Raw genomic sequence first — 143036 nt, forward strand, 5'->3', positions numbered from 1 at the left:
TTTGTTTTAGTCTGCATATCCATGCAAGGTTATATAACCTTGTAACTACCCTTACTAGCTATCTTATGGTGCCAATACATAACTTGATGTTGAATCTGACCACTGCTAGGTTATCTTGTTAGATAATGAGATATAGGACTATAATAATAGTTTACTTCTGATAAATTTACCAGTTACAGGATATTGCTGCATAGTACAGCAGAGTACACAAATGGAACAATTTGCAGTGAGAGGTCAAAGGGGGATACAACAACAATGGCATAGGAAAGTAGGGCCATCACAAATCATGCTAAATTCTTAACAAGATTCAGATAGCAAATGATAAATTGTAAACCTTTACACAAAAATAAAGTAGGATTGTGTGAAGCCAGGTAAATAGGAATATAGACTAGGCCTATTGATGTAGCAAAATGGCACCTGCCATTGGCACTTGTATGTGCCCCACACATAAAGAGGGTTGCATGTTGTGCCAACACATTTGTACCCTCGTTCAAACTCCATCATATCTATTAAGTTCACTGTACATATCTTTTATGTTAGTAAAGTAGCTATATTTTGAATTTCACCTTTATTTCATATCCAATGTAAGAAAGAAAATCTCCCAATTAAAGCCATAAAGCATGCTGGCAATTGGATTGATAGAACTGATCAAATTGTGGCCAGGTTTGATTCAGCAAATCAAAAACAACATGCCAGATTGTGACAGTACTTTTACTCATAACATGCATGGGTTTTCCACATGTAGAGCTATTGTAATTATGATATCAAAAAGACTGGGTCAAAACAACTGGTGATTAATTATTTGTGAATCCCAGACCTACACACCTAACTACCAATGACTCATTCACTGAGTGGGTGACCACATTGAGAAGGGCATGGAAAGTCAACTTGTTTGAGCACTCTGCCCTGTATTGGTTGTGGCTCCCTGCACTGCCTGCTCACAAACATTCAGCCATGGCCCTACAAAGTGTCTGTTTAGGTACAAAGAGACTCGAGTATGAAATGGTTTGTATACAAAACATTGACAATTCTATTATTACACAATCACAAAGAGGTTTCAATCTTATAATTGATATTTTTTCCAGAATGTGGGTACCTATCAACATTTCTTTGGAAGGGCTATCTCAAGAGTCATCTTAAATATCATGTAACAATCTGCACAGGAGAGAAGCCTTTCTAGTATGGTTTGTGTGATGCAGCTTTCTCAAGTAAGGGTGATCTTAAATGTCATGTGACAACCCACACATGAGAGAAGCCTTTCCAGTGTGTCCTGTGCAATTCTGCTTTCACACACAAAAAAAACAAGTACTCTCAAATATCACACGGTGATCCATACAGGAGAGAAACCACTCTAGTGCATGCAACTTTCTCACAAAAGTGTGGTCTCAAGTGTTGCATAATGACACACGCAGGAGAGAAGTCATTCCAGTGTGACCTGTGCAGTGGAACTTTCTCACAAAAGAGTTACTTCAAACGTCACATGATGATCCACACAGGTGAGAAGCCTTTCCAATGTGACCTGTGCAGTGCAGCTTTTTCACAAAAGACTCGCCTCAAATATCACATGATGACCCACACAGGAGAGAAGCCATTCCAGTGTGACCTGTGCAATGCAGCTTTCTCACATAAAAGTGGTCTCAAACATCATATGATGAAACATACAGGAGAGAAGCCTTTCCAATGTGACCTGTGCAGTGGAACTTTCTCACAAAAGAGTTATCTCAAATGTCACATGATGACCCACACAGGGGAGAAACCTTTCCAATGTGGCCTGTGCAATGCAGCTTTCTTACAAAAGAGCCACCTCAAATATCACATGATGACCCACACAGGAGAGAAGCCATTACAATGTGGCCTGTGTGATGCATCTTTCTCGCAACACCATGTTCTCAAACGTCATGTGATGACACACACAGGAGAGAAGCCTTTCCAGTGTGACCATTGTGGCTCTGCTTTTACAGTAAAAATGAATCTCAAACGTCACATGATGACTCACACAGGAGAGAAGCCATTTCAGTGTGACTTGTGTGATGCACCTTTTGCAAGCAAAAGGGATCTCAAACATCACATGATGACCCATACAGGAGAGAAGCCTTTCCAGTGTGACCTGTGCAGTTCTGCTTTCACAAGAAAAGGGAGTCTCAAAAATCACATGATAACCCACACAGGAGAGAAGCCATTCCACTGTGACCAGTGTAATGCAACTTACTCACGGAAGACTCACCTCAAACGTCACATGATGACCCACACAGAAGAGAAACCATTCCAATGTAACCTGTGTGATGCAGCTTTCTCAAGTAAGGGTGATCTTAAATGTCACATGATGAGCCACACAGGAGAGAAGACTTTCCAATGACTTGTGTAATGCAGCTTTCTCAGAAAAGAGTTGCCTCAAACATCACATGATGACTCACAGGAGAAAAGCCTTTCCAGTGTGACCTGCACTATGCAGCTTTCTCATGTTAGAATGACCTCGCATGGCTTATGATGACCCATGCTCAGGATATGTGTTTCCAGTGTAACCTGTATGATGCAGCTTACTCCCAAGAGTTGTCTCAAAGGTCACATGGTGACTCACACTAGATAGAGAATTCCTTTCAGTGTGATATGATGCAGCTTTCTCACAAGAGTTTCATCAAACTGCATATGATGACCCACACTGGAGAGAAGTCATTCCAATACAATCTGTGTGATGCAGGTTTCTCAAGAAAGAGTAGTCTCTAATGTCATTTGCTTACACTGAAGAGAAGCTTCATTTTAATTTCCATGTGCTTTATCCACTAGAGAGAAGCTTTTCCAGTGTGAGCTGTATGATGTAGCTTTCTCACACAAGGATGATCTCAAATATCATGATGAACCACACCAGTGAAGGTCTTTCTAGCAGTGTGAAACTATGTGGGAAGGTAGTTGTTAGATTCAAACTCAGAGGTAGATATACATTACAAAAGGCTTTTCTCCCTTACAAGGGAGGTAGCCAAAAAACAAAGGCATAAAATTCACTCCCACCCATTCCATACCCACATACTCCACTCCCATCCACCCCACTCCCTCTTGGCTCCTGGATGACTGGTCATCCCTGCATCTTAAAACAGTGTCACAAGACACAGCAAGGCCACTTCATTAAGTTGGTGACCCCCCCTCTTTGTCACCTCTTGCAGAAATGGAGAAGACAGGGAGAAATCCTTTCGGGCTGTGTCAATTTATTTTTCACATATACCCCCTCACCCCCATCCCCTACCTATTCCCTTTCATGAATCACAGCACAACCATTCTCCACCCCTATCTTCTGTCCTCTCCTGTCCTTCCTCAACAGATGTTTCCCTCTTTCCCATTGCCCCTTTTACCCCATCCATCCATTCTTTAACCCTATCCATCCTTGGTCGCCCTCTCATGTTCACTCCTACCTCTGCCTTCCACACCTCTTTTACTATTCTTTCTTCCCTTATTTTTCCCATGTGTCCAACCATCCCAATACTCTTTCATCAACCCTATCTCCCAACTCCCTTTCCACCCTGTTCTCCTCCTCACCTCATTTCTCACTCTATCCAGCCTTGTAACCCCTATCATACTTCTTAGGCACCTCATCTCAAACACATTCAAACTCCTCTCTTCCTCTCTTATGTTCCATGTTTCTGCCCCATACAGTGCTGTTAGCACAGTCACTCCTTCATACAATCTCCTCTTAACATCCATTCCCAAATGTCTTTTTCTCGTTACATTTTTTAATCCACCAAGGTATTTACTTGCTTCTCTCAATCTACATTCAACCTCCACCTCCACTTCTCCCTTTCCTGCCACATTTGCACTCAAGTATTTAAAACTATCCACTTCCTCCAGTCTCTCTCCATTAATACTCACTTCCATTCTGCTGCCATATTCTCCCCTTGTACATCTCATCACCTTACATTTACCCACATTTATCTTCAACTTCTTTTGCACACCTTCCCAAACTCTGCCACTAACTTCCTCAATCCCTTCTATGATCCTGCGACAAGCACAGTGTCGTCAGCAAACAACAACTGGCTTATCTCCCACTTTTCTCTATTTTCTTTAACCATCTCCAATCCCCGACCCACTACCCTTGCATTTACCTCTTGCACCACCCCATCCATGTATAAATTGAACAGCCAAGGTGACATAACACATCCTTGATGAAGTCCCACCTTTACCTCAAACCATTCACTCTCTCCATTTCTGATTCTAACATAAGCTGTACCACTCATGTAAAAACTCTTGACTGCTCTTAAAAGCTTTCCTCCTATCCCATATATCTGCAATACCTCCCATGGTGCCTTCCTGTCTACCTTGTCATAAGCCTTTTCTAAATCCATAAAGGCCCAAAAAACATCTTTACCTTTTCCTAAAGCTTTCTCACATATCTGCCTTACTACAAAAATCTGATCCACGCAACTCCTACCTGTCCTAAACCCACACTGTTCCTCACCAATTACTGCTTCATTCCTTTCCTAATCCTCTCAATCAAAACCCTCCCATAAGCTTTCCCAACTACACTTAACAAACTGATCCCTCTGAAACTACTACACTCACTTGTCCTCCTTTCCCTTGTAAAGTAGAACTATACAGGCACTCCTCCAGTCCTCCAGAACTCTATCCTCTCTTAAACAAACATTAAATAACCTCACTAGCCAGTCCACCATCACTGTACCTCCTTATTTTTTATAGATATTCTGCATGACACCCATCCAACCCAGGTGCCTTACCTGCTCTCATCATCTTAACAACTGTCTTCACCTCATCTTTCCTTATTTCTCCTCCATTTTTCTCAGTCATCATTGTCATTTTCTTGGAAGTTCCCACTACAATTACCTTTCCCTCCTTATCCTTCTTCACATTTAGTAACTCCCTAAAATACTCTGCCCATCTTCCTCTTACTGCCATCTCTTCCATTATCATCTCTCCATCTGCACCTTTTACCTTTTCTTCTCTACTTGATTTGCCTCCTCTTCCTCTCTTAATTTCTTTCCAAAACATCTTTTTATTACTTTCAAAATTTTCTGTTATACTCTTAACCCATTTCACATCTGCTTTCCACTTTGCCACCTTTATCTTACACTTTACTTCTCTTTTCTTTAGACCTCTCATATGAATCTCTCATCCTATTTTGTAACCAATCTGTGAATGCTTGCGTGTTCTCTTCTACAACCATCTTTACTTCCTCATCCCCACCACTCACTACCCTTCTATTTCCTCCCATCCTCCTTGTTCCACACACCATCTTTACACCTTGTGACTCTCCTCCTTGAACCATCCCCATTCCTCCTCCATTCCTAGTTCCACTCTATCTTTCACTCCCTCCCATGCCTCTTTCAGCTTCTTCTTGTGCTCCTCCATTTCTTTCTCATTTAAGCCATTCACTTTAAGCACCAAGTTCTTTTAACACGGGTGTTGTGTATGAACAAGTAATGTATGAAATTATTATTTATTTAACAATGCTGTGGTAAATTCATACAGCAGTGGAGTAGTTTTAGTGAGTGTTTTGTAAGACCAAAATTTCTAAAGTCAGCTCATGATCTCGATTTATATTTGTTGGAAATTGTCAAATTTAAGCTTGAATCTGATATTTTATAGAACCAGTGGAATGCCACCTGATCTGGACAACACAAGTAAATGAAATAAATAAAAAAAACAAGTAAACGAATGATTATAGCATTATTTATTAGTATTGTGAAACTTCACAATGCAGAAATCAAAATTAGAATACTAATTTGTTGCAATGGCCAAATGCATGCCTTAACCTCTTCAATATGAGTTAAATATTCGTGTGTGCATTATGTTACCTGATGTACAGTGATGCATCACAATACGTGCATTACAGAATATAAAGTTACTTCTGCTAAACTTGTTCTCTTTCACCCTTAATAAATATAATGTCACAGAAAATATGATTAAGCCTGCTCACAGAATACAGGGGTCACTCAGCTACAACAGTGAAATAAATATAATCAGAAGCCGGTGCCGCTATCCTCATATCCACTTGCAGCTCGTGACACACATAGGTGTCATCATATTCAAGAGGTTAAGCTGGTATTACATGGGCAAGTTTTGCCTGAGCACAGCACATCCTGTGATCTTGAATTTTTTTAGCTGCTCATACAGTTGATTATTGTGCATGGTTTGAACTATGCTGAGCCATTCCATCAGTTCCATGAGCATGTTTGTGTATTTTCACAGGGATCATATTGTTTTTGTGATCAGCTGGCTTGCACAAGAGGCTAGAGCTGTTCACAACATCTTCTGCACCTAGTTCAACATGAAAGAAAAATTGCTGGCCAGGATGTTATGGTCTTCAGACATTAGGGATATACTGTACAGAAGATTAAGGAATAAAGCTACACTCTTCTTTATTTTTAATCTTGACCTCCTTGTGCACCTTCACTAGAAAGGATATGCATTGCAAGTGATACATGTTGATATTATGTGTTTTTTTTTGCTAATGTTAAATAAGTATGTTGGTTTTCCTTTATGGTTTGTGTATTCGCTGTATTGTATTGAACAAAATGGTTATGCAACCTGTATTTGTCATTCCCTTAGTTATCTAGCCCGCCACAGGAAGAGTTTTGTGACCCCCGGACTATGTGTTAGAAGAATGAATGGGACTAAGGAAAGTCCGATATAAGATAGTCAATTTACATTTGTCCAACAAGAACCGAGGTCATTGTGTGGTGGGTCCTCAATGTCACGAGTGAAAAATTAGTCTTTTATCCCTATTTAAGAAATATTTGGGAAATAATTGAGACTAGTAAATGAACATTGGTAAAACTGCCAAAAATGAATGAGCTAAAAGGTGGAAGAAAGTATCAAGTAAATTAATATGAAGCACAGAGAAATCACATATTCCTCTGCATCCCTAATGTCATTGTAGCATCCTTTTGGAGACAATTTCATAGTTCACTCCCCACACCAGAGAGCCCTGCAGAGGGGCTGGTACATTGGGAACTCTAGCCAGAAGTCTTGGGTCTAAGGGAAAAAAAGTATAATTCCCATCTTGTCGTGTTTTACAACTGAAGTGGGAATATGCTGTGGCAGTATCCTATCTTCCCTACTACAGGTTTTGGGAAAAAGGAAATGAATATTCAGAGAAGTGGTATAGGACAGTATTAAGGGGTGGAGGGCAGCATAAGAGAGGGACAGTTGCAGCATAATAAAGTAACATAATTTCTCTATGAACACAGGTTTCCAAAATCAAAGACAAAATTATGTGTGGCTCTGGTACGTCGGGGCACCCCATATAGCCTCAGTACCTTTGGCTTATTCATTTTCTTCTCTGGAAAACTGTTCAGCCTGAGATTGCCATGCTTGTATGCATGCTTATGACTAGTCACAATCATTCTATGTCATAGAACCATTTTTCATTAGTAGCAAATTGTGACACTTTTTTCCCCGTGTGGCATGCAGTTATATTAAGAGGCAGTCAGGGTTGAAGGGTTGGGGAGACAACGTTGATGAGGGCACACTCACGATGATACATGACGTCGTACAACAGGTGAGACGTGATGATCTGGTGAGAGGACAGTGGAGTGCACCACAACAGAACATATGTGTAATATGGTATGATGCTAGCAGTATAGCAACTGGTGTAGTCCTGGAGATAGGAAGTGTGGTAGTCAAAGATGGGGTGTGGCAGCGCAAAAAGGATGACTACCATCACATCAGCGTGTCGGAGTTGGATGCAGTTGTAAAAGGAATCAATTTAGCACTGAAATGGGGGCTACGCGAGATCGAAATCAGGACAGACTTGGCCACAGTGGCAGGATGAGAAGAGAATACGCATGAAAAGGGCAGCAGAAGTCATTGTGAAACAGTGCCTTGGGATCCTTAGGGAGTTAATAGACGAGTTCAACGTGAAGGTGAATGTAATCTAAGTGCCGTCGGCAGTGAACAAAGCGGACGTGCTAACCAGAGTAATGAAAAGTTAGCTGAAAGTGTAGGGAGAACAGAAATAGGAGAAAGTTGAAGTGTGTGCCACAGGATCCCTATGCATGAATGAATTGCATGGGACACATCACCTAGGTGTTGATAGGTCATTGTTCTTAGCAAGGAAAGTTGACCCAAACATAATGAGGGAAGAAGTCCGGCTGTCTGTGAGAGCATGTGTCTGATGTCAATCAATAGATCCCGCCCCGAGACCTCACGCATCGGGGGAATTTAGCGTAGAAGAGAACTGGACGGGACTGGCAGTCGACGTAACCCACTATCGATGTGGAATATACTATCAATGGTTGACTGTGGCCCAGGACGATTCGTCGTTTGGCGGGAGCTGAAGACGGAGACGGGAGAGGAAATTGCAAGGGTGATGAATGAGGTATTTCTGGAACGGGGTCCAGTGGATGAAGTCCTGATGGAAAATAGCACTGCGTTTCGGTCGGGAGCACTGGAAGAAACGATGGACAAGTGGAGCACGACACGTTTCTTTAGGGCTGCTTACCGGCCGAGCGGAAATGGAATAGTAGAACAACACCATCACACAATTAAGTCCATCGAAAGGGCATTAATACCGCCCATGGAGGCAATCTTCTGTTATGATATGTCCCCTAGGTCAGGCCAAGATGAAGACTCGGTTCCACGGAGAGCATTATCTGAATATGATTGGCGACATCCGAGGGTAGCGCCGATGCTACCGGCCAATGCTGAAGAAGGCGTTGCCTCAATACAGGTAGGGGAGGAGGTATGGGTGAAGCCACAGTGGACGAGGGGTATCGTAACAGAGGTAAATTCGCGGAACAACATCTCTGTCGAGGGAGTGCCACGACATATGCCGGATCTTCGTCGTGTGGTGGATGGCGGAGAAAAAAAATGAAGAGAATTACAACACAGTGGAGAATGGGGGAGCAGCACCTCGACGACTGCAGTGCAATAGACATCCTCCGAGATGGCTGCAGGATTACGAAGTAGGAAGTGGAGGAGACGAAGATGAAGACTAGGTTGATCTCGAGATCAAGGGGGATGGGGTGGTATGAATGTGGTGCGGGTATGTTTGTACAGTTGGCACCCCGGCACGGAGTCAAAGGTCACCGTGTAGAAGGGGGGCGAACGGGTGTTGGCTGATGCGTATATGGAGTGTGTATGTGGAGCGAACGTGGAGAAGAGCGAGTGAGAAAAATGTATTGGAAAGAAAATATAGAGATTAATTAGCAAAGGTAGGATTGATAGGTGATATTAGTGAAAGAGAAACTAGCAACAAGAGGCGTAATTGGAGACGAAGAACCAGGAAATAGCGTGGATAAGGTAAGTGTTACTTCACCCCGCGACCACACCTCTTTTATATTTCGGGCCTTTTGCGTGATTTTCAGTGTCGCAATTCCTTGATTTTTTTTAACGAGACTAGATTCGCACAGACACTACAACGAGCACTTGCGGAATCACCATTCAAATGTTTTTTGTAACCAATCTGAGATTATCCAGCCACGATGAAGCGGTCGTCAATTTATAGAAATCCTTATAAACGGCGGATGACAGCAGAATTATTGACACACAAATTTCACGGCATGATACAACAACGACGAATTTATTGATAGCAATGTTTTATGTCGGATTTTGCCGAAGGACGTTCGGAAATCATCGGAGAAAAGGGCGGGATGATGCCTCAAACATTGTATCGAGATCAGTAGTCGTTGTGCGACCAGATTTTTAAATTCTATTTTAAATGTTAAGTGTAGTTGGGAAAGCTTATGGGAGGGCATTGATTGAAAGGATTAAGAGAGGAACAAAGGGAGTAATTGGTGAGGAACAGTGTAGGTTTAGGACAGGTAGGGATTGCGTGGACCAGATCTATGTGAGAAAGCTTTAAGGAAAAGTAAGGATATTTTTTGGGGGGGACTTTTATGGATTTGGAAAAGGCTTATGACAAGGTAGACAGGAAGGCACTGTAGGGATATTGCAGATATATGGGATAAGATAAAAACTTTTAAGGGCAGTCAAGAATTTTTACGAGAGTAGTAGAGCTTGTGTTAGAATCAGAAATGGAATGTTTTGAGGTAAAGGTGGGACTTCGTTAGGGATGTGTTGTGTCGTCTTGGCTGTTCAATTTATACATGGATGGAGTGGTGTGAGAGGTAAATGCAAGGGTAGTGGGTCGGGGATTGAAGATGGTTAACGGAGTGTCGCATCGCTTTATAGAATAGGTGAAATTAAACTGAAATGTGTGTTTAATGAATTTATAATTACCCCTTACATTAGTATGTAATTCCTCAGGGTATTGTTTTCTATGTATAAATGAGGCATAGTGAAGATATAGCGAAGCTCTAATTACGTAATGGGAAATCCTTCCACATCATTCAGCTTGGTATGAAATAAAAGCTTAGAGTCTGGGAAACAAAAATTATTGAATACATTCTATTAAACTAATAACTGATTTTTTATTTATTTGTTTCTCTGAATAATTAAAAAATGCTGCAAAATTCAGGTTTCACAAAAAAGAAATTCAATTTTCACTTATTTTACTGTAGAAAATAAAGAGCATTATGTTTTCTTTCAAATGGAACAAAAATTACAAAAAATCACAGAAGAATCGAAGATATTACAACAGAGATAACAAAAACTTTACAAGATGGGGGATTTAAATTTTAGCGACCATTTGTTTGAAGGTTGCGATGTATAGCAAATATCCAATTTCTTCTTTGCTTATGAGGTGAGTGGTGTGGCGTGGGTAGTAGATGCTTGCTGGGTGCAGCTGTGATGCTTTTCTCTTTTTTCCTTTTTGTTTCTATATCAGGCACGGGCCCTTTCTATATTCTACCGCTTCACTCTCTTGTTAATTTTACCATGATCACAGCAACAATACAGGGCAAGGAATCAAAATTGTGGCGTACGGTGAGAGCGCCAGGAGCGACCTTACCTTTGACCTTTTCAAGAGTACCAATGCCCTCTCTGTCTTTGTGGGTATGCTGGTTGAAGAAGTTGCCAAATATCTCCATAAACACAATTCTGTAGTAAAAAACGAAATAACAGAAATGTTGACGCTATTTCAATATACGGAATGTTTTTAATGCAATGAGGTTGCCAATGTTTTATTTTTTATGCTGTATAGAAATAGAAACGAAATACAGTTGTATAGCTTTGTATGATTGTTGCCACCATCATAGCGATTCTTTTTAAAGGTTTATCTAAAATTCGCTCATGTACCAGAATTTTTCGAGTGATCGCTGCCGACGCTCCCATAAAGGAAATGGAGAAAAGAGAGAGATAAGCCATTTGTTGTTTGCTGACAACACTGCGCTTGTGGCAGGATCAGAGGATGGATTGATGAAGTTAGGACAGAGTTTGGAAAGAAGGAAGTTGAAGATAAATGTAGGCAGCGGCGGCGCCAAAGGGGGGACTTGGAGGGGCTCTAGCCTCCCCCAAAAAGTTGTTAGCCCCCCCCCTACTGAAATGAGCAAATTGAAAATTTAAAACACTCATTAAAATAATTTTATTAAGTGGAATTTTTAATGGCCAGGTCTAAAAATTTTGTCAGCCATCAGCGCTAGCCCTACCATTAACCCCCTCCCCATCTGAAATGAGGACAATATATGTGTATTATTGCGGCCAGGGCCAGTGGAGCAAGGTCACTCACTGCCCTTCTGGGTCACCATTTTGTGATGAATCTGGTGTTGATGGAGAGTTTGCTGCATTTGACGAAAACCTTGTCAGATCAACTACAGTCCCCCGATCTCCAGCTTGCCTCAGCAGTTGATTTGGTTGAAGCAGTGATGTCTAGTCTCACAGAGATGAGAAACGAAGAGGGCTGGGAGCAACTATGAAATTATGCTGAAGAATTGTGCCACAATGTAGGGATTCGCAGACAACTTGCGTGTCAGAGGCAAAGGGCAGCCCCACGATACTTGGATGAGTTTGTCATAAAATCCGGCATAGGACAAGATGATGATTCGAATGACTCCGATATTACTAAGAGCCGGATTTACTACTCCGTGATAGACAAGTTTCCCAGTGAGTTGAGAAGAAGGTTTTCCGGCGATGCATGTCAGGTACTTATTGGAGTATCTGCCCTCAACCCCAATCATCCAACCTTTTTGAACAAGGAAAAGCTATCAGGAATGGCTGCAAATTACGGGGTGGAGGACAAAGATCTATCCGTAGAGCTGCACCAACTAAGAAGGTTGATTGCCAGAAAGCAGGAGCAGGGAATGTAAGTGGACACACCTATGCAACTTGCCATCATGCTCCAACCGTACAAAGATGCATTCATAGATTTGTATAAGCTAGTGCGTATTAGTGTTACTCTTCCAGTTAACTCAGCATCATGTGAAAGAAGCTTTTCGTGCCTAAAGCAACTGAAAACCTACTTGTGTAACATTAGCGGTGACAAACGTACCAGTAATCTTGGAGTATTAAACATCAATTCCCAAAGAGCAAAGATGTAGACAGGGATATGATTATCAATGCATTTGCTACCAGCCATAGGAATAGGCGTATCATTTTAAAGTAGGTGGAACGATGTATTTCCTGAGATATATCATCGTGATTTTTTCTTTTTTTAACTTTATCTGTTTATGGTTGAAATCCATGAAATGTCAAAACATCAATGATTTACTGGCTTTTTCATATGAAGGACACTGAATGAAGAAAACGTGTATTTGTATCTGTTTTTAAAACTATTCTTAAGGAACAACTTGCAATCAAGTTTAGCAAGAGGATTACATTTTTGTTATCGAAATATGCAAATAGTTTCTAGGGAAGTGCTTATGTTTCAAAAGTGTTTGTTCAGCTATATATGAATTTCATTTTCATTCATATAAATGTTTTACAAACCGTAAAACCTTTTTGTTTTTGTTTTTAATTCAATTTTTGTTTATTCGACAATTGAGGAAATATAGCCTACTTTAAGTAATGTTTCATGAAGCAATTTACACAGACGTATATGCTACATGGGTTAACCCCTTCCATACGGTGCCGCATACGTAGACGGAATGAGGAGCAAGTGGATACGCGAGGCTGCCATATCGGCGTCTTGATTATATTTATTGTAGTTGCCCCTGCGTAATGACATTCTCTCTAAACCAGTGGTTCCTTCACTTTTTTCTGTCATTTCCCCCTGCACCCAGGTCAACTATCCAGATTTCCCCCTTCATGTGTAGCAGGGAAAGAGTAGTTGAAATACACTGTGACTATTTACTAATTTATTTTTCAAATGTACAAATATACTGATAAACAGGCATTCTCTCTCAGACATGAGAAAATCCATCAGAGATTTTTTTTAGTAGGTAGTGTAATTATTTCCCCCTGGTAGCTTCAAATTTCCCCCCAGGGGGAAATTTCCCCCAGTTTGGGAACCACTGCTCTAAACTGTCTTCATCACATTTTCTATGGTTATCAATATTCACGGGTGAAAGAGAAAACGATCGATATAAGCGGTGACTATACTTTATGATGCGAGTATTATTACGACACTCTCTCCCTCTGGAGTAAGTTTGGGCCAAATCGGAGACATGACGGTTTTTGGCCAAATCCGTGGGTTAACCCCTTTGGTAATTTTGAGGGTCATTTTGGCCACTTGTCCCGATTGGGTCACCACCTCAGCTACAGGTCGAGGGCCACCAGGGCTCTTGCGGATCGCACTTATATACTGCTCATGCTAAAAGTACGGGCGCCAACAGGCGGAAATGAGAGGAGAAAATTACACAAACATAAACAAATTTGGCTGGTCGCCACACCGTCGCCTTTGGGTCCAGGTTCCCCATATCTATCTCGCTGTGCCCTGTGGACGACTCTCTCCCTCTGGAGTAAGTTTGGGTCAAATCGGAGACATGACGGTTTTTGTCCAAATCCGTGGGTAATTTTGAGCGTCATTTTGGCCACTTGTTCCGATTAGGTCACCACCTCAGCTACAGGTCGAGGGTCACCAGGGCTCTTGCGGATCGCACTTGGATACTGCTCAGGCTAAAGGTAGGAGCGCCAACAGGCGGAAATGAGAGGGGAAAATTACACAAACACAAACAAATTTGGCTGGTCGCCACAACCTCGCCCTTGGGTCCAGGTTCCCCACGTCTACCTCGCTGTGCCCTGTGGACGACTCTCTCCCTCTGGAGTAAGTTTGGGCCAAATCGGAGACATGACGGTTTTTGTCCAAATCCGTGGTAATTTTGAGGGTCATTTTGGCCACTTGTCCCGATTGGGTCACCACCTCAGCTACAGGTCGAGGGCCACCAGGGCTCCTGCGGATCGCACTTAGATACTGCTCAGGCTAAAAGTACGGGCGCCAACAGGCGGAAATGAGAGGGGAAAATTACACAAACACAAACAAATTTGGCTGGTTGCCACAACCTCGCCCTTGGGTCCAGGTTCCCCACGTCTACCTCGCTGTCCCCTGTGGACGACTCTCTCCCTCTGGAGTAAGTTTGGGCCAAATCGGAGACATGACGGTTTTTGGTTCCCCACGTCTACCTCGCAAGAACCCTGGTGGCCCTCGACCTGTAGCTGAGGTGGTGACCCAATCGGGACAAGTGGCCAAAATGACCCTCAAAATTACAAAATTACCGATTTGGCCCAAACTTACTCTAGAGGGAGAGAGTCGTCCACAGGGCATAGCGAGGTAGACGTGGGGAACTTGGACCCAAGGGCGAGGTTGTAGCGACCAGCCAAATTTGTTTGTGTTTGTGTAATTTTCCCCTCTCACTTCCGCCTGTTGGCGCCCGTATTCTTAGCCTGAGCAGTATCTAAGTGCGATCCGCAGGAGCCCTGGTGGGCCTCGACCTATAGCTGAGGTGGTGACCCAATCGGGACAAGTGGCCAAAATGACCCTCAAAATTACCAAAGGGGTTAACCAACGGAATTGGACAAAAACCGTCATGTCTCCGATTTGGCCCAAACTTACTCCAGAGGGAGAGAGTCGTCCACAGGGGACAGCGAGGTAGACGTGGGGAACCTGGACCCAAGGGCGAGGTTGTGGCGGCCAGCCAAATTTGTTTGTGTTTGTGTAATTTTCTCCTCTCATTTCCGCCTGTTGGCGCCCGTACTTTTAGCCTGAGCAGTATGGAAGTGCGATCTGCAAGAGCCCTGGTGGCCCTCGACCTGTAGCTGAGGTGGTGACCCAATCGGAACAAGTGGCCAAAATGACCCTCAAAATTACCAAAAACCGTCATGTCTCCGATTTGGCCCAAACTTACTCCAGAGGGAGAGAGTCGTCCACAGGGCACAGCGAGGTAGACGTGGGGAACCTGGACCCAAGGGCGAGGTTGTGGCGACCAGCCAAATTTGTTTGTGTGTAATTTTCCCCTCTCATTTCCGCCTGTTGGCGCCCGTACTTTTAGCCTGAGCAGTATCTAAGTGCGATCCGCAAGAGCCCTGGTGGGCCTCGACCTATAGCTGAGGTGGTGGCCCAATCGGGACAAGTGGCCAAAATGACCCACGGATTTGGACAAAAACCGTCATGTCTCCGATTTGGCTCAAACTTACTCCAGAGGGAGAGAGTCGTCCACAGGGCACAGCAAGGTAGACGTGGGTAACCTGGACCAAGGGGCGAGGTTGTGGCGACCAGCCAAATTTGTTTGTGTTTGTGTAATTTTCCCCTCTCATTTCCGCCTGTTGGCGCCCGTACTTTTAGCCTGAGCAGTATGTAAGTGCGATCCGCAAGAGCCCTGGTGGCCCTCGACCTGTAGCTGAGGTGGTTACCCCATCGGGACAAGTGGCCAAAATGACCCTCAAAATTACCCACGGATTTGGACAAAAACCGTCATGTCTCCGATTTGGCCCAAACTTACTCCAGAGGGAGAGAGTCGTCCACAGGACACAGCGAGGTAGACGTGGGGAACCTGGACCCAAGGGCGAGGTTGTGGCGGCCAGCCAAATTTGTTTGTGTTTGTGTAATTTTCCCCTCTCATTTCCGCCTGTTGGCGCCCGTACTTTTAGCCTGAGCAGTATGTAAGTGCGATCCGCAGGAGCCCTGGTGGCCCTCGACCTGTAGCTGAGGTGGTGACCCAATCGGGACAAGTGGCCAAAATGACCCTCAAAATTACCCACGGATTTGGACAAAAACCGTCATGTCTCCGATTTGGCCCAAACTTACTCCAGAGGGAGAGAGTCGTCCACAGGGCACAGCGAGGTAGACGTGGGGAACCTGGACCCAAGGGCGAGGTTGTGGCGTCGTGCCTTTTGTGCTTTTGTGTGTTTTTTGGTCCCCTCTCATTTCCGCCTGTTGGCGCCCGTACTTTTAGCCTGAGCATTATCTAAGTGCGATCCGCAAGAGCCCTGGTGGCCCACGATCTGTAGCTGAGGTGGTGACCCAATCGGGACAAGTGGCCAAAATGACCCTCATGTCTCCGATGTGGCCCAAACTTACTCCAGAGGGAGAGAGTCGTCCACAGGCCACAGCGAGGTAGACGTAGGGAACCTGGACCCAAGGGCGAGGTTGTGGCGACCAGCCAAATTTGTTTGTGTTGGTGTAATTTTCCCCTCTCATTTCCGCCTGTTGGCGCCCGTACTTTTAGCCTCAGCAGTATCCAAGTTCGATTTGCAAGAGCCCTGGTAGCCCTCGACCTGTAGCTGAGGTGGTGACCCAATCGGGACAAGTGGCCAAAATGACCCTCGGATATAGCCAAAAACCGTCATGTCTCCGATTTGGCCCAAACTTACTCCAGAGGGAGAGAGTCGTCCACAGGGCACAGCGAGGTAGACGTGGGGAACCTGGACCCAAGGGCGAGGTTGTGGCGACCAGCCAAATTTGTGTGTAATTTTCCCCTCTCATTTCCGCCTGTTGGCGCCCGTACTTTTAGCCTGAGCAGTATCTAAGTGCGATCCGCAAGAGCCCTGGTGGCCCTCGACCTGTAGCTGAGGTGGTGACCCAATCGGGACAAGTGGCCAAAATGTCTCCGATTTGGCCCAAACTTACTCCAGAGGGAGAGAGTGTCGTAATAATACTCGCATCATAAAGTATAGTCACCGCTTATAACGATCGTTCTCTCACCCGTGAATATTGATAACCATAGAAAATGTGATGAAGACAGTTTAAAGCAGTGGTTCCCAAACTGGGGGAAATTTCCCCCTGGGGGGAAATTTGAAGCTACCAGGGGGAAATAATTAAACTACCTACTAACTTAAAAAAATCTCTGATGGATTTTCTCATGTCTGAGAGAGAGAGAGAGAGAGAGAGAGAGAGAGAGAGAGAGAGAGAGAGAGAGAGAGAGAGAGAGAGAGAGAGAGAGAGAGAGAGAGAGAGAGAGAGAGAGAGAGAGAGAGAATGCCTGTTTATCAGTATATTTGTATATTTGAAAAATAAATTAGTAAATAGTCACAGTGTATTTCAACTACTCTTTCCCTGCTACACATGAAGGGGGAAATCTGGATAGTTGACCTGGGTGCAGGGGGAAATGACAGAAAAAAGTGAAGGAACCACTGGTTTAGAGAGAATGTCATTACGCAGGGGCAACTACAATAAATATAATCAAGACGCCGATATGGCAGCCTCGCGTATCCACTTGCTCCTCATGCCGTCTACGTATGCGGCACCGTATGGAAGGGGTTAAATGGGTGATTAGGTGCCAGGTCCCATAATGCTATATAAGAAGCTTTTGAATTTCCACATTGGCCCTGAATTTTCTATGGCATGTACTGGATGATGAATTGGTCACGGTAAAAATATACACTTGATTTCCTTCCTTACCTAATTACACAATTTGATGATTGGCAGACAATAATACCCCATTCATAGACATTTAATCCAGCTCAAGAAACCCTAGTCACAGCATGCAGAGCATGTAGAGGGCGTTTTGATTACAATCCTGCCCAAAGTACCGTGTAATTTTTTGCAACCTAAGTGGAATAGCAGCTCGGTGAAGTGATAATAATAGACCTCCAGCAGTGGTTTTGGAAACTCGATATACCTCACTCGAACAATAGATAAGTGAGGTTAGAAAATAAACTTTTTTACCGGGATCAAAACAGCATGGTATGCCTCCCATGCTCAGATGTTCATGAATGATCATCATCTGAGTTTATTTTCTGAGACCCCCATTCATCAACATGTCAAGTCCCTCCTCAGCCCCCAACAAAAAATCCTAGCAGAGCTCCCGTCAGGGCGGTGCCCCTGGACCCCAGCAAGGACCCTAGGCTGGCCCCTTTGACCCCATGCCGGACCTTGGACTACGCCTTTTGGATTGTCGCTAACGCGAGAAGCCATGATAAGAGGGAGGGATCGAAGGGGGTGAATGGGGGTGGAGATAGGGATGGAATGAGTGGGAGTGGTTTTTACGCTTTTGTTTTTTGGCTATCCCATTTGTATGGGAGAAAAAGCCTATGGTATGTATGTATGTATGTATGTATGTTTTTTAAATGTGATATTTTTCTTAGGATTTTTTTTTATTGCCGATTGAATCAACAACAAAAAACGCTTGAAATAATTTTATTTTTATAGTAAAACATAAAATTCATTACTTTTTGACATTTTTAAAGACTTTCAAGAACTCAGCACTGGATTTGAACAATACAACCTATGAGTGGTTGGTGCTCAAATCTTGGTCTCAATCCTACGTGTTACGAACATTTTAGTAGTATTAGCAAATCTATAATAATGTTTATGTGTAATATGTGTACTGATTTGTATTACTAATGACTGTTTCTAGTCCTCTTAGCCCTTATATATGTTGTCTGTGTAACTTAGTGTAGAGTAACAGTCAAATGAGGACCACAATGGAAATAAGCTTGTATACTTTTTTTGTGTTATCTTCGGCAATTGCAATCATAATTGTAATTTCGAACTATGTGTTTTTATCTGTGTTTCATGTATTTGATATATATTGCCAAATAAATATTATTATTATCAATTATTATTATTATGAATCCTGCAGGTGAATCAATCAGGTGAGACCGGCCTGAGACTCCTAGTATTCTGTTTGTTTACATATGACGTCAAGCCTTGTTGGGAACTGAAAGTATTTGAGATCGGGTAGTTTTCATGTCTGTATATTGTACAGGCAGGCCAAGTACGTGTGCCTCACACTTGAATTCGTGTCGTGAGTGCAATGAACTTGTACTAAGGCAGCTAATGTATGCGTAGTGTGTCTGCATTTGACGTTTTAGTGTTCGATTCGTAGCGTATATGACATTTGGCAGACTCGAATCTGCAATTCTTATCTATATCATCGGCTAGCTCTGTATCGCTAAGGAAGTGCACCCCTACACGATATATCAATACGAAATGAAAAAATCGGGTAAATTAACATAATATCTGTTTTTCTTGGCGGAAATTAAGAACAAAATCTTGCTAGATAAGGTACTTAACAACGGGACTGCGACACGAACTTCCCGACGCCATGTTTGTTCTGTCAAATCTCGTACAATCATCAATGTAACAATCAAAATTTCCTGCCAGCGACGACCCTGATGGCATCTTGGGATGCTAAATGCATACCCCATAGGAGGTTAGGTTAGGCTAGACAAGGCCATTTTACTAGAATTTTGTCAGTTCGTCTTTCACATCAACCAAAAACAAACATGGTGTTTCGCCGCTATCTGGTGTCCGCGTCAGCATTATTAGTAAACATATCTAAGGTTACTACATTCTTGGGCAACCGGGTTTTTGTATGTCATTGGTTGGAACACCCAAAATACAATGAAAACCATGTCTTATGAAAAAAATCATTGCCCCATTAAGTATTAGGAAATATTTTACATTATATAGGAATGCTCTTTATACATTGTCATTCAGCAATGCTTACCCAGTAATAATTAATGGGGAATGTGAAAGTACATTATTTTTCTTTCCCCACCTCCAAAAAGTGCAAGATCCTTGTACTCTATAATCTGACCTAAAATGGTCTTATGTTGTCATCCTGATTTATGAGTAAGATTGCAATGAGGCACATATTTGTTGCATAGATTTAATTGTAACTCATCTGAAGTGCTGATCATACTGGGTAACTGTAACTCAGTAAGCTGATCTTACTAGCTTGTTTTGATGGTGGATGATGGAGGGGTTGGGGTGTGGTGGGTGGGTAGGAGTGAGTGTCACTTAACCCAACCCCCACTAGGTATAGGTGGTGACAGGGTAGGTTAGGCTGGTAGGGTAATGAACTTTTCATTCAAGACAAGGGTGCCAGAAATCATAACTATAGTTCTATCGACAAGCTTTTGGTGCTATTTTTACCAAATGAACTTGTCAAAGTGCCTCATGGAGCGTCCCCTGAAAAATAGAAAATGAGTGAAGACTTGACCATGTTGTTGGGGCAGATAATTAAGAGTCACAAGTGGGAATAGGAGAGAAGTATGGAATCTGAACCCACAACTAGGTGAATGCGAGACCAGCGAAAGGGTGTGGGATAGGTGAAAGGTGTGTGTGTGTGCTTTGACTCAACCACTCTGCTTTTAGGAGGATAGGGCCTATTAGTATGTGCATATGTATGTACTCTTATTAATGGTATGTTCTTGTATAAAGTGTTTACAGTGGAACCCTGCCTATCTGTAACTCACCAGTTGTGACCACTGTACATATGGGAAGTGTCCATTTGAGAGGCAGTAATGTGGGAATTGCTCAAATGAGACCAGAGTTCACAGAACATTCAACTTTACATTGGTTAAGGTAGATATGCAGGAACACCATCTAAACTGAGATAATACTCTCTTCTCTATATACCAAGAGCTTTTCCCCCTTATAAGGGAGGTACCGTAGCCAAGTCAAAGATATTTTACTAAATGTGACATAAAAGAATATGGACAGTACCTCTACAATTTCTTAGATCAATTGGATTTAGGTAATGGATGATTTTCAGCACTTTTCTAATGAAAAAGTAAAATGTAATATATCATAGTGCCATATCCATAAAAGAGTGATGTAGTAGCATACAAATAAAATAATACTGTGATCCAGAATTGGAGAAAAATAAGAGAACTGTAGAGATGTCCATATATTTTGACCACTGTCTGGTCCTCTTCAGGAGATAGGTACAGGAAGTGGAGAACAAGAACATATACAAAGTGAGGAGATACATTAGAGGATCAAGGGAAGAGGGTTGTGTTACATGCCCTTGATGAGGTTGGTTGTACAATTGACAAGTGTTGAGTTCAGAACCAGTAGATTTGGAGATTAGTTTATTGATTGCCAATGAAGTAATGGAATCTGGTGACCAGTGACCTTTGGAAGTGTTTAATGACATAAGTAAAACTGCAATGGGATTTAAAAATAATGGCAACATTTTTCCTGTCAATTATGATCCAGCTTGCTGGAGTGAAAAAATATCTTCAGTCTTGTTTTTTACTTAAGCCCTCAGTAGAGCAAAAGCCAACTTTAAATGACTTCAAACCTCAATTCCAAGTTTAGTAAAAGTATAAAATTACCCATAAAAGTATAAAATTACCCTACACAAGTCCATCAATGCTGCTTCCAAGCTTCTACCAAACAATTGAGCAGTCAACTTTAATTACTCCCAACAGCATTTTACTTATTTACTTTTTTTGGAAAGGTAGCAAATGTTCATCAAAGAACCAAGGTGGATGATAGCCATGGGGTATATAAATTACTAGGCCAAGACTATGATAATGTGTACTGTGGCCAAGTGGGGCATGATCTACCTACAAAAATGCATATATATATATATATATATACCAATGGCAATTTCTCCCTTACAAGGGAGGTAGCCAAAGTCAAAGGCATAAATCCACTCCCACCCATTTCATCCCCACATACTTCACCCACATTCACCCCCCTCCCTCCCTCTTATCTTGGCTCCTCCTGGATGACAGGTCATCCCTGTATCTCACCCATTGCCCTGGGTTAGAAGCAGTACAGCAGACACAGCAAGGCTTCTTTATTTGATTGGTGACCCCCCCCCCTCTCTTCACCCTCATGCAAGAAAATTACTCTCTCTGTTCCTCTCCTGATCCTCCTCAGCCCTCCCATAAGCCTTTCCAGTTACACTCAAACTGATCCCTCTGAAACTACTACACTCACACTTGTCCCCTTTTCCCTTGTAAAGTGGATACAGGCAGTCCTCCAGCACTCTACCCTCTTTTAGACAAACATTAAACAACTTCATAAACCAGTCCATCATCACTATATCTTCCATTTTAGACACTTCACATGACACCCATCCAACCCAGGTGCTTTACCTGCTCTCATCATTTTAACAACTGCTTTCACCTCGTCTTTCCTTATTTCTCTGCCATTTTTCTCAATCATCACTGTAATTTTATTAGTGTTTCCCACTGCAACTACCTTTCCCTCCCTTTCCTCTTTCATATTTAGCAGTTACCTAAAATACTCTGCCCATCTTCCTCTTACCACCATCTCTTCCATTATCATCTTTCCATCTGCACCTTTTCTTCTCTACTTGATTTGCCTCTTCCTTTCTTAATTTACTTCCAAAACATCTTTTTATTACTTCAAAATTTTGTCATACTCTTACAAAAGTAAAAGAACATAAACTCCATCAGATATACTCAAGACAAATCGGCAGTGTTTCTTCACTCTAGCTAAGTGGACTAGAGAAGCACTGACTTTATTTAATCCCATCATAGATTTAGAAAAAAATATGAGGATGCTGGTGTCAGTGTCTTGATTATATTTATTTTGTAGTTGTAGCTGAGTGACCCCCGAATCCTGTGAACTGATTTGGTTATGTTTTTGTGTTTATTTTTGCTCAGAATGAAAGAGAATGATTAATACAGCAGTGACTTTATATTTTATAACGAAAGTAGTATAATACATTGTACATTTGAGGCCCTGCATGGAGAAGTGTCCATGCGACACAATGGCCAGTTTTGAGTTACGCACATATAACACTATTTTGTGCCGGCCGAGCAAGCGTGAGGTTTTACCACTTTGTTTTAGGAGAGTTTCGACCATATTGCAGGTCACGTTTTGTCCTTTCCGACATGCTCAGTTTGAAGTAGAAGGGCCAAAATAGTGTTATATGTGCGTAACTCAAAACCGGCCATTGTGACGCATGGGACACTTCTCCATGCGGGGCCTCATTTGGTCACCCAATTTCATTACATTGTGGGCAGTCAATTAATCAATGCCCAACCTTAACAAGGGCATGTGACATGAGTCTCTCTCCTTATTCCCCAAATATAACTCCATACTTTGTACACACTTTATTTTATATCTGTTAGTGTTTCCTCCTATTTTATGTTAGGTGGTGGCATGTGAGTCATGGTTGAATTTTTGTAAGCAGGCAATGTGAGGAGCCACAGCCAGTACAGGGCAGAGCACTCAGACAAGTTGACTTTCCCTGCTGTTCATATTGTGTAAAATAGATGTATGTGGTGTTTGCTTTACCTTTGCTTTATCGAGGTGGCTTTTATACATTCATGTTCCTTTGTTGATTGGTCTACACCAAGCAGGTCAATCCTGAGTTAATGTATATCAATTGAATATAAACACACACACAATATATATATATATATATATATATATATATATATATATATATATATATATATATATATATATATGTTTGTCATCCATGAAAATGATGCCTGACCAAATCCTGCACTCTGTCATTTCCTTGGCAACTGGTTTATTATGATAGAATACACCAAAGGAGACTCAAATGACCTATGGTTTCGAATTTTATTGTTAACTAGTGGTTTCATTAGACCTTGCTCAGTTCTTTCTGAGTCAGTTTTACACCTTTCATATAGGTAACGATAATGGTTGTAATACTGTTTCTATCAATCAGGTCATGCAGTTTTAGTTAATAGTGTACTCATACTTCATCCAATATACATTAGAGTTGACTGTAACTTCATCTTCACAATGTAACACATGTGATTTCCATACCTAATATATATATATATATGTAAGTACTAGGAACTCATGAACTTCCTCACAGAGTAGCAACCCTCATATATGCTGAAGTCCTCACATACTGTATTATATGTTGTTCATTATACTTTTACTCATAACATACATGGTTTTTCCCTATGTAGAGATATTGTAATTATTATATAAAAAAGACCGAGCCAAAACAGTTGGTGATGCATTATTTGTGAATCCCAGACCTACACACCTAACTACCAACAACTCGTTCACTGAGTGGGTGACCGTGTTGATAGGGGCATGGAAAGTCAACTTGTTTGAGCACTCTGCCCTTTATTGGTTGTGGCTCCCTGCACTGTCTGCTCACAAACATTCAGCCATGGCTCTACAAAGGGTCTGTTTAGATCCAAAGGGACTTGAGTATGAAGTGGTTTGTATACAAAACATTGACAATTCTATTATTACTCAATCACAAAGAGTTAGGTGTCAATCTTATAATTAAATCTTTTCCAGGAAGGGGGTACCTATCAAGATTTCTTTGGAAGGGCTATCTCAAGAGTCATCTTAAATATCATGTGAGAACCAGCACAGGAGAGAAGCCTTTCTAGTGTGGCTTGTGTGATGCAACTTCTTCAAGTAAGGATGATCTTGAACATCATGTGATGACCCACATGTGAGAGAAGTCTTTCCAGTGTGTCCTGTACAATTCTGCTTTCTGACACACACACAAAAAAAAAACTTTCATATGTCACATGGTGATCCATACAGGAGAGGAACCATTCCAGTGTGACCTGTGCCATGCAACTTTCTCACAAAAGTGTGGTCTCATAGGTTGCATGATGACACATAAAGTAGAGTCTTTTCAGTGTGACCAGTGCAGTAGAACTTTCTTACAAAAGAGTTACCTCAAACGTCATATGATGACCCACACAGGTGAGAAGCCTTTCCAATGTGACCAGTGTAGTTCAGCTTTTTCACAAAAGATTCGCCTCAAATATCACATGATGATCCACACAGGAGAGAAGCCATTCAAGTGTGATCTTTGTAAGTTGGCATTCTCACTAAAGAGTTATCTTAGACGTCACATGATGGTCCACACAGGGGAGAAGCCTTTCCAATGTGGCCTGTGCAATGCAGCTTTCTCACAAAAGGGTACCCTCAAATATCACATGATGACCCACACAGGAGAGAAGCCATTAAAGTGTGGCCTGTGTGATGCAGCTTTCTCACAACACAATGCTCTCAAACGTCATGTGATGACACACACTGGAGAGAAGCCTTTTCAGTGTGACCACTGCGGCTCTGCTTTCTCAGAAAAAAATAATCTCAAACATCACATGATGACTCACACAGGAGAGAAGCCATTTCAGTGTGACTTTTGTGATGCGTCTTTTGCACTCAAGTCGGATCTCACACATCACATAAGGACCCATACAGGAGAGAAGCCTTTCCAGTGTAACCTGTGCGATTCTGCTTTCTCAAGAAAAGGGAGTCTCAAATATCACCTGATTACCCACACAGGAGAGAAGCCATTCCAATGTGACCTGTGTAATACAACTTACTCACGAAAGAGTCGCCACAAATGTAACAAGAAGACCCGAACAGGAAAGAAGCCATTCCAGTGTGACCTGTGTGATGCAGCTTTCTCAAGTAAGGGTGATCTTAAATGTCACACGATGAGCCACACAGAGGAGGAGAAGACTTTACAATGACCTGTGTAATGCAGCTTTCTCAGAAAAAGAGACCTCAAAAGTCACATGATAACCCACATAGGAAAGAAGCCTTTCCAGTGTGTCCTGTGCAATACTGCATTACCACAAAAAAGTACTCTCAAATGTCACATGATGACCCACACAGGAGAGAATCCTTTCTAGTGTGATATGTGCAATTCTGATCTCTCAAAAGAGAATAGTCTTAGATGTCATGTGATGGTGCACACTGGAGAGAAGCATTTCCAATTTGACCTGTGCTGTGTAGCATTCTCATAAAAGAGTTGCCTCAAATGTCATGTAATGACCACTGGAGAGAATTTTTTTAATGTGACCTGTGCAGCAGCTTGCTCAAGAAAAAGGGTTCTCAAACATCCGTTGATGACCCACAGGAGAAAAGCCTTTCCGGTGTGACCTGTGCTATGCATCTTTCTCACATAAGGATGATCTCATGTGGCTTATGATGACCCATACTCAGGATACGTGTTTCCAGTGTGACCTGTATGATGCAGCTTGCTCCCAAGAATTGTCTCAGCTCATATTGTGACTCACACTAGAGAGAATTCCTTTTAGTGTGACCTACATGATGCAACTTTTTCACAAAAGAGTTTCATCGATTTGCATATGACCCACACTGGAGATTAGCCATTCCAGTGTGGTCTGTGTGATGCAGGTTTCTCACGAAAGAGTAGTCTCAAATGTCCTGTGCTTACACTGGAGAGAAGCTTCATTTTAGATGCCATGGGCTTATCCACTCTGGAGAGAAGCCTTTCCAGTGGGAGCTGTATGATGCAGCTTTCTCACAAGGATAATAAATATTGTGATGAACCACACTGGAAAAGGCCTCTACAGCAGCATGACCTGTGATGTATAGGTTTCTCACAAAAGGGTGTTCTGAAATGGCATGTGGTGTTCCATGTGGAGGGAAGCCTTTCTCTAGCGGCCTGTGCATTGAAGCATTCTTATGAAGTAATGTAAAATGGTACATAATGACCAACACAGGAAAGAAGTCTTGTACAGTGCTACTTTCTCGCAAGATGCTTTCAAATGTCATGAGATATCTTATGCAAGCGAGAAACTTCTCTAATGTGAAATTGTATTCTCACTAAAGACTGGAGTTGTGTGGGAAGATAGTTATTAGATTCAAAGTGAGAGGTAGAAATGAATGTAACATATTCCTCGGAAAATGTTTTTATACATGACACTTATTATGTTATCCACCTAATTCTTTGAACACAGGTGTTGTGTATGAACAAGTACTATATGAAATTATTATTTATTTAACTGCTGTTGTAAACTCTTACAGCAGTGGAGTAGTTTTAGTGCCTGTTTTGAAGGACCAGAAGCTCTAAAGCCAGTTCATGATCTTGATTTATTTGTTGGAAATTGTCTAATTTAAGCTTCAATCTGGTATTTTATAGAACCAGTGGAATGCCACCTGATCTGGACAGCACAAATAAATGAAATAGATAAACAGGCAAACAAATAATTTAGTGTCATTAGTATTGTGAAACTTTACAATGCATAAAACAAAATTAGAATACTAATTTGTTACAATGCCTTAACCTCTTCAATATGAATCAAATATTCACATGCACTTCAGGTTGTCTGATATATGATGATGCATCACAATATGTGCATTACAGAAAATAAAGTTACTTCTGCTAAACTTGTTCTCTTTCACCCTGAATGAATATAACGTCACAGAAAACGTGATTAAGCCTATTCATAGAATACAGGGGTCACTCAGCTACGACAACAAAATAATCAGGAAGCCGACACCGCTATCCTTGTGTCCACTCTCAGCTCATGGCGCATAAATAGACATCATCGTATTCAAGAGGTTAAGCTGGTATTACATGAGCAAATTTTGCCTGAGCACAGCACATTCTGTGATCTTGAATTTCTCGAGTTGTTAATACAATTCATTGTTTACATGGTTCGAAATATGCTGACCCATTCCATCAGCAAGTTTGTGCATCTTCACTGGGGTCCTATTTTTTTTGTGATCAGCTGGCCTGCACAAGAGGCTAGAGCTATTCACAACATCATCTGCACCTACTTTAACCATGAAGGTAAAATTGCTGGCTAGGATTTTATGGTTTTCAGACAGGCATATGCTGTACAGAAGGTTAAGGAATAGAGCTAGGTAAAATAAACTTAAGTCACACATTTCTTTATTTTTAATCTTAACCTCCTTGTGTATCTTCCCAAGAAAGGCTATAAGATGCATTGCAATTTCTACATATTTTTATTTATTGTTTGGGTAATAGTAAATAAGTATGTTGGGTTGCCTTTATATTTTGTGTATTCACTGTACAGTATTGTATTGAACAAAATGATTATGCAACCCGAGGTTGTCATTGCCTCAGTTATCTAGCCTGCCACTGTGAAAAAACTTTTGTGACCTCAGGACTACATATTAGAAGGATTAATAGGGCTAAGGAAAGTCCGATATAAAATAGTCAATTATACATTTGTCCAACAAAAACTGACGTCATGATATGGTTAGTGCCTCAATGCCACAAATGAAAAATATGGGTGAAAAATTAGTCTTTTATCCCATTTTTAGGAAATATTAGGGAAACAATGAGACTAGCAAACCAATATTAGCAAAATTGTGAACCCACACTTGGTGGAATTCTCACCTTTCTAGATCAGAGTTCTTTATGTACAGATGAAAACTGCCATTCAGTCAAGTGAAGAAGTCTGACAATAACCAACGAGCAGAGGCCTCCACGGACCCGCATGTAGGCTACGTGAATGAGTGGGTGTCATTATATTATGTGTCAACACACAACTCGATGGTACAGTGGTACTATTCACAACTGCTAATCCAGCAGTCTGAGTTCAATTCCCATCCAGGGCTGAAATGATATAAGCATCACTGCACTGTGAGCTGGCATTCCAATTATTGTAGGCAAGGAGTTTTGTATGTGTGTGTGCAAGGTCACAGTATTACCCATAGATCAAGCATATATCGCTTGTTTGCGGAAACGTCGTCATAACTCAAAAAACTGAATTTTTGAGTTATCTATACAGACATATTCATCTTCAAACACGGATTTGTTTGGTAACAGTGTCATATCTGTAGCTCAAAAATTGACCGCTAGGGAGTGCTAAATGTCCCAACGACATAACTTTACATGTTCCAACTTGTTCCAACAAATATTTTAGACTTAGTAAAGATTATGATTGTTTCAACTTCTATAAACTTTAGAGGCGTATGTGATGCTCCAAAAAATGTTCCACCTATGGTGTTTGAGGGCTTTTTATAATATTGAGAGCGTTCTGAAACTTTAAAATGCCTCTCCTGAAAAATTTGATATTTTGAGTTATGACGACGTTTTCGCAAACAAGCGATATGATCCTTGAGCTCATCCAGGAAGATAATAGCAGTCAATCATGAGTCCAACAACTGATCCAAGACCATGATGAATCACACACATGCACACACAACTTGATGGCACATTCGTACCATTCGCAACCACTAATGCAGAGGTACTAGTTTGATTCACATCCAGTGCTGAAATAACTTCAGCATTGCTGCACTGTGAGCCAGCACTTCAACTCTTGTAGGCAGGGAGTTATGTGTGTCTAAAGTGCATTACCACTAGATCGGGCATATATGGGCTCTTAGCTCTCATCCAAGAATGTAATAGCTGTCAATAATGAGACCAATAGATGATCTGAGACCATGGTGAATCACACACACACACACACAGTCAGATTGACGGCAAAGATTGGAACCCCAGAAAAATGCAATTTTCATGGATTTCAGCGATGAGGGAGTTCTTGTATTAGTAAGGAAGGGGAAAGCTCGTGGTGTAGTGAGCAGATGAAGAAAAAGGAGAAGGGGAGGCATTATTGAGGAAAATGGAAGAAAATGTAGAAGAGGAGGAATGGGCCTTGGACAGCAGAAGGGGTGTAAACAAAAGAGGTGCAGATGACACAGATGAGGTCGAACAGGTGAGCAGAGGTATTAAAAGTAGGAATATAGGTAATAGCAGATAAATGGAAAGAGGAGATAATTACTTCTATGAGTTTAATGAGGGAGGAGATGACAACCTCCCCCGACTAGTAAGTCTAGAGGAGAAATTACCAAAAATGAACAAAGCATGGGAGGTTAGGTTTAGCCAACTAGCACTAGTTACTCATAGTTGATAAACTGGAAGAACTAAAAGAGAATCAAAACCTAATTAAAGAAATAGAATTAAAAAGACAGTTAAGAGAAGTAAATGATGAGAATGAAGAATTAAAGAGGAATAATAAAAAGAGTCCATAGCAAAAGAGGTTGGAGAAAAGTCCAAGAGAATAACAAAATTAAATTTAGATATAACAAAACAACATGAAAGAACAAATTAAGGACACAGTTATTAAAGTGATGAGACAGAAGGAGAATATAGTAAGAGACTTAGCAGATAGAAATGTATAATTATATTAGGAATGGAGGAGAAGCATAATCCAAATAGGACTACAAGAGTAAAGAAGAAGTTAAAGTAAACAAGGTATTAAAAATAGTTCAAGAAGATGAACAAGAAATTGAAGAAATATATAGATTTGGGAAATACAATATAGACAAGACCAGACCATTCAAGTTTAAATTAAGGTCACAAATGACAGCAGAGAATATTGTATCAAAAACAGGGAAACTAGCAAAAAGTGATCTGTATAAACAGGTATAGATAAAAAGATGAATAAAGAGGAAAGGGAGGAAGAGAAAAAGAATAGAATAGAGTCAAAGAGGAATTATATTGGATAGTGGATATGAAAGTGAGGAAATGGTTCATAGAGAGAAAAGGAAGGGAAACAGAAAACAGGATTGAGGTAACAGAAAATTAAAAGTGTCTTTCACAAATATAGATGGCTTAATAACAGGAAAAAGAACTGGACATAATGGGAATTGCAGAGACAAAATTAAAAGGTCCATTACCACCCAACAGTGTAGGACATGGCGTATATAATTATTGGATTAGAAACAGAGAAGTTAGGTTCCTGACTAAGAAGGATATAAATGTGAGGAATGTTACATATGGAAAGAATAGAGATGATTATGATGGAAATAGAGGACAGGGACAAGAAGAGCAGGAAGTTTGTGGTAAATTATGTGCCTCCTAAAACAGCTTCGTGGGAAGAGAAAACATAAAAATATGTTAGAACAAGGACAACAATAAAATAATGGAAGATGGAGTAAGAATAGTTTTAATGAGTGACTTTAATTGTAAAGAAATCTGCTGGGAAGAGATGACAGTGAAAAGTGGAGATGACCTATGAGGAAATGTGCTACCTGATATGATTATAGAAGATACAATGACACAATGGATACAAGAGAATACTAGGTATAGAAATGAAGAACCATCGAGACTGGACCTAATAATCACATCAGAACCTGAAATAGTGGACAAGATGGAATATAAGACTCAATAAGTGAAAGTGACCACATATTAGTTGAACTGGAACTAAATGAGGAAAGATACATGAAAAAAACGGACAATATAGAAAGGGAAGATTGATGTATGGATAAACAAATTTTGATAAAATAAGATTTTTTTTTTTTAAGCAGACTGGGAAAGAATACACAAGGAGGAAACAACAGTAGAAGAGAAAATGAAAATGTTGAAAAAAAAAATTATAAAGAAGGAGTGGAAAAGTATGTTCCAAGACAAAAACAAGAAAAAGGATATGTAAAGTGTTGGTTTAACAAAAGATGTAGGGAGTTGAAAGACCAAATGAATAAAGCTTGGATAAAATGAAAGACAAAAGACCTGAAAAATTGAAAATATATACTAGTTATAGAAATCAAAGTGTACAATTGTGCAGAGAAGAAAAGAGAAAATATGAAAAGGATGTCATAGAAAAATGTAAAGATCAACCAAAACTGTTTTATAGATTTGTAAACAACAAACTGAAAAACAAACAATTAGTGAAACTACGATAAGGAGTTGAATACACAGAGGAAATAGAAATGGCAGAAATTATTAACAAGCATTTTAAATCTGTGTTTAAAAGGGAAAACATACAATTTAGAGATGTAGAGTGGGAAGAGAAAGTACCCCCTATGAAAGAAATAGAAGTAACAAGGAAAGAAATAATGAATTACTTGAGTAATCTTGATGTCAGAAAATTGCATGGACCAGATGAAATGGCATACTGGATTTTGAGAGAATGCAGGAACGAACTAACAGACAAAATACATAGTCTAATAAGCAGTTCATTGAAAGAAGGAAAAGTTCCAGAAGATTGGAAAAGAGCAAATATAATACCAATATATAAAGGGGGAAACAAGGAAGACCCTACTAACTATAGACCGGTCCCTCTTACAAGTACGGTAGCTAAAGTTTGTGAAAGAATGATCAAAATTAGATGTGCTTACCCACTCTGTAGAGAAGCTTTTCCAGTATGAGCTGTAGCTTTCTAACACAAGGATGATCTCAAAAATGTGATGAACCACACTGGAGAAGGCTTCTCCAATGGCTTGATCTGTGATGTGCAGGTTTCTCACAAAAAGGGTGTTCTGAAGTAGCACATGATATTCCATATGGAGAGAAGCCTTTCTGCCATGACCTGTGCAATGCAGCATTCTTATGAATGATCAATACAAGAAATAAGTTTTCTAATGTAATTTGTATTGTGCAGCTTTCTTGCTTTAAAAAATCAAGAGATACCTTATGCAAGAGAAGACCTTTTCTAATGTGAAATTGCATTGCACATTTCTAACTAAAGACTGGAGCTGTGTGGAAAGATAGTTGTAATATTCAAACTCAGAAGCAGAGATGAATGTGACATTCTCCTTGGGAATGATAAAAATTTTATATTTGGCTTTTTTATGCTTCTACCAAGTTCTTTCAACACAGGTGTTCTGTATGAAAAAGTACTATATTAAATTATTTTTCTTAGCAGTATGGTAAAGTCATAAATACAGCAGTGGAGTAGTTTTAGTGGCTGTTTTATAGGACCAGAGGATGTAAAATAACTTCAAGATCTCCATTCTTATTTGTTGGAAATTGTCTAATTTAAGCTTGAATGTGATATTTTGTAGAAACAGTGGCATGCCAATTGATCTGTACAATACAAATAAGTGAAATAGCTAAACAGGTTAATGAATGAATGTAGCATCATTAGTATTGTAAAACTTCACAGTATATAAAACAAAATTAAAATACTATTTGTTACAATGCCTGAATGCATACCTTAAGCCAGTATTGGCTGGGCAAGTTTGCATGAGTATATCACATTCTATGAGCATGAATTTCTTGAGCTGCTAATACAATTAATTACTGTACACAGTATGAACTTCACTCAACAGTGGGATGAGAGAAAAACAAGAGGACATGAAAAGAAACTCAAAAAGGATAGTTATAGAAGAGATCTGAAAAAGAACAGCTTTCCACACAGAGTGGTGGATATCTGGAATAAATTAGATGAGGTAACAGTGTGTCTAAATACTATTCAAGAATTTAAGAGCAAACTTGATGCTGAAAGATACATAGACAGATCACTTTGAGCATAGCTCCTTTCCTGTATAATACAACTAGGTAAATATAGGGGTCCTATTGTTTATGTGATCACTTGGTTTGCACAAGAAACTAGAGCCATCCGTGACATGTTGTGCACCTATTTCAACCATGAAGGAAAATTTGATGTGTTATGGTTTTCAGACGTTGGGCATATCCTGTACAGAAGGTTAAGGGATAGAACTAGATTTAAACAACACTCTTCTTTATTTATCTTTACCTCCTTATGCACCTTCCTAAGAAAGGCTCTAAGCCACATTGCATATTCCACATATTTATTTTCTGCCCTTATTTTTTTGTGTATTACTAGATAAGTATGTTGGTTGTCTTAATTTTATGTGTATTTACTGTATTGTATTAAACAAAATGGTAATGTGGCTCATGTTCGTCAATCCATCAGTTATCTAGCCTGGTGCAAAAAAAGTTTGGTGACCCATGGACTTTGTGTTAGAAGGGTTAATGGGGCTAATGAAAATCCAATGTAAAATACTTAATCTATTATATATTTGTCCAACAAGGACTGTGATGTCTTGGCATGACGGATGCCTCAACATCAGGAATGGTTTCAGGGTTTCAATGGTTACATTTTATAAATAACAGCTTTTAATTCTGCTGATCCTGGGCACTCAGTGGTGTATGATTATTGATCATACTTATCACTTGGTTAGGTGATACTTGGGTAGTGAGACTCTTTCAACATTGATATGTCTAAGTATGGGAAATATTAATCCTAGCAAACTAACATTAGTAAAACTACCAAACATGAATGAGCCAAAAGGCAGAAGAAAGTAATAAGTAAATTACTTAACATGAAGCACAAAGAGAAATCACATTTTCCTGTGCATCCTTCACTGTGATATATGTGTATTTTTCCCGTGATATCATTGTAGCATCTTTTTGTTGAAAATTTCATAGTTCACTCTTCCCACTGTAGAGAACCCTCCAGAGGGGTTGGTACGCTGGGAACTCTAACCAGAAGTCTCGGGTCTAAGGAAAAAAAAGTATAAGAGTCACAGTTTGCTACAAATGAATATTGGTTCTGTGACACATATAATGATTGTGACTAGTCTTAAACAAGCATACAAATATGGCAATCCCAGGGGTCTGAACAGTTTGCCATGGAGAAGAAAATTAACAAATAAGCCGAGGACTGAAAGAGATAGGTGATAGTCCCACTGCCTACAAAATTTAAGCTGCAGTCAACAGGTTATACATGTCAGTGGTTCGGAAAAAGAGGATAAACACCACCTGAAAAAGGGAAGGGGAAATGGTGATAATAACAGTTGTATCAAAGTTCACAGAATAGAACTTTGGAAGCCAGAAACAGACCGAGCCTTTGCAAGGATGATCTCTCTGAGAAAAAAGTTTTGCAGTGATGTAAGTGACAGTGGTAGTCTGTTTCTATGCAACAGGCTGTCAGTTCCCCATGTATAAAAAAAAGAAAAAAAAAAGAAAGAAAAGAAAAAAAAAGGAAAATATTTGACATTATAATCTTGGGCAGAGATTGAGTGTATCCCTTGGTGGTGGTGATTCTTTTTTTCACAGTTTGTGAGGTTGGTACCTGCCCAGACTTCAACCATGCAGGTGGTCTGGAACAGTTTACACATGAATGTAGGAGATGGTGTCCATGTTATGCTACAGCAGTGATGATACCTGGAGGAAGCAGATGTCACCTCAGGATCAAGGTGAGCAGAGGTGGGGAGTCATTACTCGGAGATGAAGTGTTTTGGAAAAGGGTGGTGGTGGTGGTGGGGACAGGACTCTCTCAAGAACACCTCTCCCAGGACCTCTACTAAGAAGTATTCAGAGTGGGTTCTTCCTTCAAAGATGATATGCTGCAGAACATAAGGGTATTTTGGGAAACCCTTTCAAAATTAAGATCACCAGCAAGGGAGTGAGAGTGAAAGCTGGGACGATAGTAGTACCAATCAAGAGTTGGTGCGAGCTGTTCATCAAGCCTAATAAGTATTTTGGAAGACCCTGTCATAGATTAGATCTCCAATGAGAGAGAAAGAGTAGAAACTGGGATGATGGTGGTACCAAGAGTTGGTGCGAGCTGCCTATGGAGAAGTGACTGATTATTACCTTCTTTCTTGTGTCATTTTCCATGAAGGGTCTGGGTTGAAGGATGAGATGATGTAGGGATGATTTCAGGGCAGTGTCCCACCTGAATCCCAGTGAGTCATCAGGCGTTGGATTCCTTTGAAGAGAATTCCAGTTGGACTGAATTAAGATCAAACATATTCTACTGATAGGAAAAAATTATTTGCTACACATGCTAAGGATCTCTGGCACGTAAAAAGGAAATGGCAAAAGAAAATGTTGGCTTACTACCAATAAGGATATTGTATAGTCTGTTATTATAGTAGGTATGATTTCTGAGGGACCTTTTGTGTGTAAGTAAACATGGACAATGATGATCTTACCCCATCTTTGCAAAGTTTGTCCACAGGATTGCGATGGTATCGCTTAAGCGCAGGTCTTCCACTCGGTCAAGAGGCTTGAGACGGTTGGTTGCAAAAATGTAGATGAGTTCATCAGCATGCTGCACCCCTGTTGGTGGTTGTTATCAATGAAAAGAATGCTCAGATCATGCTGGATGTAAACAGTACTTTAAGCAATTGACTGTACATTTTCTTTCATATATCTATTTTATGTTCACTTGCATATCATTTCTTTATCAACTAACACAGTTCAGTAAATCGTCTGGATTTTGGCAGAAAGAGATATAGAGTGAGAGGGCTAGACACAGGGTGTTAGAGAGGTTAGGAATGGGTAAAGGCATTTGTTCTTGTCATTGGTCTAGAATTAATATTAGCCATGAATAGAATTAATTCCAGTGATTGATGGAGTTGTTGTAGACTTACATCTGCGAGAGAAGGTTGTGTTGGCATAGTCCCCAAAGGACCGCTGGCCTCTGTGACGCAGCTCATAGCTGTAGACAGGACTGCGATGACTCAGAAGCTGGGATGTGAAATCCTGTGGTACAGTAAGTGCATTTTCGCCAATCATCTGAAAAAAAAGGTGATTAAGAAAGTATGAATCCTTGCCAAAATACTTTTGAAGATGGAATCAGGTAATTCCGAAATGGCTCTAACATTTGGAGTAATATTGAAGAATTCACAAAGATCATCAGAAAATTGTACAGAATATTGAAAGCATACACAGGATGATAAAGCAGGTTGTGCCATAACTTTCAGCCTCATATGCCATTAAGATATGTGTAATTTGTTTTATCTTGTATGATGTCTTGAACTCAATTGTATTAAAGTTCATAATTTATGTGTGAACAGTTGCTATATGCTCATTATACAGTATTTGAATATTTTTGTTATTGGTAACATTGTTCTACCACATCTGTGAATCATATGTTTCTGAAATTGGTAATTTTATGAACCTAGTTTACATAATGATATCGAAGTATGTGTGACCTCTCTTGATTTCCAAAGTACTGTATGCTGGTTTTGCTTGTAGTAGATTTCCAGTGTTTAGTTTTGTAGACATTTTACCACAGGTGTGAGCAGTGTACTAGTGCAATGAATAGTGTGCCATGCTGAGTGGTGCTTCCATTGTTTGCAGTCAGGTGTTAGGACCCTTTTAGAAGAAGAAGAATTTTTTTTTTTTTTTTGTAGAATTGCCTCACCTGAGTAACTGCGTCTGCCGTGTGGTTGTCGACAATGAGGTCCCCAACGTAATAATTGAAAGCCTTGCGAACCAGTTTCTCCTGAACATGAGGAGGTTCCGTATCAAAGAACATAATCGTAGACATCAGGGAAATGTCGTCAGCAAATTTCTTTCTTCTCTCATCTGAACTGTAGATGTCTGCAAAATTGTGAACCCACACTCAGAATTCTCACCTTTCTAGATCAGAGTTCTTAATGTACAGATAAAAACTGCCATTCAGTCAAGTGAAGATGTCTGACAATAACCAATGAGCAGAGGCCTCCACAGACCTGTATGTAGGCTAGATGAATGAGTTGGTGTGATTGTACACACACACACACGAGCAAAATAATAACACAAAAGAAGTAATGGAGCAATTAACAAAACTTGATGTTAGGAAATCATACGGCCCAGACGGAATTGCAAACTGGATGCTAAAAGAATGCAAAGAAGAACTAATGGACAAAATATATAACATAATAAGTTGCTCACTTAAAGAAGAAAAAATACTAAGACTGGGAAAATGCCAACATTGTACCAATATATAAAGGAGGAAACAAGGAAGAACCAACTAATTACAGACCAGTCTCACTAACAAGCACTGTAGCCAAAATTTATGGGAAAATAATCAAGAATAGATGAGTAAAACACCTGGAAGAAAATAATGTCATAAACCCAAGACAATTTGGGTTCAGACATGGAAGATCATGTACCACAATTTTAATCTGTTTTTACTCAAGACTAATAGATATAATACAAGAAAGGGATGGGTGGGCAGATTGTGCTTTCTTGGATTTACAAAAAGCCTTAGACGAGGTACCACACAAAAATTTATTAAAAAAATTGGAAAACGGAGGAGGGATACAAGGCAACCTACTAAACTGGATGGAGGACTTCCTGAATTGTAGAAATATGAGAGTAGTACTCAGAGAAAAATATTCAGGTTGGAAGGAGGTGATTAGTGGAGTTCCACAAGGATCAGTATTGGCTCCAATAATGTTTGCTTTTTATATGAATGATATGGATGATGATATGGAATGTAACATAAGCTTCTTTGCAGGGAATACCAAATTGTTGAGGAAAGTAAAAACTTAAATGGATTGCAAATCACTACAGGGAGACCTGAACAAAGTTTGGAAATGGAGTCAGAAATGGGAAATAGACTTGTACATTAAGAAGTGTAGCATAATGGAGTTCAGAAAAATGTAATTTTTGCAGGAAAATTAATTTTTCCCTGATACAAACCTGAGGTACTCCTTACCATAGGATACTTCGCGAAGCGTAAGTTTTCTACCGCTAAACACTGTGTGTTGTTTTAAAACACCTCCCTCCGTGGGTCTGGGCAACAGTTATCCTCGGTAAGGGGCCCCCACTGGGGCATGGGGCTCCCCCACAAGTCTAGCACACATCCCATTCTCTGAGCCAGGTATGAAATTAATCACAAGGTTTGACAGGCAAGGGAGAAGGAACTATTAGAGGGGTGGCTGAGGAGGGCCATTAGAGGTAAGGAGTACCTCAGGTTTGTATCAGGGAAAAATTAATCTTCCTGCGAAAATTACGTTTGTTCCGAAGAATACAAACTCTTCGGTACTCTTTACCATAGGAGACTCGGACTTAGGAGGGAAGTAGTTATCTAGCCTGGGAAACCTGCATAAGGAAAAATTTAGTGTGCTAAGACCTACGTTGACCAGACTCTTATACATTCCCCTAAAGTTTGAAAGGCACCTAGTTCTGTTCCCAGGAGTGGAGATAGACAGGGTATACTCACTTTGTACCACCTGAAGGGCTTGAATTGATTCCCTTGGAATGCTTGAGAGCCCTCGGTGAGGTAAGGGAATGTAGGAGTATGAGAAGGACTTTGGATAGGTATCGCCGTGTTTGCCGAGCCAGAACCTGGATGAGTTGTCAGGGTCGGCTGTGTGCTATTGGGGAGGGGTATGTCATCTCAGGACTTCTTGGGCAGCCACTATGGGGCCCAAAGAGAAGTTCCCTAAAGATTCCCACATGACTTCTTTGAGGTAAAAAGAAGTGAACGTAGTCTGGGACTTCCATATACCTGGTTGACCGACAGATTCTTTCAGAAGACTAGGGAGGTCCCTATTGCCCTCAGGTCATGGGCTTTTGCTCTAGGGCAATCCGTGGGGCTCATTCCGTGGCCCTGTGGATGACTTCCTTGATCCAGTAAGAAATGGAATTCTTAGTGACGGGGTTAGGCTTACCCTTAGTAGAGACGAACAACCTCTGCACTTCTGGTCTAAGATGTTAAGTCCTCTTGAGGTAGGTCCGGATGGCACGTACTGGGCATAGTACCATTTCCGCTTGTTCACCCCCTACAAAGTCGGCCAAGGAGGGAACACTAAAGGACCAGAATCTAGGGTCGGCTTTGGCCGGATCCTGGTTTTTGGCAATGAATTGGGGCAGAAAGGTGAAGGAGACCTCTTTCCATCCTTTTGAGTGGGCGACTCTATAAGAAATGGCATGTAACTCCCCTACTCTCTTGGAAGATGCTAGGGCTAAGAGAAAAACTGTCTTCAAGGTGAGGTCCTTCAAATGAGCATCTCGGAGGGGTTCATAAGGGGGACCCCGCAGAGAGTTCAGGACTAATGCCACATCCCACGGAAGGGAAGTGATTTCCCTGAGGGCGCACAATTTCCTGAAATGTCTGAAGAGCATGGAAATTTCTGGTGACAGGGCTAGATCCATGCCCTTCAGAGAAAACACATGATTTAGTGCTGCCCTATAGCCCTGCACCGCCGAGAGAGAGATCTTCTTGGATTTCCGGAGGAAGTGGAAGGAGGCAATCTCAGGAATGGTGGCTTGATCTGGGACTATAGTCCGGGAGTGGCACCATTCTGTAAAAACATTCCATTTCCCTTGATAAAGGTTAGCTGAGGAAGAGCGAATAGGAGTGGACATGTCTTCCGCCACTTCTCTGGGAAAACCCTTCTCTAGGAGGATCCGGACCATAGTCTGAACGCGTGAAGCGCAAGAGCTGACGGGTTCTTGTGCCAGGCCCCGTTGATCAGTTGATGTAGAAGGTCGGGTCTTCCCTGAAGGGCTAGGGGCTCTTCCACTGCTGGCTCGAGGGCGTCTGGAAACCATGGGGCTTCCGGCCACCAGGGAGCGATCAAAGTCATCCGAAGGTTGGATGCGTTTCTTACTCTCTGGAGCACCTTCTGTAGCAAGGGAAACGGTGGGAAAGCGTAGGTGTCGAGATTGCCCCAGCTTTGCAGAAGAGCGTCCTCTCCTGCCGCCAGCGGATCCGGGAGAGGGCTGAAATATATTGGGAGCTGGTGATTCCATCTGGTGGCGAAAAGGTCCACCAGAGGGGAGCCCCATTTGTTGATGATGAAGTTCGCTACTTCCCGATGGAGGGACCATTCCGTGCTGATTACCCGACTCCTTCTGCTGAGGTGGTCCGCCCAGACATTCTTCTTCCCTGGGATGTTCCATAGTCAGAAGGCATTGGTCCTGTGAGACTGTACCACCTTGCTTGTTCAGGTAGGCTACTACCGAGGAGTTGTCCGACATGATGCCCACTACTTTCCCCGAGATTTGATCCGTGAAGTGACGGAGAGCCAGCAGTACTGCTTTCAACTCTAGCCAGTTGATATGGGCTGTCAGCTCGACTGTGGACCAGGAACCGCTGACGTGATCGTCGTTGAGGTGGGCCCCCCAGCCCTCCTTGGAGGCCTCGGAGAATAGGAGGACTTCCTGGGGGAGATGGGCCGAGGGGCATCCCCACGAGCAGGTTGCACGGGTCCTTCCACCAGAGAAGAGAATCCTTGACTTCTCCGGTAAGGGTGATGCGTTGTCGGGTTTTTCCCCCTTGCGGGGACCACCGAGACTTGAACCACTGTAGCGGTCGCATTCTTAGTCTGCTCCTGGGGATTAACCTCTCGACAGAGGCCATATGGCCCAGGAGGACTTGGCACTGTTTCGCCGTCAGGAACCCGGTCGATAGTGCTTGTACAACGAGAGAAGTGAGATTCTGGATTCTCTTCTCTACTGGGAAGGACTTCATTAGGGAAGAATCCAGAACCATACCCAGGTATGTGACTCTCTGTCTTGGAATGAAATCTGACTTCGTCTGGTTGACTATGGAGCCCACTTTGCGGACGAAGGCTAGGACCATTCTCAGGTGTTCTTGGCATAGCTGGGCGGACTGTGCCAGGATCAGCCAATCGTCCAGGTAACGGAGTAGGCGAATTCCTTTGGAGTGGGACCACGCTGAGACGAGTTTGAACACTCTGGTGAAGACTTGGGGTGCTGTGGAAAGGCCGAAGCATAGGCAGGTGAATTGGAAGGTGGTGCCCTTGTGGACGATTCTGAGGAATTTCCTGGATTTCCTGGATGCACTGGTATCTGGAAATAGGCATCTTGGAGGTCCAGTGACACCATGAAGTCCCCTTCCCTGATAGACGCCCTTACGGTCTCTGGGGTGTCCATCCGCAACTTCGTCAGGGAAAGGAACTTGTTGAGAGGAGACAGATCGATGACTGGCCTCCACCCCCCTGTTGCCTTTGCTACGAGGAATAGCCTTGAGTAGAACCCTGGGTCCGGAGTCGAGACTTCTTCTAGAGCTCCTTTCTGAAGCAGAGCGGAGATTTCCTCTGCCAGGGCCCGCCCGCGATCCGAGTCCGGATAGTAGCTGCTGACTTGGATGGGAGAGGGGGAGAGGCTGGGGACGGTGTGAAAAGGAAGGCGATGGCCTTTCTTGATGACCTGTATGGTCCAGTCGTCCGCCCTTGCCTCCTCCCATGCCCTCCAGTAGAGAGAGAGGCAACCTCCTATCCTCTGCGGGAGGGCAGGCGAATTCCTAGAATTTTCTTTGGGGGGTCCGGAGCCTCGATGATGTTTGCGCCTCTGTTCTCTATTCGGCTTTTCTGTCCGTGTTTTCGACTTTGAATGGGGTGTGGCCTTTCTTCTTTCTCAGGGTGATGAAAAGGCTGCCTCTGCGTCTGAGAGGACCTAGGGGCCGATGGGGGGTTGGTCCTTGGCCTCGAGCTAGGGACGGCTGTTCTCTCGATGGCTCCGTTTTGCATCAATTGGTTCGCGCTTGCGATTGCCGAGTCCACCATTTCCGGGGGAATCAGCGTGTGGGTGAGAAGGGGGGGCCCTCTTCAATGGAGCATAAATCTCTCTGAGGAGGGGGTCACTGGGGTCCCCGAGGATGGTGTCTCTCCTGCGGGACTCGAAGTTGGCCCAGGACGTTGAGAGGCATGCAGCCTGATGCTTCAGGGCTCTGCTCGCGCTTTCCAATAGAGCTTGGAGGTCGCATTCTTCCTGGGGTTGCAGCTCGGGTAAGAACTCCCTTACTGAGACAAGGAGGCGTTCCAGCCAGGAGTTCACCGCAAGGGACAGAGCCAGGGATTGGATGTGGTCTCTGACTTCTCTGCCGGAAAGGAGGACGTTTCTTCTGCGTAGTGATTCCGCGTCCACTTTGACCAGCTCTGGTAACCTCACCGGAATCGAGGCTTCCCTGAGGTTTGGACCCGATGGGGTGTAAAAGCGTTTTTGGTGTTCTACTGGAACCGAAAGCCAACGCGCTTTCTCGGTTGTCTTTCTTGCGAGGGCGTCGGAGGCCTGGGTCATGGCCCTTACCGTCTGCGTACTCCATGGAAGGTGGATTGGAGGAGGCTTCGCTTTCTGAGAATTGCCCGTCTTGAAGATTTCAGACTCGAAAGTGGCTTCCTCTTCTTGTGGGGGGTCCAGCCGATTCGCCCTCCGAACTCTCGCGAGGATGTCGGAGAAGGAAGGTTGAACCACCATCGGGGATTCCGACTGGGAATCGAGAGGGGAGAGGGAGCTTGTCCCCTCCCCTACGGCGCTGTGGACATCGTCGTCGTCATAGGAGGGGTCTGCACGGTCAGCAAGAAATACCGCGCTTCCACCATCGTCACTGATGGGTTCGTGGGGGTCCCTAGCAAGTGAAATATGGTCTAGGGGGGCCCTTGGAGGTGGTGACTCCTGACGAGCTTCCGGGTGTAACCTGAACCGTGCTTGGTGCGTCCGGAAAAATTCCCGCTGTTCCTCCATCTGTTCCCTCATTGTACTAACGAGTGCACAGAGAGTGGAGAGGAGGTCCTGGGAATGCCCGCTTGGAGAGGCCTGCTTGGGTGCGGATGGTCCGGGGGGCTCCCTCCTCTGGACGAGGAGGGATTACCCGAGTGTAATACGCGTGTGGGTGCACTTTGGGCCTCCTGCCCCACGGGCATGGAAAGGGCTCCGTTGATCATCCGGCTCGTCTTACGATGGGTTGAAGGTGGACTGCGGGACTCCCGATTAGAAGAAGAGGCTGAGGCGCTCTTTGTCTTCGAAGTCGGGTTCTTTGTCCGTTTGGGGGTGGAGCATCCCGGAATGGCCGAGGGAATGCCGCAAGCAGCCACATCCGGGAAAAATCTCGTACAGGCGCGGTAGTTAGAGGTGGCCTGAGGCGCATGTCCGTCTATGCTAACCGCCCTGGGTGAAGGAATAGGAGACAACTGGGCCTGAGATTGACTCGAGGGGGATGTTGTACAACCTTTCCGCCTACTACGCTTTGGAGGAGGGAGAGAACTGCTCGTCTCCTCCGCAGGCGTAGTACGCCTTCTCTTTGGTTCGTTGGGGGACGGAGGCTTGCGTCCCTTGGTCCTTGCGTGCAGCTTCTTGTGAGCATGAAAATACGCGGACCACTGCTTATCATCCCATTGAGCACAAGTTTCACACGGGGATGAAGGGGAACACTCCATATGCCTACACTTGATGCACCAAATGTGTGGATCCGCGTTTGTTGGTGGGAAGGCAGAGATATTTCCCTTCGGCGAAGGCACACAACCTATCTCGAACAACAACACGAGAACCAGATTCCATACTTACAAGAGAAGGGTAGAATGCTCGGGGCGGTTAAGGAAATGAAGCGGGATAGGAAGAGGGCACTCAAGGAATTCCAGGCGACCGGATGTTTTCGATGCAAGACGATCCAAAATGGACGCCGCTGGAAGGCTTGTGGAAAGCAGGTTGCCCGATTTTCGACCATATACCAACGCACACCGTGCACCGCGGAATAAGAAGGGTGCACTATAGCTCGGTGGCGGATATATAAATAAAAGAAACTTCACTTATCGAGCAAAGAAGGAAATCTAACGTTCCCAAAACTGAACGAGGGTAAATCGAAGCAAGTATTGTGAGAGATGTTGACTCGTTGACTACCACGAAAGAGAATGGGATGTGTGCCAGACTTGTGGGGGAGGGGGGGGGCATGCACCAGTGGGAGTACCGAAGAGTTTGTATTCTTCGGAAAAAAGTAAAAATATAATATCAGGACAATATAAAATTAGAACTAAGGAGGTAAAGAATGTCAGATCTGAAAAGATCTGGGAGTAATTATCTCAAAAGACTTGTCCTATGATAAACAAATATACAAAATTGTTACGGAGTCTTATAACTTGCTAAGATCAATAAAAGTGGCATTAACCTATTTGGATGAAGAAATTATTAAAAATATATCAGTCGCACTAATAAGGCCTCAACTGGAATATGCAGCGACATTATGGTCACCCAGTACCAAAAAGAATATAAAGAAAATTGAAAGAATCCAGAGAGCAACTACAAAAATGGCTCTAACACTTTCAAACTTGTCGTATGAAGAGAGACTGGCTAAATTGGAGTTACCGACTTTGGAGCAATGAAGAGAGAGAGGCGACCTACTGACCATCTATAGAATCACGAAGGGCACAGAAATATTCGATAGAGAGGACTTGTTAAATTGGGACAAGAGGACATGGAAAGAAACACAAAAAAGATAGTAGAAGAGATCGGAAGAATAGTGCATTTAAGAGCAAACTAGACACTGCGAGATACAAAGGCAGGACACCATGAGCATAGCTCCCCTTTTTGTTAGACACAGCTAGGTAAATACACACACATACTCATGGGTATTTGTATACAGTATACACACATACAGTACACACATTGATTTGTTGTAAAAAAATATGTGCATCTTATAAAATGAAATGAACTACATCATATGACTCAGGCAAGAAAGAAGATATTCACTTACAGTTAGTCAAGATAGCACCCTCATGGGCTGTGATTCCGACAATGACAGGGACTTGATGGTAGTGTCCGGCGGCTATGAGGGCTACGGGGTGGTCACGGAGATACACGCCGTCTACACGAGGCACCATATCAAAGGGTGTATAAACTATTTTCTGACAAGAAAAGGGAGTGAAATAAATGTACACAATTACAAAGCTTGGATACAGTGATATCACCATCACCAAGATGAATCTGTTGTTCAAATAATATATACATACAGAAAAGCCACAAGGAAAATAACAGAAAATAGACCGAATGCTTTAATCTATTTTGATGTTTGGTACCTTGAAAATGTCCAAAGAGATGAAAGTGTTTGGTTTATTTCCTGTTATTTTTCTTGGTTTTTCTGCATAACTAGAATCACTCATCCAAGTGATTTTTTCTGCATATATATATATATATATATATATATATATATATATATATATATATATATATGCACAAGTATCACAAATCACACGTGAATACACCGATATGCTGAATACCACAGGAAAAAGAAAAAATCTTGGAATCCGAGCGTTTTCGTGATATTTGTTCACATCTTCAAGGATTACAATAGAATCCTTGAAGATGTGAACAAATATCACGAAAGCGCTCAGATTCCAAGAATTTTTCTTTTCCCTGTGGTATTCAGCATATATATATATATATATATATATATATATATATATATATATATATATATATATATATATGTGTGTGTGTGTGTGTGTGTGTGTGTGTGTGTGTGTGTGTGTGTGTGTGTGTGTAAAATAGAACCTCTACATACGAATTTAATTCGTTCCAGGACCTACTTCGTATGTTGAAATGGTCGTACGTTAAGTCAAATATTCCCATAAGAATACACTGTAATTCGTTTAATTCGTCCCACAGCCCAAAAACCTATGATAACTCCTTAATAAATACTGTACTGCAGATAATTACACATAGCAATAAAACAAATGCATTACTGTATATAAGAGAGATGTAAAAAGATAATTTATAAGGAAACAATCAATAAAAAGGGTTTTTTATTGCCACTACCTTAGAGACAGGCGAACTGAGGTGTAGGCTTGGCGATGCAGGAGACGGTAGGTGTCGGTAGAGAGGTGGTGACTGAGATACTTATCGTAACTTAGGCTACTCTAACTCACACTAGGTGAACTTTAAACTAACTTAGCTTATATATGCGAAACTTCGACTACTTCGTATGATGGAAATTACTTCGGGTGTAGAGTCAAATAGAATTTCACATCGTATGTTGGAAAATTCGTATGTTATATATATATATATATATATATATATATATGTATACATATATATATATATATATATATATATATATATATATATATATATATATGTAGTGACGCAGCCACAGGCGGTCACACACTTCCCATAGTTGGCAAGAGGTGAATATGAGCTAGCCAATCAGGAGCCAGCAAATGGTTCTCGAGCGGCTAGCGACCTCTCTTGCCAACTACGCTGAGCCGCGAGCGACCCTTAAATAGGGCAGCGGCGGCTAGTCAGGACAGAATGGTAATAGCCACGGCAGCAGCAACAACATCTCGTCCAGTCTTGTAGCAGTTCCATCGAGCCTCGCCGTCATCAGCCGCCACCGCCTCTGACGTTAGGCTCACCGTCCAGCTACGACTGATCAGATCCACTAACCAGTGGCTATTACTTGTGGTTTTACCAAAGAGATTAGAATAAGAGACCAAAGTGAATTTCATTTTCCCTGGCTTGTTCGAACCAAACCACTACAAATTGGTGACCCCGGTGAAAGACAACCAGGATTATGGAAAATTCACAAGTGAAACTTCCCAGTTTCTCCCGTGACTTGGAGAGCTGGCTACTTCACACAGAAGCCTATTTAGCCACTCAAGGTGACGTTCCAGACCACCAAGCCTTCGGCGCGTACATCGCCGCTCTACCAACGGACGTCATCGCCCTTGTCCGTAACGCCGTCTCTTCTCCTCCGGAAGAAGGCAAGTGTGCCGCCCTCAAGACTGCCTTACGGAAGCTATGCGCCAGGCCTGACGACCAGCTCTACCGAGATATCCAGCAGAGCGAACTCGGCGACACCACCCCCTCACAGCTATACACCCGTATGGCCAACCTCAACACCCGTGCAAAGGTGGCATTGCCCAAGGAACTCCTCCGCTCCATTCACCTCTCCAAGATGCCGGACGCCCTCCACTTACACCTGGAAGCTTTAGCCGGCGATAAGGACGACGAACAATACTGCGAAATAGCAGATAGGTTGTTCCAGCGACATACCTCGGTACACAAACCAGTGCATAGTGTTCGTGCAAAGTGTAGTGACAACCCAGGTGTTACCGACCATAGTGCTGTGAGTGAAAACATTCCCATGTCATATAGTGCCAGTGACCAAAGTATGCAGCAACTACGGCAGGAAGTCGCCGACATGAAGACCTTGCTCAACCAGTTGCTTGCCGAGAAGGGAACCCCCCCTCAACCACCACCTAGCCCCGCTCCACGACAGGATACTGCCTCCTGTTGGTACCATACCCGCTTCGGAGCCAAGGCGCTCAGATGCACACAACCATGCAGCTGGTCGCAGGGAAACGCCAAACGCGGGGGTCGGTAAGCACTCCTACCCCCGCTAACCATACTCACACCCTCCTCTCAGTGCGTGATCGCCACTCTGGCCTCTCTTTCCTGGTAGACACGGGCTCAGCCGTCAGCATCATACCCCCGACGGAAGAACCCAACCACGGTACACGGTGGCCATCCTACGACCTGCTTGCAGCCAACGGTACGCCCATTGCAACGTACGGCAGCCACCACAGCGTCCTGGACCTCCACGATGTCAAGTTCCCTTGGACATTCGTCATAGCAGCGGTCCAGCACCCCATTCTTGGCTACGACTTCCTCCAGCATTACAATATGGTAGTAAACGCCAAGGATAACTGCTTGTACCACGGCACGACAAGCATACCGGGAACCACCACTAACGCCAAATCCCACCAGATATCGTCCCTGCAGTCCGCTGGCGATTATGTACGCATCCTGCAGGAGTTTCCCCAGCTAACATCGCCAGACAAGACCAACACCACCACCACCCCTCACAACATCATGCACCACATCCAGACATCTGGACCGCCAGTACACAGCAAGCCTCGACGACTTTCCCCAGAGAAGTTGGCCGCTGCCAAACAGGAGTTCCAAGAACTCCTAGACCAGGACATCATCCAACCATCGGAGAGTGCTTGGGCATCACCACTCCACATGGTTCCCAAGCCACCCCCACCGCCCAACCAATGGCGGGCTTGCGGTGACTACCGTCAACTTAACCGCATCACGAAGCCCGACCGCTACCCCATCCCTCACGCTCAAGACTTCCACTTCAAGCTTCACGGGAAGCAGGTCTTCTCCAAAATTGACCTGGTCAGGGCGTTTCATCAAATCCCTGTAGCGCCGGAAGACGTCCAGAAGACAGCCATAGCCACTCCGTTCGGCCTCTTCGAGTGGAAGATGATGGCCTTTGGCCTCCGGAATGCCGCCCAGACGTTCCAGAGGTTCATAGACCATGCCCTCAGAGACTTCGACTTCATCACCGTTTACATCGACGACATCCTCGTAGCCTCCGATACCCACGACCAACACCGCCAACACCTCCGCCTCCTCTTCCGCCGCCTCCAAGATTATGGCCTCCGGGTACATCCGTCCAAGTGTCTCCTCGGAGTTTCGTCTCTCGACTTCCTCGGACACCGCATCTCAACAGCAGGTCTGTATCCTCTCCCTCAGAAAGTAGACACAATCCAAGATTTCCCACAGCCAACAACCATCAAGATGCTCCGACGATTCCTAGGAATCGTCAATTATTACCACAGATTCATCCCCAACGCAGCTGCAAAACTCGCTCCCTTGAACGACCTCACCAAGAACCATTCCAAGCGGTCGGTCAAACCTGTGAGATGGTCTTCCGAAGCGACCCAGGCATTCGAACAAGCCAAGGCGGCAATCGCTGAAGCCGCCCGCTTGTCCTACCCAGTAGCTCACGCACCCACATTCCTTACCACTGATGCCTCCTCCACAGCAATTGGCGCCGTCCTCCAACAGAAGATCAACGGCCAGCTCCAGCCTATCGCCTTTTTCTCCAAACGTCTGGACCCTCCTCAAATTCGCTACAGCGCCTTTGACAGGGAACTGCTAGCCATAGTCTCGGCTGTCAAGCACTTCCTTTACTTCCTGGAAGGCCGGCCTTTCGTTATCCTTACAGACCACAAGCCACTCGCCCATGCCCTAGACAGAGTCTCCGACCATCACTCCCCAAGAGTCTCCCGGCAGCTGTCCTTCCTCTCCCAATTTGATACTCGCATTGAATACATCAAGGGAGAGGATAACCAGGTAGCCGATGCCTTGTCTAGAATCACCTCCAGCATCCTCCCTAACCACAACATAGACTACGCACGCATCGCCGCATCTCAGAACAACGACGGTGAACTCCGCCTCCTACGTATGCACGACACCTCGTCCCTACAGCTAAGACAGCTTCCCAACAACCCCGTACCATTGTGGTGTGACATCTCCACAGGCAAACCCCGTCCGTACATCCCCGCCTGTCACCGTAAGGACGTCTTCTCCTCCTTCCATGACCACAGTCATCCGGGCATCCGCGCGACACAACGCCTCATCACGGATCGAGTCGTCTGGCCAGGCATCAACAAGGATGTCAGACAATGGACCCGGACCTGCCTCCCCTGCCAGACGGCCAAGGTTACGCGCCACGTCCACGCACCACTCCAGCGTTTTCCTGCACCAACGGCACGTTTCCAGTCAGTTCATGTGGACATTGTGGGCCCCCTTCCGCCTTCTCGCGGCATGCGTTACCTCCTTACGTGTATCGACAGGTACACCAGGTGGCCAGAAGCGATCCCCCTTCCGGATATATCCGCCGAGACGACCGCCCGTGCTTTCCTCTCTGGATGGGTATCCAGATTCGGCGCACCTCACATCATTGTCACCGATAGGGGCTCCCAGTTCGAATCTGACCTATGGTCCAGCCTCCTCAAGTTCCTTGGCACCAAACGTAACCGGACCACCGCTTACCACCCCCAAGCCAATAAAGAAGATTGCAAGAGACCATAAGGCCTACACTAGGCAGCTCCGTATCCATCGCCACCTGTCATTCCCATCCATAAAGTTGTCTAATAATGTTTTAAAACAACTGATATTTTCAGCGCTTACTACACGGTTACTAAGTTTATTCCATTCATCTACCACCTTAATAGTAAACCAATTCTTGCCTATTTCCTTTTTAAATCTAAATTTGTCCAGTTTATACCCATTACTGCGAGTCCTGCCCTGTTGTTTTATTATAATGACCTTGTTTGCATCACCCTTGTTATGACCTTTGATCCACTTGAACACTTATATTAGATCACCTTGCACTCTGCGTCTTTCCAGAGAGTGTAAGTTAAGGTGCCTAAGCCTCTCCTCGTAAGGCAAATTCCTGAGTCCATGTATCATTTTGGTCATTCTTCTCTGTACTGATTCTAGTCAATTTATGTCCATTCTGTAGGATGGAGACCAAAACTGTACCGCATAGTCAAGGATGGGTCTAGCTATCGCTAGATAGAGTTTAACAATTACCTCTGCACTTCTATTTGTTACCGTCCTAGCAATGAAACCTAATGCACTGTTAGCTTTATTTCTGGCGCTAATGCACTGCTTCCTGGTTTTAAGGTCCGGACTCACCAGAATTCCCAAGTCCCTCTCGCACTCAGATTTTTCTAAAAACGTGTTATCTAAGCTGTATCTATTTTCGGGATTGTGTAGCCCTGCGTTTAACACACTACACTTAGAGATATTGAAGTTCATTTGCCATATCACTGAACATGTTAACAATTTATTAAGATCATCCTGCAGAATCTCTGCGTCGTCTCCTGACCTAATTAGGCGTCCTGTTTTAGTGTCGTCCGCAAACATACTAACATCACTATTTATCTCATCATCTAAGTCGTTTATGTACATAATGAATAACAAAGGACCCAAAACCGAGCCCTGGGGGACCCCGCTAGTAACATTGCCCCACCTAGATTTTATTCAATTTATGGTGACCTGCTGTTTTCTGTTACTAATCCAAGCTCTAATCCATTCTAACACCTTTCCTCCTATGCCATGGGCTTTGATCTTATTTAGTAGTCTCTGGTGTGGCACCTTGTCAAACGCTTTGCTAAAGTCAAGGTAAATAACATCGTAATTATCATTGTTATCTGACGCCTTATATACTTTAGTGTAAATGGATAGAAGATTAGTCACACATGACTTACCCTTGGAGAAACCATGCTGTGAATCACGAATTAAATTATGTCCGATGTGTTCTCTGAGCCTATTTACTATTATTGATTCAAGCATTTTTCTTGTAACCAATGTCAAACTGATTGGCCTGTAGTTGCATATAGACGATATATCTCCCTTCTTAAAAACAGGAACAATGTTTGCCTGCCTCCAAGCAGTTGGCACAAAACCAGTGTCTACCGATTTATTGAGTATTTCAGTTAACTGGTCGCAGATTTCAAATTTACATTCCTTAAGCATTCTTGGAAAAATTTCGTCTGGACCTGGAGATTTTGTAGCTTTAAGTCTTTCAATCTGCTTGACTACTTCTTCTTTACTAATGCTGATATTAGATAGACTACTTTCTTCATCCCCTCTGAAAATCGGATCGCAGTCAGGTACTTTATCTAACCTCTCATTAATAAACACTGATAGAAAATAATTGTTAAACTCCTCACTCATTTTTTCCTCTGATTCTATCATGACATTTTCATCGTTTTTAATTGGTCCTATTCTTTCTTTATTGACTGGCAACCTTGATTTCATAATTACGTTTCGCTGTACGTGTATTCCTTTTAACCAGCTTTGCCATTTCGTTATATCTTGAACTAGGGTGTGATTTCCCGTTTTTTATTTTTACGTAAAGTCCTCTTTTCATTCCAATCTCATGTTTTGATCTGTCCGTCATCCATTTGGGAGTATTACTATTTTTCCGTATTGACTTCAGGGGGATAAATGTGTTTTGTGCATTAATAATTAGATCAGTTAGATTGCTATACATTTCATCCAAATCGCTGACCTGACTATTGAGCCCTCGCCCTCAAATGACCTGACTCAAGGTATGCATACACTCCGTGACCCGGGGACGACTGTCGGAATTATTTGATTGACATTGGCGATTCTATTCGGATATATATATATATATATATATATATATATATATATATATATATATGTATATATATATATATATATATATCTATATATATACATATACATATATATGTATTAATCACGAAGAACCCACAGTCAGAATAAAAGGAAACTTAGAAGAAAATATAACTTCTATATTTTGGCTAATAGCTATAGCCCTCTTTCCTGAAAAGGGCTATAGTTATTAGCCGAAATATAGAATTTATACTTTCTTCCAAGTTTCCTTTTATTACGACTTCCGACTGTGGGTTCTTTGTGATTATTATTTACAAATGTGCCACTACATTTTGCCCAAGTGATATACATGTATGTATATTCATTCAAAGATGGTATGTGGAAGGAGAGTGGGATGGAATAGAAGGAAGGGTAATGAGTGAGATGATGAAGAAGGTAGTAGAAGAGAAGAAGCGAGCATTCATGGACTGGTTGCAACGTAGGATGAGAGAAAAATATGATAGGTTTAAAGAAAAAAAAGGAAAACAAAAGATACAAGAGGCAAAGAGGAGAACAGATGTAAAATGGGGAAGGAATATGACAAAATTTGGAAAACAATAAAAAGATGTTTTGGAAGGAAATCAAGAGAGGAAGGGGAGGTGATTCAAATAGAAAAGAGAAGGTAAAAGGTGCAGATGGAGAGATGATAATGGAAGAGGAGGCAGTAAGGGGAAGATGGGTGAATTATTTTAGAGCTGTTGAATATGCAGGAGGACAGAAGGGTTAAGGAATTGGTGGTAGCAGTGAGTGATGCTGGGAAAATGACTGATGAAAGAGGAAAATGGAGGAGAAATAAAATATGATGTGCAAATAGCTCTGAAAATTATGAGAACAGGTAATGCACCTGGGTTTGATGCATGACATTCAGTGTCTGAAAAAGGGAGGTACAGTAATAGTAGGCTGGCTAGTGAAGTTGTAAATATGCTTCTTCATTGTAACAGGATTCAGTGAAGACATATTGAATATTAAAATGATGTTTAAGTTTTTATTACTTGTTATATTACTTGGAAGAAACAACCTGTTAAGTGCTAAGGAGCTTTGGAGTGCTTTATTATAGCTTAAATGGCTACCCCTCTGAGAGGGCGAGGGTTGAGAAAAGGAGTGACTTGTAGGGCCATGTAGACAGGAGAGCCTGTAGCGTTGTCTAGGCCGAAAACATGTTGTGGTATGGCAATATCTATTGCGTATGCTCTGGTGTGTGTGTGTGTGTTTTCAGTAACAATGAAATATTAACAATTCTTGTCGGTGCAAATATAATTACTTTCAATCTTGTCACATCTTCACACATTAAATGCTTATTCTACACCACGTATTTTAATGGGGGAAGAAAAATGTAGGTCGCAACTCTGTCATGACTACTAACTGCACAGGAACATTGATTTTGTTGTTTTACTTGTCTCCCACGAACACCTAAAACCACCAACTGATATTTTTTTTGGGTGACTGTACACATATATGTGTGTATGTATTTGTGTTACTCCTTTGAGAGGCAATGGAAAACTTTCTCGTGACATTTCATATTTGTTTACGACATAACTTATAAAAAAGGAATTTCAAGAGATATTGAGTTATATGAGTTACCAAGTCACAGTATGCCAACAGGAGACGTTTAGGTACACAAAAAGGTCAGGTGAGAAGGAAAGAAATGAATGAGGTAAGTAACTGCGGCTGATACAGTCACCCCTGTCCTATGTACATGCTTTGTGGACTGTTGGGGGAGGGGCAGGTAACAAACAGGAGTGTGGGATTCGAGCCCACACTTCCGATTATGCCACCACGCACTCTCAAGTCAAAAGATAATTGAAAGTGGGGAGAAATCAGAGCCAAGTACTTCGATTTGAATGGAACAATCTCACTCCTACTCACATATGATTCGGCCACTGTAGAGACGAGGAGGGATGCTGAGATGTTTTGCATACACGTCAGGTAGGCCTGACTCCCCTCGTCGAGTGAACAGTTCACGATCTGACCGATCTGTCGGGCATTTTTTGCATGTGTGTCTGCAATGGCCCACTTATGGATTGCCGATCCAGACTGCATAATCCCACCAATAAACAGTCCTGTAAATAGGAAAGCACAATATAATGAAATATACATTTATGAGAGTCGTTAAAACAAATGGAAACATGATTAATGAGATTCAAACTCTTGCATGAGCAACTGCTTCTTACGAGACAAGAGCGATACCATTGTACTAAACCACTGACCTTTAATAGAATTGACCTGGTCATTCCCCAATAGCGCTTGAGTAGTACAGTATATATTCTTATTTCATTAATCCGTTTTAAAGGCGAGCCTTCCAATAATATGAGAGTGGTTATGACAAATGGAAATATGTTCCACCAATGAGATTCGAACTCTTGCATGAGTGACTGCTTCTTACGAGGCAATAGAGATACCGTTGTACTAATTAAAATTGTCGGAAGGCTCGCCTTTAAAATGGATTGATGAAATAAGAATACATATTGTACTAAAGCGCAATCGGGGAATGGCCAGGTCGTTCTTCATAGCGGTCAATAGTTTAGTACAATGGTATCGCTCTTGCCTCGTAAGAAGCAGTCACTCATGGAAGAGATCAAATAATATAGGTGGAGCATTTTTTTTTTTCTTTTTTTTTTTTACAACGCTAGTCGGCAGTTCGGCGAATAAAGAAAGTTCGCCGGATTTACCAACGTCGGCAGGCCCGTACCCAATGAATAAAAATAACTGGCCTTATCATTATATTTACTAGCACCTATATCAAGATTGTGTCGCGTCAGTGCAACATATCAGGAGGTGTGAGATGTGACTGAGTTTGGAATGTGCATACATTGGAAAAAGTTAAGAAACACTGGTGTAGAGGCTAGAATTGTACTCCTTATAAAGTGCAATATTGTGTATAACGACGAGGGTCGTTCCAAAAGTAATGCCTCCTTTTTTTTTTTTTTTTTTTTTCATTCCACCCGAAGGGATCCGAGGGGATTGCAAATTGCATTGTTATGATAACTGAACTTATGTACTCATGACCTGACGACATCATAAACATTCGGGCTTGTACCTTTCGGAGGCCTCGCCACAGCTCGAGTCCTACACAAGAAGTTATTATTATCATTGTTACCTTTAGACTCCGGAATTAACATTTGGTACATCACAGAAGCCGCACCGGCGCTCTCCCCGAAGATGGTGACTTTGTCCGGATCCCCACCAAAGTGTCCAATGTTTTTCTGGACCCATTGTAGTGCCAACGTCTGGTCCTTGAGCCCGAAGTTCCCCGGAATAGTCGAGTCCTCCGTGGACAGAAAGCCTTCCAGAATTAGAAGGGAAAATTACTTAGATCGTGGTTCGCTGCCAATATATATTTCTCATATGCATACGTAACTAGTGATAGAAAATAAATAAAATGTAAAAGGCCTGTGAATACAGCATTAATAACAAAGACAATTCACGAGAAATTCCTGTAACCATCAGTCCGCACCAAATCATTCAAAATGACTGAACTAGTGCATGCGATTCCGTACTGTCTTGGATCACGTGTTGGACTAGTGATTGACAGTTATTGCTCTTAAGGATGAGAACTCAGAGCTCATAGATAAGGTCTGATCTAAGGGAAATGCTGTAATCTTACGCCCAATGCAAGCAAGAGGAGGTCCCTTCCGTATCTCACCAATTATTCCGAGTCTGTACTGCAACACAACGAGGATGACTTCATGATCGAGGAGGACTCTGGCCTCATAGGAGGAGGACTCCCCAGCGAGGAAAGCCCCTCCGTGGATGAAGACCATCACCGGGTACCCAGAGGAGACTTCTATCTGCAAGTACCAAGGTCACCTAACGTTGCTTGTAAAAAGAATATATATTTTTAAAACATCATGCCAGATTCAACCTTTTAGTCGGGCATAAAGAAAACCAAACAGTGCCTTTCCTTTTACAAAACATAAAATGTAAAGGTGACATGTCACCGAACTAAAAATATTAATTAAGAGAAAGAATTTGCCTCTGGTGTGTAGACGCTGAGGTAGAGACAATCCTCTTCGCCGTCCACTATGCGGATATCCAAAAAGAGGAGATCAACAGGAGTCTGGATGCATTTGGGAGGATGCGCAGAGGCATTCCGAGTCCCATACCAGCCTTCAGCTGGTTCAGGGTCCTGTGAACATAAGAATGGAGATTACAAGAGACCATAAGACCTACACTTGGCAGTTCCATGTCCATTACCACCTATCACCCTCGTCCATAAAGTTATCTAACCTTTTCTTAAAACCAATATTTTCAGCGTTCACTACATGGTTACTAATTCTATTCAATTCGTTAACCACTACTGAATTGACGTCTTCTCTCAATATCTATTCCAATCTATTGTGTTGCCATTATTAGTCTGTGGTAAACAAATGATTCGTTGTCTGAAGATGGATTTTAATGGAGTACTTTTTTCTAAGTCCTGCCTGAACGCATGACTGGTTTTCATACAAAATTTCGCTCAATCTGTTTGTTGCTCTCGTGTCCTATTATGAAGCTTATTCTGTTTTTATATGTTCTATTTGGACTTCCCCAAGTTCGTTTAATACCTAAACGCTTTTGGAACAAAAGGTTCATGTATCTCATGTGGTAGATGTCTGCAAAATCACTTAGCATCTTGCTTCTGTCATTTCATTTACCTACTCTAAACTTTACCACTTTTGCATTGAAGTCCGTGACTATAAGAATTTTGAAAAAAAAGACGATTTTTTATATAATTGATTTCGGCAAGGCGAAATTGAGTCTGTGACGGAAGACAGGTATTGGACCAAGAAAAGAATAAGTACACGTTGATAGCTATTAACGTGTACTTATTCTTTTCTTGGTCCAATACCTGTCTTACGTCACAAAGATTCAATTTCGCCTTGCCAAAATCACTTAATAATATATATAAAAACAATCGTCAATTTTTTCAAGATTCTGTCTTTTCTTAACTTTGAACAAAGTTTATATGATTTATTCTTCCATGCCACTAGAATATGAATATGACTTCCTCCTGTGTCTAGCCTGTTATATTGGAAAAGAAAAGTATCCCGACCGACCCTGAACTCACGTGTCCAGCTCAATGGCTTACGGCGTCGAGGTACACTTGGGGTAAAAAGTTCAAGTATTCATTACATCATCACATGATAAACAACAAGAACCCTTGACAGTCGATTATTTGACCACACTTCTTATCACATCACTGCATATCGACCAATTTAACTAAGTGGACAATTGTGCTACTTGCACTGATTTACAAGTAAATGAATGATCGTGACTCAGCCCTTGTGTTTACAGCTTTCATCCTTTACAGGCGGGGTCGAATTTACATACGTGTGTGGAGACCTCCCTCAGCTCGAACCTAAGGCAATTTTACTGTCATAACCCGAGGGCAAAGGTCTCGATATAATGCTACCTCACTGTGGTTTAATCTTGTAGTCTGTCATGTAAATAATTTTATTTCAGTTATGGGCGCACGGGATATTGATATTCTTTCTGTGCAAGATACATTACCATAGCAGTACCTTAAATCTGAGAGGTCCCACGGGCGGTTTGGCGTAAGGTATACCCCTGAAGGCGTAGTACGGCCGACCTTTAAGGGTGTTCTCCGTCACGCCAGAGAGCCGCCCTTGGTCGATGTCCACCTCGATGGTAGCATCGCCGCCTGCGTTGGTCACCGCGACAGCAGCCACTCCAAGGACAAGTGCGAGAAGACTCGATGGCCCCATGTTCTACTTCGCTGGAATCTGGTGTGCGTGAATGGAGAAGTGGGAAGTTTGAGGGACAGCAGTAAAAGTAAATCAAAAGTCATGGCATATGAAAACCTATTTGCAATTCCAATTGTTGATAATCATTTAACGTCTCTATCAGTATATATGTATTTATATATAATTAAGGCCCTGTATAAAGCTGTAACATTTCAAAAACATGCAATGCTTAACAGCATTTTTCGGTGAAAATTTAGTTGGGTGATTTTGGTCGCAGTGTAAAGAAAATCAGATTTTTTTTTTCACAGCCGCACCTGGATATGCACCGGCAAAATTTCGACTTATCTTTCTAATATACTTTCATTCCACTTACTTCGCGGTACTACCAAATATGATGAGGAGAAATAACAACCGGTCTATATTTCCCAGGAGTACCCTTCCATCAACATCCAACCAACACGAAGATCATCACAACACAAAACCCACGTCACCACTTGAACACCCAGACACAGTTCACCATAAACCATACCATACCAAAGGATTACAAAGGCGGAGCATGCCGACAGGAGACCTTTTGGTCCATATCTAGGTCGGATGCGAAAAAAAAATCATAATGATAATAAATCAATAAATAAAAACTATAATAATGTAAATAACAAATAAAATACACAAATAAATGCATAGGTATAGTTAAATAATAAACAAACAGGTAAATAGTAAATAATAATGAAAACTAATAATGAAAATCAAAACACACAAATGATAACAAAACAAAAACAAATAATATGAAATGAATTATAATCACTACAGCATCTTGCTTAGGTGTTTATCTAAATGATTCTTAAAGCTTCGAACTAAACTACATTGCACTACCTGTGCAGGAAGTTTATTCCATTCATTAACTACACGGTTGGCAAAGTTGTTTCTACCTACTTCCAAATTGAATCTATTTCCGGACAGTTTGAGACCATTGTTTCTTGTCTGATTCTCATTCAATGTGAAAATTTTGTCACTTTTGATGTTGTCAATTCCCTTTAGAATCTTAAAGACCTGTATCAAGTCACCTCTGAGTCTACGCTTTTTTAGGGAAAACAGATTCATATGTTTTAGTCGATTTTTGCATGATTTATTTTTGATATTTGGAATCAGTTTTGTGGCTCGCCGTTGTACTTTTTCCAGTCTGTCAATGCCTTATGAGATTCGATGACCATACGGAAACAGCATATTCCAAATGTGGACGAACTAACGATTTATATAGCTTGTTAGGTTACCATACCACCTTACAGTTACCAGGGTTCACAAAGACGATATCTATATGTATCTTATTCCGGTGTCATATTCCAGTATGTCAACTCAAGGTAAAACGAATATTACAAGGTACGTTAGCGGGGCCGTGAGAGAGAGCCAGAAAACCTCTCCACTGCGCAGGTAGATGATGACATCAACGTAAATATCGAGACCAGGGTTCCGCGGGTCGAGAGCTGTCAGTCACTCACACACCAGTGTGTGGAGCGAAGCTCCATCTTCTGACTAAGGCATACAAATAACATATAAAAATGCCAACAGTTTGTATAGTGCAGAAGTGCAATGCCGTTAGTGCAATGCCGTTAGACTGAAAGGTGATAAAGATATACATTTCTTTTCACTACCCAAAGATAAAAAACTTAGAAATGGATTGAATTATGTGGCACACACAATACTCGGTCATCTGGATATGTATACAGCCGTCATTTTGAAAGTAACTATTTGTTATCAACATTTCCTGAATTTTTTATTCAATTGCATAACTGAGCTTGGTGGAAATAAAGGTCTACATACAAAATTCACGCTTGACATGTCATCCCATCTAATAACTCGTCATATTGATATAATCCACCTAATGTGAAAGCATGGAAAACATTTTTATAACTTTTCTGGCGGTCATATCTATGATACTGATAATTTGAGGATAAGACAGTGATACTGAGTAATTTCAATATTATGAACATCATAGTGTAATTTTAAAGTCTACCATGCATACAGATGGTTTTCTTTAAAGTTTACATTTTCTTTCACCTCTCACTCTCCCCCTCTGCATTTCCTATGACGTCACGGTGGAGGTGCGCGGATGGGGCGGGGGGGTGCTCAACGTACCTTATAGTATTCGTTTTACCTTCTGTCAACTGTCGTCGAAATATATCTCGGAGGAAGAAAAATTAAAACTATAAATGAAAAATACGCTCACTCCTGTGGGATTTGTGGCTACAGTACATGACCGGCTTCACTAAGCCCCTCTATTTTTTTTTTTCGATCACAGGCGATTTCCTGTCATTCTGATAGGTTCTCTACATGCTCTTTGATGTCATATATTATGAGATCCTTCCATATAGGTATTGGCCTTCCTAGTGGTCCCAAAGGCAACATTTCCGTTTCATCCTAGTTTAGGTTTTCTCTCATCCATCTATCCTAGTCACGTGGTATGCACATTTCATTCGTTTAGCTTTTAGGTCCTGTCATTTCTCTTATCTCTTTGTTATATATTTTTCTCCATCGATCTTCTGCATCATAAACTGGTCCAAGTATTTTCCGAAGTACTGCATTTTTGAAGACTTCCCATTTTTCTTTAGTTAGAACCCATGCCTCACCAATACATTACAACCGATTCTATGATTAGATTGTGTGATCTTGTACGCTGCGATATATTTCTGCTTCTCATAATTTAGTTTAAGGGGTGCACAATTCTACATTCACCTATAAGTCTTTCTCTAATTTCCATATATTTTTTATGTTAAAACTGTACCTAAATATTTGAAATTTTCGACGCTTTCAATAATCATATTTCGTATCGGGACTTCTTTATTCTGTTGATATCCTCTAGCCATCTTCAGAACCTTCTTTTTCTGTTCATAGCACTCCAGTCCCACCCTTTCTCCATATTCTATCAAACTTAAAATTATGTTTTGCACATTTTCAAGGTTCCCTACCAATATATCCACATCATTTGCATATCTCTGCTTTCCAACCATGCAGTTATAAGACTAGCTTCCTCCCTTCCTTCCTCACATCCTCTGGTCATTCTAAAGCTAGGTTAAAAATTATAGGTGATTAAATGATGAATAAAAAACGAAATAGTAAAATACAATGACATTAAATAAAATAAAAGCTGGTCCAAATGTCTCGAAGGCTTTAGTTCTCGAACGCCTCCCTTCGTTACCACTCGTTAATTCAAAAAAGCATTTTTGGCACAAACTGAACTAAGCCAGCCAGAAATGTCGTCGACCTCCTGTGTCTTGCTGGATTGTTTTTGACCCAGGCAGTGGGTGGGTGTCATCCACAAGGAGCAAAGATAAAAAAAGGGGTACCAAATGGGTTTGGGACGGGTGAGAAAGGGTAGTTATGTCTTGGCTGAACCACTATTTTCACCTTTTTGTTTATAAATAGAGAAGTTTAGTGACAGCGGCATCGTCGACTAGGGCTTTCACTTACTGAATTGATTACTGAAGTGTTCTTGTGTTTTTTCCTTCGTCGATGTTGGAGTGTACGTCAGCAGCCGTTGTCACTTCCTGTGCTCAAGGGCAGAATGATTCGACGAAGCTTCCGTGTACAATTGTTCCCACGGCGGAAGGGGAAGCATCGAGATGCCTTATCATATATTTTTTCGTGGAGATTAGTCTTATCAGTAAATTTTGAGGAGGGCATGCTTAAAAATTTTGGCAATGCTCTTGACTTTCGGATGCGCGAGAGTGCACACACACCACATACACGCGCACACAGACACAAACACACAGACGCGCGCGCACACACATAGACACACACACAGGCGCGCGCACACACACACACTGACACGTGTACACACGCTTACACTCGCGCACACGATTTAATCTCACTTTAATAAACGCACAACACCTTTGGTCAGGGCCTTATATGAACTCTATCTGGGAGGGTAATAGTCGTCGATCACGAGCGCAACATGTGATCCAAGACAATGGCGTGGATCACATAAAACACAGCACGCCCTGAAGAAAGATGCCTTGGGTCTGCCATCACTGAAAGGAAAGAAAGTAATGACGTGATGGTCTTGGCCGGGTCAACAAAATGAATCAATATGACAGATCTCTTACTATGGGAGAGCAAATAAAAAAAGAAACACGTTTAGGGGATATCAAGGAAGGAACGCAGCTTTATAAACACACACACACACACACACACACACACACACACACACACACACACACACACACACACACACACACACACACACACACACACACACACACACACACACACACACACACACACACACACACACACATATATATATATATATATATATATATATATATATATATATATATATATATATATATATATATATATATGCAATAAAAACACTAAGAACGTGTGTTCACAAATGCGTGAGAAACCACCAGGAAAAATAAACCAACGAAGCAGAGCGCTTTCGTATAATTACATCTTCAGTGCTAATACCTTGTTCATCCCTTTTATAATTTCGTCTTTGTATTAGCACTGAATATGTAATTATACAAAGCGCTCTGCTTCGTTAGTTTATTTTTCCTGGTGGTTTCTCTCTCTCACTCACACACACACACACACACACACACACACACACACACACACACACACACACACACACACACACACACACACACACACACACACACACACACATATGACGCCCTTCCCTTCTTAGATGTCCTCCTGAGAGTCAAAGCGGACACAATTTCTACTTCAGTCTACGTCAAATTGACTAACTTTGGCCACTGCTTAAATATGCAGAAAAAATGCCCTAACCTGTTTAAGGAAACTACTATTGCTGTTTTCTTCAGGAGAGCTCTGTCCCTGGTATTTCAAATGGTCGTAGATAATGGATACGCACAAAACATCGTTACTAGTGTAATCAAACGCACTATAGACAAGTGGTGTCATTAACTAAAACAGCATCGCAGAACATTCCACCAGGCAACGAAATTAATCCATATAATTACCAGATGTCAACCTCGAACAAGACGAACGTGTAATCAGGGACATTAAAAGAAATGTCAAACCTACCAACGAGAGCGACAGGTTAAATCTTATTATTTTCTACAAAAATGAAAAAGATCGGTAGTCTTGTCATTAAAAACATTTTACCGAACACCCTCCTTCAGCGTAGTCATGCCGTATAAATATTCGAATGTCAACATGACTGTGGACCTCTGATGTGTCATATATTGGTGCGACTACGCTTATCATCAGGTGTCGTAAAAACACCACAGAGACCACTGCCAATTACGACTCACACGAGAGGACCTCGTGAAAGGCATTTCCATTATTGCTACTGAAAGAGACTACAGGAGACTAGCTATTTTATTAGGGCTACATATTAAACACTGCAACCCTGACATGAACATACAACTTAATAATTTCCAACTTCTTTTTTCCAAAGTCATGATCGTGCATATGTACGAGTAGATGATATAAATTTATCTGCCCCACGGCGTGGGTAATTTGGCCACCACACCCACGGCGTGGGTGATCATTTGTCTGTCCTGTGTAGGGCCGGATTTACATGTTGCGGAGCCCTGTCAGGTTCATCCCCCATTAAAATATCGTCTCAGTTTTCATCAAACGTGCTGTCAGCCATCTTGGAGTTTGTTTACAGTCACAGTGCCGCTCAGCGCCCAGTCACAGTGCCGCTCGGCGCCCAGTCACAGTGCCGCTCGGCGCCCAGTCACAGTGCCGCTCGGCGCCCAGTCACAGTGCCGCTCGGCGCCCAGTCACAGCTGATTACTCGTTTTCTTTATCACGATACACACAAAAAAGTGCTTATACTATTGTAAAGGGGTTGGCGCAGGGTCCTGGGCCGCGGCCCTAAAGGCCCTGCCCTAAATCCGGCCATGGTCCTGTGATTCGAATGACCTTTCCTCTTGATTGACCTCTCCTAGAATAATTCTCCATTGATTTATTTGTATGTGACCTCTCCTTTGTTCATTCTGTGTAACATTTCCCTGTATATTTATTCATTGATTCTTGTATGTATTCATTCTCCCTTGAGAATGAAGTGTTATTTCGAAATGTTGTTTTCCAAATCTCTACCACTTTGATACCCTGCCCCAGTGTTGTAATGTCCTTTGCCGAACTTCTACATGCCTATTGAAGTACGCCGCCTTGTTCGCTGTATTGAACAAGTTAACAAGAAAATTGTGAATTGGCATCGTGCTATTATCTACATTTTATACCAGAGGGAAAACCTCCTGCCAAAGTATATATATATATACATGTGTGTATGTGTATTTACCTAGTTGTATTTTACGGGACTGGAGCTATGCTCGTGTTGACCCGTTTTTGTATCTCTCTACATCTAGTTTGCTTTTGAATTCGTGTATATTTCTGGCATAACTGCTTCACTGTTTCATTTGTTCCAGACGTCAATTACCCTGTATGGGAAACTGTTTTTTTCAGGTCTCTTCTGTAACTGTCTTTCTTTAGTTTCTTTGCGTGTCCTCTTGTTTCTCTTTTGTCCCATTTTAATAGGTCATCTCTATCAAGAACTTCCATTCCCTTCATTATTCTAAAGATGGTCAGCAAATAGCCTCTCTCCCTTCTCTGCTCTAGTGATATCAGTTGTAATTTCTCCAATCTTTGTTCATATGTCAAATTTGATGATGTAGGTGCCATCTTGGTCGCCGCTCTCTGGATTCTTTCTAACTTCTTTGTGTTCTTCTTCGTGCTTGGTGCCCACAATGATATAGCATATTTTCGGTCTTATCAATGCAACAATTAATTTCAAGCATCTCTTCCTCCATGTAATCGAAAGCCACTTTCATAGATCTTAACAGAGTGTAAGTCTCTCCAAATATCTTGTTTACATGTTTGTCAGGGGTCAAGTCACTTGAGATGATTACTCCTAGGTCCCTCTCTCTGTGCGTGCGTGCGTGCGTGCGTGCGCGCGCGCGCGTGTGTGTGTGTGTGTGTGAGTATTGGATCACGTGTTGGACAGCTACTACCCTCCTGGATGAGAGTTCAGAGCTCATGTATGACCGATCTATGGGTAATGCTGTGACCTGACACACACACACACACACACACACACACACACACACACACACACACACACACACACACACACACACACACACACACACTCGGTGGCGTGGTTGATAGAGCACTGGATGTCAGTACGGAGGTGCTCGCAGTACCTGGTTCGAATCCTGCCCAGGGCCGAAATTATTTCGGTATCGCTGCGCTTCGGGTCGTTACTCCGACTCTCGTGGGCGGGGTGTTGGGATGTGTGTGTGTGTAAGGTCATAGGATTACCCATAGATCCGTCATACGAGCTCTGAGCTCTCTTCCGGGAGGGAAATAGCTGTCGATCACGAGTCCAACACGTGATCCAAAGACCAAGGTGAACACACACACACACACACACACACACACACACACACACACACACACACACACACACACACACACACACACACACACACACACACATTCGTCGGATGGACGGCGAAGATTGGAGTTCCGAAGAAAAAGTTAAATTTTCGTGGATCTCAACGTCAAGGAAGTACCTTATTGTATTTACAGGGAAGGGGAAAGCTCGTAGTGTAGTGGGGAGGTGATAAAAAGGAGAAGGGGAGGGATTACTGAGGGAAATGGAAGGAAATGAGGAAGGGGAGGGATTACTGAGGGAAATGGAAGGAAATGAGGAAGGGGAGGACTTGGTCCAGGAGGCCAGGCGTCTTGTAAACAAGCGAAGGACCGATGATGATTTTGGTGATGACGGGATTAACAAAAATGTAAAGATTAGAAATATAGATAAGAGCAGCACAATGGAAGGTGAAGATAATAATTTCCAGGGATTTAATGAGGGGAGGGGGGATACCAACCTCCCCCGATTAGCAAGACTAGAGGAAAAACTTGAGAAAATGACCGAACATTGGGAGAGTAGGTTCGGTAAAATGGCAGAGATTGCGCAGAGAGTTGACAAATTGGAAGAATTAGAGAAGGTGAACAAAAACCTAACTAAAGAAATAGAAGAATTAAAAAGACAGTTAAAAGAAGTAAAAGATGAGAATGAGGAATTAAAGAAGAAGAACAAAGAGAATAAAGAGTCCATAGCAAAAGAAGCACAGGGTTGGAAAAAAAATCCAAGAGAACAGTAAAGTTGCATTTACTGACATAATAAAACAGCAAATGAAAGAACAAACTGAAGACTCAGTTATTAAAGTGATGAGACAGAAGGAGAATATAGTAAGAGACTTAGCAGATAAAAAGAAATGTATAATTATATTAGGAATGGAAGAGAAGTATAATCTTAATAGAACCACAAGAATCAAAGAGGAAAAAAAGTAAACAGTTTACTAGAATTAGTTCAGGAAGATGAACCTGAAATCATGAAACAAACTGAAGAGATGTATAGGCTCGGAAAATATAGTACAGATAAGACCAGACCAATTAAGATTAAATTCAGGTCACAATCGACAGCAGAGAATATCTTGGCAAAAACAGGGAAACTAGCAAACAGTGAACAATATAAAAAGGTATGGATAAAAAGAGAAATGAATAGAGAGGAAAGAGAGGAGGAAAAATGAAAAGACAAGAAGCTAAGGAAAAAAAACGAGAACAGAACAGAGACAGAAAAAGAGAAATTCTATTGGAGAGTAGTGAATATGAAAGTGAGGAGATGGGCCATACCAGAGAAAAACAAAAGGGAAACAGAAAATACAATGGAAGTAGCAGAAAATTAAGAGTGTCTTACACAAATTTAGATGGATTAATAACAGGATTGAATGAACTGAATGATTATCTGAAGGAAAAAGAAACAGACATAATGGGAATTGTTGAGACAAAATTAAAAGGTCCACTACCATCCAACAGTGTTGGACATGATGCATATAATTATTGGATTAGAAACAGAGAAATAAAACGAGGGGGTGAAGTTATATTTCTGACTAAGAAAGATATAAACGTGAGGAGTGTCACATATGGAAAGAATACAGTAGAGATGATTATGATCGAAGTGGAAGACATAGATAAAATGAGCAGAAAGTTCGTGATAAATTAGGTGCCTCCAAAAACAGCCTCGTGGGAAGAGAGTGAACATAAAAGTATGTTAGAAGAGAAAAGGATAACATTAAATAAGATAATGGAAGATGGAGGAAGAATAGTTATGATGGGCGACTTTAATTGCAAAGAAATCTGCTGGGAAGAGATGACAGTAAAGGGTGGAGACGACTCAAGGGGAAATGTTCTACTCGAGATGATTATTGACCATACAATGACACAATGGAATCAAGAGAACACTAGGTATAGAAATGAAGAAGAACCATCGAGACTAAACCTAATAATCACATCTGAACCTAAAATAGTCGAAAAGATTGAATATAAGACACCAATAAGTAAAAGTGACCACATATTGATTGAACTGGAACTAAATGAGGAAAAATACATGAAAAGAAATGGACAACATAGAAAAGGAAGAATGATGTATGAAAAAACAAACTTTGATAAAATAAGAGAATTCTTTCAAAATGAAAACTGGGAAAGAATATACAAAGAAGAAACAACAGTGGAAGAGAAATGGAATATTTTGACCAAAAAATTATAAAAAAAGGAGTGGAAAAATATGTCCCAAGACAAAAGGAAGAAAAAGAATATGTAAAGTGCTGGTACAACAAAAGTTGTAGGGAGTTAAAAGACAAAAGAGATAAAGCCTGGACCAAATGGAAGAAATACAAAAGACCTGAAAAATGGAAAATATATACTTGTTATAGAAATGAATATGTACAAGTGTGCAGAGAGAAAAAGAGAAAATATGAAAAAGATGTCATTGAAAAATGTAAAGATCAACCAAAACTATTTTACAGATTTGTAAACAAACTGAAAAACAAACAAGATTTAGAGAAATTAAGACAAGGAGGAGTTGAATACACAGAGGAAATAGAAATGGCAGAAATTATGAACAAGCATTTTAAATCAGTGTTTACAAGGGAGAACATACAACCTGGAGAGATTGAATGGAAAGAGAAAGTCCCCCCTATGAAAGAAATAGAAGTAACAAAGAATGAAATAATGAAACACTTGAGTAATCTTGATGTCAGAAAATCGCATGGACCAGATGAAATAGCAAACTGGATTTTGAAAGAATGCAGGAATGAACTGGCAGACAAAATACATAGCATAATAAACAGTTCCTTGAAAGGAGGAAAAGTTCCAAAATATTGGAAAAAAGCAAATATAGTACCTATATATAAAAGGGGAAATAAAGAAGACCCTACCAACTATAGACCAGTCTCTCTAACAAGTACAATAGCAAAAATTTGTGAAAGAATTGTCACAAGTAGATGGGTAAAGTATTTGGAGAAAAAAAAGTGCTAAATCAAGGCAATTTGGATTCAGACAAGGACGATCATGCGTCACCAATCTAATATGTTTCTATTCAAGGCTAATAGATATAATACAAGAAAGAGATGGACTGGCTGACTGTGCATTTCTAGACCTAAAAAAAGCTTTTGACAAAGTACCACATAAGAAGTTGCTTAAGAAATTAGAAACTGAAGGAGGAATACAGGGCAAACTGCTTAAATGGATGGAAGACTTTTTGCAAGAAAGAAATATGAGAGTAGTGATAAGAGACAAACACTCTAATTGGGATGAAGTGTTCCACAAGGAGCAGTTCTGGCCCCAATAATGTTTGCTATATATATTAATGATATGGATGAAGAAATTGAGAGTTATATGAGCTTCTTTGCAGATGATGCAAAACTATTAAAAAAAAGTAAACACGGAAGAAGATTGAGTCACTACAGAGTGATCTCAATAAAGTATGGGAATGGAGTAGGAAGTGGGAGATGGAGTTCAATACTAAAAAGTGTAGTATAATGGAATTTGGAAAAAGTAAAAAAAAAAAAAAGAATAATAGGATCATATAAATTGGGAGAAGAAGGAATAAAAAAAAGTTGAAAATGAGAAGGACCTGGGAGTCATTGTTATGAATAATATGTCACCTGAGAAACATATAAACAAGATTTTTGGAGAAACTTATAATTTAATAAGAACAATCAAAGTGGTATTTACATACCTGGATGAAGAAATGGTGAAGAAAATACTAATCACTTTGATAAGACCAAGATTGGAATATGCAGCAACGATGTGGTCACCAAGTACAAAAAAATGTATAACAAAACTTGAAAGAATACAAAGAGCAATTACAAAATTGGGACCAACACTCTCAAAACTATCATATGAAGAGAGACTAGCAAAACTTGAGCTACAGACACTAGAGCAAAGGAGAGAGAGAGGAGATTTGATAACTATTTACAGAATCATGAAAGGCATAGAAATTATTGATAGAGAGGATCTAATAAAATGGAAACATAGAAATACAAGAGGACACGGAAAGAAAAGAAAGACAGCTATAGAAGACCTGCTCAGCCCTCTTGCTGGTAGGCTCTTGACCTGCCAAGCTCTGGCTAGTAGGCTCTTGACCTCCCCAGCTCTGGCGTTCGTGACATAGGTGTCGTAGGTTGATATAGAGGTATAGTGGGTTGTTGTAAAGGCGTTAGTCTCGGTATTCTATACATTGGGGTCAGTTTTATATATGAGGGTTAGTCGTATATTTGGTGGGTGTTGCTAGGTATGTTATATATATGTTAGCTTATGGGTAATATAATAAGGGGCAGTTATAATAAAAGGGTTTTTAATGGGTTAGTTTGGTGGCATTTGGCATGTTCGTGGCGATATCCTGTTTTGTCTGAATTCTGCTGCGTTAGGTGTATCACCGTGTATGCATTCTGGGAAAGCAAGGTAGGCAAGAGGGGAGTCTCGCTATGTTGCAAGCATGTGGATCACGTGTGCAGTAGGTGATGGTTAGTAATGGTTACATATGTATGTGGTGTTTTTTATTTATTTATTTATTTTTTTTTTATTTTTTTTTCTAAAATATCTTTCTAGTGGGAGCAGAAAGTGTTTAAATCTAGCTATTCATTTAGCCAACAGTGAGAGAATAAAGATATCCACAGCTGAATATCGACTAAATGTAAATTATGAAAGTAACAGGCTTCTTCAAGGTGAAGACTGATAATGTGCATTTTTAATGTCTCAATATCGTCTTAATCTCTTTTGGAAGTGCCGAGACTGAATTTCCGTATCTACTCATCTTAGACAATCAGTTGTGGACATACCATCACAGCACTTTCACGAGGTTAAGACGATTTTGAGAGATACATTAAGAAAAATACCCAATCAGAACTGATTCTGTTATCAGACGCCGCTTAAGGAGGAAGTAGTTGGAAGGAAACGGATCCTAACTGCGCAGTTGGGGTGCGGAATTATTTTCTTTTTCGTTCACAGGGGCCCTGGTCTAAGTTCATGAACATGACGGTTTATTTCCTTAATTACATCCGATTGTGCGTGTTTGCGTGCGTGTCTGTGTGTTAGTGAATTGGAACACTCGTTGGAGGGTGTAGCAGCCGGCGTTCCTCCTCCTCCCCTGGTAAGGCGCTCGACCCACGCACCAGTAACGTGCACAGACATTGCAAGGTGCAGGTGCTTTGGGCAGGAAATTGGGCACTTCACTCTTTTGTATTATTCATATTTGGCAACTATCCGGTAGGGTGCAACACAATTTTCCACATTATAATTTCTGAATGATAAGAAAATGGAAAAAAAGCCTGTGAAAAATAACTTTTCATTAATTTCTATATATTTTTGTGAAGGGCACTTTTGGGGCACACGGCAAAGGGGCAGGTGCTCGGGCACCCCCCAGCACCCCCCTCCTTTGCACGGGCCTGCCACCCACTGTTCAGGTCGTCGCCCTCTAATGTCTGCGCATACCCTCCCCTCCTCCTTTCTTATTGGTAATCACAGGTGCAGTGCAACGCAAGGGGTCCGTGGTTCTCATGGGCAAAGTCATTTCCATGGCATCAGACTCTGTAGGCAAGCTGAACGGCGGCGGCTATACCGAACGACGCGCTCGCTACAATCTTTATTCACCACTCCAAGGTGCGCCAAGAAGGGAGCGAGGTAGGCCGGCCGGCCGGCGATAGCTCTATAACCTACCTGAAGGCAGGTGACCTTGAAGTGTTCTCAAGCCTCCTGCGTTATTTCGCTCAATTTCTTTATGGCAGTCGGAGAGAACACCTCGGCTACGTGACCTTGACCTCAACCCTCCACTTTGGGATGTATTTTTGTCATAACATGCTGAAGCCCCCAGCACGATCGGTACGTCGTCTTGCCTCGATATATGCAGCCAAAGCATAATAAATTGCTGTCAATGCATAGGGTAAAAACCCAGAGATTGTGTTGCGTGGCACTGAACAACCCAGTTGAATGCAAGTTATCATTACTTGCCATATACCGGCACACCTGGCATTTCTCGCTAACATGCTACTTGCTTTTGTTATTTTGTTTGAGTAAAAACAACTTCGATAACGATCTTTTTTTCAATCTTCCAAGTGTCAGATTACTCTTGCCGTCATACAGTGAGAAGCTGAAGTTAAACCTATGCGAATGTTAGAACCATTGTTGAGGTGTTCTAACGGAAGTCTAGAATATTGTAACCGAAGTAGTTTCTATTCAAACGAATTAGCAAAACCAAGTAACAAGCTAGCCTAGTGTGCCGCGACCTTTAATAAGCGTGGCAGCAAATGAAAACAAAGGCATAGCAACCACTCCCACTTATTCCATCCCCTACATACTCTACTCCCCTCTACCCTCTCTCTTATCTTGGCACATCCTGGATGACGGGTCATCCCTACATCTTGTCCACTGCCCTGGGTCAGAAGCAGTGTCGCAAACCTCTCCTAACCCCATACTGTTCTTCACCAATTACTTCCTCTGTTCCTCTCCTAATCTGCTGAATCAAGACCCTCCCATAGGCTTTCCCAACCACACTTAACAAGCTGATCCCTCTGAAACTACTACACTCACACTTGTTCCCCTTTCCCTTGTAAAGTGGAACTAAACAGGCACCCCTCCAGTCCTCTAGCACTCTACCCTCTCTTAAACAAACATTCTGCTTGACATCCATATAACCCAGGTGCCTTATCTTTCCTTATTTCTCCTCCATTTTCCTCACTCATCATGGTCATTTTCTTAGCGCTTCCCACTGCAACTACCTTTCCCTCCCTATCCTCCTTCACATTTAGCAATTCCCTAAAATACTCTACCCACCTTCCTCTCACTGCCTCCTCTTCCATTATAATCTCTCCATCTGCACCTTTTACCATTTCTTCTCTACTTGATTTGCCTCCTCTTCCTCTCTTAATTTCTTTCAATTTTTTTTTTTTTATTACTTTCAAAATTTTGTCATACTCTTGTAATGGTGACCCTTCTTGCATTTTTATGTATATTTTCCCGTTCTTTATCTATTAATATATATTTATAATTATTATATTTTTGTAATCGAACCATGCGTTCGTGTGTTGTTTTTACCCGCGTGGCGTAGCCAAGCGACGTAGTGTTTTGATAGCCGCGGAAGTAAATGCACGTCAGTGCTTGTATAAACACTAAAATATTAAAATTGTGTGTTATTCAGCCACCCTAAAATTTGGTGGCAGCGGTTAATTTTTTTTATATTGTGTGAACTTGTTAGTGCAGCGTGAACATTCAACAAGTACTCTCAAAAGTGAGTTTAGCATACTCGGAACATTCGTGGCCGGCCGCCAAACAAACAACTTTTTACGTGTGCCTTTTGTCTCTTCTTTCCTTCTCGTTTCAGGTTACAGATACAATAACTTTTAGTAAGTAATGGTCCTCACGACCAGTTTTGAGAAGGAACTGATTAGTGTGTGTTGCCGACATTCGTCACGTGTTTTTTGCAAACCGCCTGCTTGTGATTCTTCGTGTTCTAACTTAGTTCAACACTCCTTTTTTTGCCATCATCATCTTCAGCAGTGGTGGCCCCCCTTGCATCTTCTTACCATATTTCGGTGGTTCACCGTGGCGACTGGATGTGGACGGATTAGTGTGCAGGCCAGCCTGCTTAAAAATTCGGCCTACGGGTCACGAATTCACTTCGCCTCCAACTGGGTATTGTGCACGGTTGACCAATATTTTGTGCGTATTTTCCTGTAATACGCATTTCTGTTACTATCCTTTCGCCTTATTGTAATATATATATATACATACATACATATATATATATATATATATATATATATATATATATATATATATATATATATATATATATATATATATATCATATCCTTAGCCGTCCTAGTGGTCGGCCATGTTTGTTTTCGCAGTGACGTCATTTCATTGACGGTCACGTTTTTTTTTTTTGTTTGAAAGAAAACTGGTGTTATTGTTCAATTTTTTTTTTCCCCCTGTGTGTTACATTGTTTACGACCGTCAGCCTAGGTGGATTCTTTTTCCTATAAATTGGCTTGCGTTTTGTAAAGCGGTCGTAATTATTAATGTTAAATGTGTAATTTTTCTGTTGTTCTCGTAAATGTTATTACGTAGTGGAGTGTTCCTTTGACCTTCTCACTTCTGCTATGTCTAAGCCAAAGGTACCATCTTTCATAAGTCCCCAAATATCGTCTGAAACAACGGCTAAGCACCTTACCCTCTTGCATCAAGAACCCTGTTATTAAATTTTCAGGCCAAGATCCTCATTATAAGGCAATAGATTTTATTCGCCAATGCGAGGATGCCATAGTGAACTCCAATGTTTCGACTGGGCCTGAAAAGATCTCCTTTGTGAGGTCCCAGATTATGCCACATTCTCTGGCTTCCGAGTTGCTGTCAGCGTCGTGCTTAGATCCAAAGTCTTTGGATTATAATTATGACATCTTCAAATCTAATTTCATTAAAATATTTTCAGATGCCTCTGGTGGCAATTCTTTCCGGTTGGTGTTTCACGCTGGCTGATACCCTCGTATTCCGACTGGGTACGCTAGACTATAGGCGTGCACAAGCTCAGGCCAGTATGATTGTTGCTGATGCTTTAGATTCCTTATCCCCCTCAGACTGGGCGGATAATGGTGCTATCACTCTAGATAGTTTTCGCCTAATTTTGGAATTTTTTATATATGTATATCCTATTTCTGGTGCCTTTTGAGAGAAGAGCTGCATCTTCCCTCCAGTATAAGACTGATGAGACTCTCTTGTCTTTTGCGACAAGAATTTCCTGTAAACTAGGGGATGTACCTTCTAGTTCTTTGTGTATTAGCAATGCTCATCAACATGCCCATGTCCCTTGTTCTCCTCAGCCCTCTCAGTCTACAGTTCCTACTCATAGTTCCCCTCAATCTACAGTTACCCCCCCTCTCCTTACATGTACCTTTTGTAACAGGTCTGGTCATTCAAGCGAATTTTGTTACCGCCGTAGGCACCAGGTACACAAGTCAAGACAGTCCCCTGTTCGCAGGTGTACCTACTGTTTCTTCTAATATGTCGCATGACTTTTCTAGAGTAGAAACTCAAGGTAAACTCGGTTATTGCCATATCCATGGTCATTGTAAACACTCGACTGATCAAGGTTTCAAGGTTTTGAAACTTAGGGATGAAACTTCTCAACAGCCTCGTCAATCCCATTTTCCCTAGCGCTTGTTTCACACCCCAAAGATTTGACCAGTAATGTTCGGTCTCAAATAATTCCCTTTGTGACTGTCGAGTCTTCTCAATTACTTACCTTCCAATTTCTTACTAGGGATACGCCTCTTTCTGTAACTGTAGATACTGGCGCAGAATGTAGTCTCTTAAGTAGAAAGGCTTATTTTGCTCTATGGGAATTGTATAATCTCCCTTTTGTAATAAATTGCATTCTGTGCAAGGTTCTCCCTTGCTTGTTCTTGGATCTGTTTGTCTTCCCTTGCAGTTTCCCTCGCATGCGTCTTCCAAGTCACTTTCATTGTTGTTTCGGGCATTGCCATTAAGTGTGACTGTCTCTTGAGTATTGATGCTCTTACAGCTCATGGTATAGATATTTCTCCTAGTCGTCGTGTAGTGACTTTCTGCAATTTTGATATCCCTGCATCCGACAGGCCAGTTTCTGTTTGTGATTCTACTGTGCTTGCTCAGTCTGCGCATTTGCCCTCACCAGCTTCTAAGCGTTTTCACCCTGCTTCTCATTGTGCTGCTGTTGTTATAGGGGAGCATCTTATTGGACCTTCAAGTTCTGTTCGTGTTCCGGTGCGCATCTCAAGTGCCCCGATAGGGTCTGACGTTCTCTCCTTGCCTGACTCTGTTCGTATTCGTCGCCTTGCATTAGAAGGAACTCTCCACTATTCGCGAGGATCATGTTACCACAGCGATGGTAACCAACGTCACGGGTGCTCCTATTCCTCTCTCTCCTGGCAGTCACTTAGGCTCCTTTGAGGTGGTACACGTTGCTACTTTCCAGGACTCGCCTATTATAGCAGCTTCTGTACTACAGTCTCCTCCACGTGAACCTGCTCACTTAGCTTCTGAGTTTGCCACATTTGTAGGCGAGATTGATTTTCCTGAAGAGAAGCATCGTCTCCTTGAACTGTTATTTACTCACCGTCAGGCTTTGGCTTTGCCAGGTGATCCGTTAGGGGTTACGGACCATGTGGTTCATAGGATTGATCTTCAGCCAGGCACTCGTCCTGTTTACTCTTACAGGCTACCTGACTCTCGTCGGCTTATAGCCCAGTCCTTGGTTGACGATTTATTGCATGAAGGCGTTGTACAGGAGTCCCACTCTGAGTGGAACTCGCCTTTTCTCCTGGTGCCTAAGAAAGATGGATCTTTTCGTCCAGTTGTTGATTACAGGAGAGTTAACGAGGTCACTATTCCAGACCATTATCCTCTGCCTCTCTTAAGCGACCTTCTTCAGTCCATTGGCACTGGTAATATGGTGTTCACCACCTTAGATTTAAAAGCAGGTTTTTGGCAGATACCCCTGGAGGAGAAGTCTCGTAAAGTCACGGCCTTCTCGACTCCCAATGGGCACTATGAATGGCTTCGTTGCCCCATGGGTTTGCGGAATGCTCCTTTGACTTGCCAGCGCTTAGTTAACTCCATTTTTCATGGCTTAGTTGGGAATGGACTTTTTGTTTACCTGGATGATTTGATTTTAGTTTCCAAAGATGTGGAAAGCCACTTTACTAAGCTGTCCATGGTCTTGCAACGTTTTGCTGAAGCTGGGTTGAAACTCAACTTACCCAAGTGTTCCTTTTTCAAGTCTAGTATCCAATTCCTAGGTCATGTTGTAGACAAACATGGTATCCACACCACAGGTGATAAAATCAAGGCGGTGAGGGACTTCCCTATACCGAAGACAGTTGAACATGTACGTTCCTTCCTTGGACTTGCAGGATACTATTGTGCATTCATTAAAGACTTTGCTTCAATTGCTTCTCCTCTCACTCGCCTTCTCAAGAGGGACTCTTCCTTCCAGTGGCGTGATGTTCATCAGAATAGTTTTGATTCCTTGAAGCTTGCTCTTACTGCAGCGCCTGTGCTGGCCTTCCCTGATTACAGTCTTCCCTTTACAATTTGTACAGATGCTTCTGGTACAGGCATTGGAGCCATACTCATGCAACAAGTAGGCGGGCGTAGACCTCATGTTATTGCATATGCTAGTCGCATTCTTAATAAGCCTGAGTCCCGTTACTCTGTTACTCATTTAGAGGCCCTGGCAGTGGTGTGGGCTTTAAAGCATTTCCGTGATATCATTTTTGGATATCCTATTACAGTCTACACGGACCACACTGCTGTCACTCAGCTTTTCAAGTGCAAAAATCTTTCAGGCCGTCTAGCCAGATGGTTCCTCACGATCGAGGAATTCAATCCCTTAAACATATCCCGGGGCGTGCGAACAACGTTGCTGATGCACTTTCACGTAATATCCCTGTTGCTGCTGTTACAGTGATTCATAACTTTTCCCTGCAAGATCTGGCCAAAGCTCAGCGTGAAGACCCTGTTTGGTCTGCAGTCATTTATGCTTTGGAGTCTGGTGATGATTCCACCTTACCAGCTTTACCAGTACCTCTGTCCCAATTTTCCCTGCATGACAAGGTTATCATTTGTAATGTGGAAGTGTTTGAGCAAGATTTGGCACAGGTTGTGATCCCTGAGTCTCTAGTTCCCATTGTTTTGTCCCTTGCTCATGATGCCCCACAGGCTGGTCACCCAGGTTGTGACAAAACTCTGGCTATGGCGTAAGAAGTATTATTGGCCTAAAATGCGACTAGACATTACCTCTCATGTGGCCCGGTGCCCAGAACAAAGGTTCTATGAGCACTGCTTCCATCTTAGAGTACCCTACTCCTTCTCGCCCTTTTCAGACTGTGGCTATAGACCTTTTGCAACTGCCTCGTAGCACTCAAGGTTCTGTGTATGTCCTTGTGTGTGTGGACCACTTTAGTCGTTTTGTAATATTAGCTCCCTTGCATAACAAGTCTGCACCAGTTGTAGCCCATGCTTTAGTTTCTCATGTTTTGTGTCCATACACTACTCCTTCGGTGCTCCTTAGTGACAATGGGACGGAATTTCGGAATGAGGTTTTGGCTACTATTTGTGAACATTACGGCATCACACAGACGTTCGTGACTGCTTATCATCCAGCGTCCAATGGTCTTGTCGAGAGGACGAACAGGAAAATTCTAGAGATACTAAGACATGTTGCTAGTAATTTTCATGAGTCTTGGGAAGATTGGCTTCCCCATGTCAGTGCTTGTATTAATAGCACTATTATTGTTTCTACAGGCAAAACGCCTCATCGTCATTTTTGGAGCTGAAAAATGGCTCCCCTATGATGTGCTTGACAGCCCTGCTCATCCCCTCTACAATTTTGATGACTATAGTCAACTCCAGAGTCATGTGATGCATGCCATTTATGACTCTGTCAAGGACAAACTTGTTTCCAAGGCTGACATGTTGAAACACTAACATGTTTGTGCAAAGCCTGTAACCATCGTTGTTGGTGATCATGTGTATAAAAGCATGCCTGACTGCCAATCTAAGCTCAATTGTAGATTTGCAGGTCCCTTTTTAGTAACGGAACCGTTACATCCTAATAAGTTCAGGATCTTTGATCCTTCACAGGGACTAAGCGAGGTGTTACACGCGGATAGGCTGAAGGTTACAAAAGTGCCTATCCCTGCATTTACCCAGCCTCCCCCAATGTCCCCAGTACAAACTATGCCTTGTACATCTACCCCTCATCATTATAATCTTCGGTCAAGGGGTCCTGTATCTACTTAAACTTTATTTGTATTTACCTAGTTGTATTTTGCGGGAAGGGGAGCTATGCTCGTGATGTCCCGCCTTTGTATCTCGCAGTGTCTAGTTTGTTTTTAAACTCATGAATGGTTTTTGCGCATACTATTTCATTGTCCAGTTTGTTCCAAGTGTCCAAAACTCTATGAGGAAAACTGTTTTTCTTCAGTTCTCTTCTATAGCTATGTTTTTTTATTTTCTTTCCATGTCCTCTTGTGTTTCTTTTGTCCCAGTTAAGTAAGTTCTCTCTATCGAGTACCTCTGTGCCTCTCATGATTCTGTAGATGGTCAATAGGTCACCTCTCTCTCTTCTTTGCTCCAGTGTCGGTAACTCCAGTTTAGCCAATCTCTCCTCGTATGATAGGTTTGCAAGTGCAGGTGCCATTTTTGTAGCTGCTCTTTGGATTCTTTCTATTTTCTTTATATTCTTTTTGTGTATTGCATATGATGTATTAATGATGTATTCTTTGTGATGTTTACCATTTTGTGTCCCTTTCTTAGGTATAATGTGTAACTATTGTTTACCTCTGAAGTGCAATGTCTTGAATTGTATTTTGTAATGTTTAGCTATTAAGTATCATGTCCTAGACGTCCGGCAATTGCTGTGTTTTTGGGGGTTTTCACTGGCTCCAGTTCTTTTGTGTATTATTGTATATGTATAGTTACTGTATATATTTCTTGTACTTCTACCCATTTCCTTTTGTGTATCTCTTGTGTTTGTATTGTATTTATGTTGTGTTATTGTATGTTGTGTTAATGTATAGGGTGTGCTGTTGACACATTTCGTCCCACACTTTTCTTGTGCCGCTTTTTTTTTTTTTTTTTTTTTTTTTTGTTGCTCGGTGGGGTCCCCGAGTGGTGGTGGCCGAGCTATATGTAATGGTGACCCTTCTTGTATTTTTATGTATATTTTCCCGTTGTTTATTAATATATATGTGTAATTATTATATTTTTATAATCGAACCGTGTGTTTGTGTATTGTTTTTACCCGCGTGACGTAGCCAAGCGACGCAGTTTTGATAGCCGCGGAAGTGCACGTCAGTGCTCGTATAAACACTAAAATATTAAAATTGTGTTATTCTGCCACCCTAACACTCTTACCCCATTTCACATCTGCTCTCCTCTTTGCCTACTTTATCTTATGCTTTACTTCTCTTTACTTTGTACCTCATATGATTCCCTTGTCCTAATTTGTAACCAATCTTTGAAAGCCTGCTTCTCTTCTACACCCTTCTCTGCTTTCTTATCCCACCACTCACTACCCTTCCTCCCAAAAACAAAATAAAATAAACAATATGAATGAGTTAACACAAATGTGGGAGAGTTAGAAGGAAATTAAGCTTGGGTTATCTCATTGGGATAACTAACTTTTTTTTTTTTTTTTTTTCTTTTCTTTGAGGGGGTGATAAGACTTTTGAAAGGGGAATTCTCTTTCTATTCCAACCCTCTGACAGGCCTCTATCGTCATAGATTCCTGTCCCCAGCTGACTTTGGAAACAGGAAAGGTGCTACAAGCTTTTGTTGGGGAACACTGAGCTGTCTTCATACTTCACATCAAGGTCCTCTGTCTTTGAGATTCAAGCCTCCCAAAGTGTATTAGATGTATTGATCTTACGTTCAGTTGTCAAGCTTAGGTACCTCGCAGAGTAATGGGTGAAAAGTTATCAAAAAGAAAATTTAAACTTCTATGACAATGTCACATAATTCTTAATATTGGATAAAAGTTTCCATACTAAACAGTAAAGTAGAACAAAATATGAAATAAAATAAGATTATTGATATAATCTCTGGCATATAGCTCATCACTTAGATATTAGGAAAATGGGTACAGAGTTTTACTCCTATAATATGCAAAATCTTATATGGATGAATTCACCCACATGCACAAACAAAAAATCATTAAAACACAACAGATATGCTTCAATTAGCTAAAGAATAATAAATTACAAATTAATGGAAGAAAATGTGTACATAAGCATAAATACTGTAGATAGAGAGGGACTTAATGCTTTAATAATAACCACAATATCAAACAATACATTACACTGGGTAACAAATTTTTTTTTTTTTTTAAATCGTCCAGGGTTTTCCAGCGGAATTAGACTAATTGTGATGCTCTGAGTCCGAAAATGCCCTTGGTTTTTCTCAATCAGGTCAGGATTGTTCGCTACAGACATTTAAGAAAAAAAAAAAAACGAAAAAACCAAAAACCCAATTTCTGCGGATCATAAAAATTCGGTTTTTTCCGTTTTCCTGGGGAAATAAAAGTCAACGTATCCAAATTCATTAATTTTTTATATACTCGATTACATTTGATAAGCTTAATACATGTACATGAGCGTTACGTGACACAAAAGTTCGGAGTTCACGGCGTAAATCGCCGTTTCCTCGAATTCCGTGTGTGAGCAGCTGCTGGGTTGTCTCTCTTCAGCGACCAGCAGTAGTCCGCGAGCATGACTGCGTCCCACCTCCCCTGGTACCTCTCCTCCATTTGACGCATGTCCTGATGGAACCTTTCTCCCTGCTCGTCGCTGACCGCACCAAGGTTTTCAGGAAACTTCTCCATGTGTGAGAACAGGAAATGCATCTTTATACTCATCAAACACCCGAGGTTTTGGAAGTTCTTTATCATGCTGTTGATGAGTGTGGCGTGGTTTGCTGCCTTCTTGTTCCCCAGGAAGTTGTTCACCACCTGCACAAACGACCTCCAGGCGGCGCACTCTAGCGTGTTCATGGAGTTTTCGAACTCTGTGTCCTTGATGAGCTGCCGTATCTGTGGGCCATCGAAAATGCCGGCCTTCAGCTTCTCAATGGTCACTCCAGGGAAGGCTCGCCACAGGTGGTTGAAGCACCTCCCATCCTTGTCCAGAGCGCGCGTGAACTGTTTCATTAACCCAAGCTTGATGTGAAGCGTGGGAACAAAATCTTTTCCCGGTCAACAAGAGGTTCGTTTATGATGTTGCTCGCCCCAGGTACTAACTGCTCTCGCGCTGGCCACTCTTTCTTCACATAGTGCTGGGCTCTGTCTCGACTGTCCCACTTACATATAAAGCATGGGTACTTTGTGTACCCGCACTGCTGACCAAGTAGAAAGTTCACCATCTTAAGGTCGACGCAGATGAGCCATTGGTGCTGCTCATATTGGATTTTGTCGAGCACGTACTTGACTGCTTCATATTTCTCTTTGAGAGTTGTGGAGTGCGCAAGAGGAATTGAGGCGAACTCGTTCCCGTTGTGGATGAGCACACTCTTCAAAGAGCGCTTGCTACTGTCTATGAAGAGTCGCCAATCTCTCGGATCATATTGAGGAGCGCCGAGTTTAACAAGAAGACCGGCGACATCTCGGCAGTACACGAGGTCTTCCTCCTGGCAGAAGTAGCCCATGTAGTCCTGATGCCTTCTACAAAAGAACGTGATACGCGCGTCCTCGCCGAGTAGATTTTTCTCTTTGAGTCTGGAGGCCAACAGCTCGGCGGAAGTCTTCGACAAGCTGAGACCCCGAACCAGATCATTAAGCTCACATTGTGAAAAGGGCTGCAGACCATCTTCTGTTTCATACTCTTCTTCTGTATCTCCTCCCTCATATGCAGTGGTGGCCTCGTCGTCGCTGTCAGGAAGCTCTCTGCACGCTGGTACAGGAAGTTCTTCGCAGTGAGCAACTGGACGGCGGGCAGATGGAAGGTCGGGGTACTGGAGGCTGCTCCGATTCTTCCGGTTGATACCAGTAGTATTGATGGTGCAGAAGTAACAATCCAATTCATGGTCAGACGGCTCCCTCCAAACCATCGGAATCCCAAACTTCAGTGAAGTTTTCGTGCCCTTCGTCCACCGCCGGAGGTATTCCACGCACGTCATGCACACCGTGTGCGATGCCCAGGACTTATCTTGGTCACCCAGCTTGACTTGAAAGTAAGCCTGGTATGCGCGCTTCACAAAGCTTGTGATGCTCTTCCTGTGCATTGACAGCGTGTATTCTCCGCAAATGTAGCAGAAAATGTCAGGATTATTCCTGCATGACCGTCGCGCCGAAGCCATATCAATACCCTGAAAAGAAAGAAATAAGTCAATTAGTCAATTTCAAACAGAAACACACCAGAAGCAACCGTTTATATATGAATAATTCGCTATATTCTTCAAGAAAAATAGGATTGAACTCAAAACCCTTCAAATTATCATATGTATAGCTCGTCAGGTAGGCCTATGGCTGTATCTCAAAAAGTTGACCTGATTGAGCAAAACCAATGTGATATTCAGACTCGGAACACCAAAATTAGTCTAAATCAGCTGAGAAACCCCTGATGATTTTTTGGCTGTTACCCAGTGTTATTAATGATTATGTATTGCACCAGGATGATTTCTTCAAAATTTGGATTGGCTTATCAGTAGTTAGGGAGCTCCTCTCACTATTGGCCAAATTTTTGGCAGGCTTTTTTGCTAAGCTCCTCCAACAATACGCTGGGTGCAATTGAGATGACATTACTTTCCGTATTCAAACACCAACACGATGATCTTTACAAAATTTGAATTTTGCTTATCAGTAGAGGCCCATAAATCTGGTAGCTCTTACTATTGGCCGAATTTTTGCCAAGCTCCTACAATTCACTAGGTGTAGTCAGTAGATGACATTGTTATATTTAAACATCAACATGAAGATGATCTTTGTAAAAATTGGATTTTGCTGATCAATAGAGCCCCATAAGTTGGGTAGCTCCTCTCACTATTGGCAGAAGTTTTGGTGGGATTTTGTTAAGTTCCTCCCACAGCACACCGGGTGCACTCAATATATGGCTTTATTGCTTGTCTTTCAACACCAATGTGAGAATGATCTTTCCAAAAACTGGATTTTGTCTATCAATAGAACCCCATAAATTGGGTAGCTCCTCTCACTATTGACAGAATTTTTGTCGGGCTTTTGCTAAGCTCCTCCCACAATACACTGGGTGCACTCAATAGATGGCATTATTGCTTGTATGTAAACACTAATGCAAGGATGATCTTTCCAAAATTTAGATTTTGCTTGTCGATAGAACCGCATAAGTCAGGTAGTTCCTCTCACTATTAGCCAAAGTTCTGGCATGTTTTTGCTAAACTCCTCCCACAATACGAGGGCGTCTAAGAGTGTTGTGGTTAGGTTCAGACAAGCCAGGGAAATGAAACTCACAATAACACTTAGGTACATAAGATTATATATATACTATAGCCAATTCACTCAAAGAATCTTATTTGATCCTGCATTTTCGGTTGGCAGCCCTGCCCACCCTTCCCCCACTGAGCTGGCTGAATCCTCAAGTTTCCTTAAAATATATTGATATTTCTACACTTAGCTCAAAGATTATATGTGTTACACTTTATTCATGTACATCTAGGGATGAAGCAGTCCTTGTTCACCTATTTCAAAGCTTTCCATCTCGATAATGCAAAGAAAGTAGTTATAGCAAGTACAAGATAAGGAATATAATTTTAATGTTTATACAGCATTTTACTTATTATTGCCGTGTCCAGTAATTATAGGGCTGGTTGTAAAATTTAACATGTCTTCTGTGATATAAAATAGTCATGAATATGACTGCCTTCACATATCCCTTAAAAATACACAGAGAAAATGAAAGGTTTATATGATTATCTTTTGATACTGAATGGGTAGCAGGAAGCACAGTGTCTTGCTCCCTCCTTCCACCCCCAATCAATCTCATGAGTCAAAATTGAACATGACTTGCGTACATACCGCTCATGGTTTTTCACATCTTGATTAGTTTACGGCTTTCATCATCTCATATTAATTATCTTCTTGAGTCTTTGAATACGGTTGTACCAATGTATATGGTTGGAAGAGTGATACTCAGATCGGAAGTTGAAATATTTAGATATGAAAAAGTTCGCTACAATGCAACTCACGAGTTTTTTCATATCTAAATATTTCAATTTCTGATCTGAGTGTCACTCTTCCAACCATATATGTTGGTACAACTGTATTCAAAGACTCAAGAAGATAATGAATATGAGATGATGAAAGCCATAAACTAATCGAGATGCCAAAAACCATGAGCAGTATGTACTCAAGTCATTAAAACCTGATATCTAGAAGGCGCTCCTTAGAAGTGACTGTTCATTGTGCTGCAATGTGTGTGACCATCACATATATAACTCTTAACTGTCATACACCAAATAAAACTACAAAACAACCTCCAAATATTTATTTTCTGAACCCTTATATTTTTGTGGGCTTTCTGATTGATTCAGATACCAACAAAAAATGTTGCCTGACTTAATTAACCCAAGCTCATGACCTAACTTAACCTATGCTCATAAACTAACCTAATTCAAGCTAAGCTAATACACTAACCTAACTTAACCTTGTGATCTTATATCAGGGAAACAAAACAAAAATGGCCACCTGCAGGTTGCTGGACACTACAAAACTGACAATTCATATGCTCATAAACTAACCTACTAAACTCAACTTAACCTAAGCTAATATGTTAACCTAACTTTAACTTGTAATCTTATATCAGGAAATCAAAACAAAGATGGCCATCTGTAAGTTGCTGGACACTACAAATCTGACAGTTCACATGCAGGTAACCACTATTAATGGACCAATGTCCATAAAACTTGCTAAAATTATTTACCTGCAGCATATATTCACTTTGAAATAAATTCCAACTGTATAGATTTATTTGATCCAATTGGATATCATTGGATGAATTCTAGGATGACTGTACAGCATCACCATCCAACCTCACTCATTTCATCACACTTCACCAGAACACTGTTGTTGTCGATCACTGATGGATTGCTACAAGCTAGCAAGCTTTGGAAAACAGGTGTGTTTCATTTTCACATAATTTTTGGAGCGACTTGTATATAGAAAATAGTTTCTGTTGTAAATATGATCAGATTAGGTTTAAGGGTTTCAATCACCTTATGAAGTAAGACTTTCATTGAGTTCTCTTCCTAAGAAAAAATAATAAACATTAAACATAAGCACATTTTATTTTGATAGAAGATATATGCTACAATTTTTGTAGAAAGTAGTTTCATTTTTTTTTTTGCTATAACCTTAAAAGTATGAATTTGTTGAAGCATGTATAATTTTTTCTAATCTGAAAACAGAGATGCATTATATTTGGTTTGTTTAAACATAATTCAGTATGTTGCATTTTCTTATGTAAGCCTAAAAGTACAACTCATTATGGTAGTCTCATGATGTAACTGAATTTTTGAATTCTGAACATGTCAGATGTAAGTTATATTTAACATTTAATAAAGTGTTAAGAATACTTTTTTTTTTAGTTACAAGCCTATAATTAGGATTTCATGATATTAGAGTTGAGAATAGTTTCAGTTTTAAAAATTATTATTCAAAAATAGGCTAGCACAAGACAATGGTTGACTGAAATTGGTTGGTGTATGTAACATGGGTTATTTGGGGTAATTCTACATATAGAGGAGTTGGAGTCAGAAGCTCAAAAAATAAGGGAGTCAGACTTGGTGTCAAAGTTTTTAATTATTGACTCCACAGCCATGGTACTTACCAGTAGTACTTACAACTTTTTCTTCTTCTTCTTGGAAGTGTAAATCTATGACTGGGTTCTTTTGAAATGCAGCATCATATATCCCCCAAAATATGGTTCTACCAACATTGATCAACTGGTACATTTAGGTAAATCTAAGCTAATTTGTACTAAGCACACCCTCCCCCCTTCTTCCCCTTTCCATATAAGAGCAAAAATATTTCACAAGGCAATGGAACCTTTCGCAGTGAGCGATTTGATACCAGACACCGCCAGATTTTGTAATTCTTGCCTGAAAATATTTTTTTTTGGCAAGTTTTATAAGCTTACAGAGGTGTATCGTTGTACATAATTGTGTCTGAAATTTAAGTCAATTAATTTCATGGTTGCAAACAGCATATAGCATTGTTTGAGCCTCTATTTGTAAATACAGATGATATTTGTAAAACAGCCTATAATTGTATCAAGCCAAGCAATTTGTCCTTTTCTACCGACCTCAATGGACGTATACTGATATATACTTTCATTTGAATGCACCAAGCAATAGGCAATTCCATGTAATGTAGAGAAAATATAATTTTGCATCGAAGACTTAATTTTTCCGGTACGATTACGGTTTGTCTTTCTCTTACGTTTTCTTGAATCTGACGTGCAGTCTCCCATGGCACACATAAAATTAGTTATATTTGTTTGAAAATAGCTCCCAGCAGATCTAAGAGGCTATTGTTTACATAAATGTCGCTCACCTCGTACGTCTGCCACCACTATTGTTATCTTTAATCTCACTGATTATCTTCATATACAGGACGTGACAGTGATATCCATTATTTTTCAACACTCTCAGATAAAATGCACAAACCGAAATCAACATCCTCTTATTTTTACTGCTCATACTTACTTCAGTAAAAATAATTAACTATTTTTAGTTTTATCTTATAATTAAATTAACAAAGCCTTATCACACACCAGTGAGTAAAAATTATAACATTAAGAGTCATGTTTTTAATTTTGAATACACTTATGCAGCAATTTATGTCATATTTTTTTTAACTATCGATTTCCAAATTAGCTAAGTCACCCCTTTGGCTCATGAAATCCGAGACAATTGAAAATTCTAGCGCTAATAGGAATCTACGAGCCTGACTGCGAAAGGTCCCATTTGTTATATAAAACATCTCATTTACTCTACTATTTGTAATAATCAGTGTATTCATCTTGCATTACTGTTACACATATATTCATATCACAAAAACAATGGAGTATTCTATTAAATGAAATACTGAAAAAGTTATGCATACCTCACTGTGGAACATAAGAGAAATAATTCTATGTTGGGCAAAATAATTATATGGCACTCTCAAAAGGTAACTTTCAGTGAAACAAAGAAAAGTAGTCTTTGGTAAAACTTGTAATACTATACATATACAGTGCTCATCATTGCTCCACAAAAACATAAACACATACACACACACACACATACATGCAACCACCAAATACTCAAAATTCCACTTCAAACTTGAGTACTATATTTACATATGTACAATATGTATAATCGTAAAGGAAAATCTGAAGACAGAAATACAAACCCTATGCATCATTTCTGTATTACAGGAATCAAACTTTATAAATCAAGAGTAATTATGCTTGCTGTGGTTGACAAGTTGAAAAGCGATGCAAAAACTCCTGGTCGAGCATACCACAGAACAACAGCCATTGAAGTGGCAGCTCCTAGGTAGCCCAGTAAACGCCGTTGCCATGCCTTCCGTTCATCCACACATTCCACTATTAGATCTGCAGGACTGTGGTCACTGTTGTCACAAACCTATTAGGAAAGATGTTAAGAACTTTGTATATCTGGTTAGATTATATGTGGTATACACATGTTCACAAATACAAACATCCTTAACTCCTTCAGTTAAGAGGCCACCCTTTGTGTAATGCCATGATCAGTCTGTACAAGACTATGGATGGGGCAACAAAGAAATTTAAACACTCCAAAGCTGAAGGAAGAGGAAGAGAGAAGGAGTTTAAATGCGTTTGAGATGAGGTGTCTGAGAAGTATGATAGGGGTTACTAGGCTGGATAGAGTGAGAAATGAGGAGGTGAGGAGGAGAACGGGGGTGGAAAGGGAGTTGGGAGATAGGGTGGATGAAAGAGTATTGGGAAGGTTTGGACACATGGAAAGTGTGCCGTTACGAGAGGTAACTAAGTTCATGGATTCAGACAAGCCTTCGACAAAAAGAGGGATACTGTCTGTTGTAAATAGTCTGTTTGACCCCATGGGAGAAAGAATGAGTGAAGAAAGACTAATAAAAGAGGTATGGAGGGCAGATGTGGAGGGAGTGAACATGAGGGGGGCGACCTAGGATGAGATGGATGGATGGGGTGAAGGGGGCTTTGGGAAAGAGGGGATTGTCTGTTGAGGAAGGACGGGAGAGGACAGAAGACAGGGGTGAATGGAGAATGGTTGTATATGGATGATGTTGTGATGCATGAGGTGGAATGGGTGGGGGGATGGGGGGTGAGGTAGTATGTGTGAGAAAAGTTTGATGCAGACCAAAGTGATTTCTCCCCATCTTCTCCTTTTCTGCATGAGAGGATGGAGAGGGGAGGTCTCCAATTTAATGAAGTGGCCTTGCTGTGGATGTGTTGTGTCTTGTGACACTGCTTCTGACCCTGGGTAGTGGACAAGGTACAGGGATGACCCGTCATCCAGGAGGTGCCAAGATAAGAGGGAGGGAATAGGGCAGAGGGGAGTGGAGTGTATTGGGGATGGAATGGGTGGGAATGGTTTTTATGCCTTTGTTTTTTGGCTACCCCCCTTGTAAGGGGGAAAAAGCCTTTGGTATATGTATGTAAAGCTGAAGGCCTAGACAAGATCTCAAACATCCAATTCAAACACCTTAACTAACCAGTCATATGAGCCTTAACTAACATTCTTAAATACTCTGGGTAGACACAACAAAATTCTAAAATCTGGAAAAAAAATCAAATTATCCAAAGCCTGAAACCAAACAACCCCCTTGAACACATAACATCATACAGACCAATCTCACTACTATCCCCAATATCCAAACTGATAGAAAGGCTGATAACAGTAAGAATCAAATCATAAATATCTACCTCCCTCAACAAATGTGAATTTAAGGGAAAGACCTTGATGTTTCATATTCACCTTTATGTGGCTACCAATATATTTACATAAAAATAAAACACTCAAAACAACTTGCTTACTAACCTTATCCAGGTGTGCTTTGAGAAATCTCACTTCTTCATTCAATCCATTAATAGACTTTAAACAATCACCACAATCTCTTGATAGTGATGACACTGTGTGGATCTCTTGCCCTAGCTGGAGGATTCTAGGTGAATCTTGTATTTGGCCACGGAGATAACCAAGGCTGGCATGAATGTATCTAATGTGCTTATTGATGTTGGATACCATGGCTACTGCTTCAGGTAAACTGAAAATAAACCTCACATTTACAGAGTTGATACTGGCATAGTTCTGTGGTTACTTAATCACATAAAGGCATGGTGGAGTTGTGGGAAGTGTCATCAAGGGCAACGGGGGCTATAGTGAAACAGGGATGGGAGATACGAGTATTTGCGACTGCAAATGGCATGGGTAGTGAGAAATATGAGGAACATGGGGTATCATATGAAACAATAAGGGAGGATTAACCAGTTCTGCAGAAGAGCTATGCATCACTGCACTGCCTCTAACCTAAGCTGTGTGATGTAAACATTGTGATTCTTCAACCTTGAAGTGCTTAGGTGAGAGTAATGGTTGAAATGTTTTGTTTGTGTATGATGTCGGTGTATGCATCGACTCAGCTACTCTTAGAAAAGGGAAAGGATCCTTGGTAAATAACAACAAAGCACAAACAAAATTTTGTCTATCTCATGCTTAACTTGCCAATCACTCTTAGAAATATGATGTGCATAGTATTCAGATATTCCATGTAACAATGGGATAAAAGCATCAACGTGTCACCTCAAATCTTAACATTCTATTACTGCTACTTACCTAAGCTGTGGGATCTGGGAGAGGTTAGGAAGGCTAGAATTTTGCCATTCTTTGATGTTTATCTCTTTCACAGCATTAAGGATTTTCTTGCGTACACCAACAGCATAAATTTCCAATCTGTCTAGGTCTTCTGGTCGAAATTGTAGGAACTGCTCAAATGTTACCTAACAGGCAGTAAATTGCAACATTGTATGAATACAAAATACAGTAATGATCATCAAAAACTTCTTTTATGAGAATCTCCAAAACAGTTAAACACTATTTACCAAACAATTTTGCAGACATCTTATCATTAAAAGTCCAATTTACAACACTAGATTTCATAACATATAAACACTGAAAACTGTTTAGTGATATAAAGACATTCACCTGCTGTTTATGGAAGCAAGGAATCAAATCTTGGAGATCTAAGCCAGCTAACACCATTTCTAGTTCCCCATAACTGATGGTACTTGATTTCACATTGGGAGCAAATTTTTCTGAATCCTTTTTATCAGGAGGAATACTACATAAATCTCCCATTTTATTTCCAGCGCTCACTCTCTCCAAAATTTCAGCAATCTGCAAATTTGAAAATGAACATGTAAGAAACATGGTATTAATGCCCCCTCTTGAGATTTCTATATTCACACTTGTCCCTATTCTCCTCTACATTGAAACTATAATTATACTCCCCCAATCCTAGTAAAGGACAAGATGACAAGATGCAGAGCAGTAATGAGCGGAGTACCTCAAGGTTCACTGCTTGCACCAATAATATTTCTTGTCCATGTTAATGACATAATGGAAGGAACAACAACCTATGCCAACATGTTTGCAGATGATGCAAAAATGAGAAGAGTCGTCATGTTCCATGATGTGTCATGTGTTAAGTTTCATGGTGTGTCATGACGTGTCACAATAACAAAGGGACACAGGTGTGGCACCATAAGCCACACATCCTAGCAAGAGCCATAATTGCTCACCGTCCTTAATGAAAATGCATATGGATGTTGAATTTGACCACTACTAGGTTATCTTAAGCTAGATAATGAGATATAGGATTATTAACATAACTTATGATAAATGACCAGTTACAGGAGTTTTTGCTGCACAGACTGTGGAGGAGTACATAACTGGGGGCTTTCTACAGAAGAGGTAAGAGGGCATCTAAACAACTATGACACATAAAAGTAGTATCTCTATGTAATGACTGATAAATTGTAAACCTTCTTCACCCAAAAACAAAGAAGTGGATGGATTGTGTGAAGCCAGGTAAATAGAAATAGAGTAGGTTTATAGATGCCTTTGACACTTGCGTCATGTGTCCTCGTATAAGAAGAAGGGATGTGGGCCATGACATCTCTCACTCCCACACTCGCACCCTGTTCATGCCCTCTTTTCTAAAGTTAAAATTATATTTTTATATTATGTAAATGAAATAATTTTTGCACCTCACCTTTTTTTTTTTTCCAGTGCAAGATAGAAAATCCAAGTAGAGGGCATTAGCCACACTAGCTACTGGATTGAAGGAACTAAAATTGATGACAGGCTTTAATAAATTAAAGTAAATGAAGGAACTTGGTACCTCAATATGTCCAGAAGCTAAGGCGACATCTACAGGTTTTTGCCCATGTCTGTTCATCTTATTGGGATCTGCCATGTGCTCCAACAAAAGCCTCACAACTCTTCCATGGCCTCTGGTAGATGCCCAACATAAAGCTGTCCAACTGAATAAAAAATTACTCATTATTATTTTAACTAATACCAATATTAAAAATTAAATTACATATCTTGATTTATTTAATTTTGTTGGTGCTTACATTCTTTTTCTGAGTATATCACAGCTTAAATCTATTACATTTGTGAGGAGGTTGTGTCAGTTACATCAGTGGTGTACACTTCACCAGCCAGTATGTGGTTTGCTAAGTGTCATGTGTGGAAAGTGTAACTGTGGACTAGATTACTGGTGTTCTCTTCAATTTAGTGATTAGCCATTGCTCAAGTCTGTGCATGTATGACTATTTGTGTTGGGTCCATGCCCATATTCTTGCCACACTACAACAATAGTGTATAAAGTTATTCCTCAATATAGCAAACTTCATTATAGTGATTTCCAGATAAAATGCCATTTTCAGCCAAAATATCCACTGATATAAACTTAGTTCATTATACAAGAAGAAATTTTGCAAGGAATGATGCTGTCAGATATAAAGAATGCCATATTCCTTCCATGCTTACTGCTATTAGTGACAGCATCTGAAAAAGCTAACTTTAATCTCATCAACCGACCCAAAGTTCAACATGTGCAGAAACTTCAATTTAATGAGACATTCGAATATAACAAACTATCAGCTATAATGACTAAGCCTTCACCCCCAATTAGTTTGTTTTATCAAGGGTTTACTGTACTAAAAACTAACCCTTTATTATCCTGTTTGTTAACATCGGCTTTGGACTGCAAAAGGCGTTGCACCAAACTGAGCCTGCCCTCCTTGCTGGCAAACATTAGGGCAGACATTCGGTGTCGTTCCGCCATATTGATATTGGCATTGAACTCCAGCAAATGGTTAACACATTCAAGAAGGCTGGCTTCACAGTTGCAGCTCGAAGCACAAGCAGCCATCAATGGAGTAAACAATTCTGGGGAGAGAGGAGAAAAGAAAAAAATCAATTGTAATTTGTAATGCATTTGGTGGAATTTTCAACAACAAAAAGATCAATGTTGAATTTGTTTTAAGTCGTGCATAACTGTATTACTGAAAATAGTAAAATACATAGAAAATAAACCTTATAAACATCCTTGACAGAATTAGAGGCATATTGATCTACACTTTAATGTCTGCTTCTAAGCGGGCAGTGTTTGTTATTTCTAATACAATATCCATTACTTCTATATTACCATTGCTGTTATTAAAATTTTCTTCAATGTTGCACCATCTTCTTGTTTGACATCCAGAATGTCAAACAAGCAAAATTTCCTTTTACACATTGATGAAAGAAGGGATGTCTCACCCTACCGTTTCAAACAGAACATTCACAATGTTGGAGTGTTCATTGTTGTCATTTGGCTGAGGGCAGTCATATCTGATTTGTGTGGTTCACTGAATAGACACCAGGTGGCAGTGTTGTTGAGCTACTATGTGGACTGCTGGGTCCTCAGTATAAAGGAAGTGGTGAATGGTCTAATACACAATATAATGCAAAATTTAAGTTCTGAAGAACATAGAGAAGTAATGCTATCTAACATACTCACCTTTATGAAGATTGGGAGTTGCTCCTTGCTGTAAAAGATACTGAACAATCTGGGGCTTCCCACTTGATGATGCATACATCAGAGCTGTCCAACCTGATTTCAATATCTGATCTACTGCAATACCTGCAAGACGAATATCACTATAATAGCCATGTACATATGTGATGTTCAACTTCAACTATTGTGCAGGAAAGAAAGAAATTTCCTCACCTTGCTTGATAAGAGCTTTGAGAACAGGAAGGTTGCCTTGGGTCGCTGCCATCCGAAACTCTTCAAGAGGAAGGTCATAACCCTCATGCATGCGTTGTCTATCCATATACAGGCTTCTCCCACCAAGGCTTGATTGTGTTGAGCGTACTGAGCGTGTTGAGCGTACCGAGCGTGCTGGGCTTGGCCCTTTTAAGGTAAACTACATGTTTTAATCTCCCATATGCTATAATCTAGTAAGGTAATCTGGGAAATAATGATAATAACTGTTGCCTTGTGTTTAACTTACTGGACAGTTACAACCCTTGAGTGGCTGACAACAGTCTTTGTGCCCTTCCATATATTCCTCTGGGAAGAAACTGTGTGCTATTATCTATGTTGTGTAAGTGTGGGACAGTTTCTCTGTCACTGGTTTATAGTAGTAAGAAGGGAACAGTTGCCAGTTGTCAGCTCTCCTTACATAAAAAGAGAATACAACTGAAATTAAAAGAGAGAGCCTGGACTTGGACCAGAAACAAGTATCGACCCTGCACCTCTAGATGGAGGTGAGGATGTCGGTGAGTTTTAATAATGGGCACCAAGGAGAAGATTCTCTCTGACGTCCACCTTGCTGGATCATCACTTCTGGGTACTTGTCATTAGTCCTAGTGTAGGGAAACAAGGACATCTATTCATATCCACCAACAACAAAATGCAACAGTTACAAGACCTCATCATTACCTTTTTCAAATCCAGAATAATATGGATGTAGAGTGCTGCCATATCCGCTGCTGTTCATGTGAATATCTGACAGGGGACAACCAATGCTTAGGCTAGAAAATCCACTTGATGTCATACTGTTTTGGTTGAAGCTGTCGCTCATACAGTTTTGATTGAAGCTATTATTCATGCTGTTCTGGGTGAGGCTGCTACTCATGGAAGACTGGCTCTGTAAAAATGGAGGTAAAGCTATTTTAAGGGAATCAAAATCCTGGAATAATGTGATACTAATTCTAACTCCACTAACCAACAAATATAAAGTATTTCCAGAAATAAAGATCCTCTAAAAAAAGTAAAAGTATTATCAGAAGGAAAGGAAATAGTAAAAATTGCATGTATAGCCTAATGGATATTATCAAACACAATGGTCAAACAATATATGAAATAAATGGGTAAAAATAATGCGTACAAAAAATCAGAGATAATAACAAAGAGGAGATATAAACATAAGGTATGGTAGGAAAATAGCTTCAGCAACAAAGCAAAGACCCTGAAAAAAGTAGAAAATAAACCTTCTGTGTTGATGGGCAGTACCTGAGATAGCTGTCAATACCTGAAACCGTCATTACAGATGTTTGTCTGGTCAAGTAATCTCGTTTATTTTTTTCCTAATCCCCTCAACCACTCATATATGCAATTTGAAATGTGTATTAGAAACTAGTTTGGTAATTCAAAAACAAGTTACTGTACATAAAAACAGTAAATAAAGACAACATTATCGCTTGGGGAAAAATCAGAATCGATGCTAACACAATGATCTCTCCACCTCTATCCATATTCCGAGGCCTTCAATTAGGTTTGGTTGGGTTTTGCCAATCCTATATGGGACTTATAGAATACCATCATACCGACGATGGTACTGACCGAACGCTTATTATTTACCCAACAACGGTGACATCATTGTGAATTCTTTTAAAGCTTAAGGATTATACATTGTACTTGTGCAAATATAAAGAATGAATTAAACAAAAAAGGCCTCCTTACATTTAATGTTATCAATAATATTAAGTGGAAATATGGGGTGCTGCAGTTCCACAGTGCCTATACGCGAGCCGCCACTGTGTGGGAAGGTTTAAATGTCACCCGCTGAAAGGGGGGGGGGGCAGTCGCAGGTTGTCAGCTAAGCTCTCCATGTATTCACCTTGGTCTTTGGATCACGTGGTGGGCTCGTGATCGACAGCTATTCCCCCCCCCCGGAAGAGAGCTCAGAGCTCGTATGACCGATCTATGGGTAATGCTGTGACCTTACACGCACGCACACACACACACCCAACTCCCCGCCCACGAGAGTTGGAGTAACGACTCGAAGCGCAGCGATACTGAAATTATTTCAGCCCTGGGCAGGATTCGAACCCGGACCGCCGTAGTGACAGTCAGGGACGCTATCAACCTCGCCACAGAGTCGTGTGGAAAGTGTAAGAAATATTGTACGAGAGAGAGAGAGAGAGAGAGAGAGAGAGAAATTGTCGAAATTGGTCGCCTGTGTGATCTCAGGACCGGGCCAAAGATTTATTTTTAAAATTTCGATCTTTGCCTCCAAGTTAAACGTTTTTATTGCCCTCTCAGCTAGGCTATTTTTGACCGCAGTGTGACAATGAGACTTAGAACCCTGAAGCACGATAGCCACGTTCAGAACGTGCTCATGCAGTGTTACGGGAATGTAGCAAAATGGCATCAGCAACTAGCGACATCTGGAACGAAGTCACGGAAAATTGCCATGACGCGCCAAAATAAAAAAAAACCTTGTTTAGAAGTGATCAAAAACATTTATTGAAAAAATCACTGTATTGCAACGTTAGTAGTATTATAACTTTATATACTCGATCAGTTTTTGTGTAAGTTTTAGGCCAAAAATTGGGGCGCACGCTTACGTACATATTTTTTTTATCGTAACGTACCTACAGTATTTGGCCTAAATTCTCAAGGAGCTGCTGGATAACTAATTGTAACATCAATCTCCTTTACCCTGATTTTTTTCTTTGTTACTACGTGATGACCAGTACCGTATCCACGATGTAATAATCAGCATAAACTTTACAAACTCCGTATACGACACTTCCACTTTTCGCAAATCTATATCGTTCGCGCATTATACCAGCACAAACTATACACGTTTCAGTTTTCAGAGTTCCATAGTCTGTCTTCTTTTCGTTACTTATTTCATTACTTAGCAAATAATTTTCATTTACTGACATTAGCTTCCTTTCACCTCAGTTACACATTCTTAAAATTATTCTGATAACATGTATAAAGTACGTGTATTCATACTATGTGTATATATATATATATATATATATATATATATATATATGTATATATATATATATATATATATATATCACGTATACTGGAAGAAAAACATGGTTGACAGAAAAAATGGCAAAAAATTCAAATAAAAAACATGAAAATAAAGAAAATTTCAAAACATAATGAAATTCCAGGCGTAATATACCATCATCTGAACGTGCAAGCAAACAAGCAAGCAAGCACACTGCAAGCAGGCACGGCAAGTGGTCATGCACTAGAGCTGTTCTTGGCTGGCGGACGATTAACCCGCTTCGTTGCGAGTTAAGTTACGACGCCATGGCGCTTTTTTTTTATTTTTTTTTTTATTCGGATTCAATCATACATACAATATTTACTATGTATAATATGTAAGACTCATATTATACATAGTAAATACAATTGTATATCCGAGGATGGCAAAGAAAGTCAAAAGACTTATTTCCACTGTGGTCCTCACAAAAAATGACATAACTAGGAAAAGATTGTCTTAAAACAAGCTAGATTGACTAGAAAAAAAGACGTCAAAATTTACTAACATGAAAAATATGACTGCACTGGCAAGAAAAAAATGACTTAGAAAAATTATTAGCATAAAAGGTGTAAATTAAACATATAAACTATTTTCCTCAGAAAAAACAGTGTCTAAAAGATAACATTTAACTGATTCTTTAAAACTACTTTTAGAAACGATTGTATGTTGATCGGTAAAGAGTTCCAAGCAATAGCACCAGTGTATTTGAACGAACTTTTCCCTAACAAACTATTAAACCTAGGTACAATAACGGATGACGATTAGGACGAGTTCTCAAGGTACGAGCATTTCTAACAAGTGTAAAATTATCTGACAAATAACTGGGACAAGAGTTGTTTACAATTTGGTGAACATGATTAAGCGGTGGTTATCTCCAAGCACGAGGCATGCAGTGTTAGGCCCCTAGTGTCCTCAAACGCAATGGTTGTGAGGAGTATACGCCATGAGGCGTGTGGCTGCGGCCGAAGCCGTCATATTTGTCCTATGCTTTGGGGACTGCTGGAAATCAAAGAGGCTACCGATATACAAACACACACACACACACACACACATATTTGGTAGAGTCCCCGATTGTCACTACGGTGGTCCGGGTTCGAATCCTGCCCAGGGCTGAAATAATTTCAGTATCGCTGCGCTTCGAGCCCCACCATTTCATCCTATGGCGACTCCCCCGACCCTTCCTTATCTATTCAAAAATAGTTTACGAAGCGGATGCGGAGAAGATCCCTTCGGGACGCATCATCCTTCTTTCATCTTTAGCACTCTCTTCCTTGCTCCACAGGCATTCCTCGTGCATCCAATGCTTTCTTCATCCCAGTTATTCATCTTTTTGGTGTTCCTCTCCCGTTCATTTCACTTTCGCTTTCCACACTCTTTAGCTAGTCTTTCATCACTCATTTACATTTACCCAAATCACCTCAGCATTCTTTGATCTTCACTAATAAAAATTTCCACTACTGAATTCTGCCTCACCTATCCAGTCCTATAATTCATATATTTCTCGAACATTCACCGGGAGAGAGAGAATAATATTAATCTTCAGTTTCTGTCCCCCTTGTGTTCCTAGTCTCTACTCCATACAGTGCCGTGGGCACAATCACTCCCTCATACAGTCTTCTCTTTTCGTTAAATCCACATCCCCTCCCGATACCTATTTCACATAACACTCCATCCACCCCCACCTCCCTACAGGTATCTACTTGTTTCCTCCACTCTAATTCACTGCCACATTCACTACGCTCACTCTATTATGCAATCTCAAATACTTGAAATTCTCCCTCTCACCCATCACGTTCACTTTTAACCTGCCACCGTCAACTCGGTGCATGTCATATTTTCACTTTTGCTCACAGTTACTCTCAAATTTCTCCTTTCATGCAGCCTTCCAGAATCAGGCGCTAACTGGTCATTTTCATCAGAATCTCTCCTGTGCAATGGAGAGAGAAAAAAAAAATATATTTGCTTAATGTTTTTCTCTTACCTCACTATCCACATACAAGTTGACCAGCCACGGTGACAGTGAATAACTCTACTGACGAAATATCATTGGTTATGCTAAGTCACTTGCATAGAATACGTGCAATTGTTTAACAAATGGTTAAAAGTGTGTGTGTGTGTTTGTGTGTGGGGGGGTTCTACATAGCGGAGAGGGGTCTGCCGCTCCTTGTTGGTAGATCTACTGCATCTATATGTCCCCACATTGGGAGACCTTGCTTGGGGAGGGGGGGGGGGATGTCTCCTGCTAGATGAAGAAAGGCCAGGCTGTCTAGGGCACCTTTTCTAGCTCTTTCACTGCGCGGGGTTGAGCAAAATGGACCCTGAAATGATCAGCTCAGATGTGCAGGCTGCTGCAGAGCTATATTGTCCAATCCCAGTACAAGGCGACCACTGGGCTTCCAGAAATCATCTTCTCCTGTTCCCCCCTCCCCACACCGTCACGCACCATCACCGTGGGACTTTCGATCAGTAAAAGGAAAAACGAAGTTGGTGTTAGTACAGCAGGAGGAAAAAGTTACGACAGTGACTGGGTATTCTGTTACTCAGTCGTTACCTCACGTTTTGCATTGATTTTCCTCGTGGGAGTTCATTCCAGAGGGCACCAAGGAGGTAGTGAGGCAACACTTTGTCATTCTCAATACAGGAAAGCCTACCAAACACTTATTACACACTTAAGCAACATGCATATCCACTCTTCAAGTAGATACTTAATACATACTGAGGTCATGGAGTCTGACTCGAAGTTCTTCATGTTGAAATAGATGCCTTCGAAGTCAGTTTCGTTGTTTTCCTTGTCGATATCCATGGCTGCTGCCGTCGATTTCTTTTCCTGGGACAGAGGGAACGTCCACTAGCCTGACTTGCTCTTGAATACGTGACCAGATGAACGTTGCACGTTGACTTCGAGCTAACTCACTTGAGGTATAATCCTGAATGATGTTATGCAAGGTCCAACGCGAGATTTACGTTTCAATCACTCTAGTCTCTTTCTGGCACCATTCTGGGCAGGTGTTACAAAGATTACGATGTTTACACTGGCAATAATAACGCTATCGCATGTACACATTCATTTAGAATCTTGCTTGATTTTTCCTATTAAAAACGAGAGGCAAAATCTTCCAAACTAAAACACACACCTATATTGTGTGTTAATTACCCGATTGTAATATACAGGGAAGGAGCTATGCTCGATGGGTATCACATTCTGATATAAATTTGTTTACGGTTTCAGCTGGGGCTACATAATATTTAATGTTGTATGTGTATTTACCTAATTGTAGTATACAGGAAAGGAACTATGCTTGTGAAGTCCGGTCTTTTATTTTCCACTGACCATACCAATTCAAATTTAGTTTATGGTTCCATACCATTCTCTAATCTATTCTATGAGTTCATGCAATTATCCGGAAAACTGTTTCCTGACATTCCCTAGACATATTTATCATTATCGTCATTTTATTACGATGATCTCGCGATGTCCTCCCGTCCCAAAAACAATATATTTCTGTCATTCCCTGAAACGCCCCTATCAAGTCCCTTCTTTCTCTTCATCCCTTTATGAAGGTACGTAGGTCTGATGCAGTGGGGGGGGGGGGGGCAAGGAAGCCATGACAAGAAGTTAGGGGGTACATGTCCTCCTGTTACAAACTGTACATTTCTATATAATGTAGTCTCATGATATAAATAAGGCATATCACAAAAATGTATTAAATACAATATGATGATTGTCAAACTTCGTTATATACCAAAGGGGTTTCTATCTATCAGCATTTCATTATTATTACCTTACTTCATTTATTATTATTATTATTTCCTTTTTGGCGGGATGGGATTTGGGGAAATGATGGGAAGTCACACAAATATTGACAATCCATGAAGGGGGAATGGAGTTCAAAAGGTTCAGCACCAACCACTGGTCTGATGCTTCTGATCTTCCCTAGTACGATTTATCTGCAAGACTAAGAACCAATATCTTTACTCCTCTTCGCAATTCTTTTATCCTGTTTATATCTTTCACTATGCGGAAACCACGCCACTGCTGCACATTCCAATCTAGGCCGGATTAGGCTGTGTATTTGCCTAATTATAATATACAGGACAGGAGGTATGCTCGTGTGTCCCGTCACTTTTTATCGCAGGGTATCTTCTCCAACTATTACACCTATTCTTAAATTCAATTACATTATTTGAATGCATGAAGCTCAAAGAAAGAAGAAATCATATTCACTACCACAAAATCCACTTATACATCAATACATCACATCACTATGGCCAGTTATAATAAATTCGCCGCATTGATCACCATAAAATTCATACATCTATACAACACACAATTACATCGAGATTTAATTCAGCTCAACACTATCGCACTAACTCGAACTTCACACCACAGCTGTGCTCCTTATATACCCGGGCATACTGACACAACTGTAACAGGTGCCGACATCACCAGAATAAAGTATCACAGGAACCACCAATATTTTTCCTCCCTTTCAACGAGACATCTCAGTCATCACAACCTCGACATCACAGCTACGACAACGGCGGGATATTATCCACATGGATAGAAGCGTTGGTAAACTACCCTCCATATCAATCACAACCACAACCTTGACTTTGAGCGCCGGATACTCCAAGTACACAACCTCCCACAACTACTACGGTCACGACATCGGCGTAAGGTAACGCGCGTGCGCAACGGTAAGCAGCGGGCACCCGCGATGGCTCAGTCCCAGACTACAGGGTTGCCAATTCACCAGACATCTTATATGGACTCACCCTAACCCCCCCCCCCCTCCCCTACCTCTTCCGATCTCCTTCCGAACTATTTTCTTTCGTTTTTTTCTTTAGTCTTTCCTGTCATGACTTGTCCATCCTCATGCCCTTCAATAATGTGGTGTAATGTATATATTTTGTGACCGAAAAAACTAACACTATTTCGTTAATTCGTTGAAGGGATGGGGGCAAGATTTAAGCCGGCTCCTCATACTAGCCCCTTCAAATAGATTACGTAGATGATGGAGAAAGAAGACGAGGAAAGAGGAGGAAAAGGAAGAAATTTAAGTATAGACTAAAGAGAAAGTAATGTCATATATATTATATATATATATATATATATATATATATATATATATATATATATATAATGAATACATAGATAAATAAAGGGTTCTATGTTCTTATTCCTAAGTACCATTCTTCCCAACCTATCTACAACCTTGAGGTCTACCTGGCACCAACCGTACCACCACGCTCTTAGTCACTATCTCCGTAACTCAGTCTTCCCGTCCCTCCGCCTCACACCAACACCGAGGCGCCCCTAGCCTCTCCCGGGGTCTCCAAAACACACTCCCCTATAGCCTCGTTCACGTACCTCGAACAGTTTGAATTGAACGATTTCATTTGGTGGAAATCAGATTTAAATATTCAAAATCCTGATGCCTAATGAAAGAAACACGCCTCTTCAAGAGGCAGTGGGTAATTTCCAGCTGACTAAACAGAAAAATAACTAAAGCCAATTATTCCCGACAGTTATGATTAAATCTGTTTTTAGTTTTCCAGCCTCCTCTTCTAGCGCCGTCAGAGCCCTTCTTCCTCCTCCTCCTCCTCTTTCCTCTGCCTGAGTTCCCCCCACCCCCGCATCCTCATTCCACTGTGCTTTCCCTACATAAACCCAACCACATGCAGGTACACACGTACATTCCACAGGTACCGAGTAAACACACACACTAGACATCTGGCTTTCACTACACAAACACACGTCATTGTTCCATGTCCCCTTTATCTACTTCCCTGCTGTTCACGATTTGTTCACATATATTAGCTGCCGTCGAGCGATTTTATTTAGCCAAGGGAACCCCCTTTTCCTGCAATATAAGGGTACATCCCTGGATAGTTGCTTTAAAATTAAACTATTTTTAATACGATCCTCTGCTTCTCTTTAATGTGTCACGTTTCATTAACAAAACTACTCACTACTTTTGCCCATCTCGCAAATCACGTTTGCGTATACGGTGGCTATAAATTACCCCTCACTTCCTAAACCAACGTAATATCTTCTACAGGAGCCTACTCGCACAACAGTGCCCTTCGTATGCCTTCAATGCGATAATATCCTTTGTATACTTTTTTCTGGCGAATGCCACGCGTTTTTATTCGGATGAGGGTGGGTGGAGATGGGGCGAAGGGTCCGGATTCATTATCTTTTCAGCCCGAAGTCGCGCCCGGATAGGAAAGCAACTGCAAAACGTTACCCGGAGCAGAATACATAGAGCGTGCCACTTCATCACCCTGCAATGACTATCGTCATTACGTTTCTGTCACTGGTCCAACAGTGGAGATGACGAGTCACACCACGTTCTGTCCCTCGAGAAACACTACCGCCTCCTCCTCCTCCTCCTTCTGTCCCCAACCTATCGTTCAACGCCTCTTCCCATCTATATCCAATTTAATACAAAACACCATCACCCCGTCCTCCCTTCTTGGTTCTTATTATTCTGTTCCCTGTTCCTCTTCAACCTTCAATCTCTATACATTTCCTGAAGTCCTGATATGCTCACCCTAGCCTCCAACCTCTCCATTTTGATGACATCACTAAAATAAATAATCTTTCGACCGAGCCTTGAGGGACGCGCTCCGTCCCTCAACTTCTACAGTTACTGTTATGATCGGTTGGGAATCACCTTGGCAAGAAGACGACCTTTCTTCACAAATCCCCTTAACTTCACCAAAAAGCCACAAAGAACGTTCGGGGATTTTAGATTTTTTGGTCTACGTCCTTAGATTTTTTTCTCGTAAATTTAGTCAGTAATACAAGTCTCCAGGTAGATCATAAACCTAAACTTAATATGTGGGGGACTTTCTTTTCAAGTTAGGTTAGCTAACGTTAGTTTTAGGTCAATTCCCCTAAATGAAAGATAATCAATGGTTAATATGCTATTCACCTCTTCCCCCTCCAGCTCCCCACCTCTCTCCCCTTCTACCAGTTACACCATCCCACTTCCCTTCCCCTTCACCTCAAGTATGAATTGGCACAGCCCCCTTCTCTTCCCCCTTCACGAACTGTCTCACCCCTTCTCCCTCCCTTCGTTCGTTCGTCCCTGGGGATTTCCTTCAAACACTGACGCCATCCATTTACTCTGCCATCCTCCTTCCACCTTGTGCCACCCGACGTTCCTCATCTGGTTCTCCATGCCATGCCAAGCCAACGCCTGACACGCCCGCCTTCCTCTCACCACTCTCATGCTTAAAACAAAACCTGCGACACAAGTGGGTTTTGGGAGGCAGACATACATTGTACCCAGTGTTAATACTCAGAAACCATAATAAATGGCCCCATTAACTGAGACAAAAGAAAATGCAAGAGATAAGTAGGCATACGACGTATACGACACATATGCTAACTTCACCGACGAACATTAGGAACACATCCTCCATCCACTTTATTCTGTGGTGAAATGCAAAATCATGATTCTCGAAAACTGTGTTAGATCAAGTCAGTACACTTTGCAGCCAACCGAACACCGACACCCCGTCCCTTGCCCCCCCCCCCTTTTCTATTCAGTCAGTCGATTATTGTGAACAAGGTACTGGCAATTTTCATTTTTGCATTTCACTATAGAAAAAAGTATGTTTGTTTTTCTATGGGATACACACACACACTATATATATATATATATATATATATATATATATATATATATATATATATATATATATATATATATATATATAATTCCTAAAATTTATCGGTAATTTCGTATAAATGTTGTAAACCCACATACCCGTTTTCTTTTTCTATCACCGAACTAAACGCCATGCACGATCGAACATCCGGAACCCGATGCACAAGATGAGGGAATGTAACGCTCAACATAAGAATGTACGCACATACGTTCATTGAACTAAACACTAGTACCTAACCACCTGTGCGACGCAAGTCACATACATATACTCCACAGAATTTGGACTAAGCACAAACTAGACCTCAGCAAGTTCACACAAACATTAAACATAAGAATGGATGAGGCTGCAAGAGACCATAAGGCCTACAACAAAACCATAAACAAATTTCAGTCTAGGTGGAGAAAACACGAGACTGTTCCTTACGAGGAAATGTCCTTCCCAGTGTCCTACAATTAGGTAAGTATTATTAGGTAAACACAAGCATGGACGAACACGAAAAGGAGATAAAGATGGCCGCAGCAGCAGGCCAGGGCCCGTGCCAAGCACCCCCACCCCCACACTCCCCTCCCCTCGACGCAACAGGTGGAACCCTCAATGGCTAAATATAAACATCATCGTCCTCCACGTTACGTAATCTTGGGCACTTCGATGGCCTCAGTGCACCCAATGTGTACGCGCGATTCACCATGGCCTTGGACCATGTGCCGGGCTTGTGATCGACAGCTATGACCCTACCAGATGAGATCTCAGAACATGTGTTAAGACAAATTTATGGACAACGATGTGACCCTACACACACACACAACTCCTACATTCAAGGATGACAACGCTTTTCATAGTAAATATTTAAAGCCCGTGGGGTTCGAACTCGGGTTTGCCCAATCACAAACCCTCGACGCTAACTATTGCATTTGCAATCCACACCCGCGTGGATTCGTGATCACACATAAGACCTCATTGCTCGAATAGCTAAGGTTAAGGCTGTACCTTTACACACACAAACACTTGCTCACTAGGGAAAACTTTTCACGCTTGGGACCTGACGCATGAGAAGTCACGACGCTATCCACTATACCAACAATCCATTTGCGAGCGCGCATTTAAACACACACACACACTGAGAGAGCGAGGGAAAGAGGGAAAGTTTGTTACACTTTAAAGACACGTTCATTGTGCTGCGGTGACCGACGAACTGGTCTTCGATCTGACGCTGCACGCGTCATGGTTCACGTTAGCCTTCTCCAACCCCTGGTGCCTGACCTTCTCTCAGCCAGCCAGAGAGCCACCTCTCTCTCTCTCTCTCTCTGCAAGCATGGCACAAGTGACGACTTCAACTGCAGCATAGCTGGCAATGGCTCCTTCTTTTAGCGCTATAGTGTTAGTTATCGATTTGTTTATTCTAATAGGCTTCTTCCCTCTTATGAGGGAGGTAGGCAGCCAAGGCATGGCCCCCACTGCGCCAACCACCCATTTCCCTTTTATCTTAGTTCCTTGTGGAGGAAGGGTCGTTCCTGTCCACTTTTGAGTAAAAGGGGGAATGAAATCTGAGCAGGGAAGGGAGAAGGCAGGAAACAGGTGTGGGTGAAGAATGGTTGTGACGGGAAAATAGTGTTTTATATGAAAACTAAATTCTACCCATGAAAAATATTATGAAATGCGACTTTAATATTTTGTGATAAACAGGCCTTAAAAATGGTATGAAAGGAGGCGTGAACGGGCTATAAGCGGGCTGAAATAAACGAGGTGCATCCACCTGGTTTTGGTGCGTTGGCAGGGCACATGGGCGTGCAAAATGAAGAGGTATACAGCGTGAGACAACGCTGAAGGCGTGGACGCCCATAGAGAAGGCGGTGCGTGTGCATAGGTGGGCGAAAGGACGAGGCACGGGCGTGCACTGAGATCTTCACTATCCTGACACACTACATGACTATTATACTATCCTGCTGGGGTTCTCCCCGACCACCAGATCGATCACGATCTTCTTCGGGTAGGGGACCTTCCCCCCACCCCTCCACTGCCGAGATTGTTTGGTTTTAAATTCAAGGTCTATAAGATATTGATAATGAACAAGTTAAGAGATGAGCCTATGGTGGTTCTTGGGGATAAACGGAGGTTGTGATGGTGGAGGTGGCGGTTGTGGCTGTGGTGACGGTTACGAAATGTCAAGGGGAGAAGCCAACAGCAAAGAAATAGACGATGGCGAGCCGGCCAGCCGGTAGTCAGGTAGGTAGGGTAGGTGTTTCAGTGCGCCCCCCCCCCCTCTCTCTCTCTCGTTCAGGCACCTCGCCATATGCCATCATACTAGTTAGGAGAACCAGCCACAAGATGGAGCCACTGTAATAAATGGACTTCAAGGGAGAAGGAGATCAAAGGGAAGATGCACGTTACCTCCTCCTCAGCCTGAAGGTATCCTAACGAGTTCCAGAATGATGGGAGGACATGTGCACTAAGGATGAGCGGCACCTGAGCACCTTCCGGTAACAGACGGACGAGATACGTGGATTATTATTATTATTCTAAATGGATTATTACTATTATTCTTTGGGTCGTCTCCCCGGTGCCCTCGCCGCTCCATTGCGGACTCTGCTCATGCAGAAGTTAGTCTATCGAAGTCGCGTATTTCGTGTGGCTCGGCTCGTCTGCGGGCCATACAACATAGAAAATTTCCCTGCACTGCTCCCTGAAAATATGAACAAATAGACTATTATTATCATTATTCATCGGCCAGTGCTCAGCAGAGGTATCCAAAAGGCTATGCGATTAACCGTACATAACCTCCCCATAACACCAGAAAAAAAGTATATAGTGAGAAAATCGACATACATTTTCTCGCAATACCAACTACGAACTGGGTGTGCCGTCCAATTTACTGTCTATCGCATTACATATTTTAGAAGTGCTGTTTTCCAGCGCTTCTATCCTTACTAACCATCTCGCGATTCAAAAACTTGGTGGTAGCGTTTCCCTCCCCAAAACTCATATTACTACTAGAATCTTGGTTGCTACCTAATCTTCCTCTTTGCACGGGAGAAAGAGGAGAGGTAGAGACGGAGGGAGGGAGAGAGGGAGAGAGAGATAGAGATAGAGAGAGAGAGAGAGGAAAGGGAGAGAGATGAACACGCATCGTATAACAAAAACATTCCAGGCAATTTGATCGGGTTTGTGGCGGAAATCCTAGGTTACTGCTTGCCATTCTCTACCCATATACAAACTACTTTCTAGCCATGACCTACGCCTCAAGGGTCGAAAATCATGTACCATGGTCTACCCCGTCCCTCCCCCTTTTTTACCCATCGTTAAGCCCCATTTAAGGAAATAGGGGGCCTACAGGGCGCTAATTACTACCTCGTTTGTGTCACTTATGGTCGAGTCGCTCTTCCCCGTGTCAGTGTTAAGCTACACGATGTCGTCCATCCTCCCAGCCCACGGCTTCAGCTCCTCATCTACCAGGATCCCCCTTCCGTTCTGGGTGGCACTTGTCTTTCCACTTTGCTGTCGCCAGGCTATTTTATTAAACAGTAGGTTATCAACGCCTTCCGTACAAGGTTGGGCTTATTCCTTTGTTATGCTTGCTACCGACCAGGTTACTGTCTCCAGTAGTTTGTGATCCTTTTTGGCAGCGAAGTGTGTGTGTGTGTGTGTATTTACCTAAGTGTATTTTACGGGAAGGGGAGCTATGCTCGTGGTATCCCGTCTTCATATCTCATTTTATCTAAACTGTTGTGTGTGTGTGTGTGTGTGTGTGTGTGTATGTGCAAGCGCGAACACGCAAACGCATGAATAGGTTGCGAAACGAGTTTCTACTGGCAACCGTATTGTTTATATTTACCAACTGCGTCACGATTCCCAAAAGGAGGATCTGACGTCACACGAGTCACATGAAGCCTAACCCTACGGCGCCGAGCGCCAAACGTCAGAACGAAAGTATTTGGGAACCCTTCTTACTTCCGGTACAAAAGATAGCATCGATTAAACCGGACCGCCGCTGCGTTCAGGTCCGGGTAGGCATAAGTGCCTGGAAGAAGAAGAAGAAGAAGAAGAAGAAGAAGAAGAAGAAGAAGAAGAAGAAGAAGAAGAAGAAGAAGAAGAAGAAGAAGAAGAAGAAGAAGAAGAAGAAGAAGAAGAAGAAGAAGAAGAAGAAGAAGAAGAAGAAGAAGAAGAAGAAGAAGAAGAAGAAGAAGAAGAAGAAGAAGAATATATATATATATATATATATATATATATATATATATGGACCCAGTCATTGAACAGGTTATGCAACTAACTGCCACCCTAAACATTTCGACTTACGTCGCTTTCCAGATCATCACAGACTACTCTCCCTTTGGCTCAACACAACAACACGACATCGCTTTTACCTTTTCCTTCCCTCTCAAGGAAATTCGGGTCACGCCTGTCACCGCGAATGAAGAAGAAGAAAATCCTCTCCTCTCCCTGACACGTGCTGAACTGCATGATAGGGATGGTGCAATCATATCTATTCCCAATTCGTTAGTTTTACTAGCCACCCTAACCGCTACTAAATTATTGAAAGAACCCCTACGGTTTGCTCGGGCCTTCGTATTACTTGGCGCTAGTTACAGTAATTATCTACAATAACAACTACATATTGAGAGAGAGTGACAGAGAGAGGATGAGTGGGGGATGGGGGCATCCAAAACTTCTACGAAAGAAACTTTGTGTGTGTGAATCACCATTCTAGTCTTGGTTTACGTGCTTGACTTGTGATCGACCCCTATCAGACTACCATATGAGAATTTAGAACTCATATATGGCCCGATCATATACAACTTGCCCAACAGATCGAGATACCGGCTTGCAGTGATGCGTTTTACAGTTCTGGTCAGAGAACCGAACTTAAGATGGCTTATTTATCACACGAGCTCGCTATAATTACACCAACAAGCCGGCATGTGTGTGCGCGCGCGCGCCTGCCTCGACTCTTATAAACTTCGGCGTATGGCCTCTGGTACATCTAACAACCGCATACATCGGACCATTCACTAAGCGGACCCCAAACTTGGGGGGGGGGGTCCCATCTATGGAGGCGTGAGCTAGTTATTGGGGGCGTGTGGTGAATCAGTTTATATAACTGGTGTCCAATTTATACATACATGTTTGTTACATTACCGGATAGTAACATATACTTTACATACACAAAAATTATGGAGGGCGGGGGCGTGAGAAATTCACATGAGGTTGAAAGGGGAATTCATGGAAAAAAGGCAACTATTGCTCAGTAGCAGTAGTAGACTTCCAGTGACACATCCTTTGGGCACGCAAAGGTTAACACACCAACAGGCCTTGACGAGTTCCCTTTCTGTCAAAATAGTATTTTCATCTTAAATGACTGGGAAAAGTATTTTCTTTTTAAACGATTGGTGGAAATTATAACACTTCCTATTATCACAACATTAATACGCACGTACACAGGTAAATTTCTAAATGCTTTTAAGGCACTTGCCACCTGGTAAATTATTTCCATAACAGTGTATGGAACAGATAAGAAGAAATATATATATTTCAAATCTGACAACCTAGTATGGGTCACGTTCGCATCAAGCGCAAACACCAAAAGCAGGAAGTTCAGGCACGATCCTGTGATCAGGGCCACCACGCAAGTACCCTGTAGTCTTGTTTGTCTGGGAGCGCTGCGTTCTTCAACAAGTCTGTTTGTACACGAACTACAAGAGAACCTCCAAGACTTCGATCACTGAACCTGAACTTCGAACTGAGGGGTTGAGGTTCCTGGCGCACTGGGCAACTTTGAACGGGAAACTGAAAGCGGCCTAACACTCTCTTGGACTGACGCCCAGGCCATCAAGCACGGGACGCCTCAGGCTCCAAAAGTTTGTACCTTTATAACATTTCATCGCCAAACCTGACGAATGCTTTCAACCACTTCAAAGTAAAATTTCGCCAACTTCATTGACTATACTTGTGAAGAGTAACGGGCAGGTGTTCACAGGTAAGTCAGTAAGCCAACAATCTAGGAGGAAATTTTTACTTTTTATGCGTGCAGTACGACTGCACTTTTTTTTTAAATAAAATCACCAGGCGTTCACCAGAATAAAGGTCAACTCAGGTCGCGTTGCACGCTGTGACGTCATGTCGCTTGCTCGATGCGAAACGGTTGCATTTTTGAAAATGAAACCACTTTCATTGCACGCTGTGACGTCATGTCGCTTGCTCGATGCGAAACGGTTGCCTTTTATGAAAATGAAACCAATTTCATTTGTATGCTCTCCCTTGCTCATGCATTCTTACTGAACTAAATTCTGCACAGCAAATATACCAGGCAGCTGTTGCTGGTGGGGAAAAACAGATATTGTTTTTCTTTCCCGGTTCCCAAAAATACGAGGGAAAATTATAATAAAACGGAAAAAAAATCCTTGGAAGCGAAATGCCAAGGCGACAAGACGATTGTCCTTTTTTTTTATTCTAACTGGTGCCGTCAGTCAATTCTATTTATGTGAAGGAAATTCCCTTTGAAAAGTAAATGGTATAATTTTCTCTCTTTACAAGACCACAAATTAAACTATGGTAACGTTATGAAGTATCACGTAATAATTATGAGCATTTATGGTGTGGTTAGTTTTGTTTGTTTTTGTAGGTGTACGTTTTAATGTGAACTGAAAAAATAACCGTTTGTTTCTACACTAGTAACGACATTAACATATCAGTATGAGCATCGTTAGAAGCGTAAGAAGGATAAACTGAAATGTTAACACCCAAAAGCTGTATAGGCCTACACCGTAACAATGTGAAAGCTGCCCATTGTATGTAAATAATTAATTTCCCTCCATCACTGTGTGTGTGTGTTTGTAATTCACTTATGTATTGGCTCACGTGCTAGACTCGTGGTCGACAGCTATCACTCTCTCGAATGAGAGTTCAGAACTCGTGCTGCCTAATCTATGGGTAATGTTCACCTTGCACACACACACACACGCACGCACACACACACACGCACGCACACACACACACAAAAGGGGGGGGGCAGTAACAGGTTGTAGTATCGATGAAATCTTTTTCAAGGCGGGAGTGATGTGCCCCAACATTTTCGGAACAATCGACGGAGGGGACAAGATGGAGAACCTCTACATGTCATAAACACGGAAGCACCTACTGACACCTGCAAATTGGGGCGGGCGAGCAGTTCCTGCCACCACCACCTGCTAACCAGCCAGCTGAGGCAGCGGGTGTCTGATGTTCGCCAGGGAGCAGATAGGGATGACTGGGGCTCTGCCTGGGGGCCTGCCCTAGATAATAATAATAAAAAAGACGAAAGTCCACAAACAGGTCGGGTATGGTTTGAAACTACTGAGTCTGGCGTCAGAAGGTTTTGACGCCCCCCTCCCACCTGTCGCCATCGCCTTGCATCTGCCAAACACGTAAGGCAACGTCTGTTTATTTCAAGAGACCCTGCTGGGGGGGGAGGGGGCCCTTCTTCCCCGATAAGGAGGTTCCTCCTGCCAACTGGCTGCCGGCCTATAAACACTGTTACTAACATTCTTATCACGACGAGACCAGTGACGGCAACAAGAGTCACAGATTTTTGTATATTTTACCAACTGAACCACAAGAAACATTGCTGACACACCGCCAAGCAACACTGATAACAACCTTTTATCAGTTAATTTAATCCAATAATACATAATACCATCACGCCACAGGCCTATTACCTGTACCCAATCTAATGCGTGGCCCGTTTTGATTTTCTTCTCAAATCATATTATAATAAATATAAAACATAGAACACACGCAACTCGTGGAGCCGTTGGTAGAGTTCCCGGCTGCCACTACGACGGTCCGGGTTCGAATTCCACCCAGGGCTGAAGTAATTCCAGTATTACTGCGCTGCGGGTTGTTACTCCAACTCACGTGAGCGGGGAGTTGGGTGTGAGTGCGCGCGTAAGGTCACAGCATTACCCATAGATCGGTCATATATGAGCTCTGAGCTCTCTTCCGGGTGGGAAATAGCTGTCGATCACGAGTCCAACACGTTATCCAAGACCATGGTGATTCACACTGATTATTGCTTAGCGATAAGATAACACAATTATTACCCTTATCTTACAATGATACAAACACAATCTAGTAAATGCACGAGGCAGGGCACGAGTACAGTTCCGAGCCTGTATATTACAACAAATACATAATGTAAACATACGAATCGGGATCCAATTAGCTTACTTCCAATGCTGTATATTGCAATTAGGTATATACAATTATGCGACTTACACATATATACATGCATGCTCAAACTCACAGCATAACCCATATTTCGGGCCACATATAAGCTCTGAGCTCTCATCCGGAAGGATACCTGTCGATCACGAGTCAAACACATCATCCAAGATAACTGTGAACCTCACGCAGGTGTTTGACACTCGCTCCACTGAAGGTCAGTCACCTCGACTTGACGACGCCACCACGTAGCGGCGGCAGACTTCCCAAAAATCAGGTTACCGAGAGACGCACACGTCACTGCCCCCCCCCACCCCAGAGACGCATGATTCCATGTCGCTGAGAGGTCAATCCCCAATCGGACCGGGAAAGATATATATACATATATATATTTATATTCCTATCCGAGAGTTGACACCTTTGTAACATACGGGCGAATGTTACTTGGGCAATGGTGACGTTGGGAGAGTGATGCGCGGCTTCGTTGTATATTTTATTCTAGTTAAGATACGTGTGCGTCGGCCTAAGGACGGACGTGGCATGGTCCCCACGTGGGGGGAGGGGGCGACCGCGAAGGCATAGTGACGCGCTACAGTACAGAGGTCAGACTGACTGAATGACTGAATCACTGAATGGCCTGGCCGCTTGGGGCAGGCAGTATATATATATATATATATATATATATATATATATATATATATATATACAAGGGACCGACCTGACGCCTGACCAGACGTGACCTAATTGCGGTCACCCTTACTGGCCTTTCCGAGCACTGAGTCAGATCAACTACCACACAACTCTACCATGCATAAACTTGCACTTATAATCATGCTTGTGGGGTACATGTACACCACGTTACCCTCCGTCATCTGCGAAGCGTGGGGGAGGTGTCAGAGTCCCCAAAGGCATTGAATGCGGAGGGGGGGGGGGAGTAGCAGGAGACAGACGGTGGGAGGCGACACTGGTACAGGCGGCGGCGGTGAGGTTGGAAGCGGGGCGGCCGTGAGCGACGTCAGTGGATGCGAGAAACCTCTGGAGGCGGCGCAGACAGCAATGTCGGAAGCGGTGACATCACCGGCGTAGCCACGTCGATCTGTGTTGATCGTGATGTCGAGCTACGGCGCTCGTGACGTCGATCTGCGTTGATCGTGACTTCGAGCGGGGATGCTGTCGTGAGCGACGTGCCGCAGCGGCAGCGGGGTTGACGAACGTCCAAGTAGGGCCGGAGTTACGAAGCTTGTTGATGATCCAGGGTCGGCTGGGTGCGGTCGCGTCAAAACTCCCAGTCACCAATGTAACATACGGGCGAATGTTACTTGGGCAATGGTGACGTACGGAGAGTGATACGAGGTTTCGTTGTATAGTTTATTCTAGTAAGATATGTGTGCGTCGGCCTACGGACGGACGTGGCGTGGTCCCCACTTGGGGGACCCTCCGCAAAGGCCTAGTAACACGCTACAGTACAGAGGTCAGACTGGCTGCTGCTGCTGCCGACACCGTGCTCTATTTCTTCTCATGTCATCCTCCCTTGTCCACTACTCTGGTTTCGGTAGTGAAGGGGTGGGAGGGAGACAGTGACTGGGAGGAAAGGGAGGAAAGCGAGAGAGGGTAAGGAAGAGGGAAAGATGAGAGGGGAGAAAGGGAAGAAGAGAGGGGAGAAAGGGAAGAAGAGAGGGGAGGAGGGAGAGATGGGAGGAGGGAGAGATAGGAGGAGGGAGAGATGGGAGGAGGGAGAGATGGGAGGAGGGAGAGATGGGAGGAGGGAGAGACGGAAGGGAGATATGAGGGAAGGAGGAAATATGAGAGGAGGGGGAGAGGGGGGAATGGAGAGAAGGGAGAGATGAGAGGGGAGGAGGGAGAGGGGGGATAATGGAGAGAAGGGAGGAGGGAGTGTTGAGAGGAGGAGGAGAGGGGAGGAGGGGGAGAGGAGAGGAGGGGGAAAGGAGAGGAAGGGGAAAGGAGAGGAGGGGAGAGAAGGGGGAAAGGAGAGGAGGGGAGAGGGGAGAGGGGAGGAGGGGGAGAGGGGAGGAAGGGAAGGGGAGGAGGGGGAGGGAGAGATGGGAGGAAGGTGAAAAGGGAGGTGGGAGGAGGGAGACAGGGCGGGAAGGTGAAAGAGGAGGAAGGAGGGAAAGAGGGAAGGTGGGAGAGAGGAGGAAAAGTGAAAGGTGAGAGAGAGATAATATCTCTCCTTTCACATCCTGTTACACTCGCACTAATAAGGCCAATTTTTAGAATCGACAATGCTCTGGAAACTGGTCAGGCTACCACAGTGTCCCTCCCCTCAACCCTTTTCCTCATAGTTTTACTTTGGCAAAAGGTGCCCTGTTACCCCTTCTGATACACCTTTCAAAGACACAAGGATCCCAAGGGAGGTGCTCTTACTGACCCCAACACCAGGCCTACCTACAGAGTTTAGGATAAAGAGGTGGAATGGTAGAGGTCGTGAAAGAGTGACTGATGAATTGTAGCCAAAAATCAAGGGATAGTAGAGGTTAAAATGTGATTTAGAGTAGTCTCTAATCATGAGTGAATGTGACCGAACTGTACAGCTGTCACTTGCACCTCATCAAGTGACTGACAAATACTAAAACGAGTCAAACTTTTCACTTGTAATAAGATGCATTACAGCCAACTGGTAACCAATTGGTTTATGATTTCGCTCTCATCCAGAAAGTGAAAAATGAGCAATTTTTTCTCCCTCCACATTCACAACTCCAAACTTTTTTGTGTTCCTTCTGTAGACTTGGGCCTAAATCTAAGAAGTACTGAACTATGAATGTGTCGTGTAGGAGTGCAGATTTCTGATCCCAAAAGAAACACGGTTTTCCTTCTTTACTTACCTCAGGTTCTGCTCCCTGTAATACAGAGGCACTGCAATCTGATTCTGATCTGTTTGGATATAAACAAACAGATAAATACATACATAAAAGGAAAACTAAAATTAACAAACTGAATACTGGATGAAAAAACTGCATCCAGAATACTAGTTAATCAAAACTGGGTCAGTTATCAGTGTTCTTCCTGCTGACCAATGGAGGCTCTGACAGTGATGATGGTGATAGTGTGGACCAGTGTTTCTCAACCAGGGTTCCGCGGAACCAAGGTTCTGCAAAGGGTTATTGTAATAATGTAATATAGACATCATCCTATCTAACCTATTATTAAGATTAAAATACAATGAGAAAGATATGGTATGTGTTTTTTTTTTGCGCAGGGGTTACTTGAGACGTGCACTTTAAAGGTTACGCATAGGTACAAGGTTGAGAAATGCTGGTGTAGACCATAACTCTTATCTCGGGACAGCTGTGGTTGACAAATTGTTTGACAATTTTTTAACTGGTTGAGAACAATTCTAAAACATCTTTCTTCTTTTGTTGAGTCATGCACTTCTCTCCATTTCCCAGCAGTGATGGTTACCTGCCTCAACATATCAAGTACATAAGGTAATGGTGATGGCTTTGACTGCAACTGCAGATACATACACCCTGGTATATACTCCTCACTTCCACCTTTCCTCTTCAGTGAAGGTCACCAATAAATTGCTTTTCACATTAAGGTCAAATTCAAAATAACTTGGAAGATTATCACTGAATTTATTATTATCATTAATAAATCTGGGATGGGGGAGGAATAAGGAGTGGTTATGTATTTACCTAGTTGTATCTTACAGAAAGGGGAACTATGCTCGCGTGTCCCGTCTTTGTATCTCGCAGTGCTTAGTTTGCTTTTACATACATACATACACATACCAAAGGCTTTTTTCCCCCTTACACGGGAGGGTAGCTTTTAAATTCATGTATAGTTTTTGCACAGTTTGTTCCAGATATCTACCACACTGTGTGGATTTTTTTTTTCAGGTCTCTTCTATAACTATCCTTTTTGAGTTTCTTATCATGTCCCCTTGTATTTATCTTATCTCAATTCAGTAAGTCCTCTCTATCAAGGACTTCTGTGCCTTTCATGTTTCTGTATATGGTCAGCCGGTTACCTCTTCCTCTTCTTTGTTCCAAAGTCGGTAATTTCAATTTAGCCAGTCTCTCCTCATATGACTGGTTTGAAAGTGTTGGGGCCATTTTCATGGCTGCTCTCTGGATTCATTAAATTTTCTTTATATTCTTTTTAGAACTGGGTGATCAGTTTTGCAGCATACTCTAGTCTAAGCCTTATTAGTGGTATAATAACAATACTAAAGTGCTGTCTCGATTTCAGTAAATATAAATATAAATATATATATATATATATATATATACACACACACACATATGTATAGCCTATACAATAAAACCTTAGTTCTTGACCAAATCTGTTCAAGAAAACTGTTCCAGAACAGATTTGGTTGAAGAAAGAAACAAATTTACTGATCTGCTGGATACAGCTTTATCAAGGTGATATTTTCCCACAAAATTTTGAATTTTGGCTCATTTCCCATCTTTCTCTATTTGGGTAGGTAGAGAACCAATATTTTGGTCAACTACTGGAGCAGAAAGTTATCAATTATTTTGGTTGAAATCCAAATTGTTCAACTTCTGAGACATTCAAGAACAGTGTCTCCTGTTTATATGAATTGTATTTTTCTTTTCACGAACTTCAAACTTCAGTGATATAAAATTAGAGCATAATCTAGATTATCATAATCTCCTGAAAATGATAATGACGATGATATGGTTTAACATCGCACACTCCCCCCCCCCTTATTGGGAGGCTAGGATGGTGCCCCTCACAGAGGGCTTTGTAGCATGGAATTTAATGATCCATGCCCCTGGTTCAGCTTCACCGGTGGCAGGATTCAAACCACCCTCACCTCATCCCACGAGTAACGACGCCCTAACTCGCTCAGCCAGCGAGCTACTGAAAATGGATCTCACAAATACTTGTTGGGAATCCTTCTAATGTCTACTATGACTTTTAGATACATTTGTCTTACTTGGTTAATGGGGTCATGTCAATATGTTTGTCATCTTCCTTCTTCACCATCCCCACACTACTCTCCAATTCAAGCTCATCCTCTGATGATGAGTAACCTGCTGGCCTGAACATGGTGCAGGTGCTGTCCAAACAAAAAATATATACATGATAAAACCAACAGAGTGAAATCAATGTAGTAGTCAAACACTTTAAACAATAATATGGACATCCAGGTTCACAAGCTCTGTGGTATTATAACAATGTTAAAGTGCTGTCTCAATTTCAGTGAATATATATATATATATATGACATGGATGAAGGTATGGAATGTTATATGAACTTCTCTGCAGATGATGTGAAACTACTAAAGAGACTAAGTACAGAGGAAGATTGCAAATCATTACAAATCATTACAAGAAGACCTGGACAAAATCTGGAAATGGAGTCAGAAGAATGAAGTGAATTTCTACATCAAGAAATGTAGTATAATGGAATTTGGAAAAAGCAATAACAGAATATCGGGGCAATACAAAATTGTTACAAAGGAAATTAAAAAAGTCAACTTGAAACAGGACCTAGGAGTAACTATCACCAATGACATGGCACCAGACAAACATAACAACAAATTAGTCGGAGAAACTTTCAATTTATTAAGATCAATGAAAGTGAAATTATGGTAAAGAAAATATTTGTTACATGGATAAGACCAAAATTGGAGTAGGCTGCGACACTATGGACACCTAGCACTAAAAAAGAACAAAGAAATTAGAAAGAATTCAAAGAGCAATGACAAAGATGTCACCAACACTCTCCAAACTGACATACGAACAAAACTGGACAAATTCGAACTACCAACCCTGGAACAAGATAGAGCAAGAGGAGACCTGCTCATCTACAAAATTATGAAAGGGATGGAAGTCCGTGATAGAGATGACTAGTGGGATAGGAGAAAAACAAGAGGACATGAAAAGAAACTAAAAAAGAATAGTTACAGAAGAGATTTGAGAAAGAATAGCTTCCCACACAGAGTGATAGATATCTGGAACAAACTGAACAAGGAAACAGTGAGTGCAAAAAGTATACAAGAATTTAAGATCAAACTGGATGTTGAAAGATACAAAAGCAGGTCACTACAAGCATAGCTCTCTTCCCGTAAAATACAACAACGTAAATACACACAAATGTATAGTCTATACAACAGAACATTAGTTCCTGACCACAATCTGTTCAAGAAAACTGTTCCAGAACAGATTTGGTTGAAGAAAGAAACAAGTTTACTGATCTGCTGGATACAGCTTTATCAGGGTCATATTTTCCCACAAAATTTTGAATTTTGACCCATTTCCCATCTTTCTCTATTTGGGTAGGTAGAGAACCAATATTTTGGTCAACTACTGGAGCAGAAAGTTATCAATTATTTTGGTTGAAATCCAAATTGTTCAACTTCTGAGACATTCAAGAACAGTGTCTCCTGTTTATATGAATTGTAATTTTCTTTTTCCGAACTTCAAACTTCAGTGAAACAAAAATTAGAGCATAATCTAGATTCTCATAATATACTGAAAATGATAACGATGATATGGTTTAACGTTACACACTCCCCCCTATCAGGAGGCTAGGATGGTGCCCCTCACAGAGGGCTTTGTAGTGTGGAATCTAATGAACCATGCCCTTGGTTCAACTTCACCAGTGGCAGGGTTCAAACCGCTCTCACCTCGACCTTTGCCGCGAGTAACAACGCCCTAACTCACTCAGCCAGCGAGCTACTGAAAATGGATCTCACAAATACTTGTTGGGAATCCTTCTAATGTCTACTATGACTTTTAGATACATTTGCCTTACTTGGTTAATGGGGTCATGTCAATATGTTTGTCATCTTCCTTCTTCACCATCCCCACACTACTCTCCAATTCAAGCTCATCCTCTGATGATGAGTAACCTGCTGGCCTGAACATGGTGCAGGTGCTGTCCAAACAAAAAATACATACAGTAAAACCAATATTGGAAAACTGTCAAAGGATTCAAATATTTCAAACAATAATGACAGGGATGACCCGTCAACTAGGAGGAGCCATAAAAAGAGGGAGGGAGAGGTGGTGAATGGGAGTGGGGTGAGGGGGGATGAAATGTGTGGGAGTGGATTTATGGCTTTGACTTTGGCTACCTCTCTTGTAAGGGGGAAAAAGCCCTTGGTATATGTATGTAATAATGACATACAGATACACAAGCACTGTGGTTTTATAGTGACGTCAATTTGTTACATAAATTTCATTGAATAGGAACCTAGAACCATGTAGTAGTGAGCAACAGTTTTTGGGCTGTCCCAAAGATTATTCTATACATTGACCCACTTAATTACCATCCTGTGTCACTGACAAGTATTGTGATAAAGCTGTTGGAGAGTATAATTCGAGAAGTAATTGTTAAACACCTGTCCGATAACAACTTGATTAAAGATGTACAGCATGGGTTTAGGGAAAAGAGGATTTGTGTCACCAACATGCTGTGCTACTTGGACAACCTTATTAATGCTGTCAACAGTGGACAGAGTGGTGATGTCAATTATTTAGATTGTGAGAAAGCATTTTATAGAGTACCAAATGGAAGATTATTGGTCAAATTACAGGCAACAGGAATTGAAGGTAAATTGCTCCAGTGGATTAAGGGTTTCCTGTTAGGGAGAATGCATGAAGTATCAACCTGAGGCACATTATCAGGATGGTTACTAGTCATGACCGGTGTCCCCCAAGGTAGTGTGTTGGGACCTTGTCTCTTCCTGGTGTACATCAATGACCAGGTCAACAATCTGGAGTCCTCAGTAAGCCTATTTGTGGATTATGCAAAAATCTACAACATCTTTTCATCGCAAGAGGATGTCAAGGCACTGCAGAGGTATATCGAGCACCTGGATACATGACAAATGGCTGCTAACATTTAATACAGACAAATGCAAATCAATGCATATTGGCCACAGGAATCAGCAGGCAGACTTCCAACTTAGGGTTTTAGTACTAAATAAATCAACACAAGAGGACCTAGGAATATTGATCTCGTGTGACCTCAAGTCATCTGCTCACGTAGCAATGGTTGCTGCCGAGGCAAACAAGTCGCCTTGGGATCATAAAGAGAAACTTTACCATCCTCAACAGAGAAATCTTGATGTCACTATCTTTCTCTGGCCAGGCCAATGCTCGATTATGGGGTCCAAGCATGGTCTTCATACTTTGTGAAAGAAATTCAGACCCTAGAGAAGGGCCACCAAATTGGCACCAGAACTATCCAACCTGGAATATGAAGATAGGCGCCAGCTATTAGGAATCCAGACCCTTCAGGATAGGAGAACAAGGGGGGACTTAATACAAGTATATAAGTTGCTCCACAGCATTGACAATGTCCCCTTCAACAAGTTCTTTACCCTCAATACAAGGAACGTAAGGGGTCGCTCACTTAAGTTGTCTAACACACACTGGAGAACGAATTTGAAAGGTAACTGGTTTGCCATGAGAGTGGTAAATTTTTGGAATGCACTCCCAGAGAGTGTAGTGGCCGCACCCTCATAAGCCTCTTTTAAAACTTGTTACAACAGACATGTAAGATTGATCCAATAACCGGCCAACAAGTCCTAGAGGTGGGGATCACAAAAAGTTTACTTTTTATTACTTCACTATTTCTCAATTAACCGAAATGGTTTTCTGTGTTACAGTGTGGGGATGTTTCAATGTTACTGGCTATCAGAAGGAAGAGGAGGAGGAGGACAATGAGGAGGAAGAGAGGATGTTATTGGCCTTTGGGTCTCCATATGTGAAAAATTGGGAAGTAAATAGTTGATGCTGAAAGAAATCCCAGGCATAATGATTGCCCTTGGACTTAACTTCTGGATTATGACAATCCAGATGTTAAGTCTTAAGACTTTCCGAGGGCAGTCCCCAGCTTGGGTATTCTGGAGTTAAACAGGAATGTATGATTCGGGTGGTCCACAATACAGCAGGAGCTAGGCTAGGGTGGTCTAAGATCCAGCAGTATAACTAGGCTTAGAGGACCAATACATGGAATACAAGGGTTTAGGTACATTAAATGATTAAGTTGGGTTTAGTTGCAGATTGGACCTTGTTTGGGTACTTGAAAAAAAAACCTAGCGTGGCATAATACTATGAAAATTAGATTAAAAGTACTTGGAAATCATCTTACTTACATCTCTTTTTTCACGTCGTGATTTACAGATAACAGACTCACAATACCGTATTACGCTCTTCACGTTGGTATTGTCGTAATTTGTCGACTTGTCATCCTAAACAAAATAGGCAATATTGTTTTTCAAATAATTTCAAGGGCTATTGCATTAACTGAAAATATTGGATATCAAATAAGAATAGTTGTGGTAACTTAAAAGATAATAACTTGGAGAAAGGAATGCTAAAACTCAATTTCTATATTGTCGACATTTTGACTTTGAATTTAAAATGACAGTCGACTGTCAACAATTTCTGCACAAGAATTCGATAATCCGATTCCAATCCTGAGGCATATAGTGGCTATGAAGTTGGACTGGTAATGTAAATGTTTGTTTTTCAAGGCGTAAATAAAACAAATTTTTATTATTGTTTATTTCTGATGTTTCAATCATTACAAATATTACACTAAGAAAAAAATAAGAAGTGGCCCATGTATAATTTATAGTTACGATTTACAAGATATGGAGCAAAACAAATAAATAAAAATAATCAGATGAGGTATGTATGTGAAGAGTAAATATCAACATATGACAAGAAGTCTTGATATTCACCACATCTGCAATACCCGCCCCTCACCGGATAAATGATAATTTATCCTCATTGTATTTTGATCAAGATATGTTCCCTCTTAAATTATGTCTACCTGTATACGTACAAATGCATTCCTATTTAAATGTGATACAAACTTCTAGTTTTTTTCTTTTTGGGTTATTCTTTATTTTAAAATTTCGACAACAGATTTAAGTGTGAAATCCCATATTACAGATAACTTGTAATACAATACAAATTCAATAAAATTCGGTAGATTGCTAACCGAGAACTGACACTGGCACGAGAATGTACAACTTAGGAGTATAGGACATGAAAAAAAGGATAATCGGTTAAACACTGGTAGGGATTGTGGTAGTGCGTGGTTAGGCTATTTTATGACCCCCTAACTAGTCTGTTTAGTGTTGGGGACACTTGGCATTTTATTTGGCAACCTGTAGGGGCGGCGTCATCATGCGTATTCGAATTAATTCACTGTTGCACAGAATTTTCCCCTTCTCCATCAAAATCCTTCTGTGACTACAAATTCTATGTCCATTATGTTTCACTATTACAAAATTCCTTAGAGAACACTTCAGGACTAAACTGTAGGGACGGCATTATCATACGTAATGATCCGGTTACGCCACTCTTGATGACGCGAATCCTCCTTGAGTGTTTTCCCATTCCTTACTCTTGGAATTGGTTTCGTCCACCTAACCTCTTATATGTCGTCTCGTTCGAGTGCCCCTAAGAGGAAAAAATGTGCTGATGCGAGACCTTTTGTGGCCCCCCCCTTTCGGAAAGGGGGGGGGGGGTGACAGAAAAGGTCTAGATTGCAATGATTAATTTGTCAAACAAATGCAATGATTAATTTGTTAAACAAACATTTAATTCAGATATTCATGATATTTACATAGAAATTGTATGTATTTGAACGTGAAATCGCAATTTGAACGGTGTTTCGTACATCGATAGATCCGTCAATAAGGACGCGCGTGTATGAATTCCCTTCACGAGGATCATCGTCTCGAGGCAAACTCACAGCAGCAGCGGCAGTTTTAGCTCTAACTTGGTTCTTGACTTAGTATTGATATAGGGTGGACAGCAGAAATTATCTCTTACCTAGCAGCAGTCCTAAGGGTGCGCTGAGCGACATTTGGGAGCGTCCCTAGGTTGTGGTTATGGACAGCCGCTATAGTCAGCGCAACGGGAAATGACCGCTAAGGCGTGGCTAGGAGATATCCCGGTGTTGCCACACATGGGCATCCATGGCGAGAACGTGCGTGTGGATGTAATGTTTTCTGAATGGAGTGTGAGGGGGGCGGGGCCAGAGATTAGATGTAGCGGCAACGTGTTTCAGCACCCATTACCTTTCCACTCGGATTAACTCCGTTCTATGACGGTCAAAGACCACGAGTGCGCCGTTACCACCTCTTCTACGGCAACAGTGCTAGAACTTGCGAACAGTGGTGCATATTGTCCCACACTAGTGCTAACGTGTTGCCTAGTTCACGCCCTAACTCACGTTCTTCATCCCCAGGACCTCAGCTTAACATGTCGGGAAACTTGATGGGCAGTCTGTAGAAGTATCCCTTGCAACCGCATGACTGCCTCTCGTCATTAGTGCCACTATAGGTTGCAAGAACTATGAATTCCTTATAGATACCGGTTCTCAAGTCTCTCTCATTCCCTACCACCCAAGTTTAACTCCACTGCTCCGTTCCACGGTAGTACAACTTACTACTGCTTCCGGTACCCGTATTCGTACGTACGGCGAAGTCGACGTGGAACTTGGGATTCGACGTATCAGACGTTCTTTCCCATGGTCCTTCGTCGTTGCTGATGTCGTCCGCCCAATTCTTGGTACAGACTTTTTAACCTATAACTCACTAGTAGTTGATTGTAGAAATCGCCTCCTCTCTGATCCTTCCACTGCATGCATCATTCCCCTTAAGGCTTCTCCTCTCCCTATCTCTTCACACGCGGTACATTATGGGGATAGCGATTCAAGAGCTATTGCTCTTCTTTCCAAATTCCCCGTACTTACCGCGCCCCGACAAATGTCTGATCCTCCACCAGTAGAAACTACAACCTATCACCATATTGATACAGGTGATTCTTCCCCTATATCCTATAAAGTAAGGCCATTGACAGGTGAGAAGCTCAAAGCAGCAAAGGATGAGTTTCAATTTTTGCTTAATGCAGGGATCATACGACGCTCCAACTCACCTTGGGCGTCCCCACTTCATTTGGTTCCCAAGAAAGAACCACATTCCTGGAGACCTTGTGGAGATGACCGAGGTCTAAACAATGTAACTGTAAATGACAAATATCCCATACCACACTTGCGCTCTCTCACCATGTCACTTAAGAATAAGGTTATATTCACTAAGTTAGACTTACAACGTGCATATCTGCAGATTCCTGTAGCTGAACAAGATATTCCTAAGACTGCGATATGCACGCCATTTGGTTTATTTGCATTTTTGTACATGCCTTTTGGATTGAAAAATGCCGGAGCCACATTTCAACGCTTTATAGACACTCTCTTAGCTAACGTAAACAACACGTTTACGTACTTTGATGATGTACTGATTGCTAGTGAGACCCTTGAAGAACATATTTCAGATGTTCAAACTGTTCTTTCCATTTTGGCTCAGCATAACATGCGACTTTCTCTTGACAAATGTCAATTTTTCAAGTCAAACCTTACTTTTCTCGGTTACGAGATTAGCTCACAAGGGATTAAGCCACCTAAAGACCGTACCACGGCCATTTCCGATTTCCCTCTGCCTCAGACTTCACAGGCTTTGCGCCGTTTCATGGGTATGATAAAAAAAATTCGGCCCATGATTCCTAATTTTGCAACCGTAGCCTATTCCCTTACTGAGCTTCTTAAACAATATCCTTCTTCAAAGTGTCTCACTTGGACTGACGCAGCAAAGGACTCCTTCAATAATTTGAAGCAAGCCTTACTGGACTGTCCAACCTTAGCTTACCCTTCCCTAATACCGACAAACTACCAACTCGTGACTGACAGTTCAAGCCTAGCCGTTGGCGCCGCTCTCTATCAAGTTAAGACGGCGAGCCAACGCCCCTAGGTTTTTACTCGAAGAAACTCTCAGACACACAACGTACCTATTCCACCTACGACCGCGAGTTATTAGCTGCTTACCTCGCAGTTTTGCATTTCAGAACTCTCATTGATGGACATATAGTTACCCTATTTCTTGACCACAAACCCCTCGTAGCTGCCTTTTACTCTAAATCTCTTGCTAAAACTGACAGACAACAACGACAACTCTCTGTTCTTTCTGAATACGTTTCCTCAGTCGAGTACATCCGTGGCGACAACAATGTCGTCGCTGATTGCTTATCTCGCACGTCGTGCGCTGTTACACTCGACGCTTTTGACTTAAGTGGCATCGTTCAAAGTCAGACAACAGATGACGAACTGGAAAATTTCAAGTCTAGACTCTCTAAATTCACTTTACCCTCTGATTTGACACTCTGGTGTAATACCTCTACTAAGACTCCTCGACCTTTTGTTCCATTACCCTTACGTAATGACGTAGTCTCTTATTTGCATAACCTTTCTCATCCTGGTGTTCAGTCCACCTCTAAGTTGGTAAAACAACGTTACTTCTGGCCACACATTGACAGAGATGTAAAGACATTTGTAAGACAATGCCTTAGGTGTCAACAGTCTAAGACTACCCGTCACACTTCCTCTCCTGTTTCCCCTATATCTACTCCTACTGACCGCTTCCAGTCAGTACACATCGACATTTTGGTGTTCCACTTCATGTCATCACGGATAGAGATTCCCAGTTCGAGAGTGAACTTTTCTCTAAGCTTTCATCTATCATTGGTTTCCACCATATGCGTACTACTAGTTATCACCCAGTCGACAGAATTCGTAAGAGTTTGGAGGCTCCGTACTCTGGTCCTTATGACGTCATTCAACGTGAACCTAAATACTTCATCCTTAACCTACCTCAAGTCGAAACCTCAGTTTCCATTGATCGTTTGAAACCAGTTTCTCCTCGCCCTAAGACCCGTCTCCATGTAAGATTTTTACTACTACTAAAAACTTTCTTCACTGACGCCACTCTCTCAAGGGGGGAGTACTGTGGGAAGCCCTTCCTTACTTAAAATGGTGACGTCTGGCAACTGGGAGCCAGTGGAAGTACGGTAGCTTGCGGGGTATACAAATCCTGTCACCATACCTGACAGTTGTTCCCTAGATCTCTCTTGTTGGGTAACGGTAAGAATTAAGTATACTAGATTGTATCATATTATTATTCATGTTGTATATTATTAATGTTGTATCATATCATTAATGTTATAAATATAGATACTTATAATTGTAGAGTTTACCAAATACCCCAACTGACTTGCATCAGATAGATAAAAAGTTACCGTACCCTTATATACCTGAAGGGGAACGTAACATGTGGGGGCCCGTCCGGGATATTGAGAATTGTGCATACGTAGACTAGAGCTCCATTTAGTGTGACAAGTGTTGTGTTGTGCCAACAAATTGCCAGTGTTAATAGTGTCTATCGGTCGCACCGTAATCCCGTAGAAGTTATCTATCTTATGTGTTTAACTATTAGCTAGCTGTTAGTATATAATTACGTGTTCTCGAAATTCTGAGTTCAAAATGTTTGATATCGACCAATTTCTTGCTAACCCTTCAGGCAAAGCTCTATGGGATTTAAACAAGGAATGCGTGATCGGCATTGCCCGACGCCTCGGGTTAGGGGGTTACTCAAGCTTGAATAAAGGCCCTCTGAGGGAAATGGTCTTCAACCACCTCGTTAAGGAGGGAATGATCAGGGAGGATGATATACCCGCAACAGAGGAATCTGATAAAGAGCCAAATAACGTAGATCCGCAGATTGGCAGTGACAATGAACTTAGTTACATGGCTTCACAGATTGACAATATCAACGAGCCTAATAAAATTGCTCCAAATGGTGCTATTGCCAATAAGCCAAGTAACGAGGCTCCACAAATTGTTACTGCCAAAGAGCCTAGTAACCTAGCCTTACAAGTTGAACTCAGAAAAATCGAGTTACAGTTGGAAATACTCCGTCGAGAGCAAACGAGAGCAGATGCCCCTGTGTTTAGGCTCGAGTCCCAACTTGCAAGTGTGCCCAAGTTCAATGAAGACGAACCCGACAGGTTCTTTGCAATATTTGAAAAAATGGCGCATTTGAATGGGTGGCCACTTGATAAATGGACTCAACTTGTTTATCGCTCGTTTACGTAAGGCGTTGGACGTCTTCTCCGCTCTCTCTGAGGAGCAGGTGAAAGACTACTATATGGTTAAGTCCACCGTCCTCACCAGCTATCAGCTTGTGCCTGAGGCTTATCGCCAGCAGTTTAGGAACTTGAAAAAAGGGGGAAAAGAGACATACGTCGAATATTTTCGACGCAAACAAGCCTTGTTCCAACGGTGGATAGAGAGTGAATCAGTTCATCGGAGCCATGATAAACTGGCTGAGTTGATCCTGCTCGAAGACATCCGAAATAACTTGCACCCCGATGTACGAGCGTACCTAGATCAAAGAGGTATACGTACTATAGTGAGAGGAAATTTGTAAATATTGCCGTAGGCTCGGTCATGATGTTAATGACTGCTTCAGAGTAAAGAACAAAATTCCCTCTCACCCAGGGTCCCCCTCTCTCTCGATAAATGTGGCCAAACAAACGGAAGTACAGTTGGATCCTCTATCACCTACAAATAACCGACCTGTTGTGTCTAGAATAACACCACACAATTAGAGAGAGACATCCCTGGGCTATTTCCTGCGTGTGCAGTGACACGTAGTATGAGCCAACAGGCAGACGTCCCAAGCAATGAATCTGTCTCGATGTGGTTTTTGTCTAGTGAGAAATCGGAAGAAGACCCTATTCAAGTAGACCCCCCTGACCTCGGTCTAGGTGAACTCTTCAAAGATTCCTTACCGACAGATAAACCTAAGAATAATACAGATGAGAATAGTGTCACGACCCGGACTAGTTTTGGCTCCTCTCCTGTTACTAGGAGTAAGCTTGTTCAACTCCAGGCAGAGGACCCGGAACTAGCCAGTTTTGCAGGAGGCCAATTGCTATTACACTAGCTCTGGCGTGCTAATGCGGAAATATCGTCCCGCTACCTCCCCCGCCAGTCACCCTTGGTCAGTGCACCAACAGATAGTGATTTCATGACGGCGTAGGAGGACATCTAGGAACCAGTAAAACTTATGCCAAAATTCTATCGCATTTCTATTGGCCTAAGTTACGCAGAGACGTAGGTACATACTGCCGTACATGCCGTCCCTGTCAGTTAGTGGGAAAACCAAGCCCCAGTATCAAACCGTTCCCGTTACAACCCATACCAGTGATAAAAGAGCTTTTTAGTAGGATAACAATTGATTGCGTAGGTCCCTTACCAAAAACCCCCCGTGGTCATCAGTTCCTACTTACCATCGGAGGCTATTCCCTTACGCCGCATCACGGCAAAGAATGTTGTAAGAGCCCTAAGGGATCCAACTTTACTTCCCGGTTGTTTAACCAGGTAATGGAAAGCCTAGGTGTCAAGCAATCTAGGTCCTTGACCCCGTTGGCCTCCTATGTGACAAAGTTTAAGGATAAACTTCAATTAGCTATAAGTCTTGCCCATTCAAACTTAGAAGGTGCTCAAATTAAAATGAAGCACCAGTTTGATAAGTCAAAAGGAGCAAGGGATAGGTATTTTAAGAGTGGAGATAAAGTCTTAGCCTTCTTACCATTAAAAACTAACCCTCTTCAAGCTGTGTATAGTGGACCGTATCAAGTCTTAGAGCGCCAAGGTCAGGCCAACTATGTCCTCCACACTCCAGAGAGACGCAAGAAAAAGCGTCTAGTGCATATTAACTTGTTGAAACCCTACCACGATCGTGGTGAGGGTGTGGTAGGAGATAGTGCGGAGGCTGACCCTCCGTCACCTGCGTGTTTAGTAGTGCCGGAAGTTAGTGAAGGTGATGAGAGTTTCTCTGAAGCTCTTAGTGGGTCATGTGTTAAGATGGAAAACTCGGTGATATTACGAAACCCCACTGTGAAGTTAGAACATCTCTCTGGTGCCCAAGCGAAGGACATAGAATCCCTGCTACGAACGTACGTGTGCATATTCGGTGATCACCCTCGCCCCTGCTCAGCACTGGAACACGACGTGGAGACCCATGGGGCCCCTCCCATCCGCCAACGTCCTTACCGCTTGAATACCTTCAAGAGAGAATACGTCCGAGCTGAGGTGCAACGTCTCCAAGAGCTCGGCATTGTACAGCCCAGCCACAGCCCGTGGGCATCTCCTGTTGTCCTCGTGCCGAAGCCAGATGGGTCGATGCGGTTATGTGTCGACTACCGACGGGTCAACGCGGTAACGGAAGCGGATGGGTACCCCTTGCCTCGCATAGACGACGTGATCGACGACGTGGGCTCGGCGCGATGGGTAACCAAGCTCGACCTCCTCAAAGGCTACTACCAGGTCCGACTGACTGAGCGCTCGAGAGCCATCTCCGCCTTCGTCACCCCAGAGGGACTGTACGAATTCTCCGTTCTTCCCTTTGGGTTGCGGAATGCCCCGGCCACCTTTCAGCGCCTTATGAACCGCCTCACAGCCGGGATGGACGGCGTCCGGTGCTATCTCGACGATATCGTCGTCTTCGGGGACACCTGGGAGTTGCACCTGAGTCGCCTGAAATCTCTCTTTGCTGTGCTGGCTGCCAACAACCTGACGGTGAACCTCGCCAAAAGCGAGTTCGGCCATGCCCGGGTCACCTTCCTGGGACATGTGGTCGGGCAGAATGAGGTTCGACCTGTTGCAGCCAAGATTGCGGCCATCCAGCAATATCCGACACCAGACGACAAAAAAGCAGTGATGAGGCTGATAGGGATGGCCGGATATTATCGGCGCTTCTGTCCAAATTTCTCTAATATTGTGGCACCGATGACCGACCTCCTCAGCGGCAAGAAGGCCTTTAGGTGGTCGCAGATGTGCCAGGAGTCCTTCGAGAGCTTGAAAACCCTATTATCCAACGCGCCCGTGCTACGAGCCCCTAACCTGGAGAAGCCGTTCACCCTTCACGTCGACGCTAGTGACGTCGCCGGAGGAGCAGTGCTGTTGCAGGAAGGTGAGGGGGATTCCGTGTTGCACCCAGTGGGATATTTCTCGAAGAAATTTAACAAGCACCAGAGAAATTATGCCACCGTTGAAAAGGAGGCACTTGCGTTGTTGTTGGCCCTTGACCATTTTAGAATTTATATAGGTAGCACAATTCACCCAGTGCAAGTGCGTACAGATCATAACCCCTTAATATTCGTTGAAAAGATGAAGAACACAAATCAAAGACTTTTAAGATGGGCGTTGGCACTACAGCCCTTTCACTTGAAAATCTCACATATACGTGGGAGAGAAAACGTCATAGCCGACGCGCTATCACGTGGTCCAGCTCTCCCAGGAGATGCTCCTTAGGTTGAGGTTGTTTATATCATGTGTAGTATACTCATTTTGTTTGATTTTGGTTCTTGTGTTATTACTTGTCTTTTATAGTGTAAAATTTTCTGTGTAACTATGTAATGTGTTTTTTTTTTATGTTCGCTTCCCATTTAGGGAAGCTCACATTTTTTGGGGGGAGGTGTTGCGGGCCCGTCCATGGCTAGACACTTTCCCGTCATACGTGTGCGCATGCGCATCCGCATGCGCCTGCGCAGGTTGGTTAGAATGAGTGGTCGCCAAATGGTGACGTCTGGCAACTGGGAGCCAGTGGAAGTACGGTAGCTTGCGGGGTACCTCCTTCCCTCTCTTACAAATCCTGTCACCATACCTGACAGTTGTTCCCTAGATCTCTCTTGTTACCTAGTTGGGTAACGGTAAGAATTAAGTATACTAGATTGTATCATATTATTATTCATGTTGTATATTATTAATGTTGTATCATATCATTAATGTTATAAATATAGATACTTATAATTGTAGAGTTTACCAAATACCCCAACTGACTTGCATCAGATAGATAAAAAGTTACCGTACCCTTATATACCTGAAGGGGAACGTAACAATAAGCCTATGTAGTCATTACGTTATATAAGTGCCCTATACATAATTATATAACCGATTATATATACGTCATTAGGCGTACGCTAAACGCGTATGCGTCTATGCCAATTGTTCGTTACATAGCATTAAGGTATTAAATATAAGTTACCCTTAACCATGTTGCATGCATATTCTTCAGTATATGTAATTGTTCTCTTGTTCTGTATATTCTTATGTATATACCTAGATATGTTTGTATGTATTGTTTTGCCTAAATTTTTCCCGCCTGGCAACAATGTATCAGGAAATAGGCCACGGGCGCGTCATGATGCCCCAAGCATTCGCTTGTGAGAGATCACTTCTTGCCATACTTGTGTGTAGACCTACTCAATAAACTCCTACCAAAAATACTGCGTGTTTGGCACTTACCACACACACACACACACACACACACACACACACACACACACACACACACACACACACACACACACACACACACACACACACACACACACACACACACACACACATATATATATATATATATATATATATATATATATATATATATATATATAAAGTCCAAAAGACTATAAACTAACCGAGCAAGTGGGCCTGCCCCACATCTATCATAGCTCTAACATCCTTCCATTTCATCCTTTCCTTCTACTAAACCCCCTCCCTCCCCCCTCCCTCCCTCTCCCCCATCTTATCTATCCTGCCCTCTAACTAACTATATATGTATGGATATATATACATATATATATATATATATATGTATATACATATATACATATATATATATATATATAACACACTGAGAAAGTGGGTCTGGCCCACATCTATCTTAACTCTTACTTCCTTCCATTTCACTCTTTCCTTCCAGTAAACTCCGAATTCCCCCCTTCCTCCCTCTCCCCATCTTATCTATCCTGCCCTCTAACAATATTATATATATATATATATATATATAAAATTATATATATATAAATATTATATATATATATATATATATATATATATATATATATATATATATATATATATATATATATATCCTTGTGACCTGCGAGAAATTTGGCTGTTTATCAGCAATGACTAACACTTCTATCCTTGGGAAAATATTGCACCGAAGTAGTCGAGGAGTGCAGTGGTAGAATGGAAAAAGTGAAAATTGATTAGGCATTCATTTGTATGTCGTGAGGAGTCTCCAAATACTGCGTGACTCTGCTCTATAGGGGGGGGGGGAGGAGACAGAGATACAAAGAGAAAGAGGCCGTGGATTTCTGAAGGATCCCCATGGTCATAGAGGGAAGAAGCCCTTTGTATATAGATAAATAGATATAGATCTACTATATAATAGCTATCGTTATCATTATTATTATTATTTTTATTAGAACTCAAATCTCCAGTTCTGGCAGGGTTGCTGGGCCAGTCTCGTTCCGCTTTGCAAAATATTTTTTCTGGAGGCAACACGGCGCTTGGTGAAATGTGACACTGGCTAATGCGCACGATATACCGGTAGTAAAGCTTCAGTTTTATCATTGTAGTTCTTGTGGTTGTTGTTGTCGTCGTCATCACCATGACTATTATTCATTTATTTATTTATTTATTTATTTACTTATATATTTATTCATCCCTTGCTTTCGAAGCCAGGCCCACGAAGTACGCTGTATAAAATTTTGATATTCTTGAACGCTGCCCAGATTTGCATTCAGCCAGTCATGTAAATAAACACGCCACCCGTCACTTCAATGTTGTGAAATAGATTATTTGCCGCAATAATTAAACTTATGGCGTCAGCCTAGAATAAGGTCTTTGAAACTAGATCCAGTAGTTACAAACAGCCTAACTTAGTCGACTAGTCATTTGGCAGATTCTCCTGGAATGCATTTTACAGCTGAATAAAACCGCCTGTTTTTTGTCGGGACAAAAGATGTCCACTCCGCACCTCACTGAATAATGCTTCCTTATCTCCTCTTGACAGATATCTTATATTTTTCTAGTCTTCCATTCTGTTTTTTTTCCTGTTTTTTTATTTTGTTAGTCCTTTAAGAAGACTGAGTTTTTGGCTCTATGTTATTCGTGGTGACTGTGTTACTGGAATGTATCACAGTAAAGTTCCAATATCTATCAAACTGATAAAATCTATAACAGTTTTGGGAGTCTAATACGATGTGAAGAATGTGACTTCACTCAGAAAATCAAGTCTCCCGAGTTTCATGCTATGTTTCTTTACAAATGTTTTAAATTAATACTGCCTAGTCTAGCAACGGATTATGATACATGATTTAGAATGGGAGAATTCTAGTGATATTTGATCCATCTGTATCACCAAACTCAAGCCGAAGTTTTGCATTCCATGTATATAATTCCTTTCATGTTTATACTTACCTTCGATTTGGGTTAATTGCATATGTACCCAATGTTGACATTTTATGCACGTATAAGAGTAATGATAATGACAGAAACGTAACTTTAAATATTTTATTCAACAATTAGAACCAACACTTAGATATTCATATGTACAGGAAACACATGAGGAAAAATTATTCACTGGGCTGGTGACCTCTTGGAACTCGATCAGGATAGAGCAAGAAAGCACGTTGGAGCCCATGTCTGCTGCTGAGCCTACGTCAGCTGCTGTAGCCTATATCAGCTGCTTTAGCCTACTACAGTACTTAGGTAGCGCGAAGCTTGGCCTGGGGTTTAGCGGGCGATCTTGGGCAGCCTCGACTACGTCATTAGTAATGCAGTAATGTGCTTCACAACGTAGGAGACACCTTGTTCCGGTACGCTAGTCCTCAGTTGGAGCCGCTTGGCAATATTTGGATGCTACATATTTGAGAATGCTTTATTACTATTTTTATCACCATTATTACTGTTATCATCATTATTTTTATTACCTGTAACTGAAGGGAAGGACCTGAGGAATGGTTGACGTACTTCACTATGGTCAGTCTCAACTAGTCGAAGTCTGTGTCCACCTAGGGCATCGTCGTTCTGCAAAATAAATCATATCTTTAGAGTGCGAACAGGGTACATACGTACGTCTCATATGGAAATTTGTTATCCTAGCTACTATGGTATCATTTATACTTCGGAAATAGAAGAACATGTAACCTGTCTCGAGACTGGCTTCATCTGGAGAAGAGCACGATGGTGGACGCCTTGCTAAACGGGGTCGGAACACGGGTTGTCTGAAGATCGCCGAGGTAGACCGGGTCGGCAGTTCTTGGAGGACTGCAACGCGGGTTGCAGGCTGAAGATCGCAGGGGTTTACTGGGTCTGTAGCTGGTGATGGAAAGTGATTAATAAGACTGGGAGGTTGGGAGGCTGGGTTTAAGAAACTTAGTTCTGTGCCTGCTGTTGTGCTTTGTTCTGAATGTGTCTCTGGTAGAACGTGAGATCGTTCTTGGGAGACTGGCAACGGAGTTTCCCGCCTCCCTCATAAACTATATTTGCTAACTGGTGGGACATGAGTCTTGCCATGAATATGAAATGCTCCCAGTCGGACTGTTCCGCCAGTTTGGTGATGCAGATGCATGTTCCTCGGTTCACTGGCATCAATTTTGAGAATTCGCATCCGATAACGCCGGACAAGGATGACGGTGCACTGGTGGACTTGCTGTGATTATAATTATTTTCTTGAGCAGAGAATAAAATTTCAGTTTCTATGGGCCAATGTTCGGTGAGATTGCTAAAATACCAGTTCCGTTTTGGAAGTAGCTTTAACAGGGATTACGATTTCAAGGTACACTGGTGGATGTAAGAGATTGACATGACTTCGCGTCCAACTGCTCTTAGCTTGGCAAGACTAGAGGGCGCGAAATGTATTTCCCTGCCAGCAGTGACTGGTTACTGGGTGCATGAAACCTTACGATGCATTTTTTTTACCTTATTTATTTTGAAGGCCATTATACGATGTAATTCAGCTGAGGCGAACCTCTGCCGTAGTCAAAGGACTTAAATCCACTTCTATTAACCCGCTTTGCTGCATTTTATGACGACTTGTGTTCGCATTCTATCTAACGCCAGGCGATTTTCTTCATAAGAAAGAAACCAGTTCCCGCAATCAGAGGTAGGTAAACTGGAGTACTAAAATGGTAAAAACCAATCATCGACTTCAAAACAGGTCATGAGTCTTGGGTGCGGCTGGTCGAAATTGCACTGAGATATTTTAACAATATTTTACCTTTTTTATGAATCTATTGGTGCACTTTTTATGTCCCTTGTATACTTTTTCTAAAGGATGGAAACTGTTATTACTTCATAGTCTGAGTAGAAATATATGGAAGTTATCGATCAAGTATTGCAGCAGTGACCAATTCTCTATTGACAGGGGAATGCATTTCCACACTGCAATGCGGCAGTTTTATCACCGTTCGTTGGAGACATTTACTGGTACTTTTTCGTCGCTTCCAAAGATTTTAGTCAGGGTTCCTTTGAACAGACAACAGTCAATGACTAACTTGCGAGTGTCTGTTCAAATGGTATGTGATTCCAGGCTAAGATCACAACAAAGTGGGATGTAAAAGCAGCAAAGATATTTGACTTATCGCACTAGGGTAGCCTACTCAAAATGATGCCTGTTCGATGGCATCGCAATGCACTTGGGTTAACTGCATTTGGGTTACAACACTTCAAGAAGGGTACGGCTATATGAGTCCCCTGAATGTTTTGAAGGCAGCTTGGCGGGCTTGAAACCAAGCAAATTCAAAGTCCTTGAGCATCTTGCTTGGAGACCCAGATCCTAGAGAACCTTGGTTTTACACGGATTTGCCTAATCATGTGTCCTAGGGACAAGGGCGAGTGACATCACCAGACCTGCGTCGCCAATCATGGCACCATTACTATAATGACAGTGAGAGTGGGCCAATTTGATTCTGCGTATTCAGCAAAAACCGACTAGATTGCTTTTTCTATGCACTAGAAATAGAGGATATCGTTGTTGCAGACACAGAACTTTGGCAGCTTATGGAGTCTTTGATCCTGCAAAGGGGGTTGAGCGGAGTGAGCAAGACAGGGCATATATAAGTGCTGTGTTCTAGCTGATGGGGCTGCGATGACTATGGAATATCTTCAGAGGTGGTGAATTAGATTCTGTAGTCATTTACTGTGTCCAAGCACCACGGAGTTAAATTTGAACTTTAGCTGGCAGTCTTGGGATGATTAGGCGAGGCAGCCTTAGAATTGTGTTTCACAGCGATGGTAGCTAGTTTCTCCTGCCTGTGAATGAGAACTGTCCACCGGAGAGGATCGGAATTCTCTTGATGAAGACTGACTATGAAAATCCTGATAGCCGGTCAGGGGATGCATATCCACGGCGATGGCTGCCAGGGACTGGCTGGCACGCCAAATAGAGAGGGATTGGTTATATGCAGCCCTCTCCTTGCGCATTCTCCTGGAAAACAAGCGGAAATTTAAAAGGTAAACGAAATATGTACACATGAACATACTTATAGTCACACAGTGAGGAGGAAATCCAGTGGCATTCGGCACCATACTCACTCTTCGCGTGGTGTTTGTGCTGAAAGGAAGGGTTTTGAGGTTATCTAGCTAATTTGTGAAAATAATATGGGGGTAAATAATGGATGTTAACGGATCTAATGAACAAGATGTAGGTCAAATAAGTATGTTCGCGCGTGTTTATGTCATTAGCCATTTACTGTTGAACAAAGGCCTCTCCTACCTTTTTCCATGAAATTCTGGATCATGTCAGCCTCTGCCAAGATACTCCTTCAAACTTTTCTCATCACCTCTCTTTATATCTCTCTTCTATGCTTACCAACTTCTTGATGTTCAGCTCATTAGGTATAAGTTCTGTACATTCTCTTGTCTGGCAACCTGTCGGGCCCAACTCCCTTTATACTTTTTTTTATATATAAATTCTGTAATTCTCTGGTGTGTTCTTTAATCCATGCTGCTCTTCACCTCTTCTTCGGTTTCATTTTCGTAACTTACCAGGAATTTTCATCTCTCAGATCCACAAGTCATAGCTGGGATCATGAATTGGCTATGAAGTTTCTGATTCCGACATACAATAGAGTTCAGAAGTACCTCATGATGTTTTTGTGTTTATCATGCATCTTTCACCCAACCGTAATACACGTTTTCATGTAGTATGATAGCTGAAATTCACTATTTGGCAAAATATATGTTATACACATACATACATACATACATACATATATATATATATATATATATATATATATGTATGTATAAATATATATATATATATATATATATATATATATATATACACATTTTTTATCAACCACAATACACTTTAATTCTAAGCCATCAACATCGAGAGAGACTCGAGGAGGCTAATATGCAGAAATTGAAACGTGTTACGGCCAAGGACTTGAACCCGGGCCAGCACGTGACAAATGTTAGTGACTTAACCGATTGCGCCATAAAGATATCTCTTGATGGTGCAATCGGTTAAGTCACTAGCACTTGTCACGTGCTAGCCCGGGTTCGAGTCCTCGGCCGTACCACGTTTCAATTTCTGCATATTGGCCTTCTCGAGTCTCTCTCGATGTTGATGGCTTAGTAATAGTGTATTGTGGTAATAGAAATGTATATATGTTCACTGGGACCCATTCAGTGTTGTTCATATATATATATATATATATATATATATATATATATATATATATATATATATTCTATACACGTACACACACAAACACACACACACACACACACACACACACACACACACACACACACACACACACACACACACACACACATACATATATACTATATACATATATATATATATATATATATATATATATACAGTATATACATATAATACTTTACAATTCTAAGTTGCCAGCCCCATTTATATATATACAAAAATGTGAGGGGTCGAGGGTTTCCAGTTAGCGAAAAACAAGACAAAAATACCTATTATTACGAGTATGGAAGGACGGAACCAATCTCCTTGCCCCATCACCACTACTTGTTTTAGCAGGCCCTGGACTTTGAGACTCCCTGATGCCCCATACCCTATCCCCCACCCCCGCCCCTACCAATTCTCTTTACATTTTGCCCTCTGAGTTCATCTGCCCACGTTCTACGTATCCACTGACTCCCGTGCATTTGTATGTAGGCCTATACACACACCGCATGTCCAGCTTCACTGACTGGAAACCCGTAGCCCCACTGTAGCAAGCAGCGGTCCTTGGGTCCTCCCATAGATCTCTCTGGGAAGAAATGTTGGACTGATATATGTGTTGTATTAATATGGGTCTGTTCCTGTGTCACTAGGTGATAGGAAGAAGAGGGAAGTGATTCTCTCCGACTCCCACGTTGTGGGATCATATATATATATATATATATATATATATATATATATATATAATCATATATATAGGTATATATATATATATATATATATATATATATATATATATATATATATATATATATATATATATATATATATATATATGTACATATATATAGATACATATCCTTCATGAGGGGATGGTCTTTTATCCATAAAAAAAAATTCTACCACCCTAAGAAACAAAAGACAAGATGGAATTAAAACGAGGTATGAAAAAAGGTTGAGACCACTTGTCTTGTTATACAAACTAAAGTGCTGCATAACATCGTAAGATACGCAATTTACAGCCAAAATAAGACAACCATGACTTTTCATGCAAGATCTTCTCTTCATTAGGAGACCATCATCTCCATACAATATAATTCCTTTATCGCCTCTAGTCTATGATACTAAAACATAAACAGAATATTGTTGTTCCTCTCATCTACTTAATCAACTTCACTTCTGCTTCAATTTTGTCCTTCAACAAAAGCTCTGCCTCCTCCATTAAGTATTCTTTTGTAGTCTTCTTCCTTATTATTTTCGGTCTTGTCAACCATCTCTTACACTTTTGAATAAAAGATCATCTTAACTATCATGCACTCTTTCGTCCTATAATAATACCTGTAGTACTGTATATAGCTAAGCCCTCTTCATTTCCTTCTTTTCAGTAATTTTCTCTACAGTTTTATTGTTGTCTTATTTGGTTTCTTTTAGATATTTGTTATGATATATGTACTTAAGATATGCCATATCCTTTCTGCCTTTCCCAGTTTGCTACGCTGGAAAGCGGTCTTGAAGAGAAAAAAAAAATAAAAAACATGTTGCATGACATAAAAATGGAGGTAGGAAGATGATAACATTACATTTAAATGTTACAAATAAATAGAATTACAAAATTAAAATACCACCATATTGGACCAAAATTAAAATGTTAGTGGAAATTAAATAATACGCATCCAGAGAATGTGAATGTTACAGGAGTAACTGAAATAAATTTGCATCTGGAGATTGTTGGAGGAGCTTGCAGGTTTTCCTCGAGACAACCACTCAAAATGAAAACATGTACATGGATTTTTTTTAACATTGTAAAATATCTGGTCAAATTTTTAAATCTGATTTTGATGAAAAAAGTTAACTGAGTAGACTGCAGATTAGACATATAGGGAGACACATGCTGTATGCTATTGTTCGAAACTATAAATGTGTGTATGCATGAAAGAGGGAGATAGGATGATGGGGGCTTGATAATGGCCAAAATATTGTGTTATGTCCAAACTGCCTTTAATCTGATTTCTTCCCTTGAACACTACTCACATACTGTAATTACTTTACATTTGTTTCCTTTACGATCAATCCAACTTTGATATAAGTTGTCCACAGTTGCTTAAATATCTTTGTAAACAATATCCAGACTATATCAAGAGGCACAGATCAATTACACCTTGACCAGACAGAATACTAATCATCTATCTACAAGCATCAATTCAGCTCCTAATTTCCTTATTCAGGGAATGAAAGTGCAGAAACGGCATCTTTACTTCTTAGTGAGAAATCATAGATTCAGCTCTAAAGCAAGAAAAAAATTCTACCCTACTTTCAAACAGTATATATATATATATATATATATATATATATATATATATAATATATATATATATATATATATATATATATCATATATTGTGTGTGTTTACCGAGTTGTCTTATACAGGAAAGGGGCCTATGCTCGTAGTGACTTGTCTTTGTATCTCGTATTATCTAGTTTGTTCTTAAATTCTTGTATGGTGTTTGCACACAATATTGTTTCGTCTAATTTGTTCCAGACATCCACCACACTGTGTGGAAAACTAATTTTTTTTTAGATCTCTTCTATAACTATCCTTTTTGACTTTCTTTTCATGTCCTCTTGTTTTTCTTTTATCCCACTTTAATAAGTCTTCTCTGTAAATGGCCTATAGATCTCCTCTTTCTCTTCTTTGTTCCAGGGTTGGTAGTTCCAGTTTAGACAATCTTTGTTCGCATGTCAATTCTGAAAGTATTGGTGCCATCTTTGTCCTTGCTCTTTGGATTCTTTCTATTTTCTTTATATTCTTATTTTTGTACTGGGTGTCCATCGTGTCGCAGCCTACTCCAATCTTGGTCTTATCAGTGTGACTAATATTTTTTACCATTACTTCATCCAAGTAATTAAAAGCCACCTTTACTGATCTTAGTAAATTGTAAGTTTCTCCGACTAATTTGTTTATACGAATGTCTGGGGACATGTCTTCGGTGATAATTACTCCTAGATCCTTTTCGGATCTAACTTTTTTTACTTCCTTTGTACCTATTTTATATTGTCCTGATATTCTTTATTTACTTTTTCCAAACTCTATTATACTACATTTCTTAATGTTGAAATTCACTTCACACCTTTGGCCCCATTCCCAGACTTTGTCCAGGTCTCTCTGTAGTGATTCACAGTCTTTTTCTGTGCTTAATTTCTTGAGTAGTTTTGCGTCATCTGCAAAGAAGTTCATATAATATTCTACGCCTTCATCCATGTCATTTATATATATATACATTCATATATATATATATATATATATATATATATATACATATATATATATATATATATATATATATATATACATATATATATATATATATATGATACCGGAGCTAATACAGAACCTTGTGGGACTCCACTTATCATTTCTTCCCAGGTCGAGTTTTTATCTCTAAGTACCACCCTCATTTTTCTCTTGTTCAAATCTTCCATTCATTTAGATACTTTTCCTTGTACACCTGTTGTTTTGAGTTTTCTTAATATTTTGTGTGGTACTCTATCAAACGCTTTTTGTAAATCCAGGAAAGCACAATCAGCCCATCCGTCCCATTCTTGCATTATATCTATTAACCTTGAATAAAAACAAATCAAGTTTGTGACATACGATCTTCCTTCTCTAAAACCGAATTGGTTTGAATTCAGTATATTGTTTTCTTCCAGATGTTTAGTCCATCAACTTTTGATGACTTTTTAACATATTTTAGCTATTGTGCTTGTGAAACCGGTCTATACTTTGTTGGGTCTTCCTTTTCTCCCCCTTTATATATTGACACAACATTGGCATTTTTCCAATCTTGCGGTGCCTTCCTTCTTTGAGTGAACAATCTATTATCTTATATATTTTGTCCGTTAGTTCATCTATACATCCTTTTAGTATCCAGTTTGCAATTCCGTCCGGGCCATGTGATTTTCGGGCATCAAGGTTTCTTATTTGGTCCCTTATTTCTTTCTGTATCACAATTATTTCTTTCATTGGGGATCTTCCTTTCCTTCATCCAAATTGTATTTTCATTTGTGAATACAGATTTGAAATGTTCACAATTTCAGCCATTTCTATATCTTCTATATATTCCGTATTCCCTTGACGTAGTTTCACTATTTCCTGTTTATTTTTTAATTTACCATTTACATATCTGTAGAATAATTTAGGTTGATCCTTACATTTGTCTATTATGTCTTTTTCATAGTTTCTTTTTTCTTCCCTGTGCATTTTTACATATTAATTTCTTAGTTTGATATATGTTTGCCACTTACCGTTTTTCCCATCTTTTCCAAGCTTTGACTCTTCTGTCTTTTGCCTTACTACATTTTTTGTTGTACCAGCACTTAATGTACACCTTTTTCTGTTTTTGTTTTGGTACGTATTTATTCACTCCTTCATTACATATTTCTTTTAATATAGTCCATTTCTCTTCCACCTGTGTTTCTTCATTAAAATTTTCCCAACTCTCTTTTTGAAAGAATTTTCTGAGTTTTTCAAAATCCGTTTTGTCATACACTTGTCTTCCTTTTCTGTGTTTCTCATTAATATGTGGTAACTCTTCCCAACTGGAGTCTTGTATTCCATTTTATCCACAATTTCAGGATCTGACGTAAATATTAAGTCTAGTCTCCACGGTTTTTATTTCTGTATCTGGTATTCTCTTTTACCCATTGAGTCATTGTGTATTCAATGGTCATATCCAATAGTATATCCCTAAAGGTCCACTCCACCTTTCACTGTCATCTCCTCCCAACATATTTCTTTAGAGTTAAAGTCACCCATCATTACTAAGTTTCCTTCTTTCAGTATTTCATTTAATGCATGCCTTGTGTCTTCCATAATTTTGGAATGGTCACTTTCTTTCCAAGAATATGTTTTCGGGGGCACATATATCACTACAAATTTTCTACTTTTCATATCACTATTTTCAACTTTTATCATAATCATATGTGTGTATGTGTATAGATATATCACATCACTCAGCTTATAGTCCATTATATGTGTCATCTCCAAAGCATGGGAGAGTTATATGAATTACACCCTGTAAACCCCACAAATTGTACCACTTCCCTCCTTGAGGATGACTTTGGCTGGTCTAAAGATGTTTTGGAGAATGTAGATCTAGAGTATCATATGGACTCTTGCTTAATAAATTCTGACTCTACAAAAGGGTATCATCAAAGATAAAGTAAAGCTTCAGTATAAATTTCACAATGCTGCAGTTGTGCTGACTTCTTTAAGTCATGGATATGTATACATATGTTCATGTGTACACACACACACACACACACACACACACACACACACACACACACACACACACACACACACACACACACACACACACACACACACACATATATATATATATATATATATATATATATATACAAAAAAATACTAGGCTCTTGACTAACACAGTGGGCCCATGAGCTTAAGCTGTTTACTGGGGAGGTAATTGCTGTGGCTGGGCATCACGGTGGGGGGGTTGAGGCTTACTTTGGCTGACATTCTGAGGAGAGTCTTTGAGACTGATATCAGAACTGAAACCTGGCAACATTAGATTTATAAGTGAAGCATCCAGGTAAGGCATGTACCAACCTTCCACCCATCCCATACCCAACCAAAACTCATATGTTTTTCCTATTTATCTTAGCTCCTTGAGGATGAAGGGCCTTCCTTTCTCCCAACCCACTCCCTGGGTCAGAATTAATGTAGCAAGACACAGCTGCATGCATATACATGTATCAATATGTGTATGTGAGTACACTAATCTAATAGACACAAGGAGGGGAGTATTGATTTTATGACTACAATAAATTCAACTTATTATTTACATTCTAACATCAAGATTACCAAGGATTGTGAAGATGGGTTTTTGATATGTTATGATTACTTACTTATGGGGGAGGGACTCAAAATTTAATTCTGAGCCATTGAATTTTATTCAT

General features: G+C 41.5%; 6 protein-coding genes across 20 annotated transcripts in view; 3 read left to right on the forward strand and 3 right to left on the reverse strand.

Moving 5' to 3' along the window:
- LOC143025445 (uncharacterized) overlaps positions 1 to 3110 on the forward strand; it is a 6521-nt gene extending 3411 nt beyond the window's left edge. For 2 of the 3 annotated variants that reach the window (XM_076185139.1, XM_076185120.1), the window contains exon 2: positions 1086 to 3110. In XM_076185139.1, the coding sequence (XP_076041254.1) occupies positions 1400 to 2356 (957 nt within the window). In that variant the 5' untranslated portion in view covers positions 1086 to 1399 and the 3' untranslated portion in view covers positions 2357 to 3110. Of the gene's footprint in view, positions 1 to 826; positions 980 to 1085 lie in introns of those variants that run through there. The other variant, XM_076185130.1, reaches the window with a different exon arrangement.
- Positions 3111 to 18851: 15741 nt separating this feature from the next.
- Positions 18852 to 27588, forward strand: LOC143025484 (uncharacterized). Of its 5 annotated transcripts, none has more exons than XM_076185232.1 (2): positions 18852 to 18881; positions 24221 to 27588. In XM_076185232.1, the coding sequence occupies exon 2, from the start codon at positions 24460 to 24462 to the stop codon at positions 25417 to 25419; it is 960 nt and encodes a 319-aa protein (XP_076041347.1). In that variant the 5' UTR covers positions 18852 to 18881; positions 24221 to 24459; the 3' UTR covers positions 25420 to 27588. The 5 variants fall into 5 exon arrangements, with proteins under 5 accessions (XP_076041347.1, XP_076041329.1, XP_076041339.1 ...); XM_076185214.1 differs by having other exon boundaries at positions 18853 to 18932; XM_076185224.1 differs by lacking the exon at positions 18852 to 18881 and adding an exon at positions 19016 to 19160.
- A 5824-nt stretch (positions 27589 to 33412) lies between these two features.
- LOC143025472 (juvenile hormone esterase-like) lies at positions 33413 to 61179 on the reverse strand. 2 transcript variants are annotated; one of them, XM_076185194.1, is made up of 12 exons: positions 61034 to 61179; positions 57386 to 57607; positions 55858 to 56010; positions 55528 to 55672; positions 54982 to 55167; positions 53751 to 53944; positions 44635 to 44785; positions 36574 to 36752; positions 35798 to 35942; positions 35357 to 35483; positions 35016 to 35130; positions 33413 to 33917 (listed from the first exon to the last, which is right to left on the reverse strand). In XM_076185194.1, the coding sequence occupies exons 2-12, from the start codon at positions 57587 to 57589 to the stop codon at positions 33840 to 33842; spliced, it is 1677 nt and encodes a 558-aa protein (XP_076041309.1). In that variant the 5' UTR covers positions 57590 to 57607; positions 61034 to 61179; the 3' UTR covers positions 33413 to 33839. The 2 variants fall into 2 exon arrangements, with proteins under 2 accessions (XP_076041309.1, XP_076041317.1); XM_076185202.1 differs by lacking the exon at positions 61034 to 61179 and adding an exon at positions 60971 to 60989.
- LOC143025499 (uncharacterized) lies at positions 57614 to 90878 on the forward strand. 5 transcript variants are annotated; one of them, XM_076185276.1, is made up of 6 exons: positions 72019 to 72580; positions 79198 to 79302; positions 84256 to 84321; positions 84455 to 84567; positions 90361 to 90424; positions 90743 to 90878. In XM_076185276.1, exons 4-6 carry the CDS (start codon positions 84456 to 84458, stop codon positions 90750 to 90752), a joined length of 186 nt encoding a protein of 61 aa, XP_076041391.1. In that variant the 5' UTR covers positions 72019 to 72580; positions 79198 to 79302; positions 84256 to 84321; position 84455; the 3' UTR covers positions 90753 to 90878. The 5 variants fall into 5 exon arrangements, with proteins under 5 accessions (XP_076041409.1, XP_076041391.1, XP_076041399.1 ...); XM_076185294.1 differs by lacking the exons at positions 72019 to 72580; positions 79198 to 79302 and adding an exon at positions 57614 to 59187; XM_076185284.1 differs by lacking the exon at positions 79198 to 79302.
- Positions 84562 to 120874, reverse strand: Gasz (ankyrin repeat, SAM and basic leucine zipper domain-containing protein 1). 4 transcript variants are annotated; one of them, XM_076185152.1, is made up of 13 exons: positions 120779 to 120874; positions 118429 to 118551; positions 116606 to 116728; positions 114522 to 114570; positions 93450 to 93657; positions 92733 to 92918; positions 92523 to 92645; positions 91690 to 91909; positions 90855 to 90996; positions 89657 to 89848; positions 89288 to 89451; positions 88496 to 88721; positions 84562 to 87079 (listed from the first exon to the last, which is right to left on the reverse strand). In XM_076185152.1, exons 2-13 carry the CDS (start codon positions 118539 to 118541, stop codon positions 86879 to 86881), a joined length of 1947 nt encoding a protein of 648 aa, XP_076041267.1. In that variant the 5' UTR covers positions 118542 to 118551; positions 120779 to 120874; the 3' UTR covers positions 84562 to 86878. The 4 variants fall into 4 exon arrangements, with proteins under 4 accessions (XP_076041267.1, XP_076041276.1, XP_076041295.1 ...); XM_076185161.1 differs by lacking the exons at positions 114522 to 114570; positions 116606 to 116728; positions 118429 to 118551; positions 120779 to 120874 and adding exons at positions 98522 to 98803; positions 109208 to 109294; XM_076185180.1 differs by lacking the exons at positions 114522 to 114570; positions 116606 to 116728; positions 118429 to 118551; positions 120779 to 120874 and adding exons at positions 98522 to 98803; positions 109026 to 109176.
- Positions 120875 to 132898: 12024 nt separating this feature from the next.
- Positions 132899 to 143036, reverse strand: part of Glut1 (Glucose transporter 1) — a 490886-nt gene continuing 480748 nt past the window's right edge. The window contains exons 17-18 of the transcript XR_012966402.1: positions 133543 to 135823; positions 132899 to 133422 (exon numbers count right to left, since the gene is read on the reverse strand). The gene's annotated coding sequence lies outside the window, so the exon portion shown is untranslated. The remainder of the gene's footprint in view (positions 133423 to 133542; positions 135824 to 143036) is intronic.

The sequence above is a fragment of the Oratosquilla oratoria genome, chromosome 1 (assembly GCF_046742065.1).
Source record: "Oratosquilla oratoria isolate Oo_2021 chromosome 1, ASM4674206v1, whole genome shotgun sequence".
NCBI classification, from domain to species: domain Eukaryota; kingdom Metazoa; phylum Arthropoda; class Malacostraca; order Stomatopoda; family Squillidae; genus Oratosquilla; species Oratosquilla oratoria.

Bases quoted from the DNA above. Each gene is read 5' to 3' on its own strand.
- Gasz (XM_076185152.1), bottom strand. From the start codon at position 118,541: ATGTTCAGGCCAGCAGGTTACTCATCATCAGAGGATGAGCTTGAATTG. The intron at 93,658-114,521 runs GTAAGTAAAGAA...CCATTTTTACAG, and splicing joins TACAGGGAGCAGAACCTGAG to AGCCAGTCTTCCATGAGTAG. The intron at 89,452-89,656 runs GTGAATGTCTTT...ACTGCCTGTTAG, and splicing joins CTTGCTTCCATAAACAGCAG to GTAACATTTGAGCAGTTCCT.
- LOC143025472 (XM_076185194.1), bottom strand. From the start codon at position 57,589: ATGGGGCCATCGAGTCTTCTCGCACTTGTCCTTGGAGTGGCTGCTGTC. The intron at 36,753-44,634 runs GTAAGTGAATAT...ACAATTTTGCAG, and splicing joins GGGTGCTATCTTGACTAACT to ACATCTACAGTTCAGATGAG. The intron at 35,943-36,573 runs GTGAGGCAATTC...CTTTTTTTTCAG, and splicing joins CGGCAGACGCAGTTACTCAG to ATGATTGGCGAAAATGCACT.
- LOC143025484 (XM_076185232.1), top strand. From the start codon at position 24,460: ATGGTGATCCATACAGGAGAGGAACCATTCCAGTGTGACCTGTGCCAT.
- LOC143025499 (XM_076185257.1), top strand. From the start codon at position 72,299: ATGGTCCTCACGACCAGTTTTGAGAAGGAACTGATTAGTGTGTGTTGC. The intron at 72,581-84,255 runs GTATTGTGCACG...ATCTTATATCAG, and splicing joins TTCACTTCGCCTCCAACTGG to GAAATCAAAACAAAGATGGC. The intron at 84,322-84,454 runs GTAACCACTATT...GATGAATTCTAG, and splicing joins ATCTGACAGTTCACATGCAG to GATGACTGTACAGCATCACC.